Genomic DNA, 144,179 nt, shown 5'->3' with positions numbered 1-144,179 from the left:
ACCTTTCCTAGATCAACTAACACCCCAAGTTAGTTGTATTGGATTTCTCAAGGGTTCAGAAGTCTAGTTCTAAGTGCATCAATCCGTGTGAATTCGGTCTAATTGTAGGACTTCTAGTCACATTAAGCATTACTTAGCATATCCATTAGTAGGGTTGTTACATCATCAGCGCCAATTTTAGCTTGTATTCCATGATTATTGTCTTTATTTCAAAATTTTTCTTTGTTATTCCATCATTTTTAATTTCTGTTTCGTGAATTTTGAATTATTTTTTCCCAGTATATTCATAAATTGCTTTATAAATATATTGTGCACCTTTTGTTCAACATTCTCCACTTCATCACCCCTTCCAACATCACAAAAAATCAAAAGAACAGTAATGTGAGTTTCGGGGAGGTGAATAAGAGTTTGGACAACCATTCCCATGAACATATTTTCCACCACATATATGACGTATAAGACACTCGATCTCAATGCAGTGTTCATTACAATAATTACAAGTATATTTATTAGAATACTCCTCACCCAACTATGATTTAACTCAATAATACATATAAATAAGAGTACCAAATTATTCAAAGAAAAATAATTGAAGTTCAGGAAAAAAAACTATTTCAAAACAAAAAAAATAAAATTTAAAAAATTTAAATAAAAATTATAACCTAATAAAATAGTTAATTTCTAAATCCCTAGTAGCGGTGCCAAAAACATGTTGCTCCAAATTGTACAAGCAAGTGTACGTGGTCGCACAAGTAATATAGTAACTCTAAAACAGCTGGACTACGAAATCAAAGACTTGTCGATAACAGAGTTTAATTCATATTTAACTATTAATAATGCAAGAATAAAATAATAAAATTATTTAAAATATTTGAAAAAAATCCAAGTTGCAGCATGGCATACAAGTCCCAGGGAGACCTTATATAAGTCTATTAGGTTTCATAACATAAGATAATAGAAACGAGCGTAAATTGAAAATATTTTTCAACCAACATCAAATTTTTATATCAAAAATTGGAAGTTTATTAAGCTTGTCTCAAACTATCTACATCAAGTCTTGCTCTACTATTGTCCTAGCCACGGGGATTAGAATCGATATCATCGGACCCTACATTTGGATAAGAAATGTGAGTTAGAGTATGAGTTTAGGACAAACATGTACTAAATATGATAGCTAACATAAACATAATAAGCATAAGAGATAACACCATAAGTCATAAGAATAATCAATGCACATAAATCATCATTACATAAGAGGAATACTTCTTGAAGTAACCTCAAATTACCTTAGTAAGGCCTTGGGTCATCCACCTCTAGTCAAGCATATCATGTAACGAAACTCAAGCAACAATCCAAGATCATCATTCATCATACATATTCTAGCTCATCTTTTATAGACATGGAGAATCACCTCTTTGACTTACTACTAAATAACATGGGTAGTCGCCTTTAATCGTTATATGGATCATGGTTACTCACCTCTAGTCCACTTTAACGTATGGTTCATGGATATTCGCCTCTTGTCCAACATCATGTGACATGTGGTATTATAATCTTGTCCAATCATATCTTAAGAACATCGATAGTCGTCTCTTGTCAAACTTTTAAGGAATAAAAGTAATCAACTCTTCATCCTACTTCATAGAATACAAGTTATTTCCTCAAATACATATAATTTTGAGATCATAGTAATCTCCTCTAGCCTCATCAATATCTTAATGATTAGTATTATATTAATTTTAGGTGAGCAATCCTTTCAACCTAGAATCATTCAATGTGATAAAAAATTTCACATTCGTAACATAAGCCATATATGTGGGAACTATTCCTTCCACAACAATTACATCAATAGTCAACCGTTGACAACATAAGTTTTACTCTAAAATATGTATATCTATTTTTATTCTATATGATCAATCTCAAGAAATGCAGTATCATAATCATCTCATGGGATTCAATCTCATCGCAATATAATCATGATTCATCATATAAGTTTCAACTTTAATGTAACTTATCAACTTCGATTAATTACACCTGAACCACAAATTCTCCTTTCATGGAATAAACCCATATTACATCAATTTCATTATTTAAGACATGTTATAGACATGGGTTTATGTAACTTCCTCCTAAAAACATGTATTACTATCAATTAAATCATAAGCAATCATAATTCCCTCAATTGGATCAACACATATCAGTACCATAACATTGGAAGAAACCCTAACTCAAATTGGGGAATTTCCTCTTCTCAACTGGGGAAACATGGGGACTCTGTAAATGAATATCCATTATACTTTTATTAAAAAAACCCAATTTTTTTTGGAGATTAGATGCATGTCCTTGACCCTAGCTTTAACTCTTCTTTTTTTTCAACTTTTTTCTAAAGAGAATTATTTTGAAGAGGAACTCAATTATTTTGGTGAGTTTGAGAGAATGATATTAATGAGTGAATTTAGGCCATAAAATTACTTATATAAGTGTCTTGGACTTAGGCAAAATGACGTAGTATCAATATAAAATAATTAGGAAAAGACTCAACTACCCTTAGAATAAGTGCCAATTGCTGAACAACAAGACCCCTAATGATGGACCGTGGTAAGGACGATGGACCACCCTACAGGTCCATCATTGATATTGTGAAACCAAACTTTTGGTGTCTTGGACCAAGGACCTTGGATCATGGTCTAACCGACTGTCTGTTTAAAGACGTGGTTCTTTGTCCTTTGGATAGACTTGGGTTCCTCCACAAACCATAGCCACAATTTGTTGTTAAAACCATAGGACGTTGTTGAACTTCGTGGCTGGCACCTGCAATGTACCAAAAAATGATTCTTTTGCCTTTTCAGACACGGGGTCTTACAACTTATGTATCACACCTAATGCATGAATTAACTATGATTATCAAATTACTGATTTACAAGGTTGATTTTATGATCATGATCACCCTACATCTAATATCCTACTCCAATTGACTTTCTAATTACATAGTTAAGCGCAAACAAACTTCCTAATTGATGAGCATTTAAATTTCATCATGTTTTGTAACAAAACTTGATGTTCATACAGGTGACAATACTAAATATGAATCTAATCACGTAATATGCAAGAAAGATCAAGCTTTTGTATTATATGTTTTATCTATCTCTTTGTCTCCCTAGTTCAAGAATAGACAATATATTTACTTCTACAGTAACGACCCAAAAAATAGTAAGCAAAACTAGTGCCTGACGAGTCTTGTTCTGAGTTTTTCACGAGTTTTTAAGTTGTTGAATGATGTCTCAAGCTTAGGTTTATGGGTTTTCACATATCGGAATACCCCGTAGATGTAACCGCCATCGTCGTTCACTTTGAGGACTAAGACTAGCCTCTTAGCTTACATTATTACATTCACCGGTCAAATTTAGCAGAAAATTTATAACTTATTGTTACTTCTAATTGGAGATTTACATATACCACTACATTTACATATTACATATATATATATATATATATATATATATATATATATATATATATATCGAGTATATATAAAACCTTCGTATAGGAAGGTTACTTAGTCTTCTACTTTTATTGAACATAAATATATATAGAACATAATATAGTCTCAAATATTTGTCTCATCTCATAACCATCTTATAAAAGTATATCATATCGAGACTAGCCCATACATCAATAAAATAAGATAACATATAGGTCATACAACGTTTAATATCAAAATGAAAAGAAAAGAAACATAAGAGTCTTAATACTAAAACAATATCATGTCTTGATAGTGGCATCGCCCTCGGAAAGTGACGACCTACCCTACTTGGATAATTAATAAATCCAAGTCTTCTTCAATAACTTCTCCAAAAGCACTTCAACGACACTAACCTAAAATTTTGGGGAAAAGAAGAAATGGGGTTAGTACACCACTTGTACTAAGTATGAGACCATATGAACACACATCGTAAAAACATGCTAAAATAGGACATTTCATTAAGTATGCAATTTACTTTGAAAGCCTTTATGCACATTCAACAAGACCATACCAAATTAGTAAGACATAGTCATTAAGTCATATGCATGTACATCACAAGACCAACAACATCGAAACTAGTCAAGTCAACATGCATAATATGGAATAATACATATAATCAAACAACTCTACAATTAAGTCATAACCACAACAAGCACGAATAAGAGTTCATTCGAACATAACTAAGCCAAGACAATTACACACAACCCCTATCAAGTCAACAAATGCAATGACCAAGCAAATCCCCATAACAGTACTCAATAAAGTAACCTAGCAATAATATGGCTAACAACCTACTTCACATAGCATAGAATTTAAGAGTACATATCATCATACTTTAACAATGTAGAACAACACATATTCATAAGTGACTCCAATCAACACATAGTATCAACAATGTGCAAGTTCATCATATAAATATTATATACCATTTTAAGCATATTCATACATAGTACTAAGCTCCTAAATTTCCCTTCAAGGAAAACTAGAGCAAGGCATAGGTAGATTATTAACCCCTACCTGCGCCAAGTTAACCTCCCAAGTAACCCTAGTTGGCTTATACTTCAATACTTCATTTTAGTTTAGGGAGAACTTGCCTTAACTGACATAGACCACAAGAGTTAAGTGTGGAATCTGATGCTGTAAAATCTTACACCGAATGAAGGTGGTCTACCAGCCAAAGTAAAACCAAACATAAACATAGCTTTTTTGTGGATCCACTAGATACTTTTCCTATGGGGCAACGTAGTTCAAAAACTACGAGATAGGTACAATCCCTCTACATAACACTTGGTAATTGGGGTCTCAACTCTTGGGAATACAATGAATGAGTATCCCTCATAAAGGAATCAACACCTCTTACGGAACTATAGGGTGAATCTTCCTCTATGGGAACTCAACACCTCCCAATGTCATGTTCACTCGGTGCTAAGCTAAGTCCCTTTCTTAAATGTCTGTATTAATCATCATAGATTATTGTAGGTCATAGGTTCTAACCATTGTATAATCCTCATCATCATCATCATAGATCAAAAACAATTGCATGAGTATAATTGTTTCACTACAATTCACATAGGTGACGTTAGCACATTTCCATATCACTTCTTGTTAAGTCACATTGGTAAATCATTCACCATACTTATAACATATACATCTTATACCAAATCAAACAACCATAGTAAATACATTTCAATTCAACATCATACCAACCCTATAAATCCTAATACAAGGCATATTCCAATAAAACATCATAACATAATCCCAATTAACCATAATTTGAAGTACAGAATAGGGATCACAAGACTTACCAAGTCTCCTTAACAATTCATACCATCAACCCTTAATTCAACCCAATTAGGGTATAACATCATCATTATTCAATGACCAACATGATAGGAATGCTAAAGGAATCACTACATCACAATTTAATACAAGTCCATAGCATAAGAAAAGATACTTAGGTAAAACTCATTACATAGTTCATAACCTAGATAACTTCTCAAGAACTAGCATTAAAGGACTAAAAATCACCCTAATTTATTCATTATTAGTACAAACACATCATATTGTAGTAATTCAACCAATAAAACAGTCAATTGAACTAATATAATTTATTTCATATCAAGATCATAACCTAGGGTTAAGGGGTAAAGGTCATCTTCCACTAACTATTCCAAACCATCAAGATATAACATATTTAAGTTAGAATATGTGGTAATATATTTGTAATATTCAAAATAAATCACGAACAAATCAATTCATAACATAAATTTTGAGATTTGAAAAGATCCACTTGAAAACCCAACTTTGGTAATCAATTCGATAGAAACTTTTGAGGAAAGCGGTCTCAAAGGTGAAAAGATCTTATACCTTGTAAGCTGATGAAGATTGATGGTGAAACTTCACTCTTTGAATCCCTTAACCCCCCCCCCCCCCCCAGCTTGGTCTTCAATGGAGTTCTTCACTAGTGAGAGAAAGAAGAGAGAAGGAAGAGAGTTTGGGTTTTTTGAGTTATGAGAGCTTAGACTAGTTTAATTAAGTTAGGATTTTATATAGGGGGTAATTCACTTAATTAGACATTCCCTAAACCCTAATTAACTTATCTAACTAATTAATAATTAAAAGAAATAAGTCAAAACGTGCAGCAAAACACAGGCTACATCGACGAGACCACAATTGATAGGTTGTTGGTCTATCAACGGCCACTGCTCCCTTTGTGCTGCACATCCGTCACTAAGTTCAGAGACTATGCAAATGAACCTTCCATGATTTTTGCTATTTTTCAATCAACGAGTGTCATCGATGCCCCGTCGATTCACCAACGGCCCGTTTGTTGCATCTGTTGGTGACACTATCTCTTCATAGCTTTTGTCAACTTTTGCAAGGGTCCTTCTCAAGGGCCCTTGGTTGTTCCTTGGGGAGTCGTGGCCAAAATTTTCGACAATGAATAAACTTAAACACATGTTATACACCCTTCAACCAATTTTCATCATTTTCCAACTTCTAAAAGCTAGTCAAATAGGCTAAGGCACTCTAGTACCTCCTTGAACTAGTTTTCGGACGTCATGGACGTTCTTGGACGTTTTCGTTTCTAGACTTCCTAAATGACTTATACTCATCAATATAGACCATAAAATAGTGTCTAAAACTTATGGAACTTATGTTAAGATCTAGAACACATCTTGGATTTTTGAAGTATTACGTTATCCCCCCCCCCCCCCCTCTTTAGGAACATTCATTCCTGAATGACACTAAAAATCTTTTAAAGGAAGGAATAGACTCAAGACTAGCAGCCCAACCAACAACAATACATAACAACATTAGTTACAACATCAATCACATAACTTACACAAGGTAATTCAAAAAGCTTCAATTACACACATGAGGCTCAACATCACATTATGAGGAATATAGTTCTTACAACAACGAGAACTCAACATAACATTTATGAGTCAACTATGCCAAAGTTCAACTAACCAACATGCTACCTATAATTTCACAAAGACACCATATCAAAATGCACAAAATAACTCAAAACATGAAGAACTGCAATTTATTAGCATACTTCACTGTAATGCACTCTAACAACATCTAAAAATGCAGATTTTGCAAAACTTCACCGAAAATCAAGAAACTACAATTTTAGTCATTATTTTCATCATTAATAGAAATAACTAACTTTAATTATCAAATAGATGAGGTGAACGGGACTTCATGTCGGCCTCGGCCTCCCATGTTGCACCCTCAACTAGGTGATTCTTCTATAATACCTTTACGAAAGACACCTCTTTATTCCTTAACTTGTTTACTTTCCTATCAAGGATTTGAATTGGAAACTCCTTATAAGAGAGGTTATCAATCACACCAAGACCTTAAATAAGAAAATAAACTGGAAATCATCGATACACTTCTTACGCATAGAAACATGGAAAATCGGATGAACGAAGCCAATTCACTAGGAAACGTTAACTCATAGGCAACATTACAACCCCTTTGAAATATTTTATAGGGACCCACATAACAAGGACTTAACTTTACTTTCTTGGAAAATCTAACCACACCTTTCATTGGCAAAATTTTTAAATGTACTTTATAACCTTCCTCAAACTCTAAATCCCTTTTCCTATGATCGGCATAAGACTTTTGCTGACTATAGGTTGTTTTCAAGTGATTCCTTATGATATGAACATTCTCCAAAGTCTTATAAATCAAAATGGGACCAAGAAGCGAAGGTTAACCCACTTCAAACACTCCAATAAGAGACCTACACCTCCTACCATACAAGGCATCTTAAGGAGCCATGGATATGGACGAATGAAAACTATTATTATAAGCAAACTCCACCAAAGGCAAATGCTTATTCCAGTTTCCCTTGAAATCAATTATACAAGCCCTAAGCATATCCTCAAGGGTTTGAATAGTACATTCTAATTGACCATCTGTTTGGGGATGAAAAAGCGGTGATTAGCTTCACCTTAGTACCCAACCCTTCTTGGAATGACCTCCAAAACCTATATGTGAATTGTGCACCCCCTATCCGATATTATGGATAATGGAATACCATGGTGACTCACAATCTTATCTATGAAGATCCATGCATAATCTTTCGCTGAATAAGTAGACTTGACGGGAATGAAATGAGCGGACTTGGTAAACCTATCCATAATCACCCATATAGAGTCATATTGCTTTTGTGTCCGAGGCAAACCTACCACAAAATCCATATTGATGTCTTCCCATTTCCAAGTTGGAACTTGGATTTCTTGTAGTAAACCACCTAACTTTTGATGTTCGGCTTTCACTTATTGGCAATTTGGACACTTAGCAACAAATTCTTCTATGTCCTTTTTCAACCCTTCCCATCAAAATACTTCCCGAAGGTCATAAAACATCTTAGTTGAACCCGGATGAATTGAGTAACAGGAACCATGAGTTTCATAAAGAATTCGGTTCCTCAAACCATCTACATTGGGAACACACAACTTGCCTTGATACCTCAATACGCCATCCCCCCAAAGGAGAATGACTCATTAATATTGCCACTCATTAATGTTGCCATGAACCAATTCCTTAAACTCCATAAAAGATTGATCAAGGTGTTGTTTGGACTTCATCTCAATTATCAAAGATTACTCAGAGTTATGATGGACCATAAAACCACCATTTGCAGCATCTTCTAATCTCACACCCAATCTAGCCAACCTATGAACATCTTTCTTTGTCTTTAACTACATGAGACATGCTACCTATGGATAAACAACTTAGAGCATCTGCAACCACATTGGCCTTGTCGGGGCGATAGAGAACACTCATGTCGTAATCTTTCAACAATTCTAACTACCTTTTTTGTCATAGATTCAACTACTTTTGAGTAAACACATATTGGAGACTCTTGTGGTCGGTATAAACATAAACATGGATTCCATACAAGTAATTCCTCCAAATTTCAAGGTAAATACCACGACCACTAACTCAAGATCATGAGTTGGATAGTTTATCTCATGCACCTTAAATTGCCTAGAAGCATAGGCTATTACCTTCTTATGTTGCATAGGCACACGCCCTAAACCCACTCGGGATGCATCACAATATAAAATGAACCCCTTTGTACCCTCCGCTAAAGTTAACACCGGAGTAGAAGTAAGTCTATCTATCTTTTAAAATTTAGAAGCTTCTCTCACATGCATCCGACCACTCAGATTTCTTCTTATTTTAGGTTAAAGTATTCAATAGAGATACAATTGATACAAAACCATCCACAAACCTCCAATAATAACCTGCTAGACCCAAGAAACTCCTAATGTCTATTAAAGTCAATGGTCTAGGCCAATTTTTTACCACCACAATTTTCCTTGGATCAACCTTTACTTCCTCACTAGAATGATGTGACGAAGAAACGCCACCAACCTCAACTAAAACTCACATTTGCTATACTTGGAAAATAACTGATTCTCCTTAAGCACTTTTAACACCACCCTCAAATGGTTCATGTGATCTCCCTTATTTTTCTAATATACCAAAATGTTGTCAATGAAGACAATGACAAATTAATCTAGGTAACTTTGAAATACCCTATTCATGAGATCCATAAATGTCGCCAAAGAATTTGTGAGACCAAAGGACATTAGTAATAACTTATAGTAACTGTATCTAGTCCGAAATATCATCTTTGGTATATCTTCACCTCTCACCCTAAATTGGTGATAACCTGATCTCAAGTCAATCTTAGAAAAGTAGCTTGCCCCTTGTTGTTGATCAAACAAGTCATCAATTCGAGGGAGAGGATACTTGTTCTTAATAGCAACTTTATTGAGTTGGAGATTATCATGCACATTCTAAGGTACTCATTCTTCTTTTTCACAAAAAAAATGGAGCACCCCATGGAGAAATACAAGGTCGAATGAAACCCTTGTCTAGTAAATCTTTTGAGTTGAGCCTTCAACTCTTTCAATTCGGTCGGAGCCATCCCATAAGGTGTAATTGAAATAGGATTTTTATCCGGTAAAAAGTCGGTACCAAAATAAGTTTCTCATTCAGAGAAATACTGGGAAGGTCATTAGGAAAGACCTCCGGAAATTCCATCACTACAGGGACCGACTTAATGTGAGGAATTTCAGAGTCTAAATCTTGGACTCTTACAATATGGAATAAACACACTTTAGATATCATTTTACATATTTCAAACAATAGATGATACGATCTATAGGAATAGAATCCCCCCTCCACTCTAAAACGGGCTCATTTTGAAAGTTAAACTTCACCAGCCTCGTTTGACAATCTATAGAGGCAAAGCAAGCATGCAACCAATCCATACCCAATATGACATCAAAATCAAACATATCAAGTTCTACTAGTTCAACATAAGTAACTCTATTGGGAAACATTATAGGAATATTTCTATTCACCTTTTTGCAACAATCGACTCACCCACCAAGGTAGACACCATAAAAGGTTCACTTAGAATGTCGGGTAAGACTTCAAATTTCTTAGTATCAAGGGAGTAACAAAATATAATGTAGTACCCAAATCAAGTAAATCATATACATAAATAGAGAAGACTTTCAACATATCGTTCACCACATCGGGTAAAGTCTCTTGCTCACCCCTAGAGCGGAGAGCATAAAAATTCTTCTTTGGAGCCTCATTTGAACACTTTCTTGAGCTTGACCACTAGCCTTGTCTTGGACCTTCACATTAGGGCAATACCTATCCTTGTGGACAATCATGCCCCAACCAGAGCACATTCCCATTCCAACTAGATATTCACCAAGATGACCTTTTCCACACTTTGCACAAGTTGGCTTCTTAGTTTGTGAACTAGTATCACTTCTCTTTTTAGGCTTAGGGTTAAAAAAAACCCTATCATCACGAGCCTTAGGGATCTTTTAAGGAACTTGATTAGACACCCTCTTATTGAACCTAGGCTTGTCTTAAATCTCAAGCCTACTCTTAGAAGAACCAGCTTCAAAAGATCTTTCCCTCTTAGCATCTCTACTCTTTCTCTTAGCCCTTTACTCTTCCACTTGTTGAGCATGAACCATGAGACAAGAAATGGTCATATTGTCATGTAGCATATCCAAATGACACACTTCTTGCAAGTCATACGATACTCCCATTGCAAAGTAGTTCATTTCATTCCTATGGTCGGAAACCAAACAAGGAGCATATTTTGACAATTTAGTGAATTTCAAAGATTATTCAAGAACACTCATACCTCCTTAGTGAAGGTTGATGAACTCCACCACCTTGGCTTCCCTCTTCTCCCCACGAAAGAACCTATAAAGAAATTCCTTCTTGAACACTTCTAAAGTCACCGATCCAACCCTTAACGGCCTATTGTCCTTCTTTTGGACATACCAAGTTTGGGCCATATCTTTGAGTTGGTAAGTGGCTAACTCGGCCTTTTTACTAGTAGACAACCCCATAGCATAGAGGATCTTGTAAATTTCACCAATGAACTCATGGGGGTCTTTTTCAACCTTGGACCCATAGAAAGTAGAAGGATTCATCCTAGTGAAATCCCTTAGATGAGAGGCCATGGTAGAAACTTGTTGGTTTACTAGGGGTACAACCTCCCAATTAGCTTGGGCTGTCATGGCTTGTGCTTGAGTAGTGGCGGCTTGTGATTGGGTAGTAATGGCTTGGCACATTTGAAAATAGAAGCCCTTATGGCCTCATTCATCAAAGGAGTACGATTGAAAGGATCTTGTTCATCATTTACATCTTTCTCAAGAGGAGGAACTTGATCACCACGGGTGTAACACCCTAAAACGAACTAAGGTGAACTAGATCCTCATGAGTGTTTCACGAGTTAAATTGAAATTAAATAAGTTATGATGATTTTATTAACTAGTGTGTGAATTTTTTTTGAGTTTGGAGGTCAAACATTCAAGAACATCCATGACATTCGGAAGGTGTGCCTTAGATAGCGCTTGTGTGTCTTGATGTGTTTGAGTCGGTTTACATGTTCCTTTTAACCAAAATTGATGTGGGATTTTCCTAAGGCCTAGATGAATGAGTTTAGGGGTTTGACATCCAGGAACGACCCCACATAGGACCCACAAGGGTCCTTACAGAAGGGCCCAAGACTTGGACCCAAACCTGCCTAGGCAGTGTCCACCAACGACACTAAACGACGGTCAATAGGTCAACCAACGGCACTTCTTCTTGGTTCATTTATTGGAACTTCAAGGTAGGTTGTACAGGATCCAAATAAATCTACGTATCAACCCACGAAACCCCACCAACGGACCGCTGATGGACAGATGACCCGTTGGTTGCAAACCGTCGATGGTGCTGTCCAAAAGCTGCTGAAAAATCTTCCAAGGCTTGGGGTGTTTGGTAAATTTATACCAAGTATTTTATGAGTCTGGGAAGTTATTTTTAGCGTTATTTAGGTATAATAATGTGTTTCAAACCCAAATACTTCATTTTAGACCCCTCTTCCTAAAACCCAAAATCCCTCTCTCTTAGAAGCCTCTCAAGTCACCATGGAATACAGGAGTCAAGAAGGAACTAGGAGGTCTGTTGGGGGTCGTTTCTTCATAAAAAATAATTGGTATTTATACAATGTGAGTTATGGTATCCTTCCATGAACTCTCTTCCATTCAAGGAGTCCCTTCTAATGAATTTTTGAAAGGGGTTTCCAACCCTAGTTTCAACTATTTTCAAATCTAAATATGGGTCTTCCATAAAAACATTTTTAGTGACTTAAAATGGTATTTATAATGTTTTTTTATGATTTTAAGGTTAAAACTTCAATGAAATCATGTTCAAACTTTTCATCAAATTTTGACTTAGGAAATGAGTTAAATGAGCATGAATTGGTAGTCTTTAAGTTTTTGTTTCTTACGTTGTTATTGATGTTTAGTTACTGCCGCAAGGTCTAATTTATGATGAATTATTCAAAAAAATAATTTAAGTGATGGAATCTTGGATTTAAGGGTAAGTTGGTTATGTTGATTAAGCTTTAATTATAAAATGTTAAGTGATATGGTCCACCTTCTTGGTATCAGCTTTACTTGAAATGTATGAATGTGAAGTTACTACTTTATTGTGAATGAGGCTAATAAGTCTTGTTATGTGAAGTGAGATGATAAATATGCCAATTATTTTTAAATGTGCCTTATGAAGTGATTATGTGAAGTAGACTAGAGTGTATGCTTGAATGAAGTAATTCTTGCTAATTGTTTTATGAAGCTTTTTATGAGAAGTATGTTAAAGATTATGTCAAAAGAACTTGTATGATTATGTGAAGCATGTAAAGTGTGTGATCTGATGAATTAAGGTCTAACCATGTAGAGAAGTTTAATGTAAATGAAATGGAGCTTATGTGCAAGGTGTGCTCACATGTACACACACACTCACACTTGACTGAATGAATGAAACTATGTTAAGTCCTAAGGGAAGTTTTGGGGTGAAAACTCTTCTTATGTTGAGATGAAGTGTTTAGTAGCAATCCTAATAAATCGTATTAGCTTTCTAAGATAGGTTAGAGGATGAATACCATTCCTGAGTTCAGATGTGGTGTTCATCAGTTATCCTTAACCTATAACTTATAATGTTCAGAATATGAGGGAAGTTATGCCTAGCACCGAGAGGATATGAAGAAGAGGTGGTTACACTTCGTGAGTTGAGATGTTTCATTCCAACGCACCTCTTGAGATGAGTAATCCTCGTTAGTAGAGAATGAGTTACTTAGTTGAAATCTTCTTATACCTTAACTATTCATGCGCATAGGTGTAGCTATTGGGAAAGCCATGTATAATCTAAGATAATGACCTAAATTATCGGCAAGTGAGGATTCCTCCTCCAATAGGGGTTAATATCAAGATTCCATATCTAAACCCCACAAAAGAAACGAATGTGTTTAGTCTTTTAAAGCAGTATTCTACATAGGGTAGGTAGTGGAATGGGACGCTATATATCCGTTGCACTAGGTAGGCAATCCGAAAGGGGAGTCTTTGTGAGTATTATTTGAATTTAATGAACTAAGTATCCTAAAAGAACGTACTACTTAGGGTAGGTCGTGGTATGGGACACTATCTATCCATTGCCCTAGGTAGGACCTTCCGAAAGGGGAGTCTTAGTTACAAGTCTTTTAGAAGAGCGTACTACTTAAAGTAGGTTCTTGTATGGGACGCATTATACTTATTGCACTAAGTAGGCATTCCGAAAGGGAATTCTTATTGTTTCGTTGGGTGTTCTTTTATTGTATTGTCATTGAGTGGGTGCTTGTTATCCCGGGGTGAGTATCTCGAAAGGGAGAAAGTCTTGAAGGTCGCTTTTGTGTGTATTGAAGGAGGTATATGTGTACTTTCTTCATGTATTAACTTAGTGAGTCTTAGGATGACCTTTGAAGGGAAACTTCGACAGAAATGATGCTTATTCCTCATTGGTAAATACTTTGGGAGTTCACTACTTTGGAGTCTTGTATTTCACTATAAGGGTCATATGAATTCACTATAATATTTTGTAAGTTAACTGTAAAGAGTTCTTTTGATTTAAAATTTTGGAAATTCTTTTCTAAGTGTTAAATGATGATCTTATTGTGTTTTTCTTTTATATTCTTGAATGTTTTACTTAATTTGCATGAAATTTTATTTTACTAAAATGTCCCTTTTGGCATGTTTTTGCATATGCCATACTTAGTACAATTATTTGTACGAACCCCATACTTTTCTATACTCTATAAGTATAGGCTTGAAGCTTTTGAAGGTTTGAAGGTGAAGCTTGAGAAATTTCCTCTCAACTTAGTACAATTATTTGTACTAACCCTATAATTTTCTATATTCTATAAGTATGGGCTTGAAGCTTTTGAAGGTTTGAAGGCAAAGCTTGGGAAATTTCCTCTCAAGACAAAGTGTGTCCTCATACATCCGAGGGCATAATTTCTATATTCTTAGTTTCCTTATGCTAAGACTTATTATGTATCTCTTTCAAATGTAAAGGTTCGTGTCCCTTAGTTAACTATGTCGTGTCTATAAGTTTGGCTTGTGACGATGAGATTTTCTTAGTATTTATAAAAGATTCATTTTTATATAAAATATCTTGAAAAGTTTTAATTCTGCACTACTTTTCATGTCTTAGGTAACGAACTATAGTTAAAGGGATTGTACAAGACCCCAAAGGGTCAAGTATGCTCGGTCACGAAACGAGGGTTCTCCCTAACTTCTAGGGGGTACTTTTGGGTCGTGAAAATGGGGAGGAACTCCCGCATTGGCAATCTCTTCCTCAAGTATTTTTGAAACATTCCTTCAAGTATCCATTGCCTATATTCACAATAAAAGGATTAGATGCTAAAAGCACATAGATCTAACACCCCAATGGCACGATATTGGACTTCCGAGAAATTGAGAGTTTCCTAAGAATCATATAGATTTCTATTCATAAGAGTGGTGCGCTTCACAATTCTGAATATGAACCTACATAGACGTGGTTGATAGGGACATAGACTCAAATATATTCAACCTCATGCTTTTGATACAAAGTTTATAACATCCGGGAATACCCTCTAGACGTAACTTGCGTCGTCCTCCTCTTTGAGGACTAAGACTATCCCTTTAGCTTACATCATTACATTCATAGGTCAAATTTAGTGGAAAATTTAAAATTTTTAATTACTTTTAGTAGGACGTTTACATAGACCTCTTCATACATATAGTATATATATATATATCGAGTATACGACCCTTCGTATAGGAAGATTACTTAGTCTTCTACTTTTATTGCACAGAAATATATGTAAAATATAACATAGTCTCAAATAGTTATCTCATATCATAACCATCTAATAGTATATCAAATTGGGCCTAGCCCATACATCAAAAAAACAAGACCACATATAGGTCATAAAACATTTAATATTCAAATGAAAAGGAAAGAAACATAAGAGTCTTAATACTAAAACAACATCATTGCTTGATAGTGGCATCACCCCCGAAAAGTGAGGACCTACCCTACTTGGATGATTAAGAAATCCAACTCATCTTCAATGTCGTCTCCAAAAGTCCTTCAACGATTGGAACCTAAAATGTTGGGGAAAAGGAAGAAATGGGGTTAGTACACCACTTGTACAAAGTATGAGACCATATGCACAAATATCGTAAAAACATGCTAAAATAGGACATTTTATTAAGTATTCAATTTACTTTGAAAACTTTTATGCACATTCAACAAGACAATACCAAATAAATAAGACATAGTCATTAAGTCATATGCATGTACATCACAAGACCAACAACATCGAAACTAGTCAAGTTTAACATGCATATCATGTAATTAGACATATAGTAAAACAACTCTACCATCAAGTTATAACCTCAACAAGCATGAATAAGAGTTCATTCAAACTTATCTAAAGCAAGACATTTACTCACAACCCCTATCAAGTCAACAAAAGCAATGACCAGGAAAATCTCCATAACCTTACTCAATAAAGTAACCCAACAAGAATCATGACTAACATCCTACTTCATAAAGCCTAGAATTTAAGACTACATATCATCATACTTTAACAATGTAGACTAACACTTATTCATAGTGACTCCAATCAACGCTTAGTATCAACAATGTGCATGTTCATCATATACATATCATGTACCATTATAAGCATATTTGTACATAGTAACAAGCTCCTAAAGTTCCCTTCAAGGAAAACTAGAGCAAGGCATTAGTAGAGTCTCATACCCCAATCCAAGCTAAGTCACCCTCCCAAGTCACTCTAGTTTGCTTATACTTCAATACTTCATTTTAGTTTAGGGAGAACTTGCCTTAACCGACATAGACCACAAGAGCTAAGTGTGGAATGAGGTACTGTAAAATCCTACACCCAATTAAGGTGTTCTACCAGCCAAAGTAAAACCAAACAAAAGCATAGATTTTTATGTGGATCCACTAGATAGTCTTCTTATGGGGGCAATGTAGTTCAAAAACTACAAGATAGGTACAATCCCTCTACATAGCACTTTGAAATTGGGGTATCCACTCATGGGGATACAATGAATGAGTATCCCTCAAAGGGGAATCAAACACCTCTTATGGAACTGTAGGGTGAATCTTCCTCTACGGGAGGTCAACCCCTCATAATGTCAAGTTCACTTGGTTCTAAGGTAAGTCCCTTTTGAAATGTCTTTATTAATCATAATAGCTTATTGTAGGTTATAGGGTCTAAACCTTGCATAATCATCATCATCGTCATATCTCAATTACAATTGCATGAGTATAATTCTTTCACTACAATTCACAAAGGTGAGGTTAGCACATTTTCTAATTACTTTATGTTAAGGCACATTGGTAAATGATTCACTGGCCTTATAACATATACATCTTAGCCAAAATCTCATAACTATAGTCAAAACATTTCAATTCAACATCATACCAAGCCTATAAATATTCATACAAGGCATATTACAATATAACATCATGAGTTAATCACAATTAACCATAATTTGAAGTAAAGAATAGGGATCACAAGACTTACCAAGTCTCCTTTATAATTCATGATCAAGGTGTTACCATCAACCCTTAATTCAAACCAATTAGGGTATAACATAACCATGATTCAATGACCAACATGATAACAATGCTAAAAGAATCACTACATCACAATATAATACTAGTTCATAGTTTAAGACAAAATACTTGGGTCAAAATGACCACATTGTTCATAACCTATATCACTTCTCAAGAACAATCCTTAAAGGACTATAAATCACCCTAATTCATTCATGATCAGTATAAAAACATCATCTAGTAGTAATTCAACCAATAACACAGTCAATTAAATCAATGTAACATAATTCATATCAATATTATAAACTAGTCCAAACCATCAAGATATATCATAATTAAGTTAGAATACATGTTAATATCTTCATAATATCCAAAATAAATCATGAAAAAATTAATTCATAACGTAAATTTCGAGATTTGAAAAATACCTACTTAAGAACCCAACTTTGGAAATCAAATTCATGGAATCCTTTGAGGAAAAAGGTCTCAAAGGTTAAAGAGATACCATACTTTGATAGTTGATGAATATTTATGGTGAAAATTGACTCTTTGAAGCCCTTAACCCCCCCCCCCCCCAACTTGGTTGTAAAACGAGTTCTTCATTAGAGAAAGAAAGAAGAGAGAAGGAAGAGAGTTTAGGTTTTGTAAGTTATGAGAGCTTAGATTAGTTTAATTAGGTTAGGACTTTATATTGGGGATTAATTTTCTTAATTAGAACTTCACTAAACCCTAATTAACTTTCTAAATAATTCATTTAATTAAAATAAATAAGTCAAAACATGCAGCAAAACAGAGGCCCCATCGACGAGACCACGATCGATGGATCGTTAGTCAATCGACAACAACTGCTCCCTCCGTGCTGCACATCCGTCACTAAATTCAGAGAATATGAAAAATGAACCTTCAAATATTTTGGATTAAGCGTCCATCGCGAATGGAATCAACTCCTCATCGATTCACCAATGGCCCGTCTGTGGAACCTGTTGGTGAAAGTGTCTCTTGACACCTTTTGCCAACTTTTGCAAGGGTCATCCTCAAGGACCCTTGGTTGGTCCTTGGGAGTATTTCCCAACCGTTTCAAGTAAGAATAAACTTAAACAAATTTTAGACACCCTTACACCAATTTTCATGATTTTTTGACTTCAAAAATCTAGTCTGATAGGCTAAGGCACGCTAGTACCTCCTTGAACTAGTTTCCAGACATCATGGATGTTTTGGTTTCTAGACTTCCTAATTGACTTATATTCATTAATATAGACCTTAAAATAGTGTGTAAACCTTATGACACTTATATTAGGCTCTAGAATACATCTTGGATTTTTGAAGTGTTACAAGGGTTAAGGGGTTAAACGTAAAGTTACGACTCCCTAAGGCCCAAAACCCCAAGAAACCAATAATCTGCCCAAAGTCACGTGACTCACGGATGGGACCTACAACCCATAGTTCCATCCACGCCCTGTGGATGGAATCTGTGGGTCAAGTACCCAAATGGAAAGCCACATAACCAATCCATGACATGCCAGCACAACTCATCAACCGACCCATGGTCCGTGGGTGGTGGTTCGTGAGTAATGCCTAGTTTTTGGTAATGTCTCAACCCTTGTATGACTAATTTGGTAAATCCATTTTAAGATTACTTAACTATGGGGACAATTAACATTGGTTAATTAGAATATTATAAGGGTTTTACAAATATTAAACCTCTCTTTTTCAATTCATTATTTCAAAACACTAAAACTGGAAACCTCCATTCCTCAAAATATTGTTTCTAGAAACCTCCATTGGAGAAGAAGGATCCAAGCATCAAAGATCAAAATCTCATAGTTTTCAAGCAATTTTCATGGAGTTATTATATTAGAGGTATGTTAGGCTTCATACTTGATTAATCATCATTCAAGGAGCCTTAACAAAAGTGATTTAAGTTCCAAATTTTGTAAAAAGGAAAAAAAACTAGGGTGTTTAAATATATGCATGGGTCCAACTCCAAATCATTTTTAAAGGTTAATAAGTGAAGTATTATGAATGAATTGTTGATTTAATGATGAAATGTGGTGATTTTTGAAGGATTCCCACATGGATCATTGTTAACCCCCAAAATACAAAGTGAATGAATGTGATTTGGGTTTGATTGATCATGAAGTATGTTAAATTGTTTAAGCTTGTATTGATTTATATTTCTTAAGCAAGTCATCAATCATGCCTTATTGTAGTATTCTAGGGTTTGTTGGTGAATTGTGATCCATGGATTTGAAAGGCAAAGTCTGAAGGATGTATGTATGATTATGATGAGAAGTTTATGCATGTGAATTCAATGAAAGTATTATGATCATGTAAAGAATGTACTTGTGTTATTATTGAAAAATTATACTCAATCAACACTCATAAAGGATGATGATAGAATGTGAAGGATTTCTTCAATGTATTTTACACATTGAATTGGTAGGCTTATGTCATGACCAGGGAGCACCTACTAGACATAATTGGCGTCTTCGTCCTCGAAGAGGTCTCGGACTAACTCTTAGCATACATCATTGCATATCATAGGTAGAGAAAATGCAGAAAAATTAAAAAAACTTTACATATGAAGTATACTTAGACTTCTCATTTATCTTTATTTGAAGTTTATATAGACTACTCGTTTATCAACAAAGTCAAATTCATCAACACACTCTATTTATTATCTCACGCATAACCATCTATTATAGAAGTACAATATTTAGGACATAGGCCTTACACTATTACAATGTGTCTCATAATGAACTTAAAACAAAGGCTAAAAAGATAAGAAAACAACAACTGTCTCAGACATAGTCAATTGGCTAGAACTAGTATAGTGGGTTTCATCCTCGAACTTGAGTACTCATCAATGGCTAGGGAACTATCCAACTCTTCCTTTAAAATGTCCTTGAAGCTCTTCAATGGCCCGAATCTACATTATTGTAGAAATAGCGAGAACATGTGTTAGTACAAACCACATGTACTAAGTATGGAAACATGTGCAAGTAAAACCTTTTAAAACATGCACAAAGGTACATTTTCTTTAAAAGCATGCTAAGTCACTTTGGAAGCCTTTATGCACGCACAAGAGCATATACAAATCAATAATCACACCACATGAAGACATGGTCATATTCCTATACAAGAATATTATCATCATAAAATCATATCAACATTTCATGTTTTAGATTTCATATTATCAAAGTATACAAGCCCTTACTCACAATCCCAACCCAAGCCTACAAGTGCAATGCTCATGTGAAGTCTCATGATCCACATAAATTAAGTAAACTATAAACAGAGACCATAAGTAATGTCTTTACCTCATATACATCACAGCATGTGTAGTCGTCATTATAAATAGATATTTAGAACAATATCATGTTCATCAAATGAGACCAACCATCATTAAATACAAAATTACGTAGAACCAACATTATCCATTTCATGCATAACATAAGTACATAAGAACTCCTTATAGGACTCCCTTCAAGGACAACTTATGCAATGCATAGGTAAAGTCCCATACCCTTACCTATAATAAGTAGTACCCCTTAAGTCATACTAGTTAGTGTCCATTGTTATTACTTTCATTCATTTATTTTACTTTAGAGAACATTTGTTATAACAAACAATAGACCGTGTGAGCTAAACATGGAATCTATTGTCATGAAACCCTACAAAGAAATAAGGTTCTCTACTTTCCAGTGTAAAACCATGATTGAACATAACATCTAGGTGGACCCACCAGTTAGTCTTCCTATAGGGGCACATAGTTAATGAACTAGGAGATGTGTAGTTAATATCATATTTATACTAATTCGTATTTTAGTATCCACCTCATAAGAATAATGGTCAACCTACCTTCCGTCTTGGGAGGTGACACCTCTCACATTCTAGTTCATTCGGTGTTAAGCTAAATTCCGTTTTGAAGTATTTTATGTATTTCTTAACATAAATTCTTAATATATGTCGTAGGGGACTAAACCCTTGTATAATCATGTAAATATCTCATAAGGTCTAGGAAAAACATATCTTTTCATCACTAAACCCTCATCATGTGAGAAACATTATATCATAATCCTAGAAATAAAATGCCCATGAAAAATCACCTATAACCCCTCATAAAACACACCTATAATTATCTCACATCCATCATGTTCATTCCATAATCATATATCCATAACTTCATTCTTCATACTTCAGTTGAAAAACATTATCAAGAATAGACCAACATAATTGAAGTAAAGCAATCATAATCTTGAAAGTCTTACCAATGGCTTCCAAGAATCTCCTTCAAGATCGCACCCTCAATTCCAAAAGATTATCCCATAGTAAAATCACAATCATAATATAAAATTAAATTAATAAATGTCATTTCCAATTACAACATCCCTAATAATCTATCAATGAACTTCATAGTTATGGTTAGGGAAAATGGGTCATTCATGGATATTTTAGGAAATTTAGGTTAAAGTCTAAGGAACTATAACAATCCAAAAATAAACAATAATAATCTATCAATATAAATAAAATCAATATAACATTCACCTAACTTGAAAGAGAACCCACGAAATTGGAAATAAACCAAAGCTTTGAAGAACATTGAAAACTAGACTTTGAAGAACCTCTTGGGGAAAGAAATCCCAAGAGTGAATAGCTTCCATACCTTGCTAATTCTTAGAGAATTGTAGATGAAAGATTTTATCTTGAATCCCTAATGAAGATTTAACTTGTTCTTCGATGGGCTTTTTGGAGTGAGAGAAAGTAGAGAGAAGTGGGAGTTATTTGGATTTTGGGAATTATGAAGTATTAGGTTAGTTGAATAAGTTATAACTCTTTTATAGTCCTCAAATAACTAATTAGAACCAACCTTAACCCGTAATTAATTAAATTAATTAATTAATTAATTAATTCTCTTACCACCCTTGACTTAACCATTATTGGACAGTGAAGTGGGGTCTCAAACGATAAGATCCCGTCGATAGCTCGTTGATCAAACCCTGGATGGTCCTGGTCAATCGTGGTTTGGATCATTGGTGGATTTTTGGGGCTGTTGGTGAGATGATTAAGTGTCAACCAATAAGAACCATTGACGGTCCTTACTCCCATCAACTGATCGTCGTTTACCTTAAATGATTGCCATTGTTTTTGACATATTTTTGGTCAAATTTTGGGTCCAACTCAAGGACCCTTAGGGTGGTCCTTGGGGAGTCGTACTCAGATATTTTGACCCTAAACACACTCTTGTATTTATACTAAGCCTTTTTTTACTATGTTTGACCATTTTATCACTCGTTAAACCCCTTGAAACACATGAAGGCACACTATGTCATTTTTCAGTAGTCTCCGGGCGTCGTAGTCAGTTCTTGACGTTTTTATTATAACACTTATTAATTAAGTTTATTACATTTGTTTAAGCTTAAAAACAGTATTTTAAGGAATAGTTCATCAAGTGAGGCTCTAGACTAGGTCATGGAACTTCTAGAGTGTTACATTATCCCCCTAAGAACATTTATCCCCGAATGACACCTTAACCTTTTTCTAGGGAACGAAGAGACTAAAATACTAACAGCCCAACCACAAAATAAACATGGATATAATCATTATCAGTCACAACTCATAGGAGAAATACTGAACTCCATTCAACATATATTGAATGCACTACACATAGCAACTTAATTCAAACATATATTGAAAGCACTACACATAGCAACTTAATTCACAACTCAGCATACTTAAGAGCTTACCATTTCATATCACATAATGAGGAACTACTTTCTCAACTTCATTGTGAACTCAAAATGAACATCGAAGAGTTAACATGTTCTCACCAAGACAACATCAAATTATGCACACTACAATCTCATGATGGCAAATATACATATTTCATATGAATGAAAGTTAAACATAAGAGCATTTTTTATGAAAACTCATGCTAGAATGAACCTTTAAAAATATATGCATATACTTAGAAAAACAAATTGAGTTCCACATTATTCATAATTTTTCATTTTAAGAGGAACTACTAACCTAACTTCATGTAGTCCTCTCCCTTTCATTATGCATCCTCAACTAGATGGTTTCTCCATAGGACATTTACGAAGGCAACCTCTTTGTTCCTCAACATTGACTTGACAGTCTAGGGTCTCAACTGGAACCTCTTCATAGTAATGTCGAGCATAGAGACATGAAATATCGGATGAACCAAGATAATTTACTTGGTAATTTCAAATCATAAGCAACACTCCCGACCCATTTCAATATCTCATAAGGACCCACATACCGGGGACTAAGTTTCCCCTTTTTACTGAATCTCATCACCCATTTCATAGGTAAAATCTTCAAGTAGACCCGATCACCTATTTCGAACTCAAGCTATCTTCTTCTATTGTCGGCATAAGATTTTGTTGACTATAGGCTATTTTCAACCTATATCTTATCATTAGAATTTTTCCATGGACTCATAGACTATCCGGGACCAAGGAGTGAAAACTCATCTACCTTAAACCATCCAACTAGAGATCTACATATCCTACCATAGAGTGCTTCAAAAGTTTCAATAGAAATACTCGAACGGTAGCTACTATTTTAGGAGAACTGTCTCAAGGGTAGGTGAACATCCCAATTACCCTTGAAGTCAATGACACAAGCCATCAACATGTCTATAGGGTTTGGATGGTCCGCGCCACTTTTCCATCCGTTTGCGGATTTTAAAAGTGGTACTAAGTTTCACTTGATTAACTATCCCCTATTGGAAAGACATGCAAAACGAAAAGTGAATTCGGCACCTCTATACGAGATGATGGACAAAGGGATACCATAAAAACTCAGTATCTCATTAAGGTACAACCTAGCATATTTGCTATTGAATAAGTAGATTTGACGGGGATAAAATGGGTAGATTTCATAAATCTATCAACAATAACCTATATGGAATCATTTTGCCTCCAGTTATGAGGAAAACCTAAAACAATGTTCATATTGATATCTTCCCATTTCCAAGTAGGAACATCCATTACTTGAGTTAACCTTCCCGGTCTTTGATGTTTGGCCTTGACTTGTTAATAGTTAGGACATTTAGCCACAAACTATGTTATATCCCTCTTTAAATAGTCCCACTAATAGGCCTCTAGAATATCACGATACATTTTGTTGGCACCCGGATGAATAGAATATCAAAACCATGAGCTTCTTCCAAAAGTTTTCTTCTCAAGTCATCAACATCCGGTATACATAACCTACCTTTGTACCTAAGTAAATCATCCCCCCCCCGGGAGAATGACTCGTTCAGCTTATTAAGTACTAATTCCTTCAACTCTGTCAATAGAGGATCAAGATGTTGATTACACTTCACCTAAACCAGTACAAATGACTGAGAGTTATGATGAACCATGAAACCCCCTTTAGGAGAATCTTCTAATGGAACACCTAATCGGGAAAATCTATGAACATCATTAACTAGATTTTTCTTACCTTCCCAACATAAGACACACTACCCAGAGTCATTCTACTCAAAGAATCCTCAATAACATTTGCCTTCCCTGAGTGGTAAAGGATACTCATGTTATAGTCCTTCAAGATCTCTAACTACCTTCTTTGTTAGAGATTTGAATCCTTTTGAGTGAAAACATATTAAAGACTCCTATGGTCGGAAAATACGTAGACATGCACACCATATAGCTAATGTCTTTATATTTTCAAAGAAAATACTAAAACCGTTTATTCAAGGTCATGAGTTAGATAGTTCTTTTTATGCACCTTGAGTTGTCTACAAGAATAAGCTATCACCTTACTATGTTGCATTAGGACACAAACCAAACCTACTCGAGAAGCATTACAACACCCAACAAACCCTTAGGTACCCTTCACTAAGGTCAATACCAGAGCTGATGTAAGACTATCTTTCAACTCTTGGAAGCCTCTTTCACAAGCTTCCAACAACTCAAACTTAACTTCTTTTGAGTTAGTGTTGTCAAAGGAGAAGGAATAGATACAAATCCATCAACAAACATTCTATATCATCCATCTAGACCCAAGAAACTTCGAATATCGGTTGGATTCAAAGGTCTAGTCCAATTCTTAACCATTTCAATTTTCTAAGGATCGACCTCTATGCCCTCACTTGAAACAATGTGACCAACAAAAGGAACCAATCTCAACCAAAATTAACACTTACTATATTTAGCAAAGAGTTGATGTTCATTGATCAGCCTCACTCTTAGAATATACAAAGATGTCATCAATCAAAGACAATTACAAATGAATCAAGGTAATTCTGGAACACTCTATTCATAAGGTCAATGAAAGCCGTCGGGACATTATTTAGACCAAAACACATGACTAGGAACTCATAATGACCATACCTAGTTTAGAAAACCATTTTAGTTATGTCTTCACCTCTTATCCTAAGTTAGTGATATCTGACCTAAAATCAATTTTTGAAAAGTCACTCGCTCCTTGGAGTTGATAAAATAAAACATCAATCCTAGGGAGAGGATACCTATTCTTTATGGTGACTTTGTTCAATTGTCGGTAGTCAATACGCATTCTAAGAGACCCGTCTTTCTTTTTCACAAATAATATCGGAGCTCCCCATGGCGATATTCTTGGTTGTATAAAACCCTTGTCAAGCAAGTACTTAAGTTGACCCTTCAACTCTTTCAACTCGGTCGGAGCCATCCGATAAGGAGGAATTGGAATGGGTTTAGTATCTGGCTACAAATATATCCCGAAATATATTGTCCGTTTGGGAGAAATTCTTGCTATGTCATTGGAAAAAAACATCTGAAAAATCCTTAAATACAGGGAATACTTTTCATTTATCTTTATATGAAGTTTACAAAGACTTCTCGGTTATCAACAAAGTTATATTCATCAACATAGTCTATTATTGTCTCACACATAATCATATATTATAAAAGTACAAGATTTAGTACATAGCCATTACATTATTACAGTATGTCTCATATCGAACTTACAATAAGTCTCAAAACATAAGAAAGAAACAATTGTCTTAGACATACTCAATTAGATAGAACTAGAGTAGAGGAGTTTGTCCTCGAACTTGAGGCTTCAACAACTTGGGAACTATCCAAGTCTTCCTTCAAAATGTCCTTGAAGCTCTTCAATGGCCAAAACCTACATTATTGTAGAAATAGAGAGAATATGGGTTAGTACAGACTATATATACAAAGTATGGAAATATATGCAAGTAAAAGCATGTGAAGTCACTTTGAAAGGTAAATATACTATGTATGGAAATATATGCACAAAGGTAAATTTTCTTTAAAAGCATGTGAAGTCACTTTGAAAGCCTTCATGCACGCACATGAGCATATACAAGTCAATAATCACACCATATTAAGACATGTTCATATTCATATACAAGAATATCATTATAATAAAATCATATAAATATTTCATGTTCTAGAGTTCATATTATCAAAGCATAGAAGACCCTAACTCACAATACTAACCCAAGCTACAAGTGCAATGCTCATGTGAAGTCCTATAACCCCACATAAATCAAATACATTAGAAGATAGACCATAAGTATGCCTTTACCTCATATACATCACATCATGTGTATTCATCATTATGTATAGCAATTTAGGAAAATATCATGTTCATCAAATAAAACCAACTGTCATATAAAGACAACATTACATAGAACAAATATTATGTATTTAATTCATAACATAAGTACATAAAACTCCTCCTAGGACTCGCATCAAGGAAAACTTATAAAATGCATAGGTAAAGTCTCATTCTCTTACCAACAGTAAGTAGTACCCCTTAAGTCATCCTAGTTAGTGTCCCTCTTTATTACTTCCATTCATTCATTTAATTTCGAGAACATTCACTATAACTAACAATAGACCATGTGAGATAAACATGGAATCCGGTGTCACGAAAACCCACATCGATAGAAGGTGTTCTACTTCCCAAGGTAGAACCCTGCATGAGCATAGCATCTAGGTGGATCCACTAACTAGTCTTCCTATGGGGACACATAGTTTAGGAACTAGGAGATGTGTAGTTGAAGCCCTATTTGTGATAATTCGCATTATATTCTCCACCTTATGAGAACAATGGTGAACCTACATTCCCTCTTGGGAAGGGACACCTCTCACTTTCTAGTTCTCTTGGTGCTAAGCTAAATTCACATTTTGAAGTCTCCTTAAGTCTTTCTTAATGTCAATTCTTAATATAGGTAAAAGAGACTGACCCCTCGTATAATCGGTCATGATCGGTTCTAGACCCTAGACAAAACCGGCGTCATTGACCTCTCGGAGGTCACAGACAAGCCTACATACGTCATCATTACATCGTATATGTTAATTTTAGCTTAAAATTTCCAATTTCTGTTTGCTTTGAAGTATACATAGACTTCATAGTAAGAAACAATATACGCGCGTAAGATTTGCATTATATTACATCATTTCACAACAACCATCTAATAATAAGTTATTCAAATAAAGGAATTAGTTCATAACTGCATTAATATAAGGTTGCAAAAATGGCACTAATACGATGTCTGAAATAAGTAAGAAAGAAAGGATAGTGGAACATCCTCCTCAAGCTCATGCCTACGTATTAGCTAGAATATAAGAGATAAGCATCCCCGAAAGCATGAGGGTCTACCAAGTCCGAATGAATGCTCCACGCCTGGATAGCTTCAATGTAGTCTTGTAAGCTCTAGCATCCACCTACACCCGCACCTAAAAGTAGAGGGTTGTATGGAATTAATACACACTTATACTAACTATGCGTGTATGAAAGTACACACTAAGGACATGCATGATTAAGAATAGCTCTAACGATATGCGTTATGGAAAGCCAAGCCAGTTGGACTTGCCAAATAAGATTAGGAAAGTCATTCTATGAGTGTAACATGGATCATTATTCTTTTCATATTGCACACAGCACATAACACATTTCATTTACCACATAAATATATCACTAATCTTTCGTCCATATGCCGTAAAACCTTGGAATCACGGATTTAACATTAGGACTTCCCAAATGAGGGCTAAACATGTGGGGCCTGAACTAGGGAGCCTTCTTTAGCAAACACAGAGTCTGATTCATTCCTTCATACATACTTCATTTTCTTTTCATCCATTTATATACCTAGATTATTGTTTAGGACTCTCATCGGGTTCACTGTGCAATGACCAAGAATGAGCTAGTGTCATTACTTGAGTCTAGTTCACCTCTTGATTTTACTATCCAAACACCCTTGGTATCATTCATTTCACTCTGTGCATTACATGAGGTTGGCCTCATTCTTTCTTTGGGTACTTTAACTTTAACCGACATAGATCATGTGAGCTTCATGAAATCTAATGTCTACCCCACACCGAAAAGAGGTGGAATTACTGGCCAAAGTGAAACCAAAACATGCTAGCGTATATAGGGAAATAAACCCTGCTAGAACCCTATGTTGAAGCATAGGTTCAAAGACTAGGAGATATAAGGACACCCATACCCGCCTAAACGGACAGTCTCATCTCATGAGATTTACAGGAATCTCTGCCTTCCCAAAAGAAGGAATCGCGACTCATAGCTAGCCTATCTGTGCTCAGTATAATGTTTTATTACATTCATATCACACATCATAGAAGCTGGATTCTAGCATGATGGGCATCATTGATCATTAGATTATTTCTCATTTCATTATTAGTATTAAGTGTGCATTAATATCAATACTTTCATTAGAGTGTTTCGTAGAGACTGGTATCTTTATTAGTTTTACACTCTCAGATGAGAGTACGGTTTTTGGTAACACTTATTAGGCCCATTTGAGATTGATCTCATCTTTAATATTAGCCTCTTATCATGTTGTCACCGCATTCATTAACTTTAGCATATTAGCTCTTCATAATTATACACCCCATTACGTGAATGTTCATTTCATCATATGCCAATGAACTTGGCCCTTTTAGTGTGTTTCACACTCTTAATTAACCCTTCTGGGTCACATCATTTCATCACATACATATTAGGTTCACTTATAATTAAACGTATGCTGGACATATGAACCCATAAATACAATCCATGAGGCTTCGTTCAAAATTCTTATAAGTGACTTATACTTACCCAAGATTTGTAGTACAAAACTTATGCATCTTGTAAGTATGCCAAGGTCTCAAGTTCGATTCCTATAGGTGGCATTCATTAATTCTTTATTCAAGTAAGACATATGTATCAATAAGAGATTGGGCAAGGGAACCCAATTTCAAATCCCTTGAGAAACACTAAGTCTTATATTGATTTTTGATTTATAATTTTGGCTTGGGGACCCGAGGTCGAGCCTCAACGCCTACACATTTTTTTCTTTTTTTTCTTTCCTTCCTTTTTTTCGTTTGAGGCCAGAGGGTGTGGGATTGATCCCCCCACAACCTCATTTTTACTTTACTTTAATTATTCTCGTAATCTCCTCACCTATCGGGAGGTTGTGGGTTCGATCCCCACACAACTCATTTTATTTATTTTTCCCTCTTTCATTTCTTCACTTGAGACTTACCCCATTTTGAATCCCCCTTTCCTCATTTTTACTATTGAATTTTCAGCATCTTACATATGGTGAGGTCTTGGATTCAATCCCTGATGACCTCACACATTTTTTAAAAAAATTTGAAACCCAAATCCTCAATGCTGCCTATGCCGATACCAAACTTCCAAATTTGTGGAAATTTGGTCACGTTTTCAGTCCACTTTTTCTCAAAATTTATATGTTAGATTCTTAGAAAATTCGTTGGATATTTCGTACATTATTATGTGCATTTTTTGTGGTTACATTTGGTCAAGAGTTTTCACTCAATTCATCAACATCACACCCCCATGAACATCACAATTTCTACAAGTAATTGCATACAAAAATGCAAGGATTTAATATGACATTCTCACATAGTTTCCGAAAAGACATACTTAACAATCACATAAATCCGATCATATATACATTAACACAATCATCACGAAAACATGTTACATCCCTAAATTCTACCAGCAATTATACTCAACCTACAACAATCGATGGTAGCTAGTGACAGGGACATACAAAGGGGAAATATTCCTAGTTTTCGGATTAGAATACGACTAAATCCTAGGGGTCTCTTGGGAAAGGGACCAAGATGAAGAAACCCATACCTTCTCTGTCGTTCAACACAATTGCAAAACTGGTCCAATACACTGCCAACTCCCACGAGATCAATGCCTCACCACCAAAACTTCCAGCACAACCCATCGAGAAATTTGCTTTTGCTTTTCGTTATTAGACTAGTTTTTTTTGGAGCTTTAGCATTCAAGTTTTGTAAGAGTGATGAACTATTAATTTCTGTTCTTTTACTGATTAAATAATGTGATAAAGAGAGTGGAGAAACGTGAGAGTCAGTTTAGGAGTAGGAGTTTTAGGTGAAGACTTAGTCAAACTACGACTCCTTGTCATTTAAATAAAAAAAATATGATTTTCTAAGGCTTAAGTAAGATGAATAACCTGCCCTTACTTAAATCAAACAATTAAATACCAATTAATTCAACTTAATATTGCTTCCACCAAGGATCGAACCCGGGTGAAGCCTAACTCGCAAAACGGGTCAATCCGGGTCGACCTGACCCAAATCGTCCACTAATTATATTAATTAATTACTTAATTAAATACTTAGGGTAATTATGATACTACCCTTAGCCTGAAAAACACCATTTTACCCCTAGATCCTCCTAACCAAAGATTACCCCTTTCAAGTCTGGTTAAGACTCATCCGGGGGAATCTTAATATTCGGGTGCCCTACATAGCTGGACCCAACCTTTCCTAGCTCAACTAAATCATCAAGTTGGTTGGCTTGGCTGGTGCATATGTTCTGACGTCTGGTTTCATGCACATCAAGTCGTCTGAACCCGGTTTAATCTAGGCATTTACGTTTAGCCATTACTTTGCATAGTTATTTTTGGGTTGTTACATAATCATGTCAATAGCTCATAAGTTCTAGTAAAAGAACATAATTTATTAATAAACCATCATCATGTGAGAAACATCATATCATAATCATAGAAATAGAATGCTATCGAGAAATCACCTCCAATCCTTCATAAAACACACCTATATAATCTCATATCAAACATGTTCATATCATAAACATATATCCATAACTTCATCCTTCATACTTCAATTTAACAACATTATCAAGCATAGACGAACATAAGTTAAGTAAATAAATCATAATCTTTGAAGTCTTACCTATGGCTTCCAAGAATCTACTTTAACATCTCACCATCAATTAAACAACATTATACATTAATCTAATCACCATCATCATATAGTAGTAAATTAAGCAATATCACTTCCAATTACAACATCCCTAATCATCTATCAATGTACTTTAGTTAGGGTTAGGGAAAATGGGTCCTTTATGGATATTTTAGGAAAATTAGGATAGAGTCTAAGGAACTTCAACAATAATCAAATAAGTAATCGTAATATATCAATGTAAATCAAATCAATATCACATTAAACAAATGATAGAGTCAATAATCTCATAAAAAATCTGAAGCTAGAGGATGGCATTGCCCTCGAAAGTTGAGGACCTACCCTACTTGGATGAAGGGAAGTTTTTAAGCCTTCAACAATGTTGCCTCCCAAACTCTTCAACGATCAGAAAAATATTTGGGAGGGAAGAAAATGGGGTAGTACTCCACATGTACTAAGTATGAGATCTCATGCACATACACAAGCAAAACATGGTAAAAGTTGACTATTTATTCAAAACATGTCATTTTACCCCGTTAGGGACTTAATTCAAAGTCAAGTAAGTCATATCATTAAACCAACATGATTACTATCATACAAAATACTTATCCCCAACATACTTGAAACCATGATTTATGACAACCCTAACATCAAGGAATAATATCATAAGAATGTATAAGAGTTAAACATATTATAATAAGCAAGACAACTTCTCACAAGTCCTTATCAAGTCCACAAGTGCAATGACCAAGCAAAGCCCCATAACCTTACTCGTATCCTCAACAAGAAAACATGACCAATGTCCAACATTACGTGTCATGGAATTTAGGTTTGCATTTCATCATATATTGTCATTATAATCCAAGTCATATTCATAAACGAACTATTCAACATATAGTATCAACAATTTTCCATGGTCATTATATATACATCATATATTATCATAACATAAACATATATAAGGACCTTCTCCTAAGACTCCCCTCAAGGCTAACTAGTGCATTGTCTAGGTAGAGTCTCATACCCCTACCTAGACTAAGATAGACCCCTTAGGTTGTCCAAGTTACAGTTCAAGTCCTTTAATTCGTTTTACCTTTTTGGAATATCTTGCCCTAACTAACATAGAACAGATGAGCTAGTGCGAAATCCGGTGTCATAAAGCCCTACACCGAAAAAAGGCGGACTACTTTCCAAGGTAGTACCAAAACATGAATTATAGCAACTACGTCGATCCACTAGTTTGTATTCCTAGGGGGCAACATAGTTTAAGAATTAGGAGATTTAGTTTGGACCCTCTCTGTGCGCCATGCATTATAGTCTCCAATATCGAGAGTAATGTAGTGTTCCTACCTTCCCTATGTGGGAAAGGACACTCTTCTATCTAGTTCATTCAGTGCTAAGCTACAGTCCTTTTTTGAAATTTCTTTAAGCCTTTAATTATCAATCATATCTTAATTTAGGCCATAGGGTCTACCCATTTTATAATCATCATCATCAATAGGTCAATAACAATTGTATGGTTATAAGTTCTTTCATCATAATTCACATAAGTGAGGTTAACACGTTTGGATTTCATTGCATATTAGGTCACATTGATAGTTTTCACCATCCTTAAATCACATACACCTTAATCAACCTCACAACATAGTCAAGACATTTCAACTCAACATCATACCACCTTATAACCCTAGTATAAGTCATACTCCAATGTAATATCATGAGTTAACAACAATTGATAACAATTGGAAGTAAAGATAGAGATTCTAAGACATACCAAGTCTTCCTAATAGTCATTCATCAAGGTCTTACCATCAACCCATAACTCAACCCAACTTGGGGAATAACATCATCACACAATGATAACCAACAAGATAAGAAGATGAATTGCATCTCTATAACACAATTTATCTTTAGATCACAACTTGAGACAAGGTACATAGGCTAATTTCACATTATAATTGATAACCTAAATGACATCTGAAGAAATAGCATGATAGGCCTATAATTATTGATAATTTGATCATAATAGCACCATGGGATATAAATCTAATCAACAACTAACTCAATTGAACAATCACAATACAATATAGTTTAAGATCACTACCTAGGGTTAGGGATAGAGGATCATACTCTTCAATTTAGACCAAACCATCAACAATTGCCATAAACAAGTTGAATTACATGTTATCTACTCAATATAACCCTAAGAATTTATTGAAAACTCATTCAATAACTTCGATTTCGTAATTGAATGAAACCCATAAGAAAACTGAACTTCTTGAAATCTATTTTGAAGGAAACCTTTAAGGAAAGAATTTCAAAGGTGAATAGAACCCATACCTTAATGATTTGTTGAGAATTGAAGATGAATCCACCCTTTTTGAGACCTCACCTCCCAAGCTAAGCTTCTATGGAGTATTCCAATTAGAGGGAGAAAGAAAAGAGAATGAAGAGAGTTTATTTTGAGAGTTGTCTTTAAGTTAATGAGGGTTGATGGTATTTAGAGTGGTACTTAATCCACTTAAATAGTCTCCCTTTATTCCCCAATTAACCCCTAAACAACTTAATTAATTAAATGAAATCATTTAAAATTTAACTGTGAAGCTCGACCCTCACAGACGAGGCCCCGATCGATGGTCCGTCTGTGAGTCGACGGACAACCCCCGCCCCCTCCATCCTACACTACATCGTCTCGGTCAGAGACTTTGTAGGCGAAGCCTCCCTCAAATTTGTCAAAGTGTGGGACGATGGTGGCATCGACGCCCCTTCAATCCACACACGGACCGTAGCCTGCACATCTTTACTCCGTCGATGAGCCCAGAGACTTTGCAGGTGAAGGGACCTTTTCCACTAGCCTAAGGGTGGAACGATGGTGGCATCAACGCCCCGTCGATCCACTCACGGGCCATATTTTGTCTCATCGATACACACTGCCAGGCAGTGATGCATCAAACTACAAGGGTCCTCCTTAAGGGACCTTAGTTGGTACTAGGGGAGTCATACATGGACATTTCAACCATGGAAAAGCTCAAACACCTATTAGATACCTTTCCTCCAATTTTTGTAAATTTCCAACTCCTAAAACTTAGTCAAAAAGGCTAAGGCACACTAACATTCCTTTGAACCAACTTCCTGGATGTTTTGGATGTTTTGGTTCTTAAACCTCCTTAATGACCTATATTCATTAAAAATGGACTTAGAAACATTTTTAGACTTCATAAAAATTATGTTAGGCTTTACAATGAGTCTTGGATTTTCAAGGTGTTATATTATCCCCCTCGTAGGAACATTCATCCCCCAATGGCATTAAAATTCTTTTGAAGGAAGGAATAAACTCAAGGCTAGCTATACAACAAATCAGAAATATCAAATCAACATAAATCATGTCATTTTAACAAGGAAAATATCAAAACCCATATTACCACATATAAGGCTCAAAACACTTAATCATGAGGCATTTCCTTCTCACAACACTTATGAGCTCAACATACATTACATGAGTCAATTAGCACATAGTTCAACTTAACCAAATGCTACCTATTATTTCATGAAGACTCACCATATCAAAAAGCACAACATAACTCAAAACAAGACAAAAAAAATTTCAAATTTTAAAGAGCAATACTACATTAACTTTGCTGTAAGTTCTTTCAAAAATGCATAATGTGCAAAACTTCATCCAAAAATAAAGAAACATTTATTTCTAGTCATATTTATATTACAAATGAATGACTAACCATAATTCTCAAAAATATGAGGGTAACGGGACTTCATGTCGGCCTCGGCCTCCCATGTTGCACCCTCAACTAGATGATTTTTCCATAACTCCTTTACGGAAACAACTTCTTTATTCCTCAACTTCTTGACTTGCTTATCAAGAATTTGAACCGCAACTTCCTCATAAGAGAAGTTATCCTTGACACCGAGACCCTCAATACGAAGAATGGACTGGGGAATCACCAGTACACTTTTTCAACATAAAAACATGGAAAACCGAATGAACCGAAGACAATTCACTAAGAAGTTTCAATTCATAGGAAACCTTATCAATCCTTTGCAAGATATCATAGGGACCTACATAACGAGGACTCAATTTCCCTTTCTTGCCAAATCTAACCCCCCCCCCCCCCCTTTCATTGGTGAAATTTTCAAATACACTTTATTACCTTCTTCAAACATCAAATCCCTTCTCCTATGATCGGCATAAGACATTTGCCGACTATAGGCCGTTTGCAACCCGTTCCTTATGATATGAACCTTTTCCAAAGTCTTATAAATCAACTCGGGACCAAGAAGCGATGGCTTATCCACTTCAAACCATCCAGTATGGGAGCTACACCTCCTACCATACAATGATTCATAGGAAGCCATGGACGATGAATGAAAACTATTCTTGTAGGCAAACTCCACCAAAGGTAAGTTTCTATCCCAACTCCATTTAAAATCAATGGTGCACTCTCTAAGCATATGTTCAACAATTTGTATCACACGCTCTGCTTGACCATCCATTTGGGGATGAAAAGCGGTGCTCAACTTCACCGTAGTAACTAAACGTTTTTGAAATGACCTCCAAAATCTAAATGTGAATTGTGCGCCCCGATTTGATATGATGGATAATGGAATGCCATGGTGGCACACAATCTCATCTAGGAAAATTTTGCATAATCCTCTGCCGAATATGAAGATTTGACGGGAATAAAATGAGCGGACTTAGTCAATCGATACACAACCACCCATATGGAATCATAGGACTTTTGGGTCCGAGGTAAACCTAATACAAAGTCCATATTGATATCTTCCCACTTCCAAATAAAAATTTGGATCTCTTGTAGTAATCCACCCGGCTTTAGGTGTTCGACCTTTACTTGTTGGCAATTTGGACACTTAACGACAAACTCCGCTACGTCCCTTTTTAGACCTTCCCACCAATATATCTCCCTTAGGTTATGGCATATTTTTGTTGACCCTGGATGAATTGAGTAGCGAGACCCGTGTGCTTTTTCTCGGATCCGATCCCTCAACCCATATACTCGGGAACACATAATCTCCCTTGGTACTTTCACACACCATTCCCCCCCCCCCCCCAAGGAGAATGATTATTCAACTTTGTGAGAACCGATTATTTCAACTACATTAAGGCTAAATCAAGGTGTTGTTTGGACTTCACCTCAACCACTAAAGATGACTTGGAGTTAGGATGAGATATGGCACCCCCATCCGGAGAACTCTCCAACCTCACCCCCAACCTAGCCAACCTATGTACTTCCCTTGCTAGGTCCTTTTTGGCTTCGTCAAGATGGGATACACTACCCATAATCATTTGACTTAGGGCACCCGCAACTACATTAGACTTGTCGGGGGGATAAAGGACACTCATATTATAATCTTTCTACAACTCTAGCCACCTTCTTTCTCGGAGGTTCAACTACTTTTGGGTAAACACATATTGGAGACTCGTAAAACATCAACATGAACCCCATACAAGTAATGCCTCCAAATTTTCAAAGCAAACACCATGGCCGCTAATTCAAGGTCATGAGTTGGATAGTTTCTCTCATTTACCTTTAGTTGCCTAGAGGCATATGCTATCACCTTTCCGTGTTTCATAAGAATACACCCCAAACCCACTCGGTATGCGTCACAATACACCACAAAACCCTTTGTACCCTCGGGTAAGGTCAACACCAGAGCGGTAGTAAGCCTATTTTTCAACAATTGGAAGATCTTTTCACATTCCTATGACCACTCAAACTTTTTACTCTTTTGGGTCAAAGTAGTCAAAAGAGACGCAATGGATGCAAAACCATCCAGGAACCTCCGATAGTAACCGCTAAATCCAAGAAACTCCTAATGTCAGTCAAATCAATGGTCTAGGCTAGTTTATCACCCATCCATTTTTCTTGGGTCTACCTCAACTCCCTTACTGGAGACGATGTGCTCAAGAAAAGTCACTGACATCAACCAAAACTAACACTTACTATATTTGGCATACAATTGATTCTTTAAGAGTTCACAATACTATTCTCAAATGCCCATTGATCATCCTCATTCTTCGAAAATACCAAGATATGGTCAATGAAGACAATGACAAATGAATCTAGGTAATTTCAAAATACTCTATTCATTAGGTCCATAAATGCCACCGGATCATTAGTGAGACCGAAAGATATGACCAAGAACTCATAATTCTCATACCTAGTTTGAAAGGTCGCCCTTGATATATCCTTCATTTTCACCCTAACCTGATGATACCCCGACCTCAAATCTATCTTTGAAAAGTAACTCGCCCCTTGGAGTTGGTTAAATAAGTCATCAATCTGAGGAAGAGGGTACTTATTCTTAATGGTAACCTTGTTGAGTTGGCGGTAATCAAAACACATTCTCAAGGACCTATCTTTCTTCTTCACAAATAAAATCCGAGCACCCCACGGAGAAATACTAGGCCTTATAAAACCCTTATCTAGTAAATCCTTGAGTTGAGCCTTTAACTCTTTCAACTCGGCCGGAGCCATCCGATAAGGAGAAATGGATATGGGATTTGTATCCAGTAGCAAAGCAATGCAAAAGTCAATTTCTCATTCAGGAGGAATACCGGGAAGGTCATTAAGGAAGACCTTCGGAAACCCACTCACTACGGATACCGACTCAATGGGAGGAACTTCGGTGTCTAGATCTTGGAGTCTTACTATATGATAAAGACAACCTTTTGAGATCATTTTGTATGCTTTTAGATAAGAAATAATATGACCTCTAGGAATAGAATTTTTCCCCCTTCTAGTCAACAACGGGTTCATTTGGGAAGTTAAACCTTACCACTCTTGTGCTACAATCAATGGATGCAAAACATGCATGCAACCAATCCATACCCAATAAAATATCAACACTAGATCAACATAAGAATATCTGTTGGGCAACCTTATAGGACAACTTTTGTACACCATTTTTGCAACAACCGACACACCCATCGGAGTAGACACTACAAAAGGTTCATCCAAAATATCGAGTAAAATTTCAAACTTAGCTACTAGAGGTGTAACAAATGATAAAGTAGTGTTGTGATCAAGTAAGGCATTTACATCAAGAGAGAAAACTCTCAAAAGACCGGTCACCACATCAGGAGAGGTCTTTTTCTCACCTTTAGAGCTGAGAACATAGAAGTGGTTCTTCTTTGGAGCATCACTAGAACCACTTGCTTGAGCTTGGCCAGTACCCTTGTCTATCTCTTCAAGTTTGGACAATCTTTCATCTTGTGACCACTCTTTCAATAACTAAAGAAAATATTCGTCCCCTTAAGGAAATCAACATAGTGCTTTTTACCACATTTTCCACAAGTTGGCTTCTCATTTTGTGAATTAGTACCTTTTCCCTTCTTGAATTTAGGGTTAGACACCCTATTACCACTAGCTCTTGGAATTCGGAAGGGACTTGATTAGAAAACCGCTTCTTAAATTTAGGCTTCTCTTGTATCTCAAGCGTATTCTTTGAAGAACCTCCATCAAATGACCTTGCTCTCTTGTCATCTCTACTTTTTCGCTTAGACCTTGCCTCCTTAACCCTTCTGGAATAAACCATAAGATGGGAAATGTTCATATTGTCATGTAGCATGGCCGATTGGCAGTCCTCTTGTAAGTCCTTCGACACCCCGTCACAAACCGGCTCATTTGGTCTCTAGGATTGGAGACCAAAGAAGGATCATATTTGGACAACTTAATGAATTCCAAAGAGTATTCATGGACACTCTTCTCTCCATGGCGAAGATTGATGAACTCCATCACTTTCTCCTTCTTATCTCTCTAGGGAAGAACCGGTCTAGAAAAGTCGCCTTAAATATCTCCCAAGTCACAAGAGCACCTCTCAAAGGCCTATTATCCCTCCATTGCACATACCAAGTTTGATCCACATCCTTGAGTTGATATGTGGCCAACTCGGCCATCTCACTTAAAGACACCCACATAGCATATAGTATATTGTATACCTTATCAATGAATTCTTAGGAAGTCTTCATCAACCTTAGACCCATAGAAAGTAGGAAGTTTCATTCGAGAAAAGTCCCTTAGAAAGTTGAAAAATGCGGAAAAATTTAAAACTTTCATTATCAGTACTTAGAGGTTTACATACACCTCTACATACACATAATATATATTCATATCGAGTATACATAGACTCTTCATATAGGAAGGTTACATAGACTTCTACTTTTATTTTTACATACATATATAAAATATAGAAATAGTCTCTGTGTTGTTGGCATAAAATTTGCTCACCCAAGTATGGTTATAGTTGATAGGCTCAACAAGAAAACACATCCACCCACTAGTTTCCAAATACCCATAATGATCGGGCATATGAGCATGAAGGATGTCCAAGAGAATGTCCCTCTCCTTTGTAATATATTTTTCTAGGAGGCAGTCATTCAATTAGTGGCACTTGGCTAACACAAATCGCTCTTGGTTGTAGTAATCATCCCCAACAGTATTTTCCTCCACTTTTTGTCAATTTGGTTAGTATTTGCTATCATTTTTATAACTAGAGTACCTATAAAATATGCAAACACATTACACGAGTTTATAGGCACAAAAAAGTATAATTAGCATGAAATTATGCCAAATGAATTAATAAAAAGAGAACTAAAAAAGGGGGGGCATGGCTATTGTTTTTGGTAGTTTTTGTTGCCTCCTAAAATAATCATTATGATTACGACATTGTTCGTCCCAATCATGATGGTTCACCAATTTAATTGATCGTGATAATGAAATGAGACGTCGCGATCACGAGAACAAGATATATATCTCATCATGATCATGGATAAGAAATCACGATTATACCTTTTGAGAGAATATCAAAAGAGGAGAAATAAGTACATACCATGTGGAGGAGGGATAAAATTGAAATGGAATTGTTGCTTGAAATGATTAAAAGAGCTTTGATTTTAGAGGAGTAAATGTTGGGTAATAATTATACCTTTTCAAGAACTAAAAATTTGACTTAACAAATTTTATATTTTTAACAAACTATGAGTCATTGTGGTCGTGAGCCACTATTTGCAAACAAAAATATTTCCCTCTTTAACCTTGGCGATAATGACCAGTGGCTCATGCAATACAGGCACTACTAGATTTTGTTCTTCACGATCGCAACCTATGGATCTTGCAATTGCGGTGAAGGATTTATCGCATTGCAAAAACTCTCTCTGATTTTGGCGATGGAAGAGATCATATGGTAACTCACCCAGCAAATTTCTGCTAACCTAAGTGCCAAATAAGTAGTCCAAGTCACATTTTGAAGGCATTACAACCGTAATCTTCACTACCAATCAATTTTTTGCTTCCAAACATAACCAAAAACATTTGAACTATGATTATTAGTTAAAAATAAAATACTATTCTAATCTAAAAACTAAAAGATCAAAATTAAATTAAGAATAAAAATATTTGGAAAATGTTATTTTTCATCCCATAAAATGCAAAATTTAATGTCACAATGCGACGCTGGATACATCACCATTTATGTTTCCATTATGGGGTGATAAACCTTATCCTTAATTTGAAATCAAAACTTTATTGAAATGATGGGGACGGCATGAGAGAATCAAGAGGCTCACTGATGTTTCTACTTCCAAGATCTCAATTTCTTACCTGACTTCCCATCGTTGTTTTATTTAGGAGTATTGTGCAAGAGTGAGAAGATCACTAGGACTTTAAAATATTAAACTTTATAGTTCTTGGTCTTTAAATGGGTAACACTCTCACTTCCAAATGAACTAAGGTTTCCATAAATTATATTCTTTATTTTTTTTCATTGCAACTTTAGTATCATTTCTTTGATATTGGCATCTAGGATTTTGTTGGCTTGGTTTGCTTACAAATACCCAAGATTTTGTCCATGTTAATCACAACCCCGTTTTCTTGAAACTCCAACTTGCTATATTTTTCCATTTGACAGGAGCATGACATACTCAAATTCTTATTGTCACATGGGTCTTCGAAGAGGTAATTTCAATATAAAGTTGGATCATTTCATGGTACCTAATTAGATGCAAGTTCCAAAAATCATTTCTCATTTAGACATTTGACATTTTAATCTTTGACCACGTTCAAGTTTTTGGGCACAGTACATGAGTCAAATTTGACTCACCACACCTATTTCCTCACACATCTCTTCATCTTGAGAGGCATCCACATGATTTTCCCCAACATAAAGTCCTTCACAACAAGGACATGGGTCATCAACATTGCAAACACCAAACATTGTTTCATCACAAGAGGACATAAAACCAAAACAAAATGAAAGAAAAAATAAATATTCACTATTTAGATTGCAACACATACGCTCTAAATTCTAAACCAATTTAATATGCCTTATTGTTTCTCGGTAGTGGTACCATAATTGATAACACTCAACTACCCATCATATGAATCAATGAGCAACCACTCTCTAGCAATATAATAACCCGAGATATAAGGTCTACGTCAAATCCCATGAGGAATTATGTGTTAGAGATTGAAAAAGAATTACAAGATGCCAGTTTGAATCCAAATAAATAATACATAATCATAATATTAAAATGATCTTATTAACAATCACGGATAGGGTCAAAGGTCTTTTCAAGCAAAGAATCAAAGGAAATAGGGGAAGGCCAATCTAACTATTATTTAGAAGAACCATTGTATATTAATGTCATGCAAACTAATTCATGAATAAAATCATATTTAAATTAGAACCTCAATGATTCATCGAACCTAGGTAAATATTTCTCAATTAGGTCTATCGAACCGACCTAAGTTGCAACACAATTAATTATATTTAAGGCATTTCATAGATTTACTATTTCAATTTATAATCGTATGTATTAGTTGTTATACCGAGAATATGCATTAATCAATCTTTCTCAACCTTAATTTACCATTTCAAGCTCAATTAGAGTACATGACCAATCCAAGGAGTGATGATGAGTCCGAGATTTGGACTCATTTAGAGCTTTGTTTATATAGATTTAGTGTCCTAAAATGCTTAATTTGTGACATAACCTGGTAATAATCATTGAGTTTTAGGTATATGTATTGAGGAATAAAGAAAGGTAAGTAACATGCAACAAGGAACAAAGCAAATTGAAATATTGAAGAAAGGAAAGCTTGGTGATCGCCAGGAGCATTTTGCTGACCTCTGTTAGGAATTTTTGTTGCGTTTGCTTTGGATGCAATTGCATACTTATTCATTATGATTCCTTTTACCCACTTACGGGATGGCATATCTTGTCTTGGTACTTTTGGTTTATCCATATCTGTGAATCACATCAAATAAAGTTAGAAATAATCCAAGAAAATATGTAGAATACATGTTGTAGAAAGACTCGTCGAACTAATCCCCAAGTCACAAAGTCACTTTTGCAAGCCAGATTGGGCTTGCCAAAATGACTAGCCTAAAAATTTTCCACGAAAATGACCAATCGACAATATGCAGGGATCTTCGGTGAATCACCGACGCACTTGCTGAGATTAGACTTTCCCACCTAATTTTACACCATATGTTTGAGGGTTAGGTGTGCAGAAAGAGCGACCAAGGGATCTTTCAGTGAGATCACCATTCTTGCCAAAAGTTACGGACTCTAACTTAGCCAAATAACCAAATTAAAGGCAATCAAGGTGGATGTTGGTTAACCGTCTAACGGTTCGGCGAGATAGACTCTGCTTGCCCGTTTTCCAAATTAAGCCCACAACCCTAGAAATAATAATCAAACTACACAATTATGCAATTAGACTTAAACCTATTCAGCCCATGCCGCTAGGGTACTCTTACTTTCCCAGGTTTGACCATAATTGGTTATTTGACGACCTTTGCCCTTAATAATGACGTGAAACGCTCCATCATTGAGCAAAGTACGTCATTTAGCGCAATTAGGGGTTACTTATACTGCACCCAACTAAAACTCCAATTGTTTTACCACAACGCAACAATTTATGATCAATTTAAAGCACAAAACTCAAGAAATCAATAATTTAAGAAATTTAATCATAATTACGAAACTACAAGGGACAAATTAGCACACCACTACAATTTCAACACAGGCCCAACACACAACAATGAGATCTTACCAAATACATTCGACTTCAATTACAAATCAAGAGTATAGGGTTCATAAAACAAATCTTTTAGTCTAATGAAGAATTTGAAAAGCTAGGAGGCAATGTAATCCAAATTCGAGCACGAGATCAAAAGAAAAAAATATAAAAATGGAAAATATTGAAAATCCAAGAGTGTGGGTTAAACTATACTAGTCTAATAATTAAGGAATAAGAAAGATTTTGAAAGTTTAAAACGTTTCAGTTTGCATCCCTTTCGATGGTATTCGTAATTCTTGCCGAACCACTTGGTGATCCACGGAGTGGTGAATTACCTACTGGAATTTCATAGGGCCTCCTATTAATTTGAGGGTACAAATGGTGGATAAAATTGCACTCACCAATTCGTCCATAGGCCCACAAAGTTTTACGGACTCCCACACGCTATTTTTGTGAGTCCAACGACGGTCCAAGTTGATCTCGCCGATCTCTTTGATAATTCACCGACTGGACTTTTGGCTTGCCTTATACATTTTAAAAACACATTCAACTTTTGAAGCTTCATAATCAACACCCGTAATTTAAAAAATACAAAAACCAATTAATACTTGGGTTGCCTCCTAAGGAATGCCTTAGTTAATGTCGTTGCACAATGCAAGAACCTATGCAAACTTCATTTTTGGGGTTTATCATAGTATGACTAGGAAACCCTTATTGCTGTCTTGAGTTAAGATGTGGAGAAATTTGACCAATCTAGGTCTCCAACTATATGATAGAGACGAAATGAGACGTCATCGTCTGGCTGATCCTCGATACATCTTTCTTCACAATCTTTAAAACTTTATCATACCATTAGACCTTGTTACGAATAAGTGAGAGAATATACGCAGTCTGGCCACCCTCAGAATTTTTGGGCTTCTGACGCTCATTGGGAGAAACATACTATCCCTATCCCTTCTCTTTCCTTCCTGTGGTGTTACGATCACGCCAATCTCAATCACTGACTCAGAAGCCATCATCTCTATTCCAACCTTGGTTTCCACCCAACTTTGGGTAGTTACATTAATATCCTCCTCCTTGGTTATCTAGGAATGTCAATTTCTCATTGTATAAAGATTTAAATTTGGCCTCCTCGGGGTTTACACCACCAATACCATTAGCATTAACACTCCTTGTACCAACAACCATGACATTCTTAGTCAAGATATCCAGTTGTGCATAATCTTTGACTTATTTTTGTTGCTTTTCTCACGAATGTACCATGCTTGGTTAATTTTGGTTATCCCATCATGAATTTGGGTTGCTATTGCATAATATTGTTGCATTAAATGTCATGGAGAAAGTTGATAAGCCACTCCTTTGTTCACGGAATCAAGGCTTCTGTAGAAGTATTGCAGCAGTACATTATCGAACGATCAATGAGTTGGGAATTGCAGCACCATCTTCTTAAACCTTTGCTAAGTCTCATGGATTGTCTCACCCTCCAAACTGTTGAAGCTTTGAATAACTTTCCCTAAGTGCCATTATCTTCGAAGAAGGGAAAAGTCCCACTTGAAATGTATTTATATGCTCTTCCACAAAGTGATAGAATCTGTTGGCAACTCAACCAACCAATTGCATATTTCTCTCATTAGAGAAAACGGGAACGACCTCAGCTGGACCGATTCTTGAGATATGTTCCTAAAGGAGAATAGTCCACAAGCATCAACAAAATTCCTTATATGCTCATGGGGATTCTTATGAGCCAAACCTCCAAATAAACCCTTTAGTTGAAAGAGATGAAGCATGGTGCTTCTAATGTGGAACACAATGTTCCCTTCAGCTGGGTTCAAAAGAATGGACCTAATACCACCCATTTGGGTTGGGTCATTGATGTTTTGGTTATTGACATTGCTTAGGTTCCCAATACCATCTGGGTGGCCCATTTGGGTACCACTGCTACTATTTATGCTCATTTCATCGATTTAACAATCAATCATAAAAACAAAAAAAATAAGTAGATTTAACTTGCACTAAGAATAACACAATTCAACTTCACCAAAAGAATTTAAAACAACATCGTTCCCTGGCAGCGACCCATTTTGTTGTAACATTTCAAGCAGTCCTTATCCAATTCTAGGTGTTCAACAATCCTAAATCAGTGTAAAACTGAATTAACTGAGTTGGGGTCGAATCCCACAGGGGGAATGTACATGTCTCAAATTCAAATAAGAAGTGTGAATGTAGTATAATCATCCATAGGAATAGACTTTATCTATTAAAGACATAATCAAGTAAAAGGGGTGACACAAATGTTAAATGGGGGATTTTTGTTTTGATTATCAACTAAAAGCAAAAACAAACACTAGGAGTAAACAATAATGTGATAGATTCTTGTGATATGATCGATTATAGGAAAATGTAGACATATGGGTAATTGCAACTATTAGTAAATAGGTAGTGCATAGGCAGGACTATACGGGAAGTAGTTTTCTCTCAAACAATTATCTCGAATCAGGTAATTTCTTTTGAACATCAACAAGCATGAAAATCAACAACATGTCACACCTTAATCCATTCACTCTTTTGAGCTAAATGTGCGGGATGGGGTGTAGGATTTATCCTCTTAAGACACATTGGGGTAAACCCAATAACCACAAATTGTTAATCAAAAACCTTAGTTTTTAAATTTCTCTCTCGAGCAAGCCAAGAACACCAACATAGAATTTCATTTACAACTAAAATTCTTAAATTAAACCATAGTTAATGATTAAAATCACTTTTAAATAGCATTTAAACTAACAATTAGCAATACCCATAAACTAAATCAACCCATAATATGATCACACTCCAAGAATTAGGGTTTTAGCTAGACTTTATAAAAAGGTAAACACAGTTACCAAATTAATTATCCATCAAGTAGTTAAAGAGTGATGTTGTCTTTACAATGCTCCAATTTAGTGAATATCATATACCCACTTCCAATTTCTCATAAGTGAATTTCTTCAATCCTCTAAAGCTAAGGAAAATTCCTAGAGAATCTATCTCCAAGTTTTTCGAGGTTGATTGATACTAAAAAGATTGTTCAAAGGATACTAGACTAAACATTCAAAAACGTATTTAGAATCTCCAAAAATGTGCTACGAATATGATTTCAGTGAAGTAAGACAAGCTCGCCAATCTACTCGGTGAGCCACCCTTTTATCTTATCCATCACCTTATCGTCTTGTCATTCCGCATCATTGCGTTTTGTAAGTTTAGGTGATCTATTATTGCATGACCTAACTACTCAGTGATGCATCGAGTGATCATTTTTGTCACTAATTTGGTTTCTTATCTCATGGCTGGCATAATGGAACTTTTGATAACAAACTGGATCTTCGGTGATTGGAAGGATAAAAGGATAGGGCAAGGCTCCTGTTGCTGAGTCAGCATGTCAAATCCAACAGCGTTAGAGCGCAACTCATCTCATTACCTCTGAGTGTGAGAAAGAACACCAAGTCCCTTTATCTGACATTTTTAAGCCTTTGGATAATCAGTTGCTACTAACCTGGGGAGCTAAAATGTGCTCCTAAATGTTGAATGGTCCATCTAGTATCTGTGTACCTTGGTCCACTCACCCTCCTCCTATTCCAGACCAAGTTGTGGTGCTAACACCACCGGCATAGGGTGTTTCTCCCTTATCTCTTACCATACTTAAGGTCGAGGATTGAGGACTATTATCGGGAAAAATATATTGTCCACAGAAGGTGTGGTGGATAGACATCCAAAAATATGGTGTACCATAAAGGCTCGCAAGTTTGAGAAATTCACTAAACCCTGGAGTTCTTACATCCCGGACTGGGTTCGGGAATTCTTCAATGCCTATGAAGCTCTATTACCATAGGTAAAGAGGACGGTTGTTACCTTCAATTCAGTAGACCATGTAGTTGTTAGGGGAAGAAAGGTAAAATTGCGACAGTGAATAGATTGCTACCAACACATGATCAGAAAAACATCACCGGAAGATATGGAAGGATGGTTGACCCCTCCTTTATCAGATGGTGTTCTTAGGTTTATTAAGGTCGGCTTGCAAATTTAGACGAAAGACTATAATGTGGCAGTGTGGTATTGGTTTGGCTTCATTAGTATCACACTTATGTTATCCAGAATGATTCTATCCTCTGCCACACAAAGGCGGCTTGTATTGGATTTATTATTGAGGGGAAGTGCACAAATTTAGGGATGTCACTGGATAAAGATGACCATGAGGTCCAGACAACACTAGACGTCTCTTTCTTTTTCGTTGTTGATCATCGAGTTATGCAGATGAGACTGAGTTCCCTAAGGACATGATATTAATCCCACCTCTTCTACTGACATTAGGAGCATTGGGTTAATAAATTGAAGGATGAGGCTGAAAAAAAGAAGGCAACCCCAGTGGCCTCATCCCTTACTATTGACATTGAGACCTTACCTGTAGAGGCACAACTACCTACTCAAGCCACTGAACCTCTAGGCATCTCTAGTACTGCCCCTTCTATGTCTCTGAGTTTTTTTATCGATCCCCTGCCTCTTACGTCTATTTCTAGTGTTGTTGCATCTCGACCTTCACTTTTTAAGATTGTGATACTATGGTTGGGACATCTAGCCTATTCTACTAATATGCGTGCCTATAGTCTAGCGGCTACGATCCCTAGGATGATTTATAAAGCTCCCACTGCTACTCTGACACCTTTTAGAGTCTATTGATCTCTTTATGGCAAGAATAAAGGTGAGAGAGAGAGGCAAGGGATCCACCCATGAGATGACGGACCTGATGTTCGCATTGGTAAGTTGAGAAAGGATGTGGACCATTTGATGTTTGTTGATATGTTGATGATTTTTGGGACAGCAGAGATCTTGGATGACCAGGGCACCGATATTCAAGCCTATTCGGATATGCCTCCAGCTACTACTGGAGAAGAGGTCAGAGTTTGTGATTTAGCTACAGATTCCAAGGCTAAATCTAATGAGGAGAATCTCAGTGTTCAATAGGAGACCATTTATGAGGTCCTGACTGTGGTTGTGAAGGCTATGGTGCATTCAGCCATGCAGATTTCATAGAGAGAGACGTACCTGACAAGATCTAGTGGCACCAATGTTTATGTTACCCTGGGCACTGATGCCCAAGATCAGAGTTTGACATCGGGCATCGATGCCTCGTCATATGGAGCGATTGAGTAGACATGACCATTCTTTATCTCCCTCTATGTTTTGTGATTTTTATATTTTTACTTGCATTTGAGGACAACTATTTTTATTTTGTGGGTGGGTTGAGGTATTTCCACACTAACTCTTGTGATTAAATTGTGTGTATATACATTGGGTTCTGTCTTTTAAAATATTTTTGATTCTATCTCGTGGATATTTGAGCATATGAATCCTTGTTTTGAATAGAAATAGTTTTTGACCAATTTTGAAAATTTCATGCCACCTCTTTTCTGTGCGATTGTGGTTGTCCTTGTGCAAAATTTTAGTATATGCTATGATCAATAACGAATGAGTTTAACAGTGCTCCTAATTAAACAAAATGAATGTGTGGCTACAACAAGGAGAAATGAAGTTGCATAGCTAATACGTTGACTTTTTGCATCTCGTTGTGAATAGTTTGTTATTGAATGAAGTCTTTTGTGATGAACATTGGACAGTAGCTCGCATGAGTCTCATTTGATCTTGGTGTCAACTCCATATGTGATGAGCTTACCTTGAAAATTGTGTTTGGTAACACCTAGAATTGGTCCCGTTGGTTCGGTCAACTAAGTGATGCAATCTCATAAAATGATCTTAGGCAACGATTTTGATGAGTGAAACAAATTGAAAATAAACCTATTTTTGTGGCCAAACTTGTGAGGTGTGTGAACCTTGCTCTAACCCCTTTGAGTTTTATCCTTTTCTTAGAAGAAATTTGAACAATTGTGATCCCTCTTTATCCATTCACTAATAAATCTCATGAAGTGTGGTTTCTTTGAATAGCCAACCTAGGAAGAAAGCCTAAGTTGGGATTAAGGTGAAAAGCGAAGGTAAATCAAGAAGCCCTAAAATGCTCCTTTTAGCCATTGTTTTTTTAAAAAGATGGAACCCATCCATTCGAAAAAAGGAGAAGAAAGCAAAAGAAAAAGGGAAAAATTGTGAAATAAAGTTGTGAAAGTAGCAAAAGAAATGGGGTGTTCGGTAGTCTATTGGAAATTGAATAATGGTGAACTTTGAGCATGGTTAAAATGTTGAATAAAATGAATAAAATTGATGCTTAGACCACATTTTATGAGGGTTGCATCCATTGAACCTAAATGATCACAGCTTTACACTCAGTGTCGTTACAAGCCTTGAAAGGACCTTTTTGATCTTGAGTAAGCTGAAACTAATGTAGGTTGTAAAATAAGGGCAAACCTATAGGTGAAGTCATGCATGTGTTCATCTTTGTGAGTGTGAGAGTTATATGTGATTCCAAAACTATAAATTGTTGAGAAAGTGTGTGTGAGTATGGAATCAACTTTGTTGTGAGTGTATTTGAGTAGCTTTATTGAGCTTGAACTTGCATTTGAAGCAATTATTGTAAACTTGACCATATTTGGTAATGGTGAAGTCATAACTTGAATCGCTGAGTACAAAATTAATCATTGTATGAGTAATTGAGTCTTGTTGTGGACATTCATATTGAGTCTTTTGTAGCATTGTTTTGGATATTCTTTTTGAGCTGCTGAACTAGAATTTTACTTGAGGACAAAATAATTTTTATGTTGAGGGTGTTGATGATTTTGAGATTTGGACTCATTTAGGGCATTGGTTATATAAATTTAGTGACCTCAAATGCTTAATTTGTGCCATAAATTGATGAAAGATCCTTGATTTTCACGTACATGGATTGATGAATAAAGCAAGGAAACTAACATGCAAAAAAGAACAAAACAAAATGAAGAATTGAAGAAAGGCAGGTTTGGTGATTGCTTAGATCATTTGGCAAATTTCCCAAGAGCCAGTTCTACCACCTAAAATTCTATTGTTCCAGCCTGAGGGAAGAAACCAAATCGGCGACAAAAAGGAGTAGTCTGCTCATCGTCGAGTAGTTTCGCAAGGAGAAAAGGCAATTGATGAGATCGAAGGGTGGCTCGCCGAGTGGATTAGCGAGCCTGACTCACTTCACCGACTCCTATTCGTAGCACATTTTTGGCGACTATAAATACGTTTTTGAACATTAAGTTTAGTATCTTTTGAACAATCCTTTTAGTATCAATCAACCTTGAAACACCTGGAGACGATTTTTCTAGAGTTTTTCCTTAGCTTTGGAGGATTGAAGAAATTCACTTTTGAGAAATTGGAGCACTGTAAAGACAAAATCTCTCTTACCTAGTTGATGAGTAATCAATTTGGTAACTGTTTTTTACCTTTTTATAATGTTTAGCTAAAACCCCATTTCTTGGGGTGCTATTATATGATTATGAGTTGATTTACTTTATGGGTACTGCCAACTAATAGTTAAAATGTTATTTAAAAGTGATCTCAATCATTAATTATGGTTTAATTTAATAATTATAGTTGTAAATGCAGTTATGTGTTTGTGTTCATGGCTTGTGAGAGAGAGTTTTTAGAACTGAGGTTTTTGATATATGGTTTGTGGGTATTAAGTTGATCTAGGTTTAGCGAGAGAGAGTAAATCCTAAACCCAGTCCCACACATTTAGCTCGAGAGTGTTATAGGATTAAGGTGTGGATTGCTTTTAATTTGCATGATTGTTGATGTTCAAAAGAAATCACCTGATTCGGGATAATTGTTCGAGAGAAAATTACCCCCTTATAGTCTATCTTACTCACTAATATCTAGCTATTTACTAATAATTGCAATAGCTCATATGTATATATTTGCCTTTAATCAATCACATCTCAAGAATCCATCCCATTATTTATAACTCCCAGTGTTTGTGATTTTTTTTAGTTAATAATCAAAACAAAAACCACCCATTTAACATTCGTGTCACCCTTTTTACTTGATAATGTCATTAATCGATAATTTTTATTCCTATGGGTGATTAAACTACATTCATACTTCTTAATTGAAATTGAAACATGTACCGCTCCTTGTGAGATTTTACCCCCAACTTATTTAGTTAGGTGTTTTATTATCGTTAAACACCTAGAATTGGATGAGGTGTCCTTAAAGCGTTAAATCAAGTGATCAGACCTATTAAGAAATAATGTAATGCATGAATTGATTATATAATAAAATATTCATCACATAAATGAGAAACATTTGATCAATTATGAAAGCTAAAGATGTTAATTAATAACAGATAGTATTAAATAAATAGTATAAAATAATATTATTATTTACTGTGTACTAATCCTAGTCCTATAAGGATTAGTACTCCTTAATCCTAGTCCTATTAGGATTAGTACTCCTTCCTATATCTCCTATATATATCTCTCATGTATTCTCTTAACATTTCAATACAATTAATATTCCTTCATGGTATCAAAAGCAAGAAAACCTAGATATTCTTTTCTCTAGGTTTTTTTTTCTCTTTAGGGCACCGATCGTTCCCTCTTTTCTCTTTGGCGGCGGCAGCCATGACAACCGAGGTGGATCCTCTCGATTCACTTCCTTCTGGCGTTAAACTCCTTCTCAGGCATCTTCATGCCCTGATTCCCGAAAAATTATCAAACATAAATTACCCTACATGGAAAATCACCGTTTATACGGCCCTTGAGGCCAATTACCTTCTCAAATACGTCGATGGAAGCACAGAACCGCCGTCGGCAGTCATCACCGCCACGGACAAATCAGAAAAAACTAATCCGGCCCATGCCGCCTGGAAAGCCGTGGATGGCCAAATCCGATCATTTTTTATTGCGGTCATCTCTCCCACGGTTCAGAAACACGTCTGATCCTACACAACTGCTTCAGCCCTATGGACGGCCCTCGCAACACGCTATGCATCAATTTCCCACTCTCATATTTTTCAATTGCGTGATCATCTCCACACAATTACCAAAGGCACGAAAACTATGGCGGAGTATTTAGACAAGGTCTCCACCATCATCACAGCCCTCGACACCGTGAACGAAATCATTCCCGAAAAAGATCTCGTCATGTGCGTCGTTCGGGGACTCCCATCAGCTTACTCCTCCATTAAACAGGCGGTTCGCATCAGTACAACGTTCGTTAACCTGGCTACTCTCTTCTCGTGGATAAAAAATGAAGAAATCAACGTGGATCTGGAGAGCAAACTTCTTCTCCAAGAAGCCGCTGTTATGGAGCCGGCCACCACCCTCACCGCAAGCCAGAACTATCGCGGGGGGCGTGGTGGCGGCCGGCAGGGGAGCCGCGGCGGCTACAGCAGAAACAGCGGAGGCCGCAGGCGCGGCGGTCGGCAGGGCAGTCGTCCGCCGTACGATGGTCAGCAGCACGGCATCAACAACAGCCTGCACTCCTTTGGCAGCGGCGGCCAGTCATCTTCTAGCGGCGGGCAGGGCACTTACGAGCGGGATCGTCCAACTTGTCAAATCTGTCAGAAAACAGGACACACCGCTGTTCGTTGCTGGTTTCGGTATGAGGAGAGCCGAAATAGTGATAACCGTGCCAATTATGCATCTCAAGCCGGCCTTTCCTCTGAATGGTTGTTGGATACTGGGGCCAACATGCACGTTACTTCTGATCTATCCAAGCTTAACGCTCCAAATCCATATCATGGCTCCAATGGTATTACTGTTGGCAACGGTGAGTCCCTTAATATTTCTCACACTGGCCCGGGTACCATTAAAACCCCCACCGCTATCTTTCACCTAGGTAACCTTACCCACGTCCCTTCTATTAAAACCAATCTCCTTTCAGTTCACCAATTCACAAAAGACAATAATTGCTCACTCTTGTTCACCTCTAATGATTTTAAGATCCTAGAAAATACTACAAAGAAGGTGATTTTTCAGGGTCCCTATGAGCATGGTCTGTACGTTCTTCCTGGCACAAGTTCGTCTGCCCACCCAGTTTCAGAAAGCGTTCCTGTGGCTCCGGTGGCTCTTTCGGCTGATGGCCACAGTCTGTTGTGGCGCAGTCGTCTGGGTCACCCGTCTACTCAAATAATAAATTCTTTAATGTCTCAATTAGGTTTTTCTTCCATTCATGTAAACAATTGTGACTCCTGTTCAATTGCTAAATCTCATAAATTACCTTTTACTTTATCTGAGAAGCGTACAACTGCACCTTTTCAACTTATTCATTCTGACCTATAGGGTCCTACTGATGTTCCTTCATTTGCTGATTTTCGCTATTATATTTGTTTTGTGGATGATTTTACAAAATACACTTGGTTGTACCCACAAAAACACAAATCACAGGCATACACCACCTTTGTCACTTTTGAAAAAATGGTCAAAACACAATTCAATTCTCATGTTAAACTTTTTCGAAGTGACAATGGAAAGGAATATGTAAATAACATCTTTGGCCAGTTTCTTCAATCCCTGGGAATTATACATCAAACCTCCTGTCCATACACTCCCGAACAGAATGGGGTGGCTGAACGTAAGCATCGCCATCTCATTGAAACGGTGGTTACTCTTCTACATCAATCTCATCTCCCTGTCTCCTTTTGGGTAGAAGCTCTAGCCACCGCAAACTACCTCATTAACAGAATGCCCAGTCATACCCTCTCCAACAAATCACCCTATCAACTCCTTTACCAAGAACTTCCCAATTATTCCAACCTCCGCGTCTTTGGGTGTCTTGCCTACCCTTGGCTACGCCCTCATATTACTCACAAATTACAACCCCGATCCCGTCCTTGTATTCTTTTGGGCTATCATCCTACCTCCAAGAGTTATCGCTGTCTTGACCCACAAACTCATAAATTCTACATATCTCGTCATGTCAAATTAGTCGAAAATGAGTTTCCCTACGAGTCTATTTCCTCTTCCACAAATACATCATTCATTGGCGTCCTTCCCCTTTTTCCAACATACTCACAGGGTCCCTCACCACCTTCCCCCACACCTCCACCCACTACCCAACCACCCCTCATCACCCCTTCGACCGTCACCCACAATACACCCGCAACAACCACCCACACTCACAACCAACCCGAACCACCCCATACCCACAACATCTCCAGCCCGATCCGTTTTGGGTCTTTCCCGGCCACCCCCGAATCACCACCGCCCGTGCCACCCCCCAATACTCATCCCATGTTAACCCGTGGCAAATCCGGTATCTTTAAACCCAAAACCTTTCAGGCTACCATACTACCAAATACACCCCTTCCCGATAGTGAACCAACAACCTACTCTGCTGCCTCAAAAAATGCTTATCGGTGTCATGCTATGGATGACGAGTTTAAGGCTTTGACTGATCAGAAAACTCGGGTTCTTGTACCTAAGCCCCATGGGCGGCACCCAGTGGGCTGTAAATGGGTGTACAAAATTAAACACAATGCCGATGGCAGTATTTCCAGGTACAAGGCTCGTTTGGTTGCTAAAGGCTACAATCAGGAGTATGGGCTTGATTACTCCGAGACATTCAGTCCTGTTATTCGGCAGGAAACCATTCGCCTGGTACTGTCACTCCCCGTGCGCAACAATTGGCTCATCAATCAGTTGAATGTTTCCAATGCTTTTCTTCATGGCATGCTTGATGAAACTATCTACATGACGCAACCACCGGGCTATGTTGATCCCCGCTTCCCTCAACATGTTTGCAAACTCCAGAAGTCTCTGTATGGGCTCAAGCAAGCAAATACAAAATAAGGAAATGAAGAAAGAGTATGATAAATTACACCTTCAATTCAAGCAAATACAAAATAAGGAAATGAAGAAAGAGTGAAATTTATTGCAATGGAGTATTCAGTTTTCAATCTGTGAATTGTGAAGAAGATTTGTATCCAAGCTTAAATCCCCAATCTAAGAACTCTAAGACTTAGGATGAAATAAATAATCTTCACAATGGTTGTGCTTGGTTGAAAATGAGATTTTGGGATCAAAATAGTGAATTTTAATTTCTTTCCAACACATCGAATTTTTTATTCTTCATTTTCACAACATTTTACAATGCAATTGCATTGGGTCATGATTATGTGGATCATGATTGCGATCGTGGGGCTTGATTTTTTAAGTGACCGTAATTGTAATGTGTTTACCAAGCGATTTCCATGCATAAACTCTTTTTAGTCGAAATGATTAGTTTTTATTCTCTTTTTTTTGCCCCAATATCACTTGGTTTCTTCAAGCATCTTCTATATTAACTCTTCACTTCATTTTCTTACAAACATAAAGAAAACGTACCAATTCTCACTTGCACAAGCCACAAGCATAAGCTTAGAATATGATAAGTTAGTAAAATATACTAAGTTATCAATTGTAAGAGGGTCTAACTTAAATATGAAGTAAAGGATCTCTCAGGTCATTCCACCTAACTTGAACAAGAAAAGGATACTTCAACCACATATGGTATAAATATATAAGAAAATATCTTTACTATGATCGATTTCATCTTAATCTGTAATTTTTGCTTTACCACAAAAACTTTTCTTCTCTTTTACAATATTATCAAGAGAACATCGATACCCCAAATTATTGCATGTTGATGTTATTGATTCTAATATTCACATAATGATCATGAAAAGGTTTGTCTAAACCTACCAATAAATAGTATATCTTATATGTAGGATTAAATTTGTGAAAATGAAGAAATTTGGAGCTAAAACAAATAAAGGATGGAAGGTTGAAGAAGGAACCAAGCAGACAACTTAATGGATTATATATATATATATATATATATATATATATATATATATATAGAGAGAGAGAGAGAGAGAGAGAGAGATGTATATATATTGATATATTCAAGAGTGTACACTTTCATATGAAATAACATAAAAATAGGATACTTGAAGCTTTACGCCGTGGAGCCTTAGAACCTTCAGGACAATTGAATTGGTCAAAAGGGTAAATCACTTGCTTATATTCTTCCCAACATCAAAGAAGGTAATAAATGTGTGGAAATTGCTAGAGACGATTTAATGGAGTGGGAGGACTATTGAAAAATTTCACTTGTTGGATTTGTAATTGGTGATACCCCATTTTGTAAATCTATGGAGAATTTTGTTCAAAGCGTCTGGAAAACAATAACCTTGTCACGATCGGGAAGATCCCCCTAGACGTAAACAATGCCTTCGTCCTCGAAGAGGCATTAGACAATCCCTTAACATACATCATTGCTTTTCCTAGGTAAAGAAAAACACAGAAAAATTAAAACTTTGCATTTGAAGTTCTCTTAGACTTCTCATATATCGAGAATAGTCTACAATCATCTCACAGAAACCATCTAATTATAAGAATGCAAGATTTGGGACATAGACCTTACAACATTGCAAAATGTCTCCTAAGAGAATACAATATAGTCTTTAAAAGATAGAAAATAGAAGTCTTTATGCTAATCAAATACATGTACTAGAGTAATAGTCTTTATCCTCGGACTTAAGGATTCACCAACTCAGAAATCTATCCAAGCTTCTTGAAATTTGGCCTTGAAACTCTTCAATGGCCCAAACCTACATTATTGTAGAAATGGAAGAGATATGGGTTAGTACAAGCCAAATGTAATAAGTATGGATATATGGAAGTATACCATTTGAAAGCATGCACAAAGGGACATTTTAGTACAGACATGTCAAGTTCTTTTTGAAAGCCTTTTATGCACATTCCAAGAACATATAGAAGTCCATACAAAAACAACAATAAGACATAGTCATATTCATGTTCAATAGAAACATCATAATAAAACTATAAACAACATTTCATCAATACATTACAAGACCTTACCCACAATCTCAATTCAAGTCAACTCGTGTGATGTCTATGTGAAGCCCCATAACCCACTTAAACTAAGTAAACTATCAAAAAGACCATAAGCATTGTATTTACATCATATAACATCATAAAACGTGTATTCAACCTCATACATGGCATTCTAGACCAACAACATGTATATCAAGTTAAACCAACTTCATATTAGACAAACATTATAGAAACCATCATTATGCATTTCATTTCATAACATATGTATATAAAGAAACCACCCTAGGAATTATTCCCTCAAGGTCCACGTGTGCAATGTATACGTAAAGTCCCAATCCCTTACCTACACTAGTGTACTTCTCAAGTCATCAAAGTTACAACGCATCTTTTTAATTTCATTAATTCTTTTTACTTTCGGGAAACTTTATCATAATTGACAATAGAGCATGTGAGCTAAGTATGCAATCCGGTGTTATCTCCTCACACCGTAAGGTGGGAATCCTACTTGCTAGGTTAGGACATATACATCACAATAGCATCTAGGTGGATCCACTAGCTAGGTTTCCTATGGGTGGACATAGTTAAGGAACTAGGAGATTGTTACTAGAAACCCTCTTTATTCAAATCAGCATTGTAGTTTCCACCTCATGAGAGAACATAGTGTGAATCTCCCATCCTTTGTGAAAGAACACCTCTCATTGTCAAGTTCACTCGGTGTTAAGCTAGATTCCCTTTTTAAAGAACCTTTAAGTCTTTATTAAACATTAGTTCATAAGATAGGCCCTAGGGGGTTAGCCCCTTATATAACATGTTCATAGCTCATAGGTTATATGATGAGAATGTCCTTTCATCAAAACCAACATCATCTGAGATCATTATTTCATAACATAGTCAAAAGATGTACATGAGAATTACCTTCAATATCCACATAGTCACACACCTATCATCATCTCACAATTCATCACATTCATAGCATGATCATACCTTCATAACTTCATCATTCATATTTCAATTAACCAACATTACCAAAGATGAACCAACAAGAACATAATAGCAATAACTAGGTCACGACCTTGAAGGTCTTACCAATGGCCTCCATGAAATCCATTCAAGATTCGATTCCAAATTAATGATATACATACCCCTCAACCCATTATCCTCATCATACAACAACCAATAAAACAAGAACACCCCTAATTTCATTACCTCTAGTCATCAGTTTACATCCAAATGTTATGGTAAGGGGAATATATACATCCATGGATTATTCAATAAATAGATCAAAACTCATCAATACATGACAATAGGCAGGCCATGAATGTAATAACATAATCAACACAAGTCTAACAATGGATACATTCATCACCTCCAACCAATTCATAAGCAAGATCCAAGATTTATGGAATATCAAAGAGAAATTCAAGTGAAGACACAACAATTAACATCTATTATATACTCAAACAATCCTAAGTAATCATAACTCATCATAATTGAGCCACAATTTCAGTTTTAGAAGAAAACCCATTTTTAGAGAAAACCCTTGAATTTGGGTGATTTTGAAATTTTCTTTGAATGGAACTTGTGGGGAAAGAATCCCAAGAATAAAAGAATTCATACCTTTAGGAAGACTTTGTCCACAAAATAGAGTGGGAAACTTGGAGATGTGGTCTTCATCTTGAAACTTCAATGTTTCTTCAATGGAGGTTGGGGTAGAGAGAAAATGTAGAGAGAAGTGGGAGAAATTAGGTTTCAATTTGTACTTAGGTTTTGATGTGGGAATCGAGCGATAAAGGACCTAAATTCAATATATAGTCAACCCACAAAATACCCAAAATACCCCTCACTAAGTTGTACTTCTAAAATAAAAGTCCAACGTGACCTTCACATTGGAATCCCTTCCAGCCTTAACGCCCCACTTCAAGAGCCGTGAAGAGATCAATGGATCATGGTGGTAATCATGAATACAGATGCAGTAGCCTCACTAAACGTGCCTCCCCTTGTCCGTGAACATGCACCACGGCCAGTCAAGTGGCTCGTGGTGCCTTGGGTAGCAGCCCCTCCAAGCCTCTCCATTTTCCCTAGTGCCTAAGGCAAGACCACAACAAACCTTCCCTTTCATCAAGTACTCCATGAGTCGTGAAGTGGATTGTGGTTACTTAGACAATAGCTTCCCCAACTTGTCCCTCCTCCAAACATCTAAGTGAAGCTCACAACCAAGCTAGGTGGGTCGTCAAGTGCACCACGAGTCGTGAAGTGGCTCATGGTGCCTTGTACAGTATCTAGTTCAAGTTTCCACCCTTTTCTCATGGACAAGGAAACTTCACGATCCCTCCACTTTCCTGTGGTCACGCTCGTGAAGGTTGAGGCGGTAGCCTCCCTTTTGGGGCAGCCTTGGCCTTTAGCTTTGACTTGACCCTTAAGGTTGGCACTCCTCCCTTGGACTTGATCCCTTAGCCCCTACTTAGACACTTATTTACATTTCCATCATATTTTCATGGTCAAAACCTTAGACACCACTTTTGAACCATCCTACCACCACTAGCACCACACTAGTTTAGGTTACTAGTTCACCGAACATCATGGTTGTTTTTAATTGCTTATCAACCTATCTTCCCAAACCAAGTTTGTTAACATAAACTATGACCTATAGCATATTTATAACCCTTGTTAAGTCACTGAACTACACATAGAGCCCTAGCTTAGGTCATGGAATTTGCTAGGTGTAACAAACCTCTCCCTAGATTTTGTTACATGATGAGGGATATTTTGTCTTCGGATTCAACTTTATAGCTTATTCTGAAGTTGGACCTTACTACTTTCATAATAAACCTCTTATGCTTCAATAATAGGAACTTAACTTTGAATTCAACCCGTAATGCATCACTACAATTCCACTATGGGCTACTTTTCTTGGTCTTCCTATTGGAAATTATTCAAGTGAATCACTTAGTAATGTAGTTATTGCCATTGGAAACCTCTTCTCACAGATGTCTGTACAACTTCTATGACTAGGATTTCATATGGCTCGATTTCTTGTGAAAATGGATGTGGCTCAACCTCTCGTACACATGATTGATATATAAAAACTTTATGGTGAGTTCAAACAAGATGTTAAGTATGAGTGGAGGCCAAGATATTGTGTTGCATGTATAAAGTTTGGTCACACATCTGAGAATTGTTGGAACAAGGTAAGGCTAGAGAGGATGGCGGATCTTATCAGGAAGTAAGGAACAAGGATGAGAACAGGATGACAAAAAAGCAAGGCCACCTCCCTAAACATGATTGAAAAGAAAAAGGTATACCAATACTAGTTTGCGATCTCACACGCAAGTACAAATAGTAATTGAAGGTCAAGAAAATGGCTCCACTATAGATGGTCCTTCAGTCTTAGATAGGAAAACAACTAACTATAGAGTCTTATTATAAGTGTTCCATTAGCTAACAAGTTTAGTGTCTTAATTACTCTATTAACACTCAAATAGTCAACCCTCAGGGTATGCATTCTCCATGATCATTGCAATTTGGAATATTAGAGGACTTAACAGTCCTCTAAGTAGAAAAAGTTGAATCTCTCTATGGAAAAGCAAATGGTAGATGTCCTCGGTGTTTTATATAAAAGAGTAAAAGAGTAAAGGAGAACAGGGCACACAATATCTTGAAGAAGTTAGGTGTCGAGCAATCAAATTGTTGTAAATACCTTATGGCTTCAAATGGAAGGATTTGGATAATTAAAGAGTTCATATACATTACTTGCTACTACTGAGACAAGAATAATTTATCCGCTGCAAAACTAGACCATGTAAAAATTTGTACCACTTTCGGATTTGAGAAAGGCTTGAAAGGGGTAAAGTGGGAAAGTCATAAGCACAAAACTGGACTATGGGACACTCCACGGAGACCTAGATGGGCCATGAAGGCACCACTATCTATTATGGTGCTCGTGACAAGAAGGTAGAGCCTTCCCAAAAAGATTTCCCCTCCCATGGGCCTTTCGATGGACTGGGAGGATGATTATTGTACAAGTGGTCATGAAGGGGTCACCTCAGTAGGATTCTCGCCTAGCCAGTGGTCAAGGTCCACGAGCGTCACAACAGTCGGTGAAGCCACACACAAACCATGAAGTCGTTCATGAAGGGTTCTTATCAGACTTAGAGTTAAGGATCAACTTCAAACAATCATAACTTTTAGCAAAATTGATTAGGTTGCCCATGAGCTATCAAATTTAAAGATCTCTGAGTCTTTTTTCCAACGCCATCAAGTTTTGCTAGTTCCAAGATCGGAGTAAAAAGTTTTTCCCAAAATATGAGAGCCCTGCCAGGCAAGATTTCTTTAGGACCCGTTTGACGGGCCGTGGTGCTGATGACGACCCATTTTTGGCTTCTAGTGACCCAATTCCGTTGTTTTAAGTCAAAGGTTGTTAGGTCCTTTCCTAACTGTTTTAACTCAATATTATATCATTTTTCATTCTACCCAAAGCCCTATATAATGATATTAAGCCCCCCAAATAATCCAAACTCAATTCATTCTCTTAAATTCTCAAATATTGATCAAGCTCATCCTCTCAAATGTGTCTCTCTCTAGAAGTTGAAGAAGAAAGCTAGAGTTTCAAAAGATGTAAATTTACCTTTGTTTGATACCACGTTTTCAAAAGATGCCTTGGAAGAACATTATTCATGCATCCAACTGAACATCCTAGCTACAAATTCTTTTGATAGTTAGCACCTTCAAAAAATTAGCAATAGTGAAGAGATTACAAAATTTTGGTGTCCAAGTCCCTTTGAAGTGTGTTTTCTGCCATGCTCCTCTTGAAACTTTGTACAACTAGTTTTTGGTTGTCCATTTATAGGGAGATTGTCGGTTTGATTTCTTACTTGGCTAGGAATATACAAACTGAAATGCAGAATAACCATGAGCAAATGTTATGGCTAAAAGCCAACGAGGCTATGCAGCTATAGCTTCATATTGTTTTGGCATGTTGGTGGTCGTTATTTGGAGGGAAAGAAATCAACTAATCAGACAAGTTTCAAGATGATAATATATGCCGGTAAATAGCTTGCTTTCATATCAAAGGTAGAGAAGTAGCTAAATGAAAGCTTCCTTTGCAAAACTTGATTGAAGTGCCATGAATCGCATACTCTAGCTTCAACTCTCTTAGTCTGTAAAGTTGAGCAATAATCGCATACTCTAGCTTCAACTCTCTTTTGAGTCTGTAAAGTTAAGCAGTAATAATGACTTCTTTCTTTCATTATAAGTGTAGTACAACAGCTTGTTTATCTAGTGGAGGATATGTAATACTTAGCTCACAGCTTGCAGGTTAAAATGGTTGAGAAATATGTGATCAACATCTATTTGATTCTTGCATTTGTAACTTTTTGGTATGAAATGAATGAAAGCTGTCTAACCCAAAAAAAAAAAAATTTAACAAATTTTGATATAAGTAAAACATAAGATAATGAATGGCATTAATCGAGAGAACAAAAATAATCTTAAAGCATCCAACCTTTTCTAGGAAAAATTTCAACCAGCAAAAGTATGAGACCCACCCATCCATTAATTACAACATTAGCCAAAGTATTTAATAACGCTACAAGACTTCCGTTCATCCATTATTTTTATTTCTTTTTATTTTACATGGGTATAAAATGAGAAAAATTGATGGAAGAGAATGCCTTTGTTATTTCTTTCTTGCGTGTTTACAGAAGTATGAGGAACATCCCTTTTATATGGTATAAAATCATCAAATGTTACATCTCTTTAGAAGGGTATTGATGAGATATGTTAGACATCACACATGTATATACATAAATCCACTTCAACTAATGAATTCATAATATCACCGTTTAATCCCCTCCCACCAAATTTATGTATATCCTATTATACTCTCATGTTTCTTTCATAACAAAGAACACCTACATTATGGAAAACTAGCTTTTCAATTTCGAATAAAGACTGTTTGATGGTTTTAGAACATAAGTAATGACAGACATTAGATGCATTGCATTTAATTTCTAAACCCATTCTGGAGATCAATCACATCCAACAAACAAAACAAGGCATTGGCAATAATAACTACTTCTCCACAAAATTAGAGGGAAAAAGAAGAAACGAAACTAATGTGGACAGCCATCAGATTTGGAACCAAAACTGATCAATAAAAGCGTGTGTTCAACAAAATAGTAGAAGCCAATCAAAGTCAATAAAATGAGTACAAAGATCAGGTTTTGAACCATAAATAAGACAATAGTTCATGTTAAGAATTGTTGAGAAAATTGGAATATATCAACATGATTTTATCATTGTTGCTCAGAGCCTAGCATGTTGAGAGCTTTGAGTATGAAAGTGTAGGTGAAGGCATCCTCCTGGAGCTTCTCAAATCTGCATCAGACACGGAAGGTTAAAACTATGAGAAGATTAGATATGCAATTTTCTCTTCATTCCTTCTTTCTATAATTTTTTCTTTTGTTTTTTCAAAAAAAGTTCTTTCGTCAAAAATTGCAACAGGGGAAAGGAACTCAACAGTTTTTAGTTTAAAAGTAGAATTGATTACATGAAGAAAGACATCTGATGAACATGAACTATATTGTACCATGGATCTCACAATATAATCCAAAAGTTGGAAATTCCCGTAGTTCTGTAAGTACCTTAAACACAATGAGCTTGACCGAAAACTTGAGCAAATGGAAATATGAACGACATGAAAAAACTATTTATTAAGACTTTGTTCACTTACTAAATTCTATATTTTCCATCAGACCATTTAACAAAGTCCTACTGCAAAAACAATTCTTTATCAAGTAGGATTCTATATACTTTTCCTATTTTCATTCCTATTCTAAGTAGGATTGTATATACATTCTTGTTCCAATTCCTATTCTATGTAGCATTGTAGATATTATTCTTGTACCCTGTTCCTATTCTAAGTAATATTGTATAAATTATTTTTGTTCGTATTCCTATTTCAACAGATAGTGTGATTAAAAAAATAACTGTGGCGTAGCTCTCAAAAGGTAGTTCATAAAGTGAGGAACTGAAGATTGTCCAAGACCAATAAGGAAACCCAATTTCAAATTTCCAACCGCAGTGAGATCTAACACCCCTACCCGTGCATGCTCAGGACTGAACATCTGTGGTGTGAACTATATAGAAGGGGACTCAACATTGGGTAAATCATGAAATTGGTATGAACCTAAGCATTCATACCAAGATAAGAACTTAATGATACCAATTTCTTATCATGGTAGTAGTGCTTGGTTGAATCAAAGACTCTGTCCCTCTATTTATCTCTGTGCATGTTTTTCCTATATGATAAAATGAGTAGAAAGTAAAGGCCATACCTATTAACTTCCGACCCTATTGTGCAAAAAAAAAAAAACAGAACAAACTAGTCATGCATCACAATTTTTTCTGCGCCAAAAGACACCACTTTTGTTAGTAAATTGACACAAACACCTTCAAGCTTTTCCTGAGATAATGAGGAAAAAACATTTATGTTATTATTCAAGCTAATAGTTCTCTCACACTATAAAGTGTCAGATCCTCTCTTCTCATTTCCTTATTTCTTCTATGTTCTTCCAGCAGCAGGCGAGTACTTGGAAAACCAACTTTTTCACTCTCAGGCCAACCATTCAGACATATCAGTCTCACCACCAGCTATTCTGATGCACACATTAATTTCTGGTCCAAATGTGGTCTATATCATTTCCAGTAAGTGGCAATTAGATTATTTTCTTGATCCTTGATTACATTTTATTACCAATCATTCATTAACTTAATTGTCTTGAAACTCATCCAAAATGTCAAGGAAATTATTCTTCATAGGGGGAACTAAGTCTTTGGATATCAATGAGTCGGCTTCATCCAAGGAAAATTGGTATGACTAGATACGGAGGATTGCACAACTTTTCCTTTGTATCCAAGATGGTCAGAAGAAGGCTCAGGAGAAAAAGCACCACCTCCCATGGTCAACAAGATTCATGTAGAAAACAAACTACTTCTTCAGAGCATGGAGTCTTTCCAAAACTGTTTGGTCCAAATATCCAAAGGTGTTCATCAAGAAATACCAATGGGTTCAGATTTTGCGTAGATGGGTTCACAATAAATGAAAATTTTCATGAGGGGTTACTATGTACGAAACGAATGATTTAGGTTCCTCTTCATCAAGAAATACCAATGGGTTCAGATTTGCATAGATGGGTTCACAATAAATGAAAATTTTCATGAGGGGTTACTATTGTACGAAACGAATCATTTAGGTTCCTCTTTAAACTTCCCTTAAGAAAAGAGGCCCTAAGAATCAAAATAGGCAGTTACGATGGAAGAACATGGAGCTAAAAATTGACTGGTGTCAGCTACAGCAGGGTGCATTTCCGAAGAGCTCAACCAGATAGTTTTTGGGTTTAGATTACTGGGTTTGCCCTCCACTTGTGGTCGCAGAACACTTTTAAAGAATCAAGGAGAGATGCAGGGCTGTCTAAAGACAGGAGAAGACCAGTCTAAAAAACATTTGTGGTGGCTAGGATCGCGTTAAAGGGCACCTAGACAATATTATAACCTCTGTTGTAGTAGATGCTGGAAATTTCATGTTCAAAATCTCTATCTGAATGGAAACCACCATGATTTGCAGCTGGAAAGATGTGAAAAGAGGGTTTGTCGATATTCCAACTGGTTACAAGTCATCTATGGGGATACCAAGCCAAATATCATGGAAAAACATAAAAAACTTGCAAGCTAGAAAAGGCAATCTCAATGGACGGAAGAATGACTCTAATCAACATCACATTGGACAGCAAACTCACATGCCTTGTGTTATATTTCCTATTCTCAGCAAGGTATTGAGTATTGACAAAACTGGACCAAATCAGGAGGAGGTTCTTACGAGATGGCAACAACAGTCGATACAAGTTCAGTCTGGTGAAATGGGACAAAGTAGACTACCAAAATAGAATGAAGGAACAGGAGTAAAATTGGCAGCACACACGAAAGTCTACTTATGAAATGGTTGTGGAGATGCAACAATGACAATGGGACCCAATGGAAACAACTTGTAATTGCCAAGGATAGGGAAGAAAGCCGTTGGCACCCAAGAATATCAAGTACTCCACATGGCACTGCTCACTAAATACATCAACAAACAGTGAAGTAATTCAGTAACTGCATTTGAAGTTGGTGATGGATACCCATCTGACTCTGACATGATAAGTGGCTGAGCAATAGCATTCTAAAAGAAGATAATCCAGATTTCTTCCAGTTTGTAGCAGACTCTCAAGCAAAAATAGCTGAATGCAGGAGAAGGAGCACATGGAATATTGTTTTCAGAAGGAATTGACAATATTGGGAGCTCAACAGCTGATGGAGTTGCGACGGAGAGGCAAAATGAAATGGGGCAGTAATGCGAAAGGTATCTTATCAGTAAAACAATGCAATAAATTACAGGATTTTACCAGCAGATACACGGAAAATTGGCCCCGAAAAACTAATCTTTTCAGTAAAACTGGCATGTTTTACAAGAATAGTGTCATTAAATGTCTGTCTCACACTAGATAACATCAGAAGAAGAGGATGGTTCTGTGCAGCAGGAATTACATGTGAAATGAAGAAACAGAAGGCATGTGCACTTATTTCTCCATTGCACAATTGCAATAACATTTGAAACATGTTTTTGAATCAGTTTGGTCTGCCATGGGTTATAGCAATCAAAATAATGGAAACATTTATATGATTGGGGTAAATGAGAAGCCAAAGACTCCAGAAAGATTTGATAGATGATTTCTCTAACCATCTTTTGGTGTCAATGGAAGGAGAGGAAACCTGATATGCTTTGAAGGAATCTCAATGTCTTCATCTATCCTAAAGTCTCGATGTCTAGTGAAGCTTTTTTGTTGGTATATACAGAAAATTGTGGATAATACAGAATACCTTTGGATTTGGTAGGCTCACTGCATTATGGTCAGGGATGGCAAAGAACATGTAAAGAACACCAATTTATTGCCTGAATTGTAATCTGATAAGATCTACAGGATGCATACCCACAAAATTTCACGACTTCATTATAATTATAAATAGAACCCATAAGCATTACGTAAAGAGGAATCCAAGTTCTTAGATAGCAAAAGGCCATATTTTGACTTTCTTATTTTCTTTAACCTTTTAACGTCAAATGAAGGGGGAAAAAAACCCTTTCCGTCCTACTGTATGAAGATTGAAGTTGCTTCGCTTCACCAGCGAGAAGCAAGGAACCCTCACCTATATTTCATGCTTAATGGGCGAATAAATGGCTTTTAATAGCAGTGGATGATCTTTAGTCCAGAAAGCAGAAATTATACTTCAGATCCAAGAAACATGTTAGAATTCGGTTAGAGCTCACATAGGATCGGTAAGATTTTCTCAACAAGAGATTTTTGCTTGAGACCCGAAGTGATCTCCTGGTTTTCTGACGTTTTGTTATCATATAGGCATCGGGAACTCTAAACTAAGTAACCAAAAAACTGAAGGAGAGGAGAGGACTAATTATGGTGGCATGGGCACAGCAAAAGGTGTAGGAGGTATACAAGCTGGCAAACCATATTGGTACTCAGAATACTAAATGGCCTTGGAAGCACATCTAGAAAGCCAAAGTGCCTCACAAAGTGGCATGTTTCACTTGGGTTTTAGCTAACGAGGCTTTTTTGACTCTTGACAATGCGCAAAGAGGGGAATATCTTTATGCAATAGATGTTCTTGATGTGGAAAGGATGCAGAGACAGTGAGGCATCTATTCCTACACTGCAAAATCACCGACCAACTGTGGCAGATTTTCTTCAATCTCAGAGGTATATCTTGGATAATACCTGGTAAGATTGATGAGACTCTTTTCAGTTGGGAGGAAGCTGGTTTTGGAGCAAGAAAACAAAGAAAAATGGAGTATTATCCTTGCCTGCATCTGCTGGACTATAAGGAGAGAAAGGATGACAGATGATTTAAGGATGGGAGTAGCAATATGCAGGAGATTAAACTTAAAATGTAATTTTTTGTTCTGCTTTTTGTGTACAAATATTTACTCCAATGAGACTGCGTCAATTCTAGATGTTTTAGGGTCCATCAAGAGTTAGGTTAGCTCCTGGGAAGATTTTTACTTCCTTTAAATGTAAATATCGTTTTTCCAGTACTTCCTAAGTACATAAATACAAATGTTAACAGTTACCAAAAAAAAATGAAAAAGATGCAAGTTCCACTAGAAGGAAAATCCTGTCATTTCTTATCCAAATGATTCCGGTCATAAATCTAGTTATAAAATCATACCTTCCAGATTTTGAAAAATGTCCTGCACCCATTTCACATTTGAACAAGAGTAAATTATCATTCGTCTTCATTTCTCTCAACTTGGCCACAAACTTTGCAGGCTCAGAGTACATAACACGTGGATCTGTCACAATTTAAGACCTCATATTAAATCAAAAGTAGAAATATCTAAACAAGTGACTGGAGATTACGCCTTTATTTCATGGTTGTTTCACCAAGTTTATGTTAGGACAGATATAAACCATTATATCAGTCTTATCTGATTTTGCCCATATTATAAGCAAATATTCTTAGTTGCTATAAAAGATAAGTACATACTTATGGACTGCAGAAAATTACGCTGGATCATAAAGATGAGATCATATTAATTAAATGAACTCGAATCTTATGACTGTCTTTTGATAAGATACAAATATCTTATTTTGCATTTATCCTGTTCTGATTTTTACATGTTCTGAATCTAAAAACTCTACAGGAATAGCAATCATTTGCAACTAGATTTTAAAAATAAAATAATACAAATTAGCTAAGTATCAGAATTAACGCTTTGATGACCTGACATATTGACAGTGTTCTAAGTATACGATTTTACCGGCAGTTGACATTTGCTGAGGAACTCTTAAATCTTTTTCTCCTGTGGATTGACAGTACTAGCAAAGCATAATAATGTACAGTAGCATTACATGAGAAGAAACTGAAAAGAAGTCATTTCAAGATGTATCTCTGAATAAATTTCTGGTTTTCTAATTTAGTTAGAAGTGTCCACAGTTCATCACCAGACAGATGAGGAGTCAAACTAATAAAGCCATCATTTGTTGAAGTATTAACTCCAGAAGTCAGACAATTTAAACTGCTAGCTTTAAAGGCCATCAATTTCTGAAGCATAAAAAAGTTATTGCTGTGCATCATTGCAAGAAAATTGGCTCTCTCTTCTGATCTAACTATATCCAATATGCTCCATTTGGAAAGTTTTTTCAAAACTCGGTAACTTGTCCAATAAGAAAAATTATGGTTCTTTAGAACAAGGAATTCTTCATATCTCATTTTTATCCCTGGACTATCATACTAGTCTCCAAACAAAGACTCCTAACGATATTAAATCTATGTAAGTGTACCAAAAACGAACCAACCTTGATCCCAATTAGTTGGGCATATACCTATATGGATACTTTGTTTTCGTGTATTACATTCTTGGTTGAGTTCCTCATGGATTCTAACAAGGAAACTCTAAACAACTTCACTCCATGTCATCTTACACGTATTCGTTGCATTTAAATACTTTTTATCACCAGTGTCACACATGGAAGAACAGACTGACGCGTTTAGATGTCTACTTAGGACATCAAAACCATCTCACACAACCTTCTATAATTTTATACCTGGAATGTACTACATACACCTTCCGTGTGGATATGTTGAGCCTCTAAATTCTATGCTACTCATATTTGATAGATAATTGGGCCTTAATAGTCCCAAGACAGTCAATTCCATGTAACATTACTAGTTTCACAACTGATAATGGAGCCAACTCCCTCCAGAATTCAAAAGCAAGTTTAAGGAAACGAAAATTACCAAAGCCCTTTACCATCCTCCCCGAAACACTTTTTCCCTTCCCTATCATATATCTTAAAAACTAGAAACTGCTGCACCAGCTTCAATTTCACTTACCATTCAAGCCAGCTGTAACAAGAATGTCTGGATAATTCTGTGCTTTTACCTGTAAGAGAAAAAGGACAAAAGAAAAAAGGCAAAGGCATGTTGAGCTGTTAACATAAGTGTACTTTCCTGATTTTGTTGCTCAATACACAAATCTTAAGTGGTTTTTTCATGGGAGGCGGATATATTACTTACATTATCAACAGGGGAATACGACTTCATGTAGGAATAGAATTCTTCCTGACGTGGATCACCCCATTCCTGTACCAAATGAATAGATTAAACATCAATCACAAACTTCAAAATATTCATCTTCCAAGTCTCACAATCTGGTTCTCACAACACCTCAAATTCACCTTATGCACATTTAGATCAATGTTACAAAAAATTTACTACTTCAGTTATAGTTTATCCACTGGAATCTGAGTCATAAATTCCAATGCCATTGCCAAAGAGGTTCACTCTCAGATACAATGTTGTAATGATATCCTCATATTGATCATCTAAGTGATTTCAAATGGAGAATCCACACCAATGAATGTCATGCCACTAAATATTTCTTATTAAAGTAAGGCATACACGGATTTAAATTTAAGAGACCTAACCTCCCACTCTGAAGTTGTTAAAGGAATAGTTGGATCAAGCATTGTAGTTACAACATCTACAAAAGGAACCCCAGCAACAGCGGCTTTGAACAAATTAGGACGCATGTTAATAACAGCACCGATCAGCAATCCACCTGCACTTCTTCCGTTGATACAAAGCTTTTCCTTGGAACAGTACTTCTTGTCTATTAAATATTCTGCACAAGCAATGAAATCTGTGAAAGTATTTTTCTTTTTCAACAGTTTCCCATTTTCATACCACTGCCTCCCCATTTCACCACCTCCACGAATGTGAGCAATAGCGTAAATGAAACCCCTGTCTAACAGAGAAAAGTGTGACGCCTTGAAAGTGGGATCAATGCATATCTGTTTGGAATATGACATTTGCAGTGTCAGCAAAGAATGATCAAGCTAAAAGTATTAAACAACAGATTAATAGCTGTGACCTTGCAAACAAAATAAATCTCAGGAATTCCACAATTGATAGACTGAAGATTTCACATAAATAAAATTCGAAAGCCATCAGTTGTTGGTGATTTTCATTTATACCGAGGAAAACATGTACGCTTTTCTAGTACCCTCCTTTATAAAGAAAAAAACAGAAGGACTTGTCTGATAGTGTATATCAAAGACTATCAAATTTAAACCATACATGATCAATGCATTCTTTAAAAGTTTGACATTTTAACTCCTGAACTCAGGTGACATATACATTGTATTATCAGATTATTTCATTTAACTTTGCATTTTTTATCTGCAATATTTTTCTACAAAGTGTAAACTTGACAAACTTTTGTTCCATTTACACAAATGGTCATCAGTACAAAAAAGGACATGTCACAAAACTTTTCCATCTAATATCTGCAAGATTCTGTAAAACAGTGTTCAGAAACCATCAGATACAACCACACTGCACTTAGCCTAACCACAACAAAGAGATATTGACCTTCTTCCTTCAGATAAACAAGAAAAGGAAGGACACCTACAGAGTAGTACTCCAACATTTAGTTACTCAATAATTAGCAAGTAAATCACCTCGTAGGATCCATAACCAAAAAGAAGCAACGGGTCTGAACTATCAAGTTTTACAAGATTTTTTTGATAGATTATTGATATAGGTATCTGTGTGCCATCTGAAGCAGTAGCCCATTGCCTCTCAGTTACATAATTTGATGCATCAAAGCCTCCCAGTACCTAAATAAGAAAACGAAACAAACAATTACAACTAATAACCAAAGTTCAATAACCATTAATGGCTGATCAAAGAACGTGAAAATGTTCCAAAAATACCAAGAACCAAAAGAGTTATATAAGACTGCTACATTCATATTTCTAGTATGCTACTTCAAAAGGATGGCCAATGCTATATTCATACTTCTACTACGATACTTTAAAGGGATAGCCAAAATGTTCTTTCTTTGAGATGAGCAAAAATTTTTAACACCAGAAGCATGAAGTCAGTATGCACTGACTGCTTATCTCATCAGCAAAATTCTTAGCATAGGAATAGGAATCCTAGTTGGAAAAGGAGGCTAATGTAGTGTCTATAAATAGGGTCTTTATGTAACAATTTGATACACAATTCAATAATATTATCTTCTATATTCTCACATGGTATAAGAACATTGGTGTGAAACTTCAAGTCACCGTGTCAAATTCTGGCAACGTTTAGGGCTGATTTGTGTCATCTTCCATTCTGAAGGTGTTGTGCAAAACCAACACCATCACAAGGCTCAGGAAGCTCAGGATACCTCACCCCATCCAGTACTACCGAAGAAGAACCCCTCACGCGCCGCTCAAAGATGGAAGTTTTCCGCCGAGATCTGGATCACGCACCGACACGTGAGGGCCCCTTTAGCAGTGTTATCAAAGGCGCGCTTAATCCATGAAGCGAGACTCAAAGCGTGTTGAGCGCTTCACCTCGCTTTATGTGCTCTTCAGCATCGTTATCAAGGTTTTAAGGAAACCTTGCCAATGAGCCTCGTATGAAGAAGTGACACTAAATAATTGATATTTTACTTTATCATAATTTTTTTTCAATTTCTTTGGACATATATTTGTCAATTCATGTTTATAGTTATTAGTCTTTCACTAAATATATATATATATTTGTATTCTTTTCTCCCTTTTGCGCTTTTTTTCATTAAAGCTCACGCTTTATTTGCGCTTAAAGCCCTCACGAACCTTAGAGCTTTTTTGCGCTTTTCGCCTTAGATAACACTGCGCTCTAGTCAAATTTATATTTACTAGTTGGGTCATGACATCATTTCGACCATACCTATATAATTTTACTCCTTGTACTATGACCACGTTTAGCCATCAAATCTAATACTCCGGCATATGAGCATGTTTCAACCATCTTTTCGGTGGCTTGTTTAATATCAACTCGGCTATTTATTCCAACATGATCCATATACTTTGTACTAGGTTTTGAGCACTTTGTTGCTCGGGGGAGTTTAGTAGCCTTATATGTCGACTATGTGAGTCACTCTATGGTTTGAAGCAGTCTTTTCGGTTGTCTTTGAAAGACATTAGAACATCAGAGAGGTTTTTTGAGAGAGCTTTCAGCAAGAGAGAAGAGAGACGAAAAATGGTTCTTTTGTCTTTTTCCCTGACAAGCAACCTTCAGATCGGTGTTTCTCGATTAACTAATTGTTGGATCGGGCTAAAATTTGGACGGTGTGATTTTGTTAAGTCTGCAAATATCTCACCAAGCCCCTCATCGGTCCCGTGTTAATTACATTTGTAACAAGCTAGGTACATGAATTGTACGCACTAGCTTGAGGGGGAGTGTTAGAATAGGAATAGGTTTATACAATCCTAGTAGAATAAGAGTAGGTTTATAGAATCCTATTAGAATAGAAATAGGTTTATACAATCCTATTACAATAAAAATGGGACTACTAAATAGTATCCTATTTAGTAAAGAATTGCATTATAGGGTCTATAAACAAGGTCTCAATGTAATAATGTAGCACAACAACAATTTAATAATATTATTTTTCTTATTTCTCACAATAACTTCACACTAAGAAAAGATAAATTAGTCTATTGTGCCTTCACATGTGTTTTTCGTGGTTACTCTTGAGTTCAAAAAGGGTATCATGATCTTCATCGATACATTATGTCCACCGTTTCACATTCTTTGAATCTAAGTCTTACTATACATCTTTTGATTATCTTGATGTATATGTGGTCTCACTCGTACCTCAAGTTTTACCTATACCGGCTCTTAAGGAATCTACAATAACTTATACATCTCTTGTTTTAGTGCAATCACTCTTGACTTATCATTGTCGTTCGCATCCAGCACTATTCCCAGATGATTCATGTAATGCGCCAGACCTTGCTCTCTTACAACGGACTTTTCTCCTCTTAGCCAAACGTTACACTTTAAAAAGGTATACAATCCACTCGAAATATTGACCCACATTATACTTTCTTGAGTTATCATCGTCTATCATCACCACATTATGTCTTCGTATCGTATCTTGTCCTCTATTCCCATTCGTAAAACTATTGGTGAAACACTTTCTCATTCTGGATGGAGGTAGGCTATGCTTGATGAGATGTTTGCTTTGCATACGAGTGGTACTTAGGAGCTTGTGTGTAGTACAAGTAAATGTTGTTGGATTTATGTAGCCAAATTTGGTTCAGATGGTCAGCTTGATCGACTTAAGGCTCACCTTGTTGCTAAAGGGTATACTCATATATTTAGGCTAGATCAACTTAACAAAGATTTTAGCCTTTATAGTAGATCTACCAGGCATGACTATAAGCTAGTTTATTGACACTTCTATCATGTGTGTGAGTCTAAGTGCTATCATATTTCTAAATGTTTCATCAGATAACACAGGTTTAATGACCAACACTTTTGCTCAAATTTAAGATGTATATGTATAATATTAACGAGTTGAGATTAGCTCATATGTTTAATCTCAATTGGCAGCCAGAAGATTTTTGTCAAACTTATTCAATAGGTGGAGTCTATCAATTGTTTAAACTGAAGTGGATGGCTTGATTTGAGTGACTAGCAATGATAAAAGTTCTCTGTTATGTACTGCCATAATTTTCTACTATAAAACTTAGGATCAGAGCTATGTTGCTCAAACTCATCAAAACTATCATCGGATGTGTCGGATTCTCCAAAAATAGTGCATTTTTTGGAGAGTCCGACATAGATGTGGCATCGGAAGTAAAGACTCCGTGCAACTTAGGGTTAGGGTACCTAATTGGCCTTGGAAGACTAACTGAAAACTAAAGCTCATGTCAAAGTTGCCTGTTTTGGATAGACTATAACTTGGGAGGCTTTATTTAACTAAGAATAATCCATGGAAGAGAAGTTTTGCACCAAGTTATACATACCACCCATGTGAAGATGATTTATTCTTGAATTGCAGCGTCCAAGGAATGTTGAGACTTGATACTTAATGTGATTGGTGTTTCATGGGCAATTCCTCTAAAGATAAAGAGTTCATTGGAATGCTAACAAAGTCGAGGATGTCTAAAACCTTGAGCAAATCTGGAGAACAATTCCCATGCGTGTTATCAAAAGCGTGATTTAAGCGCGCTTAAGCCCTAAAGTGAGGCTCAAACCGTGTTGAGCACTTCGCCACGCTTTATGTGTGTTTCAGTGTCGTCATCAAGGTTCTAAGGCAAATGTTTTCTTGCCAATGAGCCTCTAATGAAAAAGTAAAACTAAACAAATGATATTTCACTTTACCATAAAAACAATTCAATTCTTTGGTCATATATTTGTTGATCATGTGTATAATTATTAGTCTTGGACTAAACAAATATATTTGTATTCTTTTCTCCCTTTGCGCCTTTTTCAATAAAGCCCACGCTTTATTTGCGCTTAAAGCCCCACAGACCTTAGAGTTTTTTTGCGCTTTTCGCCTTTGATAACACTTATTGCATTTTATGGACAATATGACTGGAAATAACAAGGGTTGCTTTGAAGGAAAAAGGTTGCATATTTCCAAAATTAAAAATTACTTGTTTGCATAATTTATATTTTTGGTGGAACAACCATATATTTGATGGTCTAGGAATATTTTTGTTTTATGTACTTATCTGTACCAACTTGGTACTTCGTTAATAAAATTGGACCTTGCCAAAAAAAGTTTGCATCTGTGTTTGCTCGAATTCGGGTGCAATCTAGAGGTTAGATTCTTCATCACATAAATTTTAGGATTCAGGGCTATGGATAAGTGCAGAAATTATTGTGACATCTATATGTATATAATTCAATTACATAAAGTTGTAGAACTAAAACTAATATAATTTAATTCTTTATACGCACCTAATATGTTATCCACAAGACATCTTGTGTAATAAGTAAGTGCTCTCGTACTTTCTCAAAAAAAATATTTATATATACTAAAGCCCAAGAATTAAGCCAAAATACCCAATTGTTTAATACTTCTTGACCATAGATGTAGTCAAAGCACCCTAAGTAAGTTGACCATATCTAGTTTGTATCCCGCAACCCCAACCAAATCGTGTCGGATCAACATGGGTGTAACGTGAGATTTTGACGGTCAGAGTAGCATAATTTTCACCACAGAATTCTTGAATCTCAACTGCGTACCACTTTTCTCCTTTCCACTCTTTTGGAGTTGTAGTATGTGACCCTATCATTTCTTCTAGTTATGATGAACTAAACTTTACTATGTTACAACGGCTTTTAATGTGGCCTACCATGTGTGATTCTTCTTTACAAAGATGTTAGCTAAAGTTAAACCATAACCTACATAAACACACATATCAGACGGAATTCATGCCAAAATGAGTAAAATGAAATAGCACTTGCTTCTATAATATGATTGAGATGCTAGAAGTTAATTTTAGGCCTAATTCATCAGCGGCCCCCTAAAGTTGGCACAAACTTTCAGTTAGACACTTCAACTACACCTCATGCTGTGTCTCGTTGTGTCATTTTGACACTTTTTGTTGACCAGGCATGGTACGGGTGCTACACAAATTTTAAACGCGTCAGAACGTGTTTTTGTAAAGATTTTGACTTTTTTTAAAATATTTTCTTCTCCTCCTTCTTCCTTGCTTTCTCCCTTCCATCTTCTTCACCTTCTACCATCCTCCATCACCATACAATTTTTTAAAATAAATCTACAATACTTTACTAGGTTACACTCTTTGATTCTTCCATCTTCTTTGAAAATCGACTTTGCATCTTGATTTATATTCAAAAGTAAAATCGATTTCAACGAAACAAAAAAAGAAACCAACTTCTTATGATTTACATTCTTTCCTTCTCCATTAAAATTACGAAATTAAATTGATTTCAGAGGATGAAAAAAATAAAGAACAACCTCAAATGAAAGAAAAAAAGAAATTTATTTTACATATCCTTCACGGTAAATCTCAATCATAGTAGCACAAGAAATAATTTTCTTTTAAATGACATATAAAATATTTTCGATTAGATATGATTTCCCATATTCTCCAATGTATTTTACTATATGAACTAATCTATGTTCTTGCCTTTTTGATGGAAAAGAGCAAATGAAAAGGGGAAGGAAGCACAAGAAGAAAGAAGAAAAGAGGTGGGGGCATGGGGTTTGGGATTTGGAAAAAAGAAAAGAGAGTAAAATTGACTTTTTAAAAAATAAATAAATTTTCACGTGTCAAATACTGATTTGTTTATGTCTGGATGTACGCATATAAAATGTGGCTTTGAAAATATATAAAGTGTCAAAATGACACAATGAGATTTGACATGAGATGCTTAAAATGAACAAAGCTCAGTTAAAATTTCTAGTTAAAGAGTCCAAGTGAAAGTTGATGCCAACTTTAAGGGGTCACACATGGGTTACCCCCTTAATTTAGGTTCACTTAATAAAAATAAACAGACAATAAGGAAATGGTTAAAATAAATGATCGGAGTAAAAGGAAAAAAGCTATTAAGAAAAGTACAGCCTGTATTTGATGTAAAAAATGTACTCATAAACAAAACCAAAGGCAGAAAAGGCTACTTTTCAATGAGTCAATACAGTAGAATCAAAACAAAACCAACTCAAATTATGATCGTAAGTAACATCTCATGTGACTCACCGTTTCAATCTTCTTCAACACCGAAATCCCTGTGTCCATATCATAATCATATACAGAAGGTGGGGTTCTCATTGAGCTATAAGAAAACTTGAGTACACCGGATTCAAATTCTGATTCTAATGGATCCACAGAGTATACAGGATCAATAAAATCAACGGCAAAACCACCTTGAAGTCTTTTTAGTGGCTCTCCAACAGAAGGAAGGCGATATACAGTAATTCTGGGTAAACCATTTTCACGTTCATGAACAGCAAGATGGTTGGTAAAAAGTTGTATGTCCTGAAGCTTGATGCTGCATGACAACATAATTTAATGAGCCACAATTATGAAATAGTTGCATAATAGTTTGTACTCACAAAATAGACTAGAAGAGGAATAGCTTTCTCAATCCCTTTGCCCATTTCTTTTTTTTTTTCCAAAAAATTTACAGAATTTTACCCAGGTATTGTTAAGTTAGCTTTAAATCTAAGCTCAAGAGATATCAAAAGACTTTTGGGGAGCTTAGGTTAGTCAGGGCTTTGACTAAATTAGGTATCAGGTTATAAAAATGTAAATATAGATAGAGCTATGAGATGGAAGACCTCTTGATAATGCCAGCAAACTGAAAGCACATGATGATATTTTAGCTCCAAGACCTTATTCGACCTTATTCCTTACCAACAGGAAAACAAGGAAAGCAACTAGCTTCTGCATCACTTCTAAAGGTTATAATTACAATATTATACCTGGTGTGTGAAGGAAGGCAAATTGAGAAAGAACATGTTATCACTCCTTAGTTATCCAATAGTTACAAATGTAATTTCTTTTTAGTAGTAGTTATTTTTCTGTAATAGTGCAGTTATTTTCATGTAATAGTGCAGTTTGATTCCAAGTTAAGTTAGGAAGTCATGTCCTAGTTTCTAGGGTAGTTATTATACAAGTGTTGTATCGAAACTTTTTGGGTGTCTCAGGAAATGGAAGCAGAAAATTACCGAGTATTTGAGTACTTCAAATTCAAGAGATTGCGGGTTCTCTCAAACGAACCAGTGTCATAGGTAGAAAAAAGAAAACATTCGGTTTCACACTACAACGTCCCATAACTAGATCCATAATCGGGAACCATAAAAACTTGGTATCAAAGACTAGTTATGGCAGACCAAATTCAACATCAACTAGCATAATTGGTGAACTTGTTCCACGAAGAACGTGCAACCAATTTGGCCAAATAGGAAGCAATAAATGCTCATTTGGATGCACTCGCAAAGGATTTAGATTTCTAAGGTTAATTCTGATTCAAATGAAAATACAAGTTAGAATCGTGGTTGGAAGAAAAAATTAAAGTGGTAGGAGGGTCAGGATCAGAAGTAGGAGGAAGTTTCATCATTCCTCGACAAACAAAGTTGGATTTCCCGTGATTTAATGGTCAAGAGGACCCTTTGGGATGGTAGAGAACACTTTTTCTGACACCAACAAACATCATGTTTCAATTTATTTAGAAGGCGATGCACAACTTTGGTTTCTTTGACTAGAGATAGATATGTGTTGACCATCTTGGGATGAATTCAATCATCAATGAAACCTTCACTTTGGGCCACCAATCAGAAGTTAGAAATTGAGAGAATTGGCTAAGTTGAGCTAGATCGAGTCTATGAAATTACCAAGAAAAGTTTAAGCAGTTAGCTTCACGGGCTGGTATACTCACTCAATCGCAACAAATTGAACTTTATATCAGTGGTCATGTTGATTATATAGCAATTGAGGTTGAGTTGCATAATCCTCTAGATTTGGTTATCGCAATTTATCCTGACTTTATGTACGCAAGAAACAATCTGTCTGTTCGTAATCGTTAGATGCTTGCGAATCCAAGACAGCAGATTTTTCACCTCAACAACATGCCAAATTTGTGAAGAAACTAACCAGATCTAAAATGGAGGAAAGGCGACTTAAGGGACTTTGTTTCAATCGTGATGAACTATCTACCCAAGGTCATCAATGCAAGAAATTATTCTGGATTGACTTCATATACGATTAGAAAGAGTTTGCTGGAAAGGAGGGGAAGACTTCTTTCCACACTTGGCGCTCGAGGACAACCGTGATTTGAAGAAGGAGAGATATGTTATCACTCTTTAGCTATCCAATAGTTACAATAATAATTTCTTTTAGCAGTAGTTATATTTTTGTAATAGTGCAGTTATTTTCATATAATAGTGAAGTTCTTTATTCTAGTTAAGTTAAGAAGTCATGTCCTAGTTTCTATGGGTAGTTATTTTATAAGTGTTGTATTTAAACTATCTGTCTCTCAAGAAATGGAAGCAGAAAATTACTAAGTTTTAAGTACTTCAAACTCAAGAGATTGCAAATTAGCACCCCATAGGTAGAAAAAAGAAAACATTCGATTTCAGACTAGAGTGTCCCATAACTAGATCCATAACCGGAAGCCATAACAAAACATTGCTTGATTATTCCCTCAGGCCATGAGGTTTTAAATAGATAACTTAGCATTTCTAAAGAAAGGGATGAGAATAAAAATACATTATCACAGAAGCAATCAAGGCTCAAGATGTACTATATGTACAAGATCCTAGGGTGTGGCCTAATGGTCAATGATTTCTCGGGTTCAAATCCCAGTAAAGGCAAAAAAAATATTAGGTAATTTCTTACAATTTGTCTAAGATTTGATCGACACAATTACCTAATACATGTGTTGGAGGGAAGCAACGCGTATGTCCTGGAATTGGTCGAGACGCGTACAAGAAGGTTCAGGCACCACAATTATAAAGAACAAAGTATTGTTGATTTGTGAATATCTAACTATGATCATATTTGATGTTGAAGGGTCTAAATTAATTTGATAAAATCAAATCTGATATGCTAATAAATAGTAGGGAAATTAGATCATATAAAATTATTCCCCCATTCTCAAATCTCCTAGAATTAAGGGATTGATGGCAAGTTTGTGTGTTTTTCTCTACTATATATTGTACCTCTACGAATAAATAAGAACATACAGTTTAGGTACCATGTACCAAAACTTATATGGGATGAGAGTAGCTTTATTCTTGTGTTGCTTATGGCTAAAACAACATTTCTTGGGCTATGTCACCAACGACATCAATAGAAGCTGAGAGTTCTATTAACAAAGTTCCGTCCAAGATAACAATGAAGTCGTGGTGTGATTTTTGCTAAACTGGTGAACTCTGAGACTTGTTGGAATATCCATAGGAAACCAGCCTAGCTGTTATAAACAAAAGGGTTGACATCCATGGCAGCCAACAAGGCTTTCAGTGTACCAATGAAGAATCAGGGTTGCAAGCTTCTCAAGAAATCCCACCACTCACCAAGGAACATTTAGAGCTACTACACAAATTTCTCCAATCTCAACTCCAAACCAGTTTGCATCTTTCTACTCCCACTTATTCTTTTTTCAAAACAGGTAATGTACCACCATATGTTTTTGTGAGTACAGATTCAACTGACATAGTTCTTGGATAATAGATTTAGGAGCAAGTGATCACATGACAAGGAATTCCCATTTTTTATAGACTTGCACTCCTTCCGTAGGAAATAAAAAAGTCAAGTTGTTGATGGTTCCCTCTTAGCAATTGCTGGAAAAGGGACACTCGAGGCGGTACATTAAAATCCGACGATTCCAACAACGCATCAGCATCACATCAAAAATCGGAGGGTCAAGAACCTCCCCAAACTCCCCCCCAACCGATGGGGGTTTCTTGTAGGCAAGGATGAACTTGCCATGCTCACCATGCCAGCCAAGAGCTTGAAGAAAAAATCTGTGCAGCTGACTGGCCAAGTGGCAATAAAGCAGAGAGGACAAATCTACCTATTTTTCAGCTTTGGAAAAACTGCCACATGTAGCCTTCCCTTTGAGAGTTGGTGCCAAACGTTTTCAGCTTACTTAGAAGCTTTGTATATTGTTATTAGATAGAAAATCAAATAGAATACTTTGCATCTCATACTTTGTATATTCAATTGTAAAGACTTGGAAGAAATATTGAAAATTGGCTTTTTGGCCTCCCTAAGACTTGCCTTCCTTTCTTGCTTTCTTTACTGTTTGTGGCTGTGTTTGTGGCTTATTGTTCCTTGGGTGTTTGGTTGGACTGAGTTTTGAAGAGTCGTGCAAGCCTTCATTACTATCCCACGAGGTGGAAAAATTTGACCCCGTGACAAGTGGTATCAGAGCAACGGTTGAAGCATGACGTCGAAGTAACAACGGAATGAAGAGGTTGTCCAAGAAAAGGAGCCAGAAGTTCGGAAAGAACCTTCCAAGAAACGTGACAAGAGCAAGGTAAGAGAACCTTCTTGTAACCCTTCTCTTGGTGGTAGAGCTGCTGTTGAAGAAGAGGAAGGTGCGGACAACAACCAACTCGATGAGAGAATCGTCGGAGTTGAGGTGGGGTTGTCGGCCTTAAACAGGAGGATTGTTGTTGTTGAAAACAACTTTAGTTCCCTTGAATCCGTAGCCATTGAAGGGCTGGACAAGGTGAAGAACAACCTTGTCGAGCTTGAGGATGTTCAAAAAGAGGGTTTGTCCACCCTTGAACTCAAGCTCAACGAGGCCATCTCTTCCCTTCAAAGAAAGGTGGAGGCGCTAAGACGGTAGGTTGATGAGGCTGCCGAGATGGGGGTTCCTACTCCCGTTACTATCCGTGAAACACGTATTGAGGCTCCCAAACCCAAGGAATTTCGTGGGGAAAGGAGTGCTCAAGACGTGGAGAATTTCTTATGGCAGATGGATGCTTATTTTGAGCATGTAAACATGCACAATGAAGTTGCCAAGATCAGAACAGCAGTCATGTATTTGACGGATACTGCCATGCTGTGGTGGCGATGGAAGAAGGCAGACATGGAGAAGGGGGCTTGCTGTATTGACAGTTGGGAGCAGTTCAAAGTTGAACTCAAACGTCAGTTCTACCCTCAAAATGTTGTTCACGAAGCCCGTCGGAGGTTGAGGGAGTTGAAACAAACCTCCTCCATTCAGGACTATGTGAAAGAATTTACGAAGTTAACACTTCAAATTCCAAGCCTGACCAGTGAAGACTTGCTATTTTATTTTCTAGATGGCCTTCAAAACTGGGCCAAGCAAGAACTTCAACGACGTCAAGTCAACGATGTGGATGAGGCGATAGTGGTGGCGGAATCTCTCAACGATTTCCGAGACGATGCGGCAAAGGGGAGGGATAACCGGAGCAAAACTATTCCTCCCAAGATTGACAACAATTGGGGCAGAAGCAACCTGAATCCAAACAGAGGCAGCGACACGAGGAGTAACACTCGTGATCAACCATCCAATTTCCGAAAGAATTATGAGGATCGCAAGAGGGGTGCTCTTCATCGAGAAGGTTGTTACATTTGTGGGGAGACGACCCATGCTGCTCGTTATTGCCCGTCCTTGAGAAAACTAAGCGCTATGGTGGCTGCCGAAAAGCAGCAAGAGAAGGCTGCAACGCAAACCGGTAGTTCTGCCGGGGAGTAAAGAGGGCAGAGTAGCGGGACAGACAAGGGCAAGAACGTTGTTGTTGGCATGTTCAATCACATGGCGTTGATCAACCATATTTCTATTGCTGCTTTTCTTGCCAAACCGGCTAGTATCAAGCCGAGGGAATCACTGTTCGTCGATGCCAAGTTGAATGGCAAAAATGTGCGGATTATGGTGGACACTGGTGCAACACATAACTTCGTGACGAAGCAGAAGGCCAAGGAGCTTGGCCTGAATTATGTTGCCAGCAACACCAAACTGAAGACAGTCAATGCCACTCCCACTTCCGTCCATGGCTTTGCTCCTTAAGTCCCCATTGATTTAGGAGAGTGGACGGGGCAGACTGACTTCACGATCGCCCCTATGGACGTGTTAGACATAATCTTGGGGCTGGATTTTTGGTATGAAGTCAACGCATTTATCTCCCCGCGTCACAACCAGCTGCACATCAGCGACACCGGAGGTTCATGCGTGGTACCCCTTATTCGGGTACCACAAAATGGGATGCATTTATCAGCGATGCAGCTTATTAAGGGTTTCAAGAGAGGCGAACCAACCTTTCTTGCTACCCTTGTTGGGGGCGCGGAAAGCTGTAACGAGGCAGTTCCATTGCCTCATTGCATCGAGAAGGTCCTTAGCAATAATAGGGACGTGATGCTAGAAGAACTTCCCCAACGGTTGCCACCCCGAAAGGAAGTTAATCACCAGATTGAGTTGGTTCCCGGGGCAAAGCCGCCTGCCACGACAGCCTATTGCAAGGCTAAAGAGGCTGCCCGGATCTTTTTGCGTGATGTCGTCAAGTACTGGGGCGTCCGTAAGCATATCATCAGTGATCGGGATCCTCGATTCACTGGCACATTCTGGAGGGAATTGTTCAGTCTGTTAGGGTCAGAATTGCACTTTTCGACCAGCTTTCACCCTCAAACAGACGGGCATACTGAGCGGATCAACGCACTGTTGGAATGCTATTTACGGCACTATGTTAGTGCCAACCAAAAGGATTAGGCCAAGCTGCTGTACACTACCCAATTCTCTTACAACTTGCAGCGAAGTGAGGCGACGGGAAGGAGTCCTTTCGAGTTAGCAACGGGGCAGCAGCCAAATACGCCCCAATCCTTGCCCGTCGATGCCGGTTTCAAGAGTCCCGGTGCTTATCAGACGGCGAAAGCCTGGGAGGAACAAGTCGACCTTGCACGGTCGTATCTTGACAAAGCAGCCCGGAAGATGAAGAAGTTTGTTGATCGCAAGCGACGTCCGGTGGAGTACCGAATTGGGGATCGAGTTATGGTGAAACTCAACCCAAGGCAATTCAAGTCGTTGCGAAGTGTGAATCAAAATTTGATTCGCAAATATGAGGGGCCATTCGAGATTACTGCCAAGGCTGGGAAGATTTCTTATCGGGTTGACATGCCTCATCACTTGAAGATTCACCCCGTCTTCCATGCAAGCCAATTAAAGCCTTATTTCAAAGACAGGGAAGACAAAGAGCGGGGGCAGTCCGGGAGAGCAAGAATCTTCATTACACCGCCTACCGTGGACAAGCAAATTCAAGCCATCATCGATCATCAGCTTATTCGGGGAAAGGGCTGGAACAACTCTAGTTGCCAGTTCCTAGTTAACTGGAAAGGGACAGCACCGGAGGGGGCGACTTGGGAAAAATACGAGGACTTGTGGCAGTTTCGCGACAAAGTCCACCAATACTTGCAGTTGTGTGGCGTCGGGGTCGTCGCCAGTTCAGATGGGGGAGCGTGTACCGCCCCGCAAGGCGGTACATTAAAATCCGACGATTCCAACAACGCATCAACATCACATCAAAAATCAGAGGGTCAAGAACCTCCCCAAACTCCCTCCCAACCGATGGGGGTTTCTTGTAGGCAAGGATGAACTTGCCATGCTCACCATGCCAGCCAAGAGCTTGAAGACAAAATCAATGCAACTGACTGGCCAAGTGGCAATAAAGCAAAGAGGACAAATCTGCCTATTTTTCAACCTTGGAAAAACTGCCACATATAGCCTTCCCTTTGAGAGTTGGTGCCAAACGTTTTCAGCTTGCTTAGAAGCTTTGTATATTGTTGTTAGGCAGAAAATCAGATAGAATACTTTGCATCTCATACTTTGTATATTCTCTTGTAAAGACTTGGAAGAAATATTGAAAATTGGCTTTTTGGCCTCCCAAAGACTTGCCTTCCTTTCTTGCTTTCTTTATTGTTTGTGGCTGTGTTTGTGGACTGTCTTGCTTATTGTTCCTTGGGTGTTTGGTTGGACTGAGTTTTGAAGAGTATTGCAAGCCTTCATTACTGTCCCACGAGGTGGAATAATTTGAAGGCTTGCACGGCTCTTCAAAACTCAGTCCAACCAAACACCCAAGGGACAATAAGCAAGACAGTCCACAAACACAGCCACAAACAGTAAAGAAAGCAAGAGAGGAAGGCAAGTCTTTGGGAGGCCAAAAAGCCAATTTTCAATATTTCTTCCAAGTCTTTACAAGAGAATATACAAAGTACGAGATGCAAAGTATTCTATCTGATTTTCTGTCTAACAACAATATACAAAGGCTTACAAGCCATCTAAAACGTTTGGCAACAACTCTCAATAGGAAGGTTACATGTGGCAGTTTTTCCAAGGCTGAAAAATAGGCAGATTTGTCTTCTCAGCTTTATTGCCACTTGGCCAGTGTGCTGCACAGATTTTGTCTTCAAGCTCTTGGCTGGCATGGTGAGCATGGCAAGTTCCTCCTTTCTTGCAAGGTACCCCCATCAGTTGGGCCAGAGTTTGGCACCACTTCTTGACCCTCCAAGCCTAGATGGGATGTTGTTGCATTGTTGGAATCGTCGGATTTTAATGTACCGCCTTGCGGGGTGGTACACGCTCCCCCACCTGAACTGGCAACGACCCCGACGCCACACAACTGCAAGTACTGGTGGACTTTGTCGCGAAACTGCCACAAGTCCTCGTATTTTTCCCAAGTCGCCTCCTCCGGTGCTGTCCCATTCCAGTGAACTAGGAACTGCGAACTAGAATTGTTCCAGCCCTTTCCCCGAACAAGCTGATGGTCGATGATGGCTTCAATTTGCTTGTCCACAGTAGGCGTTGTGATGAAGATTCTGGCTCTCCCGGACTGCCCCCGCTCTTTGTCTTCCCTGTCTTCGAAATAAGGCTTTAATTGGCTTCTTCAAGTGATGAGGCATGTCAACCCGATACGAAATCTTGCCAACCTTGGCAGTAATCTCGAATGGCCCCTCATATTTGCGAATCAAATTTTGATTCACACTTTGCAACGACTTGAATTGCCTTGGGTTGAGTTTCACCATAACTCGAATCCCCAATTCAATAATCCACCGGACTCGCTTGCGATCAGCAAACTTATTCATCTTCCGGGATGCTTTGTCAAGATACGACCGTGCAAGGTCGACTTGTTCCTCCCAGGCTTTCGCCATCTGATAAGCACCCGGACTCTTGAAATTGGCATCGACGACCCTATTGTTGTTAAGGACCTGCTTGATGCAATGAGGCACTGGAACTGCCTCGGTACAGCTTTTCGCGCCTCCAACAAGGGTAGCAAGAAAGGTTGGTTCGCCTCTCTTGAAACCCTTAATAATCTGCATCGATGATAGATGCATCCCATTTTGTGGTACCAGAATAACGGGTACCACGCATGAACCTCTGGTGTCGCTGATGTGCAGCTGATTGTGACGCGGGGAGATAAATGCGTTGACTTCATACAAAAAATTCAGCCCCAAGATTATGTCGAACACGTTCATAGGGGCGATAGTGAAGTCAGTCTGCCCCGTCCACTCTCCTAAATCAATGGGGACTTTAAGAGCAAAGCCATAGACGGAAGTGGGAGTGGCATTGACTGTCTTCAGTTTGGTGTTGCTGGCAACATAATTCAGGCCAAGCTCCTTGGCCTTTTGCTCCGTCACGAAGTTATGTGTTGCACCGGTGTCCACCATAATCCGCACATTTTTGCCATTCAACTTGGCATCAACGAACAGTGATTCCATCGGCTTGATACTAGCCGGTTTGGCAGCCAAAGCAGCAATAGAAATATGGTTGATCAACGCCATGTAATTGAACATGCCAACAGCAACGTTCTTGCCCTTGTCCGTCCCGCTATTCTGCCCTCGTTGCTCCCCGGCAGAACTTCCGATTTGCGTTGCAGCCTTCTCTTGCTGCTTTTCGGCAGCCACCATAGCGCTCAATTTTCTCAAGGACGGTCAATAACGAGCAGCGTGGGTCATCTCCCCACAAATGTAACAACCTTCCCGTTGAGGAGCACCCCTCTTGCGGTCCTCATAATTCTTTCGGAAATTGGAAGGTTGATCACGAGTGTTACTTCTCGTCGCTGCCACTGTTTGGATTCGGTGTGCTTTTGCCCCTGTTGTTGTCAACCTTAGAAGTTTGCTCCGGTTATCCCTCCCCTTTGCCGCATCTGCTCAAAAATCGTTGAGCGATTCCGCCACCACTATCGCCTCATCCACGTCGTTGACTTGACGTCTTTGAAGCTCTTGCTTGGCCCAGTTTTGAAAGCCATCTAGAAAATAAAATACCAAGTCCTCACTGGTCAGGCTTGGAATTTGAAGTGTTAACTTCGTAAATTCTTTCACATAGTCCCGAATGGAGGAGGTCTGTTTCAACTCTCTCAACCTCCGACGGGCTTCGTGAACGACATTTTGAGGGTAGAACTAACATTTGAGTTCAACTTTGAACTGCTCCCAACTGTCAATACAGCAAACCCCCCTCTCCATGTCTACCTTCTTCTGTCGCCACCACAGCATGGCAGTATCCGTCAAATACATGGCTGCTGTTCTGATCTTGGCAGCTTCATTGTGCATGTCTACATGCTCAAAATACGCATCCATCTGCCATAAGAAATTCTCCACGTCTTGAGCACTCCTTTCCCCACGAAATTCCTTGGGTTTGGGAGCCTCAATACGTGTTTCACGAACAGTAACGGGAGTAGGAACCCCCATCTCGGTATCCTCATCAACCTGCCGTCTTAGCGCCTCCACCTTTCTTTGAAGGGAAGAGATGGCCTCGTTGAGCTTGAGTTCAAGGGTGGACAAACCCTCTTTTTGAACATCCTCAAGCTCAACAAGGTTGTTCTTCACCTCGTCCAGCCCTTCAATGGCTACGGATTCGAGGGAACTAAAGTTGTTTTCAACAACAACAATCCTCTTGTTTAAGGCCGACAACCCCACCTCAACTCCGACGATTCTCTCATCGAGTTGGTTGTGTCCGCACCTTCCTCTTCTTCAACAGCAGCTCTACCACCAAGAGAAGGGTTACAAGAAGGTTCTCTTACCTTGCTCTTGTCACGTTTCTTGGAAGGTTTCTTCCGAACTTCTGGATCCTTTTCTTGGACAGCCTCTTCATTCCGTTGTGACTTCGACGTCATGCTTCAACCGTTGCTCTGATACCACTTGTCACGAGGTCAAATTTTTCCACCTCGTGGGACAGTAATGAAGGCTTGCACAGCTCCTCAAAACTCAGTCCAACCAAACACACAAGGAACGCAAGCAAGATAGTCCACAAACACAGCCACAAATAGTAAAGAAAGCAAGAAAGGAAGGCAAGTCTTTGGGAGGCCAACAAGCCATTTTTCAATATTTCTTCCAAGTCTTTACAAGAGAATATACAAAGTATGAGATGCAAAGTATTCTATCTGATTTTCTGTCTAACAACAATATACAAAGGCTTACAAGCCATCTAAAACGTTTGGCAACAACTCTCAAAGGGAAGGCTACATGTGGCAGTTTTTCAAGGCTGAAAAATAGGCAGATTTGTCTTCTCAGCTTTATTGCCACTTTGCCAGTCTGCTGCACAGATTTTGTCTTCAAGCTCTTGGCTGGCATGGTGAGCATGGCAAGTTCCTCCTTTCTTGCAAGGTACCCCCATCAGTTGGGCCAGAGTTTGGCACCACTTCTTGACCCTCCAAGCCTAGATGGGATGTTGCTGCATTGTTGGAATCGTCGGATTTTAATGTACAGCCTTGCGGCTTACCCCTCTTTTGACTTTTTTTTATGTCTCTCATGTTCCAAAATTGTCTCTTAATATTTCGGCAATTGACTCAAAACCTTAAAATTATCATGCTATCTTTTACTCTATTTCATGTGTATTTCATGACAAGGTCCCCGATAGGAGGATTGGCAATGCTAGAGAGCTGAAGGACTATATTCTTTAAGATGGTGACAATTTAGTATATTTTAGTTCAACTTGTTTGAACTCTTTTCCAGTTGATAATGTCATGTTATGGCACTATAATTTTGGTCATTCAAATATCATTATTTGAAGGTTGAAACTCTTGTTACCTCAGTTGTTAATGAGTAGAAGTGCATCGTTTTCCGTGTGAATTTTGTGAAATGGCTAACGCAGACATTCATTTTTTTATACCAAAAAATATCATGCCGCGAAACCTTTAAGTTTTTCCAGAGTCTTAGGGACCTTCTACAATAGCAACGGTAAATGGAAAAAGGTGGTTTGTGAATTTCATAAATGATCACACTAGACTAAGTTAGTTGTGCCTATTGAAAGACAAAAGGCAAGTAAAACATAGTTTTGAGGCTTTTTATGTTACGTTCTAGACACAATTTTATGAGAAGATCAAATATTGTGAGTGATAATGGCATAAATTTTTAATGACTATGTAGGCAATTTTTTAACTTCAAAAGGGAATAGTACACCAAAGTTAATGTCTTGATACACCCCAACAAAATGGAGAAGTTGAGACAAAAAAAATAGGCATCTTATAGAGGTAACTAGAGTCTTAATATTCACAAGTGGAGTCCCTAAATTTCTTTGGCGAGAAGCATTTTTGACATCCACCTTTCATATTCATAGGATGTCTTCCCGTGTTGTAGGTTTTAAAACCCCATTCAATATGTTCGAGATATATTTCTCTACTTCTAGATTGACCACTTATCTATCTTTGAGAGTCTTTGGGTATAGTGTATATGTTCATGTTCAAGATCATAATAGAAGTAAAGTAGATTCCACATGCTAAAAGATGTCATTTTGTTGGCTATGCCCCTAGTCAAAAGGGATACAAGTGTTATGACCCAAATATTAGGAAGGTCATTGTCATAATGTATGTCACTGTTTTGTTACTCGACTTTTTTTAGAACTAATCTTCAGGGAGAACATAGTGAAGATTCGAGGGATAATAAGAATTCTCGTGACCTCACGTGTGAGAAACAAAAGGAACCAATTTTTGATAGCTGTGAGAAATATTATAGAAGAATATTATTGAATTGTGCATCTACATTACTACAATGAGGCCCTATTTATAGACATTAAACTAGATTCCTTATCCAACTAGGACACTACATAATAATCTTTTTTCTAGTAGGATTCTCTATGCTAATTCTTTTTCAAAGTAGGACTATTTTTTGTTCCTATTCGTGTTCTAACACTCCACCTAGCATAGAAGTCATATGTACCAAGCTTGTTGTTGTAATTAATAAGAGTGGAAAGGGGCTTGTTGAAGATATTTGCAAGTTGATCTCAACTTCACTAATTTTATTACAATATCTCTTGATGTTCTAAGAGTATATTTTCTTTGACAAAGAGATAGTCAAACTCAATGTGATTAGTCCTTTCATGAAATACTAGATTTGATGCAAAATATCAATAAAACACAGAATGCTCAGCTCCACTACGAGACGGGCTAAATTACTGAATTACCAATATTGTGGACGGCGAGAGGCGACAAAAGGCGACGAGGGCCTGCCTCGCCACGCGGCAATTAATACCAAAAAATAAAAATATTTAATTGCATATTTTATCCAAAATCTTAATAGTAATAACATATATTAGCAAACATTCAATTCAAAAACCAATAGTAAATACTACAAAGTCTAAAACTTTAAAGACCAAATAATTCAAAATACAATAAACTAAAACTTTAAAAGTCTATTCTTCTTCAAAATATCGAACTCTTGAAGATCAAAATCTTCTACATCATTATATTGCTCTTCATCTTCTTCCTCCTCATATTCTTCATCAATTAGTGTCAGAAACCTACTTGAAGATGAACTTGTAGATGTACTTTCTACTCCTTTGCCCTTGTCAAGTGCTCTTGATCTTGAAGAAAGTCTCCTAAGATTATAGATATTCTCATCCGCTCCCATTGTTGTAGCAACACTACCCCAAGTAAGATCATCATCCTCATATACTAGTTCATCATCTTAATCTTCGGGGCATCCAACTAACCATTTATTTGAATCATCTATGTTACCCAAGCGAATTGGATCAATAAGATCACGAGCATCATAACTACGTTTCAATGTTCTATTGTAATTAATGTACACTAGATCATTGAGACGTGATAGTGTAAGCGTATTCCTCTTTTTGGAATGAATTTGTGCATAAGTTATTGATATTAACTAGTTGATATTGATCATAATATAATATGGAAATTAGGATATAAATATTTACTTGCGTGTTCTAACACACTCCAATTTCGCTCACATCCAGATGAGCTACAAGTTAGGCTTAATACTTTCATGGCAAACTTTTGCAAGTTTGGTGTTTCACTACCAAATAGTGACCACCATTCAACTATAATAAAATAAATTTAAAGGTTAGTGACTATAAAATAAGTCAAATAATTTAAGATCTAAATCAACTCACTTACCCGGTGACCTTGTGTCTCTAGCTCTTTTAGCCAAACCACAACCAAATAGTCCATCCGCCATTTTGTACTTAGGAAGCTCAGCAACTAGTGCATCTTGTATTGTTGTATCAGGGACAAACTTCTCAACACATGCAATATACTCAATCTACAGAGTCTTTGCTAAAGTTCCCTCTTCTTGAGCTTTATAATATAATGGTGGGTTCAAAACATGGCCTGCAGCATGCAAAGGCCGATGGAGTTGTTCTGACCAACTTGCATCAATATTCAATAATTTTATACACTTTCTCATATTGCTTCTTAACTCCACAAAAACCATGTGCAATAGCTTCTTTGGCACTATCCATTGCTTCATAAATATAACCCATTGGTGGTTTTTTCTCCCCATCCACCAAACGAAGCACTTTTGTCAAAGGGCCACAAATTGTAAGTGCTCGAACAACATCATTCAAAAAGTGGACAGAAATAATAAGATTGGCAACTTCTTTCCCCAAAGTTTCCTTTGAAAATTTACTTGAATTCCATTCGGTTGAGAGGACTAAAGTTCTCAAGTTTTTTCTTTGTATGTACATAGCTCTCAAAGTTAAGAATGTCGTTGCAAATCTTGTCTTGGCCGGTTCCACCAAATTTCTTTCTTTGGTGAATTTTCTCAAGTTTAACAACAATGGCCTTTGACTTATGTAAGAATGGATTCTGACGGCCTTCTTAAAAACTGTTACAGAAAGATTAGATTATATTAATTAGTAGCTAATGAATTATTGACTATAAAGAAAGTTAAAGGATAGAAAATTGATTATCGGAAGCATATGGCTTAACCTTGAATATGTCACCAAATATCAAGTTGATGCAATAAGCGGCACATGGAGTCCAATAAATGTGTGGGTACGCACCCATCATCATACTTCTTGCTTTGACATTCTCACTAGCATTATCAGTGACAATTTGTACAACATTTTCCTGTCCAATTCTTTCGATAGTGCTTTCAAATAACTTGTACATTTTAGTGGAATCGGTAGATTCATTGCTAGCATCAACAGAACTAAGAAATACACTACCGATTGGAGAATTCACCAAAATATCGATGATCATTTTGATATTTCGTGCCGTCCATTTGTCCATCATAATGAAACATCCAAACTTGTCCATTGCACTTTATACTCATCAATAATTTTTTCTACTTTCTCCACCTCTTTTTTTAGGTGAGTGACTCTAACTTCATGGAATGTAGGAGGCTTCATTCCGGTGCCATGTTGTCCAACCGCCTCAATAAATTTATCGAATGATTTGTGATTGACGCAATTAAAATGGAGCCCCACATCATAAATCGAAATTGCAAAAGCACTTACCGCACGCTCTCTTAGAATTTTCTTTGTTTTATCAATTCGTCCTTTTTCAAAGCCTCCTTTTTGTGTTGATTGATGTGAAAAATAGAGGTTCAAAAGGTCCTTTCGACACATTCCGTGCGGTGGATGATGAACCTCCACTAAGATATCTTTTAAGTTTTAGAGGGAGACATCATTTCCTCTTAATCATCCATTTCATCAATATCAATATATTTTCTCTGGCTGCCTCACTTGAAATTTGGGATTATTCTTGAAACCACCCACTAAATGTTGTTTGTTTCCCCTCTTTTTGCTAGCATCCGCCATTGGTTATTGAATTCAATCAATTCAATGTTTATGTCTTCATGGACAAATGAATAAATAATTATCAAAGAATTTTTTAAAAAAATTATAGGCAGTAAGCACAAAATGAATAAAAAAATAGAGCAGTCATCAGTCATCACTTATAAGTCTAATGACTGATGAAGGAATAATATAGAACTGAAACGAAAAATTGAAGAAAAAGAACAGAAAAAAGAGGTATACAGTATACCTCAAGTCTTCAACAGCGGCAAGCCAGCAACAGATTTCGCGCATCAAAGGGAGAAGAGAGTCGCGAGGGGAGAAGAGAGTCGCGAGGGAGAAGACTGTCGAGTCGCGAGGTGAGAAGAGAGTCGCGAGGGAGAAGACTGTCGTGAGGGAGAAGACTGTCACGAGGGAGAAGAGAGTTTCGTGAGGGAGAAATGAGTGTCGCAAGGGAGAAGAGAGTGTAGCGAGGGAGTTGCGCAGCAGCAGATTTCAAAATACAAAGAAAAATTCTAATTTTGACTAATATTGTTAAGTCAAATATTTTTAAAAAAATAAATAAAAAGGTGGCACCTTTGTTGTCGCCATTACTGCCTTTGGGAACTCGCCTCGCCTCAGTGGTGAATGGCGAGGAGGCCTCGCCTCTCCTCTCACCAAAGGCGATGAGGCGCTCGCCATTCACAACACTGTGAATTACTATGTTGAACTTCTTAAACAAAGCTCAAGAAGACTATTTTAGACCATAGAGTGACTTGCACAATCAACATAAGTATAAGCCTCTAAGTTAATGTCTCCTCTTTTGATTTGTATTCTTTTTCATGGACTTCCTTTAAGATTTTCTAGAATCCCCTTAACAGCTTAGACATACATTTATTTAGGGTCATGCATTTCTCTAGGAACATGCATAATTGGCTAACAACACTTACAAGGCTATGTCTGGTCTCGTATGGAACAAGTAAATCAATTTTGCTACAAGCATGTATCTACCACAAAATCTTTTGGACAATTGCACAATCTATGATTATATTCAATCGATGTAGCCATTGGTTTAAACCCTAATTTTCATGTTTCTTTCGGCAAATCAAACACATTTTTGTTGAGAAACAATGTTGTGAAAAGCGACAAAAAGTGCACTTGAAGCGCGAAGCGAGGCGAGGTGCACCTATTGCGCCTTTCTTCCCTAAAGCGAAGCGATAATTAAGAAGTGTGCACTTCAACAGTTGAAGCGAGAAGTGCAGTTAAAGAAAAGGCGAGAAAGAGTGCGCTTAAATGAAAAAGGCACTAATTAGGGTTCTTTTATTAAAAATGTAAGGTTTCTTTAAAAACTTCGAAATATATATTTCCTTCTAATTACTGCAAGGTTGCGAGTTGCGACTTCTGCGAAGTAAGTTCTCTTCTTCTTCTCTTCTTCCTTTCCTCTCTTCTTCTCTTTGGTCAAGTGTCAACTGTTGTAGTGCAATGCTGGCTGCTCTGTTTTTTTCTCATCTTCTCTTTCATTGGTACTCTGTTTTTTTCTATTTCTAGTAGCTGCTCTGTTTTTTTTTCTATATTTCTATTGCTGCTCTGCTTTTTTCAATTTCTATTGCTGCTCTATTTTTCTATTTCTATAGTGTATGGTGTATGCTGGTTGCTGCTATGTTCCATCTTTAATTTTTTTCATTAGTCTATTTTTGTTTATTACTGAGTTACACTTCTTCTTCTTTTTTTGCTTGTAGTAAAGTTTTATGTTATTATTCAAAATGTCACAAAAAAAGAATTTGGCTTGGGCCTATGGAATATTGTCACAAAAAGCATCTTATTGGTGGATATAGAGATGTAAAAGTATGTCTGAAGGTCCCGAATAGTGTGAAGGAAGCGATCAAAGAGTATTTGCTGAAAAAAATGAGTTTAAAACTTAAATGAATCATGAAGCATCCATGGTTAATCTTGTTGATAATGATGAAGTTGAAGTGAATATGCCAATGGGGCGTCCCTCAAAATATCAAAAGATGCCTTCAAGTAGTGGGAGTGGGTCATCCACCAATAGCAACGTCAAGGGTCCTATGAATCTCTATTTCTCGCAAAACCAAACGAAAAGAGAAAAGGTGGAACTATTGATTTAGAATCATTCTAAGAAGATTTTAAGGGATCTTGTTGTATCTGCTTTTGCTACGTGGATGTATGATGTAGGGCTTCCTTTCAATTGTGTTAATTACACCGAGAGTTTCGGTAAATTCATTGAGGTAGTCGGCCAACATGGCCCTGGAATGAAGCCCCCCACAGATCATGAGGTAGGAGCTCCTTTTCTAAAAGGGAGGTGGAAAAGATAAACAAGATTGTAGAAGAACATAAGGTTCAATGGAAAATGTGTGATTTTTCCATTATGATGGAAAATGGACAGCAAGAATGGAAAAATGGTCATTAATGTTCTGTCAATTCCCCAAGCGAGAGTGTGCTCCTTCAATCTTATGACGCTAGTAACTCTTCTACTGATTCTAATAAGTCGTGATAGACTTCTCGAGTTCATTGCACATTCAGCAATGATATTAACCTATGAATATCTTTAAAGAAGCTTCTAGTTGCTTATTTTTTCTTCTTTCTGAAATTGGTAACGGTGCATGATCTCAAAGAACCAAAATAGTTCTTGGGTAGCACTGAAACCATATTTACAAGAGAACTCTAGAATTTTACCACCTCTATCTATAATGATTCTAAAACAACAATGATAGACATACAAATTGACAATCAGAAGACAAAATAATTCCTGCAATGTTGTTTGAACTGTCAATAAATTGGTCATCTTTTAAATAATTACCTTGGACGGTGAGGAAGGAGAACAGTGGTAGCAGATATATTTTCCACAGGGCATGCAAGTAATTCTGAATTGAAACATTCATCACTTCTCCTCTTGATAAAGAAATGATTTCCACGATGACTAGCTGATGTGTCAATGCCAGTCACACGTGCTGTTAATACTACCAATCCATTTTCAGGTTTTGAAGTGTCTAGATAAAAGACAAATCTTGTAATTTTACTCTCCGATGCAATAAATAAATATTTCTTGCTCTCGGATGCTTGAAGATCCAAAGAAAATGTTTCGTCATTTTCATGATAAAGGCAAGAGTTATCTAACTGGTCAGTTCCCAATTTATGCAACCAGACCTGTCAAAACTAATATTAATTAAGAGAAGGAAAACCTGGATAAGCAAAAGTAAGATAAATTTCAACCAGACGAATCCATAAAACTGGCTATAAAGCCAACAGAAATGATTTAGCAAGTAGAACATATATGCAGGTAGAGGTACTTATTTTTTACAAACAGAGAAAACATAAGTTCTAAGGCTCACCACGATAAGCAAGCCAAAGACAAACAATAGACTCAAAGATTTCAAAAACTCTATTAGATCTCTTCAATCAACTTCTTCTATTAACAATCCATCTTTGGATGGAGGATTAGCTTTTATTTGGACAGCACTGGACATTATTATTAGCTTAAGACATTCTATCAAACTGAATAACAATTATGGAGCATAAAGACAATATCATAATCAAAAACCAGACAGTTGGAAACTGGATGCTGCTGGAGGAAACTAAATCACTTATATCCAATGGCTCCAATGAAATCCAAACCTTGTCTGGTCGAAGGATGTCATCCATTGTGACATAAACCAATGCTTCATCACCCGCCCATTCGAGATATGATGTAATGGAACCAACCAGAGGTTTCCCGACCAGCATTCCAGACTCTGCATCAATAATATAAACAGTGTATATTTCATCCCCTTTCGTGTCCTCTGCATATGCAACTAACTTGTTATTTGGGCTGACCTGAAGACAGGAGAATCATGATGAAATAAGATAAGCTATAAAGCAACAAGAGACATGGAATAGCAATAACCATCTGCACAGAAGACATGTTCTTACTTTGAAAGCACCAATACTGTAATATGTATGTTCTAGAGCTTTCACATTCTCATCCAATATAATATGCTCGGAAGGAGCATCAGGTCCAGTTGGCATCGTATCATAAACAGATGTCGGAACTCCACTTGTAGGCACATAGCATCTACAATGTTGGACATATTCCTTACCCTCCAAGTTCCTCGTGTAGTAAAAGTATGATCCTCTCCGCATGGGTGCAGATATGTCATCTTCTTTAATTCTTCCTCTTATCTCGGTATAAATATGTTCCTCTAATTGCTTGGTCCCTAGTAAAGTGATCAGACAGTTTATAATCCCTTCTTCGAGCAATTTTGAATGAATTGATGAACATGATAGTGTAAAGACACATTGAGAACATAATTTACGAACAAATGCTACAAAAGGAATTATGTTCTGCTACTGTTTTACATGTATATATAGATATTGCACATCAGCAAGATGAATGGCAAGATGAAAATTTTTCTTTCAAAGGACTTCCCAGAATGCATACAGTTGAAGAACATAAAATAACGGAGTAAAGGCAGTAGAGTTTTCTCAAGCTTCAATCTCTTGCTTGTTTCAAAACATGTGAGCATTACAATGACATTCATAAGAAGCTAGGCAATTCACAATTTCTAGAGACTAAAGAGAGCAGAACACATTTATGTTCAATCAGTAGTTCCGTAAGGAAAATATTATTAGTTTCAACAGTACAAGGAAACTACTCGGCTCTCTATCTCATTCCCACACACTTTGCATGTGCTCTGACAAAACACCCATAGCTCAAATGCAACAAACTCGCAAAGACACTCTAATATAATTCATAGACTTCAGATCATCACCACTAGTTCTTCAAAGGTATAGTAGCAAAAAGTATGGTGGATGACACAGTTGAAGTGTAATGGAACTTGAAGTTTAATCTTGACCTATAAAGCTGGACACTACAGAAAGCTTACTACTTAGTCCAAACCCAAACTCTGAAATTGAACTCGAGTTGAATAATGTATTAATCAAACATGGTACACATCAAAGGACCCAAACCAAGAGAAAACATCTAGATATATATGTAGAAACACGGTTTTCTTCTCCATCCTTGGTCGTTATTCTTCTCTTTTCTACATATCCTTGTTCATTTAACTTCTATATTGTACCCTAAGCACATGCTAATTGCTAGTAACATTTGTCTTTTTTCAGAGATTCTAAGAAATTAACAAACAGAGGAGAATCTTTTTATTTTCCAAAGTAGAAGAGAAACTCTACAAGAAGAGTTAGATTAGGGGAGATTTCAACTACACTAAATGGTTGCAAGAGCTCTACAACACTTCTATACAAGCATTGCAGAAAAAACTCAAAAGATCAAGTTTGGTGCATGCTAGCCTTCTACTGTTTAGCATCTCTTGCACAAAGAAAGCTAAAGTGAGTGCCTTAACTAATATTCCATCTGCCTAGAAACTGATCCTTCTACTATTAACAGGTAATGCATACAAAAGCAATAGAAACTAAAAACTAGCCTACCCCATAATTAAAATGAAAGTTGGCCCTTGACAACAAATCAAAGAAAAGTTCTTCTTCCACTTCCTTGATCAACTTTTAAAAGGTGATTTTCTTTGCCAGTACAGTTCTAAATGGCCCGAAACAATCTCAACAAAAGAAACATTCAGCTGGTTTTGTAGATGCTACATGAGTCAGCAAAAACTGGAATCCACCAGTCGCCTATTTCTTCATTGCAAAGTTGCAGTAGAATTGTGGAACTTTTGTGTCTTCTTTTCGACTATGTTGGGTACAGCCTCAGTCACCAAAAGAATCTTATGAATGTTGGAAGTTTTGTAGAGTTGATAAAGCCATTAAAAAATATGGAGGATTATACCAGCTACTATTTTTTGTGCATATAGAATGAGACGGTGTTTTAATGGAATCTCAACTCCAACGCATACCTCAGAAGGCTAGATGTCTAGTTAATCTCTACCACTAGAACTTCCTTAACCCTGTAAATTGCCCAGCTAAATTTTTGGGTATTGCTAGCCAACTTAGCCAATCTTCTGTACTGGAGCTACCATTACTACCTGTACTTTTGTAATATTTTGCATCTACGTTAATGGCTATTAATGATCTCTTCAAAAATAAAAAAACATAGGTGTTGTTCAGCTCAAGGACTAGTAATGCATGAATTATTGTGTAGTTAACTAGCAATCTTTTATGCTTCTTCACAAAATTATGCGATGAGTATATAAAAATTATAAATGTAAGAATTGTTATGTGATAAGTAATAACAAAGGGACAGGTAAGCGTTGCCTATTTAAAGAGCATCTTCTGAGAATCAGTCTAGAGAAAACCGTTTGGGTCAAGCGCGGGTTTCGAAGCTTGGGGATGATGGGTCCGCCGCCTCTCTATCCTTCTCCACTTGAATATTGAACATAGTTTGCAAGCCACAAGGCTCGAACTTGTGACTTAAGACAGAAGACCCTCAGCGTAGCATATTTATCTTTAGATACTCTTATCTGTACATTGCTAATTCTTATTCCCACGGCCAAATCCAAGTCCATGTATCTCATTTTTTTAGTTTCTCAACATAGACACGAGCCCAAAACATTTGTGCTTAGTTTTTGTATCATCTATTTTGACATAGCCACCACATAGATCACCAAAGGATTGATGTGTCCAAACTCCAACTGTGTAGAGTAATACCAAAACTTTAATCCATCTTTTCTCATTTCTATGATTTGTCACCTCAAATCCCGTTACGGAGACCACCAATCCAGCAATAGTCTTCTTCCATTGCAGAACTAGTCCAAGCCTTTGCTCTGATAACTTCCTGCCTGATGGAAGATCGAATGGAAATTGATTGTGGTAGACCAAAGACCCTAAGACCAGCAATTATTCTCCACCTATTTAAAAAGCATTCTATACCACCTTTGGGATTGGACGCATATTGAAGGAGCCACTAAAACAACCAAGATATTTACAGAGGAATTGGGTGTTATAAAGCTCCACAGGAGATGTTTTCTTTGTCTTAAAACTCCTTGTAGCAACTACTGAACTTATGTCGATTTAAGAATCTTTGCAGTCTCCGTATATGACTTGACTCGACATCAGCCAAATGAAATCTTTAATCATTTCCTTCCCCCAGAAGACAAAAGTTCTTCTCTATGATTACTCTCCAACCAATGTTATAGTTATCTTCAGGAATAATAACTAATAAAGGTCGAGCTTCCATCCTTACAAAACGACTGTAAATGTTGAAATTCTTAAAAACTTTGTATGAATGTATGCTTCTGGCCCATGTCCTGCAGCTATCCCCTCTAACAAGTGAAACTTGCTTAAGTGCTTCACAAACCCAACAAAAATTGCCTGGGTTGATATTTAACCTGCTAATGAATCTCTTATTACGTTCAATAAGTATGAACCATCTGTCAAAATCCTTAATTATCAACTAACTCGAACTATCTATATCCTCAAACAAAAAAGATATCTTTTTTTGACACTAGTAACAATTATATTTCAGTTAGTACTACCTTAGTACTGAAAAACCATATTTACAAAAAAGAAGAAGAAGGTTATAGTCTTTTCAAAAGCTAAACCAAGATTTAGGTGGATGCTAAAACATCTGTGATTAACTCAATCTCATTAGAGTAGACATTTGTACACCAAAAACAGACAACAAAATACATTTAAGCTTGACTTCTTGCAGCTAGTTGTTCCTATTCTCAAAACATCTATCATTTCTCTCTCCATATAGCCTTACCATATGGAAGCAGGGATCATCCTCCATCTTTCTCTGTTTGTAGCCCAAACTCCAGCCTCCTCTCAACTGAAAAAGGTGTCATCAATCTGAGTAGGCATACTCCAGGAAATGCCTCCGAGATTACGGAAATCTGCCACATTGCAATGTAGAGGTATCTTACTATAAGGAGCATCTGTTACATAGAGATTACCTCTCTTGGCCACGTTGTCCAATGTTAGAACTGCTTCATTGGCTGGCAACCAGGTGAAGCATGCCACCTTTTGTGGCACTTTGATTCTCCATATTTGCTTCCAAGGCCATTTAAAGTCTTGATTCTCCCTAAGACTTGTCTGTTTATATCCTTCCTTCATCCTGTATCTTCCTTTGTTGTGTCCATGCCACCACAAACAATCCTCACCTGTTTGGATTCCTTGGGAACTCTCCAGTAGCTTGAGAAGTTCAATCATTCGGCAGATTTCCCAGTCATTCAAGTTTCCTCTAAGGATCATGTTTCGTCCTTGTGGTGACCACATTTCAGCAACAGTTTTCCCTGTTGGAGTTGAGCCAAAACAAATATGTCAGGAAAGAGATCCTTGAGGCTCATAGTACTCATCCATTTATCAACCCAAAAACTTGTTTTTTTGCCATTTCGAACCTTGACAGTTAATTGATTACTAAGAAATTGCCAGAATATTCTAATGGATTTCCAAAGACTAATACCATAGGGGGTATTGGCCTCTTTAGTTACCCATGTGTCCAGTTCCTTATACTTGCTCTTGATTACCCTATCCAAGAGGGCTATCAAAAAGGATTTTCTCAACCATAATGTTGTTGTAATAATCACTGACAAAGCATAATTCGGAGAGATGAAAAGATAGGTCCATTTCCCAAGGGAGAGAAAATTTCCAAAAGTATTGTCAATTCCACGTCACATGAACTTATGAAGCTTCCAAAACCTTCTCCTCTTAAGACATGTTCCGCCACTGTGTTTGAACCAAACTCAAACAGGAATCTCTTATGAACCATCCCATAGATATTGAGTCCACGTTGTTGCTTCTACGAGTAACTAGCCCACCGAACGATTCTTAATAAAGTGGGGATACGGTGATTTTACTGGAAGACTAACAACACTCCTCCTAAAGTTTGAACTGGGTCCTCAAGAGATCTGAACAATGCTCTTCTATTCCTGGACTAAAGCTTCATTTATTTTCCTTGTGTCTATTTGTTTCTTCTAACAATTTCTGGATACGGAAGATCTTACACAGTAGTTTTTAGAGTATGTAATTGTCCTCTAGGCTTTGAAATTGTTAAATAGAAATAGGAATAGGACTGTATATAGTAATCTACATGGAAGAGATTGTAATGTGATGTCTATAAATATAATATTTTTCTCATCTGTCTCTTAAAGTAATAATAAATGTTCTCTACTTCAACAGTGATGTTCATCCTGTATTGAATGTCATTTCAGGGATGATGATTACTGATCTCCTTTTCCCTTCACTGCTTGTGATGCACTTATGCTTATATATCGCACATGTTTGTTGTAGTTTCCTATGCAAAAGAACTATGAGAAATGATCCTGAAACTTCTAATCTACTCACTGAGTTTTTTTTGTGAGAATGATAACAGGCAATCTACTCACTGAGTTTCCCTTCACACTCAAAGGCCTCCCTCAAAGCATAGCATATCCACTCCATTGTCTTATGGTTAAAATAAGTTCTTCTAATCATGTTTTGCCTCGTTTTGTCCAGACATATCAAACCTCTGTTCTTGATGCATTTCTAGTAATATTGTATGATTTAAAACCTATTACAAAGTAAAATTGTGTCGCCGTCCATCACCACATATGGTAAGAAATCTTAGTTGGAGTTGATGCTTGTTCGGCCTAGGCTGTGGTAAAATCCCTTTGGAAGGCAATTATTATTGAAGAAAAAGGTTAAACAAAATATCCTCCGGAGAAGTGCTAGGGGAGCATTTTATCTCAAACTTAGTGTTGTTCCTTACAACCTTCAAAACAAACTACTATGTCTGTTAATGAAGGTGTATTCGATTTTGGTTCGCTTGGCAAGATGTGGATGATCATGTGTTGGTAGCACGTCTCATATATTTGGGGCTTGACACTAATATCCAAAAGAGGTGCAAGGATTTAATCCTACGAATTTGAAATACCAGGACTAAATCCATCAATCAAAGAATAATTCAAAAATAGAATGGTGTTAGCTGTCATTCTAGCAGTTATTAAGTATAAAAATTTACCCATAAGAAATGATCAACTTGATTGAATGAATATACATTATTTCATGAACAATGTTGGAAGAAACTCTAAAACCTAAGTCTGAATTATTACTCATTCTCCTCTCAATTTTGTACGGGCGACCTGCATGCTCTCTCTAGAACTAGAAATTAAATGATTAATTAAATTTAAATGAGGCAGATTTCTCATAGGAGTATAATTAATTTTTTTGGAATTAGAGAAAGTAAAACGCACCAGACATTATAGAATCTGTGTAAGCATTTTCTTGGTGGAGGTAAGAGAGGAGCTCTGGGTTAGAACGAGAGTCATCACGGAGCCAGTAGTAGTTGTCTACTCTAACGTCCCCAAACAACTCCATTTCGTGCCTCACTTTCTTTGGCGTCGGCGGCGACGGTGACAGCGACGGCGACGGTGTGGTTTTTGCCATAGCTCGCTGGGAGAAAACGGAAGAAACTTTAGAGTGGAACCGAATTGACAGGTTAGCCCTAGTAGAAGAACCCAACACTAAAAACAATGGTCGCCCGACGCACGACTCAATCATTCAAAGCGGCCTGGCAAATTTTTTGTTAGCACAGAAAGAACGGGTCTTTACTTAAAGCGCCTCTCAAAAAGTTTTTGACCCTAGTGCAGAAAATTAAATGAAAAAGGTGTCAAATAAGTGTTATTTTATTTTTGTTGACGGACTTGTCAAATAATCTTTAATAAATATACGCTTAACTTATAGGTAGCTTTTTAAATTTGGCAAAAAATTTTACTTAAACATCTTAATTAAAATTTATTCATTTTAGATACCTTATGTCATGTCTCGTTATATCATTTAACACATTTTACTAATATGGCATAGTGAGTTTAACACACTTACAATCAACACGTGAAAGGCTCATTTAATCATTTTTGTTTTATTTTTTTCATTTTCTTTCTCATTTTTTAGCCACCATCTCTCAAAACTTGAACTCCTTCCATGGAGAAATAGTTTTGATGATGCTATGAACAAAAAAAAAACTTTAATACGAAGAGATTTCACAAAAAAATAAATTTCAATCCATTAAAGAAATGACGATTCATGTTGTCGCAAAGAAGAAGGACAACGAAAAATCTTAAAAGACGATGGATGGGGTGGGAGAGGGGTGGAGAAAACAATGTGGGTGGTGAATGGGTTAAGGTTAAGATGGGACAAAGGTGTAGAAGACATTAGATGGGTGGGTGGGGAATACTGAAGGAGACAATTTAGGTGGGTGGTGGGTAGGGATTGAAGAGGGTGGCAGAGAAATGAACTTGGTAGATTTATTTTTATTTATTTATTTACTTTGTGTAAAAAATTTCACGTGTCATTAAGTCATTGGCTACTTCTTCATTCTATTAAAAAATACTTTTAATATACATGCTACGTGCTTTATTTAATTTATCACTTTGACATGTCATTGGCGAGTTTATTACATACACCTTGTATATTTAGTTGATTGTTAAAAAAGTGCTAAAATGACACAATGCAAAATGACATGAGGTGTCTAAAACGAACAAAACTTAGTTAAGGTGTCTAAGTGAAAATTGGTGTCAAGTTTAGGGGGTCACCGATGGGTTAGGCCTAAAATGTAATTAAGTAAATTTGGGATCAAATTAATATTTCAAAAACTTTCTTAATATTTTATAAAATACAAAAAAAATACTTTATTTTTGAACTTCTATAATTCAATCCAAATCATTTTTAAAAAAAATATATTTTCATCTTCTCCCAATGTTATCTCTCTCTCTTCTCTCTCTTTTGTTCTTCTTCTTTTTCCTTTTTAATTCGAGAATTCAAGTAGACTAACTCCATTATCTTCCTCTTCCTCTCAGACGATCTCCATTATTTTGCTGGTCATCTCAAGTTGTGAGTCTATCTTCTTTCTGAACTAAAATCGTGATCGATTTAAAATGGGTAAGTGATTTTCAAAAAATTTATATTTAAACGTTCTGTAGATGTAAAAAGTGAATAATAATGTAATGGTACATATTATTTATTGTGAAAGACAATCAATCAATCAAAAAAATCTATTTTTGAGTAAATGTATATGTATTGTTAACATTCAGCTAAAAGTCTTTTCTGTTTGCTTTTATTGTTCTTTTAATGGTCATTTTGTTGATATGACTTTAGAAATATAGTCTTGATCAGTTGTCCAACATATATTTCATTTGTTGAAAGATGTATCGTATGTTGTCACGTTTTAGTGATATGTTGGCGCATATTTCAACATTTATCATATATTTTAACATTTCACTTGTGTGTTAGGGCAACAAAATGGTCATATGTGACAACATAAGATTCATCTGTGACAACTTAAGATTCATTTATGACAATGAAAAATTTATTTGTGTCAACATATGATTCATCTGTGGTAACATAAGATTTATATGTGACAATAGAAATTTCATGTGTGTTAACAGTAGATACAGGTGTGGCAATGTGATGTTAGCAACAGACTGTCCATATGTGGCAACATCATATTAATATTATATTATAATAAATTGTAAACTCTCAATCTTTTTTTATTTACCTTGTAGATGAAATGATACAGGAAGAAGTTTCATCCATGACAACATCTCAATTTTTTATTTGTCTTGCTTCCTCTTCTAACATCAAATGTTCTTTTTGTCTATGAGAAGAATGTCAGCAGTAACATGATTATTTTAATAATAGTGTTAAAAAATTCACTGATATTTTTTTAAAAAAATATCTCATAATATTCATGTCCAAAGATCCAAAAAAAATTTACAGCCTTTGAAGTGTAAGAGGTTGAAAAAATTAAATTTTCAAACATATTCTATAATTAGTGAGAAGAAAGAGAAGGAAAAGAAGGCAAAGGAGGAGAAAGAAAAGGAAAAGAATGAGAGGGAGAAGAAGGAAAAGGAGGAGAAGGAGAAGGAGAAGGATAAGAAGAAGGAGAAGGAGAAGGAGGAGGCAAAAGGAGAAGAAGAAAGACAAAGAGAAGGAGGAGGAGGAGAAGGAGAAGAAGAAGTAGAAAGAAAAAGTGAAATCTAAAAAGAATGAGAAGAAAGTTGAAGTTGTCATTTGTGATGTGAAGCGATAATATCCATTTGAATGCTTTAACATTGACGTGAGGGTCCAACTAAACTAATATCATCCTTCTCGCAATGAATAAACAAGGGTCTTTACAAGCATCATGCAAAAAAGTAAGGTCGTTCAACTATTATTAGTATTTCTTCTTGTTGTTCACTAAATAATTATTTATAATGATTACACAATTGCAGAAGAGACAAAAACGATCACTACTTAGCCAATTGCTCAAAACTTGATTTTGTAGTTGCATTTCCAAAGAATAAGGACTGGTTCTACGTAATGTCTCAACCCAATCAGTGTTAGACTGATGAGGTAAATTCATGTGCACTTTTATGTTTTGATTAATACATGAATATATACAAATAAATTATACAGAAATACACTTGTTTGATGTATCTGTGCAGTATGTGGATGTCATTTTTACTATTTGCGTAAGAAGTCTAACCAACCAAATCATTATAAATATCGATATACCACTACTAGTTATTTTTCAAAACATACATTGACAATACTAGTGTTGTTTCTGAATATGAGGATAAAATAGTTGGCACTATGAAAGGGTTTGATATAGCTTGTGGACTACCTTGACACTTGACAGATGATGTTTATGTCCCTGTAAATAGTAATTGGGACTTCTATTGAGTCTTGAAAGTTGTTTCATTGAAGGAACGGTGCATAAAAACATATGATTTGATGTCCTCAATTAGGTCTAACAAAAAATTGTCCTCCCAAATTAAAAAGTTGTCTACAATATTGCCAAAGTACCTTGAGTTAAGCGAACTTTTTTTAGCAAAAAGAACGAATTCAGTTCTTGAATGTTACCAAGGAAAAAATAAATCTCACCCATTCGATGTCAGACATGTTATTGGTATTCCCAACAAGAAAGCAATAGTATATAAGTATCACATTTTTTTTGTCTTACGACTATCGAAATGTGATGCTATTATATTTTCGAATTGATGATATACCATGCAGAGATTGTGGGCTTTTTGTTGTTGCATACGCTGAGATTTTGAGTGATGGACTATAAGTACAATTTTGTGGACTTAGTGTTAAAACCCTTCGCATGAGATATGCTTCACTTCTATGAAATTATGGGGATTTTAAAGGCTCAGAATGACTATGTTAGAAACAATGAAGACCCACAGAGGCCTAGACTCAAAAAGGAAAATATCGATAAAAATATTGTAGTTACCACCATTGATTAGATAGGTGGTTATGTATATCATCGTGAATTACCTTTTTGTTGATAAGTTGTATAAAACAATTGGTGATATATTAATTTTTGCTGATAATATTAATATAAATTGTTGTCAATTATGATGGAAATGATCAAATATGGTGTATGTGGTTACATATATTACTTCTGTTGTAAAAAAACACCACATAATTATTTGCATCTGTATCAACAGAAAGGATGTATGTGGCTACATATTACACATAAAGGAGAAATGTGGTAAAATATGTTAGAGAAAGGAGATATGTGACAACATTATACTATATAACATATGTCACATAGATAGGTGGTATGTGCCCCAACAAAATGCATAGATGTGGCAACATATGTCACAATTTGAATTGTTAAAAATAAATAAAAAAAATAGTTTTAGTACAACTGTCCCTTCATTTTCTCTCTCTCCTCTCTCTCTCTTTTTTCTCTTCTATAAAAGTCGTTTCATATTTTAAATTTAATTTTTTACACAAAAAGGGGATATGTGGTAACATTATACTATATAACATATAATGTGTTATGTGCCTCAACAAAACGTATATATGTGGCAATATATGTCACAATTTGAATTGTCAAAATTCAAAAACAAAAATTAAAACAACTTTAGTACAATCATCCCTTCATTTTCCCTCTCTCCTCTCTCTTATAAAAGTCGTTTCATATTTCAAATTAATTTTTACACAGAAAGGAGATATGTGGTAAGATATGTCACAGAAAGGATATATGTGACAACATTATACTATATAACATATGTCACACAGAAAGGTGTTATGTGCCTCAACAGAATGTATATATGTGGCAACATATGTCACAATTTGAATTGTCAAAATTCAAAAAAAAAAACCGTAGTACAATCGTCACTTCATTTTCCCTCTTTATTTTCTTCTAAGAAAGTCGTTTCATATTTCAATTTTTTTTTACTAATTTCAGTTTTCTTTTCTTTTGTTTTCGTTTTTCTCCTCCTCTCGTTCCATTATTCCTTCCTTTACAGATCGTTGCTCTTGCGATAATTTCCAAAACATCAGTGGTAATCTGTTGTGATCCTCTTCTACAGCAAGGCGTCGTTGTCCTCATCATATCTAGTTTATCATTGATATTCTCTGAGGTAATATTTAATTAGGATTTGAAATGCGTGCTTACTTGTTTGCCCTGTTTTTAGTGGTTTTATCACTTTTTTGGCTGTGTCGTTATCCATTTTTGAAATATTTTCTGATTTCAAGAAACTTCATCGTAGTCCGTTGGATAGGGGAGGATTTTGTGGTTTGTTTGTTGGTTCATGTGTGACATTAAATCATATTTGTTATTTGTGTTGTGTATTTCAAAAAGCTTCATTTGTAGCATCCAAATATTTTATTTTTCTGGTTGAGATACAAGGGTACAAATATAATGGCTCCTGTCAAAAGAAAACTTGATGTATCTGACATAACAAAGATCCAGAAGAAGACTAGGTTTAAAACTCCTAGGAAGATGAATGAAAACACCACTCTATTAGAAGAACGTGCATCTGAAGCAGTTTTTTCTTCTCAAGTAGAACAAGAATTTTCTCAAAAAGAATATGAAGAAAGAGAAAAATAATTGATGCAGCCTTGATGGAGTTGAATGAATCATTCTCCCTGGGGGGATGGTGTGTTAAATTACCAAGGAAGATTATGTGTTCTCGATGTATATGGGTTGAGGGTTTGGATCTTCGAAGAAGTACAAGGGTCTCGCTACTCAATTCATCCGGGGTCGACAAAAATGTACCATGACCTATTGGAAATATATTGGTGGGAAGATCAAAAAAAGGGACATATCATAATTTGTCGCTAAGTGTCCAAATTCCAACAAGTAAAGGCCGAACACCTAAAGTCGAGTGCCTTACTACAAGAGATCCAAATTCGAAGTTGGGAGTAGAAATACATCAATATTGACTTTGTAGTAGGTTTACCCCCGACCCAAAAGTCCTATGATTCCATATGGGTGGTTGTGGATCGAATGACTAAATCCACTACCTTTATCCCTTTCAAGTATTTAGATTCAGTGGAGGATTATTCAAGAATATTCCTAGATTAGATTGTGTTCCTCCATGGCATTCTGTTATCCATCATATCAGATCGGGGTGCACAATTCACATCTAGATTTTGGAGGTCGTTCCAAAAAGGGTTAGGTACTATGGTGATGTTGAGAACCTTTTTTCATCCGCAAACGGATGGTCAAGTAGAACGTACGATACAAACCCTTGAAGATATGGTAAGAGCATGAATTATTGATTTTAAATGGAGTTGGGATAGGTATTTACCTTTAGTGGAGTTTGCCTACAACAACAGTGTTCATTCATCCATTTCCATGGCTCCCTATGAAGCCTTGTATGGTAGGAGGTGTAGGTTTCCTATTCGATGGTTTGAAGTGGGTGAGCCATCACTTATTGGTCCTAAGTTGATTTATAAGACTTTGGAAAAGGTTCATATCATAAGGAACCGGTTACAAATGGCCTATAGTCGGCAAAGGTCTTATGCCGATAATAGGAGAAGGGTTTGGAGTTTGAAGAAGGTGATAAAGTGTATTTAACAATTTCACCAATGAAAGGGGTAGTTAGGTTTGGAAAGAAAGGGAAATTGAGTCCTTGTTGTGTGGGTCCCTATGAAATCTTGCAAAAGGTTGGTAAGGTTGCCTATGAATTGAAACTTCCTAGTGAATTGGCTTCGGTTCATCTATTTTTCCATGTTTCTATGTTGAAAACGTGTATCAGTTACCTCGAGTCCATTCTTCCTATTGAGGGTCTTGGTGTCAAGGATAACCTCTCTTATGAGGAAGTCCCGGTTCAAATTCATGATAGGCAAGTAAAGAAATTGAGGAATAAAGAGGTGGTACCTGCAAAAGTTTATACTCAAACTGAAATTATTGTGTGAAAAATGAGGATGTTCTTTTGAAGTGAGGACACTAGTTGCAATACCGGAAATAATAGCACCTCGGTGAGAAATTGAAGAGGATAGGTGCCAGTGTGTGGTAAGTCTGTGTCATGGTTTGGTTCCACATAATTCAAGCCTAATAGTGATAACATGCATAAACACGATGAGAATGATCGGGATTGATAGCCAAATGATTGCGAAAGCTAAAATATGGATACTCTTGTACAAAGATTTTGTAGTGAGTCATAGTGCGTCGCTTGAGGACAAACAACGAATATAAGTTGAGGGTGTTGATATACCGTGGTTTCACGGTATTTTTAATGCTTTTTCCTTAGGTTTAGTGTGTGTCCAAAAGCCTTTTTGTATTGATTTTTATGTAAGTTTCTCCTTATTTGCAGGAAATCTATCCAAAGATGAACGCGGAAGTTTTTGAGCGAGAAATGCAACCAAAAGACCACCTAAGGAGCTTATGACGGTCCGTCGAGCCTGTGACGGTCCGTAGGTGACATCGTAGTGAGGAGAAAAGGTGCTGAAGGAAGATAGGAAAGTCTGACCTAGTGTGGGATTACGAAAGTCCATGACGGACCGTCATAGCCACGACGGTCCGTCCTGCTGGTTCGTCGTAATGATCAGAGAGTAATCCTAGTAATTAAATTCCATGAAGTTATAGTATTATGGAACGGAGACTCTCGATGGACCGTCGTGCTTGGAAGTCCATCATACCTGTTCGTTAAGGGCAATGAAGAAAGCAGCAAAAGAATCTATGAAGTATGTGACGACGGAGGCCATGACGGCCCGTCGTGACCACGACGGTCCGTCACGAGGTCCCTCGACTCAGACGCATTTTGATAGATTTTCAGTAATAAGAATCCTTCTTTTATTAGGATTTTGTTTTTTTATTATAAATAGTTCGAAAAACCTCATTTGGGGGTTAGATTTTTTATAGTTAGACTTTTGGATAATCTTTAGTTCTCTTGTTCAAGTATTGAAGGATTAATTTCAGCAATTGTTACACTTTTTCTGAAATTGATTGTTGGTGCTTTTGTTGATTAATCAAGTGAATTTGTGGATTTTGTTCTTTCTCATTAAAGTAAGTGCATGAATTTTTATATTAAATATATGAATAGTGTGATTATGACCATGGGTAACTAAACTCCATAACTAGGGTTGTGGGTACCATGGGTGAATAATGAGGTAAAATCTAACTAAAATAGCATTTCTAGAATAGTGTCTTGCATGTATTGATAAAATTCTTTTGTTTAGAAGTCTTTTTAACGGATGACCAACGTTAGAATTCGCCTTAATGCTACTTGCTGGACCAAGGAGATAGATAATAGGAAAAGAATTATCAACATAGATTTAGTGTACACTATCTAATAGGCTAGTGTCGATTGGCGAAGTAATAACTTAGTCAAATATCGAATACAATGTTTAATATGAGGTAAAGGTAAGGGTTAGTATAGAAACACACGTAGCCAGACCAAGGTGCGGAGTGATATTTTCTAGATGCCGGACCAAGGATTTAGAGATACATAACTTATCACTTTAAATGCAAGATACTAGGAAAGAATTCTTATAGTTAGAATTATCAAGTTAGGAACCTTTGGGGAACACTTAATCCCTAGTTACTTTTATTAATTGATTAAGCTTCAAGATTTGAATCTGTTAGTTGTTTACTTTAATTTAGTCAATTATTTCCATTAATTTAGAAATAACAAACCCCCTTTATTGTTTTTTGTTTTCTAAAGAAATAATTGACGAAATAATAGTAATAATAGAATAAAGTTAAGTCTGAACTATTTTCCTCATGGGAACAATCCCAACCTCATTAGTTTGGTTCTTTACTTGACACGACCGCTTTACTTCTTATTTGAGAAGTAAGTTTGAGCGTATCAAACGTCATGGACCTCCAAACTTCATGAAACTCAACACACTGCCTATAAACACTATTATAAATCATATAAGGACCTATTATTCTCTTGACACACACATATAAGAACATAAAAACACATAAGGCATATAGGTGACTCGTCGTCGAACGTCTTGGTCGTCTGTTGACGTTTCATTTCTAAATCACCTAAATCTTTAAAAACTGCATCATTACCACATTATAAATCATTTTAGGACCTTATACCCTTATGAAAAATTTGATAGGCTCTAGTTTCACTCAAGTCATTTTAAAGGTATTACACTTGTTTCAAACCCAAGGGTACTAATATATTAGTTTATATTAGTGAAATGAGGTTAGGTACCGATGAGGTTAGGTACCGATCTGATTTGTTTATGTTGTTGCTAATTAGTATTGTTGTATTTATATATTTTCTTTGCACTGTTATTGTGAAGCTATAGTGCTTAGATATTTATGTCAATCACGTGAGAAACCTAGGTTATGTTCCTGGATAGTCACATTTACAAATGATACTCTACCTAAATTTTGGAAACCCTAAGGACATAACAGCATGACTGATATTTTTCATTCGAGGATGAATACTTCTAAGGGCAGAAAGATGTAACACCCCGACTTTTCAAAACGTCTATTTTAACTTGTATGTTCGTGAAAAGACAAGGAGGGTGGGTAATAAATTAAAATGATTTGGTATGTCATATTTTAAGTGTTCAAGTTTTTAAGTTAGGTAAGTGAAAAAGTAAAAGTTGGTGAAAGTTATCGTAAGTTTCCTTTTAAAGATTTCTCTTAAATTTGGGTCAAATGTCTTGGATGTTTTCTCCCAATATATACATAGTTATAAGGCCTATCACCAATTAAATAAAAGGCCTAAGATCCTAGTTTGAAACACACAAAACCCCTTGTCCAACCGACATCACAGTAAATATTTATGAAGGTTTTACTACAGACTGTTGGGGCAGTAAATCAGGTTGGGTAAAAATTGTAGTATGTAGGCTTACTCAATGTTTTAAACCATTAAAACATTTCCTTTCACTTCTAAACCTAAAAAAAGCCTTAATATAGGGTTCATATTGAGTTCTTGCATGATGAAGGTTATTTTTTGACAATTTCTACCATTAAAGGTTGCCCCCCCCCGGTGCCTAGAAATGTGATCTTTGCACGTAGCAATCGTTTTCCCTTTCTATTATATGTGTTTGGAGCTAGTTTTTGAAGATATAAATTTGTAGTTATTAGTTTTTCTTCAAGGTTTACGTGTGGTTAACTAAGGTAATCATCTCAGGACTCTTTTATGATTGTTTTTATGAACCTCTATGGACGTTTTGACAAGTTGAGAAATATGGAAAGTCTTCCGATTTAAGATTATTTATGAATTGTGTATATTGTTTGTGAAGCTTAGGACAGAAGGAACAACATTTATGAAGGAACTACGGTCTTTCGAGCGCATTGGAAAGGTATGTTAAGGCTATTCTCTTCATTTGGCATGTTTACTTAGAGCTTGGGAGTGATATAATAGGATAGTTAATGTTGGTGATCTTATAAATGTAATTATGAGTGGTTGACTGATTAAGTGGTTATAAACCCTCATTTCAGGGACTCATAGTCTGTTAAGGATGACCTTAAGTTAGAACGACTTGGAGATTATTCATATATATATTGTTTAGAGCTGAATTTCTCACCTTTAGCCTATTCAATTATTTGCTATCACCCTTGGAGATATTGTGGTTAGCTATTGAGATATGAACTTCCTATGGGGTATATAATGTTGTCTAACAGGACTATGTTATTTCCAATGAGGGATATGTGTTTTCTACGGGGCTATATTGATGCCAAACAGTGTTATGTGTTGCCTACGGGGCTATTTTGAGCCAAAGAGGGCTTTGTGCAGCCCACATAGCTATGATGTTTCTTAAGAGCGTTATGCGCTGCCTACGAAGCTATTGTGTTGCCAAAAAAAGGTATGTAACTTCTTGCAAAGACAAGGGGATACCGGTAGTTATATGTAGATTGATTGACACCTTTTATGCTTATAAGGGCCTAGGTAGATGGTATGTTGTTTGTACCTGCCGACAGAGCTTATGGGATCTTGGTTAGGTTATTGTTTGATCATTTTTGTATTTTTAGATTCAGTAGTGGGTTAGCATGATTATCTAAATTTTTATTTCCTTATGTGATTTCTTTTTGTATATTATGATACTTTCTCATTTAGTCTATTTCCTTTCATTGTACATTATTTTGTAGTAATGCCCCATTGTCGGAGGCGTTGCATTCATGCATGCAGGTCCGGACTGATGACCCAATAGACCTCCTCAGCAGCAGATTAACATCTATCCAATTGACTAGCCTTTTTCCTCTGGAGTTGCCATAGTTGGGAGGTTTGTCAACTTTTATGGTATATATCTTTATGGGTAGGCTGGAGCCTTGTCCCGCCAATCTTTACAACTCTTGGAGGCTTGTAGACTAATGTGTGGGATGTATAACTACATTATGTCCATGCTAGCCTAATTTATTGGTTTGCTGAAACTCGCGAGTTGTTTGATGTATTGTCTTGATATATACCTGTTTTCAATTTTGGTGTAAATATCACGGTGGCCTCAACAATCCAATTAGGACTTTTGTTCTAGTTGACTATTTATTTATATGAACTCTTGGAAGTATATATTTTTTTTCTAGATATGGTTACAAGGGCCTTGTCGACTGATGACTTAGTTTTAAGCCGAGATATACTTGTTTCTTTTTTTTTTATTGCGTGTGGCTGCAATGCGCTAGTAGCAAATGGTTCAACAGGGTCGACTCAAGCTTGAGTTTTGGCATTAGGAGACAATTGCGCCATTAAGTTTGGAGGTGTGACAATAGAATATAGAACACAATATTTTTTATCAATTTTTTTTAAGTGGTGTATAAGATTGAAACAAGATGAATAATTAGAAATGGATAAAGTAACGCATGACTAAATTATTAATCACTTCATTAATTTACGGAAGAAATAATAATATAAATGTGTTTCCTTGTTTATTTATCATTTTGTCTCACTTTGAGAAAAATAAATTCAATATTTCAACTTTTGATACCGTTTCCTATTTTAAGTTATCACACTGTTAGTGTTATGTTTCTGTATTCTAAGCTTATTTTTGAAAAAATTGATTCGGTAGGATCCAATACTTGATATGATCCCTTAATAATAATCAACAATTTAATATTGATTATTTCTTGTAGCCTTCATTTTATTTTAATTAACTTTAGAAGTGGCTATCAAATTTTTTAAATTTTTATCTTTCTTCTTTTCTCTGAACATTGCCTTGTAGGTAATTAATATCTGAGATAAGAATGTACATATATTAATTTATGTTTATAACTATAGTATTTTAAAGTACTAAATATTATTATCTTTTATTTCATTTAGAGAAGAAATACTTTGTTGTCATATGTTATTGGTATCTAAGAATAGATTCCAAATATTTGAACCTTTTTTTTTGGAAAATTAATGATATTAATGTAAATTAATTATAAAACTATTTTTGATATAATAATAATTTACAATAATTTATGTCAATTTAGATGGGTACACGTGCAATCAAGAAACAAGTAAATTTAATATACATGTATGTAAAGGTAATATATAAAAGAGGGTCTAAAAAGATACTTTTGTTATTTTATATTTTATCGTATATAAGTTATCTCAAAATTCATATTATATCCACAAATAAAAATAACTTACATCAATCATAATTATTAATTATGAAAGTAGTAATCTCAAATTTTATACCAAAGAAAGAACTGAAAAGTAAAGTTTGGTATATATATATATATATATATATATATATATATATATATATATATATATATATATATATATAAAACTTCTTATTATACTAGTTACGGTAATGCTTATCATTGGACCGATATTTTATAGGAAACAATTATAAATACCACTAAAATTAATAATTGTTTCCTATAAAATATCCGTCCAATGATAAGCATTACCGTAACTAGTATAATAAGAAGTTTTAATGAATTGAAGTCATTTACTTAATTAAGAAATTTCCCCCCTCAAAAAGTCAAATTAATTAATTAGCATTTGACCACTGTTGATAATTATGTCATGACACGTGCAGTTAGACGCTAGGTAGTTGTACAATTTTTTATTATTTTTTTTAAACAAAGTTATTAAACAAGAGAGATGTCGTGGTAATACAGAATTGTAACATTGTTTTTCAAATTACATCCTCATATGGAAGGTCATGATGAATGATAGGCCAATTAAGACGGATCAAAATTTTTTTATAGATATTTATATTGATAAGATTTTAAAACAAAGGTTACATGTGAAATTTTAGAGAAAAGTATGGTCACCTGGACAGAGCCAACGATAACACAAAGTGGTAATACTAGGAAGAAGAGAAAAGAAAAGGAAGACAGAGCAAGCTTGAGGCAGCGTTAGAATTGATGTAGAAAAAGAGATCGGCTCTAAGCTGGAGAATGACCAAATTGCCCTTCAAGTTGAGTTTAATTTCAAGGAAGCACACACGTAGATGGAGAGGCGTGTGCTATTCCCCTTTCTTATATATAGTAAAGTAATATATAAATAAAAAATATAGCACAAAAGGACCCCTAAAGCCAGGATTTTGAAAAAAAGTTACAATAACTTTCAAAATAAATAGGCGGTGACATAAGTATTAAGTATTGGGTGTATGTGACAATTATCTCAATAATGATTAAGGATTGTGATTGCCCTGAAGTTTATAAGTTGACAGTTTGGTCCACTAAATTAAATAAAGGGTAAAAGGGTAAATTCAAAAAACCTAGTTTAACCAACTTTTGTGGGAATTAAATGAGGGATAAAATGGTAAATTGACTAAACTAAACCTAATTTAATGAATTTTAGTGGGAAATGAAAACCACCATCGAGCCAAAAAGGGAAATAAAAGATTTTTCCCCGCCTCCAGCCGTCGTATTCATCCTCCTCCTCTTCTTCTTCTTCTTCTTCTTCTGCTCTCATCTTTGCTTGCTTGTCTTTCTTCCCGCTCTCTTCATCATCTTCTTCTTCGTTTTGTAAATTGTGAGTCTTGGCTGCTAGTGCTTCAACTTTCTTCTTCTTGAATCAAATTTAGCTAATTTATAATGAGTGGACCAAATTTCGTTCTGTTTCATATGGAATAACTTCATAAGCGATTTGGTCACACACCATTTTTTTGGTAAGTAAAATTAATAGTTATTTGAAATCATTCATCATCATCGGATCTGGGTAGCTGTAAATTTTTCAATAATTTGCATTCGTGTTTTCAACATATGGCTATAATGAGAATGTTTTACCTTTTAGAATAGCTAATCAACCTAGTTCGCTTGTTTACTGGGAGGAGCATAGAAACCACTCATATTAAGAGTCTACATGGAAAAAAATATTATAAGGGAGGATCATAATGTAGCCGAAGGCCTACAAGATATGTAAATGATGAATTTAATCATGTTGACATTATTAATACCGATGATGAAATTGGTGTAGGTGTAGGTGAAGGTGAAGCTAGTCGGACCTTGAGAGCTACTTTCCTCCTACACCTGTGATTTGCAGCAACAATCCATATGCTTCTCTAGCTTCACGTGTGAATAATGTTCGAGATGATGAAATAAGTTTTTATAAGGGAATGACATTCAAGAACAAGAAAAAACTAGCAAATTCATAAATTGTTTGCTTGAAAAAAGATTTTAGACTGAAAAAGGTGATCAATTCTCATAATGTGTTTTCCTTTAAATGTTCATATCGGATTGCAATTGGTGGTTGAGGGCTGTGAAATCTACAAGTAGCGATAGGTTTGCCATTAGAATATATGAAAAGTATCATACTTATGATTCAGAGCATCTACAAGCCATAATCCCCATGTCACGGCAAAAGTCATAGGTAAGAACTTTGAAAACAGGTTTCCCAATGGTAAAGGCCCATCCACAAGAGACGTGTCAAATCAACTCCGCACGGAATTGGATTGTAAGGTAAGTTATTGGAATATTTATAAGGGCATGGAGCTTTCTAAGTCTAATGTCAGGGGAACACATGAGCACAGGTACGCAGTGCTTAATATGTACCATTATATGCTTGAAGTTGTGAATCCAAGAAGTAAGACATCATTGTCGCTCGAATGGTAGATTTCAGTACATCTTTTTATCATATGCTTCTTGGATAATTGGTTTTCAATAAATGATAAAAGTAATTGTCGTTGATGGCACATTCCTGAAGAGCAAGTATGGAGGAGTTTTGCTATCGGCGGGGCACAAGATGCTGAGAATCATATATTTCCAATGATTTTTTGTGTCGTCGACAAGGAATGCGATGCCTCATATGAATATTTTTTTCAAAATATGAGAAGCTCTGTAGATGATAGTGATGAGTTGTGCATTATCTCTGATAATCATCCAATTATTCGAAAGATGGTTACGAGAATCTACCCTGCATCTCATTATAGTTGGTGCATGAGAAACCTTGGAGAAAATATTCGAAATAAATTTCACAATTCAAAGGTAGTGTCCCATTTTTATAATGCAACAAAAGTGTACGATAAATGTGAATTCAATAACCATTTCAATCAAATAAGAGATTTGGTACCAAAGGAGACTGAAACTCTTGAACATATTGGATTCCACACATGGAGTAGGGCATTTTTCCCGAGAAATAGGTATCTCATTTGAGTTTATTTTTATTTTATCTATTTTGTTGAATTTTGTTTGTGTAGATATAAAATTATGACGTCAAATATCGCGAAGTCAGTGAATGTTATGTTTGATGTTGAAAGAGAATTTTCCATTAGCACTTTATTTTATGAAATAAAAAAGAGATTTGCATTGTTATTTCACTAGAGGCGTAAGGAGTTGGTGCACTTTGCAAATAAATTTGTTCCCTCGATTGAAAAAGACATATCTGAGTATGTCAACATGGGCAAAAAGTTGTTGGATCATCAAATCGCTTACTACAAGTTTAGTGTCACTGGTCATGGTGATGTTGCTACTGTGGATCTATAAAGATAATAGAATTTTTGACTTGGACAAAATACCTTGCCCACATGTCATGGCAGCGCTTCGATCACAACATGGTAACGACTTTGAAAATCAGATTTACGAGTACTCCTCACCATATTATTCGGTGGAAAAATACATACTGACATATTTTTAGAAAATTCACCTTCCACCTGAAGACTCTTGGGTTGTCCCTATGGACATCATACAGAGAGAAATATCTCCTCCATATGTTGATCCAAGTAAATCCGAAAGAAGGAAATATAAGAGACAGTGTGGAGTTGGATAATCATTTCCAACAATAAAGGATCTGTATGTAGGAACTTTGTCCACAAAAAATTACATTCCCAAATCGAAATGCTCCATAAGAAGTGTTGTTAAATTTTTAATGAATGTTCTTTCTTATTTGATGATGATCCCTATCTTCTTATCTTATTTAGAATCAACTTATGTCATTTTATTTATATATAATGTGTGATTTATTTGATTATGTGTTGTTAGTTACAATAGAATATTCCATTTGTGGCAACATATGTCAATTATTGTTGCTACTTACAACAAAATATTTCATATGTTGCAACATATGACAATTGTGTTGCCACATGACACAGAATATTGTATTTTTTTTGCAACATATGTCAATTATATTTTGTCACTTAACACAAAATATTGCATTTGTGGCAACCTATGTCACTTATGTGTTAGATCTTACAACATAAAATTGCATTTATCCCAACATATGTCAATTATATATTATACAAAAATGAATTTGTACCAACATATATTTAAAAAATACTTACATACAATGTGATGATATCATTATTGTCATTGGAAAAACTTTCAAGAAAAAGAACTTTAATGACTCGACTCTTCAAATATTACCTTTTTTTTCAAAAAAAAAAAGTACATGCATTTGAAAACTTTTACTTTACTTTTACTTGTATCTTCTCTTCCAACTTTTCAAATTTCACTGAATATTCAATATGAATACGAAATCTTTAAAAATCACTATGACTAAAAAAAAACTTTATTGAATCCTCCGAAGGAACTACTAATTAATATCATTCAAAGGGTTGCTTCCTACTCCCTACAAGATTTAATGATGATTAAATTTTGGTATGTATGTATTAATCAATTTTTCGCTCTTTAATTTCATTACCTAATCTTTTTATATTATTTTTCAGCTCTAGGTTTCTCAATGAAGTAGCTAATGAACGTTTTGTATATCAAAAGGTAAATTTGCTCAGGCTTCCTTATTGTAGATGGTTGATTGTTCAACAAGCCATTTCTTTCCTAGAAATCTAAGAGCATCGGAGAATCGAAAAGCCTTATACAGAAAAGGCGTGGTACCTTTTAGTATTTTTCAACTGTATTCACTTTTTTTAATATTGCATTTTAGATGTTATTTTCTTCTATAGTATATTTTTTCAACTATAGCGACCCAACTGCATTGAAAATGATTAATCAAGCAGCAGACGGTGGCCACAATGGAGCTTAGTGTGTGCTTGTCATAATGTCAATCTTCAATGGCAGCGAAACCATAAGTGAAGGCATAATGTTCATTGCCACATAAAAACAACTGACCCATAATAATGAGAAAATGTTGAATTCATTCGTGAAATATTTATGTGCGCAGTATTGCCAAGACCTCATTTGTTGGAAAGAAGACCCATTTGTTGCACTGTTCATCAATTTGAGCGAATCGATCGCAGGAATGATTTTCCCTTTAGAAAATGAAGATGATATTCATTGTGATTTATGTAGGATTAATTAAATTTCCATATGTGGATACATATGTAAGGAACTTGCAAATTCACGGTGAAAAATCTTGCCCTTCTTTATTTTGCAATGATTATTGAATTTGATCGTTATCTCTAAATAAAAAGTTTGGACAAATTTATCTACGTCAACATATGAGAATTATGTGTTACATTTTAAAACATATATTGCATATATAGAAACATATGTCAATTATGTCTTAGATATTACAACATAACGTATTTGTACCAACATATGAGAATTATGTGTTGGATATTACAATAGAATATTGCATATGTTGCAACATATGTCAATAATGTGTTAGATATTAAAACAAAACATTGCGTATGTTGCAACATATGTCAATTACATATTTAAAAATAATAATGCATTTTTCCCAATATATTTTTATAAAATGATTACTTTTAAGTGTTGTCAATAATCAAATCAATAATTACTATCATTGAAACAAGTTTGTTGCATTTTATAAGAACACAACAGAAGGGAGGGAGAAGTTAAAAGTTGTCTTCTTTTCGTCTACATTCTCAAAAATGGTTTCAACTAGGAAAAACTTCATTGAATCCCTTTCGAGTGAACTAGTAATTCTTATCGTTGAAAGAATTGATTCCTACTTCCTACAAGATTTAATGAGTGCTAAATTAAGGTATGTATGTCTCCATCAATTTTCGCTCTTTAATTTCATTTCCTAATCATTTGATTTCATTTTTAAGTTCTAGGTTCCTCAATGAAGCCGTTAATGAACGTTCTATATATCAGAAGGTAATATTGGTCAGCTTTCCCCCTGAACCTAGATGGACGATGAATTCAACAAGCCATCTCTTTCATGGAAATGTGCATAGCATAAGAGAACTTGAAAGTCTTATACAGAAAAGACGTGGTAATTTTAATATTTTTCGTATGTATTCACGTTTTTATCTATGTATTTTGTATTCATAATGTGCTCTTTCTTTTATAGTTTGATTTTTTCAATCGTAATGATCCAACTGCATTGGGAATGAAAAAAATTGTGCTAGTAATAGTGAGAATATGTCGACACCATTTGCGATACATTTTATATCAAATGTAGGTGCTAAAACCTAATTTGTTGGGAGAAAGACCCATTTGTTTCACTATTCGTCAACCTCATCAAGTAGCCCGTTAGAATGGTTGGCTCAGGGGAAGCGATGATGAAGACGATATTCATTGTGAATTGTGTAGTTGTGATTTAGAACTAGATTATCTAGTTATCTTCCTCATATGAATGTGTGGGATTAATTAAATTTGTGGCAACCTATTACACATGGTAAAAATGGTGTCTTTTTGCCATTTGTACTCATTTTCGAATTAAATCAGTGGCAACATTAAGTACTTGCAACTTTTCACATTCTTCAGAAGTGTCTCTTCATATTCATTACATTAGAATTATATTATTATATATATAAGAAGAACACAAATTAAGTCTTTTCATATAATTATCTCCAAGATGGGAAGGAAGAATAAGAAATCTTCAAAAATGACATTAAGGAAAAAAACAACATTGAATCCCTTCCGATGGAACTAGTAATTGTTATCGTAGAAAGGGTTGCTTCTTTAATTTGATATCCTGACCATTTGATTTGATTTTTTCAGTTTCAGTCTCCTAAATGAAGTCTCTAATAAACCTTCTGTATATTCGAAGGTAAATTTGCGCAGCATTTTAGTGTTTATATAGTCGTCTTCATTTTATCGGAGATGCACTTCTTTCATAGATCGGGGAATTTAGAAGTCTTATACAAAAAAGACATGGTAATTTTAATATTTTTCGTATGTATTCATGTTTTTATCAATGTATTTGCATTTTAAATGTGTTATTTCTTCTTTAGTATGATTTTTCAAGCGTAGCGATTCAAATGGAATGGGAATGCTTAAGCGAGCAGCAGACGGTGGCCACTTATAGACAAAGGCGTATATACTACCCTCTAGGTCAATCTTAGGGAAAAGCATAATCCCAACTTATGGAATAAAACTTTTCTTCCCTTTCCCCCAACTCTTAGAATAGGTTCATAAGGGAACTGACCAACTAGTCATAAGGGTTCTCCCATTAACTAGCATACTTCATGATTGCCATACAAGGTTCAACAAACTATCTCCCCTTTGAAGGATCATGCCTACACAAGGGAATCCAATCAACTTAAGGAAAACCATGAGCAATAAGAATTACTTTTCAATACTCACTCTCAGAACAAATTCACAACTCATTCATACATATTGCCATAAGCTTGCCCTTATTTTCTTTTGTTTAACTTCGCCATACAACTCTTAGGATCACGATAGGAATTTCTTAACTTGTAACATAGGCTCAGGGTCAGGTAGGGTATATTTAGGTATACTTTAGTGACTTGTTTCCCTCCTTGACATATCGGTTGAGAGTCTTACCTTTCATCATTTTGTTCTGCCCTTTTTCTTATATTCTTTGACCTTGCTATTTTCCCTTCCTTCTTTATTTGTGTAAGTGATTCTTTTCTTTTCTTGCTTGTATTTATTATATTTTTTTTATTTCACTTTTCTTTCTACTGGTTCTTGATTCACTTTACTTTTGTTCTTTCTTTCTCTTTGTTCTTTCAGCCCACTTTCAAGAGCATTCCTCATAATGGCCACCCTCAACTCATGACTTTGCCATGAGTCAAAGTACACAATACCCAAAATTGGGTCAGAGCCACGAAAAAGTTGTTTAGTACTAGACACCCTCATCTTATGCTTTTGATATAAGCTGAGGTGCACATGTCCAAGGAGGGACCAGGGCCAACACATTATTCCCAGAAAAAATCAGTTGGGGTGGAAATGAAAGGTCTATTTTAAGCACAAATCATTTGGATCAAAGAGGAATTAATTTCATTTTGGTTTTTTATTTAGGCTAAAAATTGGCTATATTGAACAAGGGACTTTGATCTTTTCCTTATTGTATATTACAACTTACTTTTAGCAGGACTAACCAGGCAAGTTCTAGCCCAGTACAAATAGTGGAGTATTAAAATTTTCCTCACACTTACTTGACATCTCATTACTCTACCAAATTATCAGACACCTAGTTCGAGCCTTAGACTTAGGGTCATGCAGTGGTTTATCTCTATGTCATGCTTAGAGCCACACATTTATCAATTACTCTGCCTAGCCATGAATCATTTTCATTACATCAGGATATCAAGTTTGTTTTAGCCATCATACTTTAGAGTTATACTATGTACACAAGATATATACATGCCGGTTCAACAATAAAAATTATCAGTCTCTTGGGGAAAAAGAACATAGGAAAGAAAACCCCAAAAGAGGATTGTGAATTGGGCTACTCAGACTTCACCCTAGCACTCACTTTCCATTTACCCCACCCCCAAAAAAGATATGAAATTGTCCCAATGCATAAAAAAACTGAAATACAAGAGTGGTAGGTGAAGCAAACCTGGGGTGCAAAGCGCCGGCGATCAGCAAGCTGGTGGGTCCGGTTCCCCAGAACCCACTACCTCTGTAGTCTGGACACCCTCAGTAGTGCCTCCCCCCGTCTCCACATCTCTAGAGCTAGATGCCCCAGCAGCTGACTCTACAGCCCTAATCTGACGCGCCTCCTCATCAGCAATCGAGGCTCTCCTCGCAGCCTCCATCTCACGGCTCTCCTTCTTCCTTGATCTAGCCTCATCCTCCTATCGACCCCTGCGCCTCTTGGCATGTTCTCGATGGGGAGGTGGTGGAATCTTAGAAGTGGCGAATAAAGCAACCAAGACTGTGTCCTCAGCAGGATCTGCACAAGGGTCCTCAGACTCAGGAACCCTAGCCTCTAGGATCATATCAATATCTGCTCGCAGACTCTCAACCGCAGGCTGAAGGGTCGACACGTCAACTAGAGGGGATTTCCAGGCTAGCACTCGCAATTCAAAAGCGTCTAAGCGTTGATGAACCTCAATGATCTTACGCTCTGTGTGCTGTGCCATCTTACACTCCAAGCGCTCCTCTCCCTCAGCAATAGACCTCTACATCCAAGGCTGGATGTGATACAGAAGTGTGGCCATCTAAGCCTCTAATTTATGGACCCTAGCAAGCGGGACCAGAGCGGGGAAATGGGATAAGCGAGAGGAGCTAGGGGCGGTGCTACTACCCGGGATAGACTCGACCGGGGTAGTGTCAGTGGTTGTCGAAGTAGCCTATGTAGCCATTCGAGCATGCACTATAGTATCAGCCAGATTCTCACCAAGTGGAGTCACCTCTTGACGGGACCCTCTACGTGGAGCCAACTCATTGGCCTCATCCCTGATGAGGCCGATATCAACATTGCCCTGTGGAGTCTTGAGCTGATCAATATTCCAGATGGGCACACCTGCGGACCTGCATAATGAAAATATCATGCACGGAAAAGTGTAAGTAGTGGTGACCTTGAAAGCCCTCTCGTGCATGACCGCCTGTAGAAGCCAAGCGAAGTCAACCTCAAACCCGGCTATCATCGCTGCCATCAGAACTGCGCGATCCCATGTAACTATATTATCTGCAGCCGTGGGGGAGAGGCAGTGGCAGACAATTAACCTTAAAAACTTAGCTGTAAAGGTCAAGTTAGCCTTCCTGATGGCTCCCTTCGGCTCCATTACCAAGTCGGAACCCTCTCCATCAATAGATAAGTGTAGCGCCATCCACCTCTTGGTGGTTTCTCTCAGCGATGACTCACGGAAGAATTGGCCATCTTTAACAATTTACAACCAGTAGTCGAACTCGGCGGTAAGAGGGGACCTGGTGGTACTAACATCCTCGCCGTAGAGATACCGGTGGATGGCTGGCAGGGAGATGTCGACATGTATGCCGCGTACTCTGACATTCTCAAGTGGGGCCTGTTTGGCGGGGGCTGCCCGCCTATCGATCTGTAGTGGCCCAAAGAACTAGTTGTCCACTCTAGCAGGTGCCTGGTGAAGAGAGTGTGGATATCTGGCATGGTGGGGAGACTTCCCGTAAGGACCCGCCTCTACAGTGTAAGGGTCTATTTCGTGACGCTTTTATCATTTAGAAACTTAGCGTCTGAATACACATAGTTATTCCTTTCGACACACCACCGATTGGGCTGGTCGGCAACCGGGGCGAGAACACTAGTCGGTGAGCCTGGAGTGGAATCAGGACCATCAGCCTCATCAAACGAGGCAGACTGTGCAGCCGTGGCGGGTGAAGAGACTTTTGCAGACCTTAGACTTCCTCCGACCATGAAACTCCTAAGTAACCAGACGCTCCTTCTTGTTGTGTAGCTGACCAGAAGGTGTGCTCGATCAGTGTACGCTCCTCATTAGACTAGGAGGTAGTGACTACGCCGGACGCCACCTTTTTGGGCGTAGCTCTGGTTGCACGTGCATCTCGTGCTGGAGTGCAGTGCCTGGGGGCACATACTCAGGATCATGCTCAACATCAGAGTCTATAACCTGTCAGGCAGACGGGGCGACAGACTTTGAATGCCCACGTGCGTAGACTCGATCTTGTTTAGGTGCCATTAGAGATAGTACCTGTAAAGAATCATCATTAGTACTAGAACGAGCAAACAAGACAAGAAAAAATGAGACAAAATACACATAACAACAAAGCTTTAATGACATCTCTGTAGTATCAATGAAACACGACGGACCAGGTGACGGCTCGTCGTGAGTATGATGGACCGTCATGGGGTCCGTTATGTCTTACTCAACTATGTTTATTTAGAGACCACAGAAGGAAAGTCTCTGACAGTTATGACGGATAAGCAGGATGGAAAATCGTGAGAATGACGGTCCATCATCGATGTCTGTCGTGGGACAATTAGAAAAAGTATGGAGACCCTTAGGAGAGGAGTCTCTAACCGTCATGACGGTTGTGCAGGACGGACCGTCGAGGGTAAGACGCTTTGTCGTAGATGTTCGTTAGTGGACACTTAGAAAAAAATGGAGACCCTTAGGACAAGGGTCTCTAACCGTCCTGACGGTTGTGCAAGACGGTCCGTCGTGGTAATGATGGTCCGTCGTAGATATCCGTTAGAGGACACCTAGAAAAAGTTAAAGACCCTTAGGACTAGGGTCTCTAACCGCCATGACAGTTGTGCTGGACAGACCGTCGAGGGTACGATGGTCCGTCGTAGTTGTCCGTCAGTGGACACTTAGAAAACAAAATGGAGACCCTTAGGACAAGGGTCTCTAACAACCATAAGGTTGTGCAGGATAGACCGTCGTGTTAATGACGGTCCGTCATAGATGTTCGTCAGAGGACACTTAGAAAAAGAATGGAGACCCTTAGGACAAGGGTCTCTGACAACTATGACAGTTGTGCAGGATGGACCATCGTGTTAATGATGGTCCATCGTAGATGTCCGTTGGAGGACACTTAGAAAAAGAATGGAGACCGGACAAGGGTCTATGACAACCATGATGGTTGTGCGGGATGGACCGTCGTAGGAACGACGGTTCATCGCATGTGTTCGTTCGTGGACACTTAGAGAAAAGGAATAGTGGGGTGTTGGAACAGAACCTATGATGGTCCGTCGTGGGTATGATGGTCCGTCATTGGGGTCCCATTCTGTCAGTCACTGACAGAACTGAGGATGCCACAATCATCCTCTGTGACTCAAACGGAATACTTGATGTTAACCTACATGTTTCTAACCCAAATCCTAACAAACTAGCAATGCTAAAACTCCAATTTCTCTAGTTTTAACAAGGCAATTTGAGGGACTCACAATCTAAGTCAGGCAAAATTGGATCAAAGAACAAAGACACACCAAAAAGAAATAGGCTAATAGTAATTGAAAAACAAAAGTGCAATGTAAATGGGTAGAGATTAGAGACACATACATGAGAAGAGGAGAAAAATAAGCAAGTGAGGAACTTGGTTATCAAGAGCAAAACCACAGCAACAGACTCCGACCAGTAGAAAGGAGATTTTGGGATTTGGGGATTCGGGGAAGTGATATGGATCAGTTGATAGAGAAGAGGATGAGAAAAGTAGGAAGTTGGAAAGGGAGGGAATGTGCGAAAGAGGGAAAGAAATGGTTGAAATGAAGGGGTAGGATTTTTAAAGGTTGAAAATTTTTAAAATTCCCCATTCGGGTCGGGTCGGGTTGCTGGTTAATGACGTAACGAGTCCCCGATGATGGTCCATCTCAGATGCGATGATCCGTCATAGGTTGCGTCGCGGATGCCCTAATTTTCAAAATAAATGAAAAACGTACCTGGCACGACGGATTCATGCGACTGTCCGTCGCAAGCGTGACGATCCGTCGATGTATCTGTCAGTGAATGTTGCACAGTGATTTTCTGCAGAATTTCCTAGTGATGTGCTACCTACAAATTTAAAATCCATTAGTAGAAAAATGCTACTATTACTAGAAAGAAAACTATAAGTATTGGGTTGCCTCCCATTCAGCGCTTGATTTAACGTCGCGGCACGACTGAAAACACTTGATTACTCAGACTTCATCAAGATGGTATGCCCCGATCACTTCATTCGCCGATTCAGCATGACCGAAATAGATTTTTATTCGATGTCCATTCACCTTAAACCTCACACCCTTCTTGGTTTCCAACTGAACTGCTCCATGAGGGAATAGTTGGGTAATCAAGTAAGGACCAGTCCATTTGGACTTGAGCTTGCCCGAAAACAAGCGCAACCTAGAATTGTATAAAAGCACCAAATCCCCAACCATAAACTCTCATTTTTCAATTTTTAGGTCACGGTACTTCTTCATCATTTTCTTTGTAGAGGGCTGAGCTTTCAGGCGAAATTCATTGAGTTCATTCAACCGAGTTACCCGTTGTTCTGCAGCTTCGTCCCAATCCATTTTCAACTTCTTCATAGCCCACATGGCTTTATGCTCTAATTCAACCGGAAGATGACAAACTTTCCCACATACAAGTTGGTGTGGGGACATACCTATGGGAGTATTATATGCTGTCCGGTAGGCCTAAAGAGCATCATCAAGCCTCCTTGACCAATCCGTTCTACTAGCGTTCACTGTTTTTGACAATATCTGTTTGATCTCCCTATTTGACACTTCAACTTTCCCACTAGTTAGAGGATGTTAAGAAGTGGTCACATTATGGCGAACCCCATATTTCTCCAATAATCCCTTGAACGATTTGTTGCAAAAGTGGGATCCCCCATCACTAATAATTGCCCTTGGGGTACCAAATCGAGATAATATATTCTTTTTCAAGAAAGCAGTGACACTCTTCTCTTTATTGTTTGCAAGGGCGATAGCTTTCACCCATTTAGATACATAATCAACCGCTACTAAAATATACTTCATTCCATGAGAACTCACAAAAGGACCAATAAAGTCAATACCCCAAACATCAAATAACTCAATCACAAGAATGGGGTTTAGAGGGAGCTCTTGCTTTCTTGAAATGCTGCCATCTCTTTGGCATCTATCACATGCTTTAGCAAACTCATGAGCATCTTGATGAAGAGTTGTCCATTAGTAACCACATTGTAATATCATATGAGAGGTTCAGATACCACTATGATGTCCACCAACGGGTGAGGAATGGCATGCCTCTAAAACATTCAACATCTTATCTTCTGGCACACACACTGAATAAGCCCATCGGCGCAACTCCTATATATAAGTATGGTTCATCCCAAAAGAACTTCTTCAGATCGTACATGAACTTTTTTCTTTGATGAAAGGACAAGTCTGATAGAACAATATCGCTAGCCAGATAGTTCACAAAATTTGCGAACCATGGAATCAAGTCTTGTGAGGCAGCCAATACATGCTCATCGGGGAAAGTATCATCAATATAAGTCTTATCCCCTACCTCTCTCATAGCTTCATCTTCTAGATGGGACAAGTGATCTGCAACTTGATTTTCGATCCCTTTTCTATTCCTCACCTCAAAGTCAAATTCTTGTAGCATTAATACCCAACGAATCAACCTCGGTTTCATATCCTTCTTTTCCATCAAATATCTCAATGCTGAATGGCTAGTACCTAGCAAGTAGGAGCGAAATTTTTCAAAAGCAAAGACTACTACAAGGAGTTCTTGCTCAGTCATTGTGTAGTTCTTCTAGGCTTAATTTAGGGCTTCACTAGCATAGAAAATGGGGTGAAGGATTTTGTTCCTTCTTTGTCCCAATACAACACCAAGAGCAACCCCACTAGCATCTCACATCACCTCAAATGGAATGTTCCAATCCGGAGAAATAATAATAGGTGCAGACACCAATTTTTCTTTTAGCTCACTGAATGCTTTAAGACAGGATTCATCAAAAAAAAATTTACAATATTTCTCCAGGAGTTTGCATAAAGGTTGCAAAAATCTTTTATGAATCTCCGGTAAAAACCTGCATGCCCAATAAAGCTTCTCACACCTTTTACAGAGAGGTGGGGGAAGTCTCTCTATTACCTCGACTTTAGCTCGATCAACCTCTATGCCCTTTTCTAAAATGTGATGACCCAAACTGTAGTCTTTACATCTCTTACGGACCTCAGATAAATGGCTCAAACACCACTCGAATGATTCACCAACTACAGAAAAATCATCCATAAAAACTTTAGTAGTATCTTCCACCATATCTGAAATGTGGCGAGTGCATTGCACAACCCAAACGACATTCTCTTGAACGCAAAGCTCCCATATGGATAAGTAAAGGTGGTTTTCTCTTGATCTTTAGGTGCAATAGAAATTTTATTATACCTCGAATATCCATCAAGAAAACATTACCACCCTTCCAACAAGTCTATCCAACATCTGATCCATGAAAGGCATCGGAAAATGGTCTTTTTAGGTCCATGCATTTAATTTACAGTAATCCATACACACCCTCCGTCCAGTAACCGGTCTTATTGGAACAAGTTCATTTTTCTCATTGGGGACCATATTCATTCCCCTTTTCTTAGGTACACACTGAACATGGCATACCCAACTACTATCGGTGATCGGATATATTACTCCGGCGTCCAACTATTTAATGATATCCTTCTTCACGACCTCTTGCATAGGTGGATTTAAGCGTCTCTGGTGCTCAATACCTATCTTATGATCGGGCATGAGTTGTATGTTATGAAAACAAATACCAAGAGGGATCCCAATAATGTCCGCAATAGTCCACCCAATAGCTCTTTTAAACCTTTTTAACACTTTCAACAAACTCTCAGCTTGTTGTTCATTCAGGTCTGATGCAATGATTACTAGCAAAGTGTCACCATTTCCTAAGAATTCATACCTGAGATGAGGTGGGAGAGCTTTTAGTTCTAACTTTGGAGACTCCTCTATAGATGGTTTCGCGGGTGGAGACTCGCGATTCTTCATGTCTAACTCATATTTCTTTGGTTTAAACCAAACATCACCACGATCAATAGCCGCGACTAATGACTCATACTATTCAATGCAATCATTATCAAAATTCATTATTACTGCTGCTAATGCTTCTACACCTAGACGTTCTTCTATTTGTGTCTCGGATGACTTACCAACTTTGTAGGATATAGCAGATACCGATTGCATCTCACCACTCTGCCTCATGGACCTACAAATGTTGAAGGTCACTTCTTCATTGTTCAACCGAAATTTCATCTGCCCCTTTTCCATATCGACTAAGGCTCTACCCGTAGCAAGGAATGACCTCCCAAGAATAATACGCAGTTCAAAATCAACTTCACCATCAAGAATAACAAAATATGCTAGAAATATGAACGACTCCACCTTTACTAGCACATCGTGGAGTATCCCTATAGGCCTTTTTACTGTTTGATCGGCCATCAGTAGTTGCATCGCAGTGGGCTTTGGATCACCCAAACCCAACTTCTTGTAATGAGAGGGGTATGCGATTTATGCTTGCCCCCAGATCACATAATTCTTTCGCAAAATGTAAAAACCTGATTGTACAAGGAATTGTGAACGGACCCGAATCTTCTTTCTTTAGCATAGATCTTGTAGCAATAGCACTACAATGCTGCATTCTATCATCATCCTCAAAAGTGACCGATCTTTTCTTTGTAACCAGATCTTTCATAAACTTGGCATAACCGCACATTTGTTCTAAAGCTTCTACCAAAGGGAAATTGATAGAAAGCTGCTTCAAAATTGTTATAAAACGCCGATATTTACCATCCTCGGTCTTTTTCACTAATCTTTGAGGAAATGGGGGTGGTGGTCTAGGCATGGGAGTTACCTTTTTAGGCACTTCAACATCTTTCTAGTGTTATCTTCTACCTCACCACTAACCTCTACCACTTTATCATTATCTTTTATCACCTTTTCCTCATTAGACGGCATAGGTGGGTCAATGGTTTGCTTACCACCGCGAGTAGTGATTGCCATACAATGTCCATCATTTTTTAGATTTTGGACAGTGTTGCTAGGAAGAGTTCCCGATTGCTGTGTGTTTATAGTCGCAGATAATTGGTCCATTTGTAACTCAAGTTTCTTAATCGATATTGCATGTGTATCAACTTTCTGCCCAATACCCACTAAATCACTCCTTAACTCTTTAGTGTGCTCATCACTAGCATCGAACCTCCTCATTATTTTGTGCAATATATCCTCAACTCGCGCCATACTACCTCCACCATCCCCAGGATCAACTTCACAATTTTGACGAGGAACATAGGGCCCATTCCTATCATTTCTATTACCATAGTTACCCCCGTTGAATTTGTTGTCGCAGTTTTAATTTCCATCTCGGACATATTTCCCCTCACGGTTATATTTACCATAGATCCGACCTTGGTTTCCTTGACCTTGGATCCAATTGTCCTGATTTATGCCTTGGGCACTCGGTCGGAAACCCCCCGTCTGCTCATTTACCTCATAGAAATCCTCCTCATAATAACATTCATCATTTGGTGGTGGTGGTTTAGACAAGCATTTAACTGCATTTATCTTTTCTGCACCCCAGTGACATGTTTTAATTCCAACCGAAGCTCAGTTCTCATCTGAGCCATCTCTTCACGAATCTCATATGTGGCTGGGTTGTGTGTGGATTGTACCGCGAAGATATTTCTTCCAGTATCTAACTTCATAGTACTCCAAGCTTTATTATTCCTGGAGATTTTATCTAACTTTTTGGCGATCTCGTCATAAGGACACTCCCCATAAGAACCACCCTCTATAGTATCTAGTACCGCTTTATTATTATCATCCTCTCCCCGATAGAAGTATTCCTTCATTGACTCATCATCTATGTGGTGATTGGGAACACTTCTCAAAAATGAAGTGAATCTATCCCAAGAACTGCTAACTGAGTCTCCTGGTAGTGCCACAAAGTTGTTCACTCTATCTTTGTGATTTAGTTTCTTGGGGACTGGGTAGTTACGTGTTAAGAAAACGTCCCTTAGTTGATTCCAAGTAAAAATTGAGTTATAAGGAAGCTCAGTGAACAAAATAGCAGCCTCTCCCTTCAGTGAGAGAGGTTATACTCTTAGCGCTATTACATCCAAATCCAAATAAGGCCTCCCTACATAGCTTTTACACACTACCCTTACCTTAGCTATATGCGCATGTAGGTCCTCAGAAGGTAGCCCTAAAAATAAACCTCTAGTAGTGAGCATTTGCATCAGACTATTCATTATCACAAAGGTGTGGCCTTGTGGTAAAGGGGGAAAGACAAGTGGTCCATCAGAGTCTGTAATGTTTTCATAATCTCTGTAGTATTCCTGAGGGCGTGGAGAGGGATTTTTTCCCCATTGTTGATTTTCACCAGGATCATCGGGTAATAACTGACCATGAACATCAACTGGAGCTAGGATGTTCTGGCTTGGATCATCATCATTAATACGCAAGTTTCGATTCATATTGCAAAGTGTACACTCTAATTCGTGGTCATAGGGAAACAAGGGTTCTCTTCCTCTCCGTGTATTTGGCATACAAGAAAGTTGGTTCTGCAAGAATCAAAAACAATAGAAAAGTAAAATTAAGAAAATATTGACTAAACTTTAGTAACAAGTTTAAGTTAATCTAAAAGCTACTTTCCCCGGCAGCGGCGCCAAAATTTGATACGCTCAAACTTACTTCTCAAATAACAAGTAAAACAGTTGTATCAAGTAAAGAACCAAACTAATGAGGTTGGGATCGTTTCCACGAGGAAAATAGTTCAGACTTAACTTTATTCTATTATTACTATTATTTAGTCAATTATTTCCCTAGAAAATAAAAGACAATAAAGGGGGGGTTGTTATTTCTAAAATAATGGAAATAATTGACTAAATTAAAGTAAGCAACTAATAGATTCAAGTCTTGAAGCTTAATCAATTAATAAAAGTAACTAGGTATTAAGTGTTCCCCACAGGTTCCTAACTTGATAATTCTAACAACAAGAATTCTTTCCTAGTACCTTGCATTTAAAGTGATAAATTATATATCTCTAAATCCTTGGTCCAGCATCCAGAAAATTTCACTCCGCACCTTGGTCCGGCTACGTGTATTGCTATTCTAACCCTTACCTTTACCTCATATTAAGCATTGTATTCAATATTTTACTAAGTTATTACTTCGTACCAATCGACACTAGCCTATTAGATAGTGTACACTAAATCTATGTTGATAATTCTTTTCCTATTATCTACCTCCTTGGTCTGGCAAGTAGCATTAAGGCGATTTCTAACGTTGGCCATCCGTTAAAAAGACTTTTAAACAAAAGAATTATCAATACATGCAAGACACTATCCTAGAATTGCTGTTTTAGTTGGATTTTACCTCATTATTCACCCATGGTTCCCACAACCCTAGTTATGGAGTTTAGTTATCCATGGTCATAATCTCACTATTCATATATTTAGTATAAGAATTCATGCACTTACTTTAATGAGAAAGAATAAAATCCGGAAATTCACTTGATTAATTAACAAAATCACCAACAATCAATTCCAGAAAAAGTGTAACAATTGCTAAAATTAATCCTTCAATACTTGAACAAGAGAACTAAAGATTATCCAAAAGTCTAACTATCAAAAAATCTAACCCTTAAAACGAGGTTTTTCGAACTATTTATAATAAAAAAAATCCTAATAAAAGAAGGATTCTTATTACTGAAAATCTGTCAAAACGCGTCTGAGTCGAGGGACCTCGTGACGGATCGTTGTGGTCATGATGGGCCGTAATGGCCTCCATCGTCACATACTTCACAAATTCTTTTGCTGCTTTCTTCATTGCCCTTAACGAACAGGTATGATGGACCGTTCCAAGCACGACGGTCCATCGAGAGTCTCCATTCCATAATACTTTAACTTCTTGGAATTTAATTACTAGGACTACTCTCTGATCATTACGACGAACCAATAGGACGGACCGTCATGGCTATGTCGGTCCGTCATGGACTTCCGTAATCCCACACTAGGTCAGACTTTTCCATCTTCCTTCAGCACCTTTTCTCCTCACTACGATGTCACCTACGCACCGTCACAGGCCCGAAGGACCGTCATAGTCTCCGTAGGTGGTCTCTTCTGCATTTCTCGCTAAAAAACTCTCTTGTTCATCTTTGGAGAGATTTCTTGCAAATAAGGAGAAACTTACATAAAAATCATTACAAAAAGGTTTTTGGACACACACTAAACTTAAGGAAAAAGCATCAAAAATACCGTGAAACCACGGTACATCCTTGTTTGAAAGGTTTGCCTTGAAACAACCTAGTATGTCTTAGCATGTTTTGTCGAGTTTTATATGTTCATTTTGGATGAAATTGATGTGGGAGGTATTAAAGTCATATAAAAGCATATTCGACTTAAAAATGTCAGGTAAAAGTTCCCCAAGGACCAATCAAGGGTCCTTGAGGAAGGACCCATCAAGGTGGTCAAAATTGCCAACGGCAGTCCTACCTACGAATGGCAATCGACGGCCAGTAGCCTGGTCGATGACCCGTAGGTGGAAGTCGTTGGTCATTACTTAGTCATGGGAGGAAGATATTCCAACTAACAACCTCTAAACCAAACCACATACTAGCAGTACCGTCCGTTGGTTGGGAGACGACCCGTCGATGGCCAGGCATAGGTGAAGTCTGCAATTTTGCAGCTTCACTGTTAAATGCAAGGGTGAATTGGTAAATTCATCCTATATCCAAATAAGAGTTTGGGAAGTTTTATAAGGGTATTCTAGGTATTTTAAGCAGGTTTATAAGTCTTAATTACCTAGATGAATTCATTATTCTTCAAAAATCATAACCTAAAACCTCTAAAGAGCTTTTTGAAACTCCATGGAAGATTGAAAGGAGATTGAAGCTTGAAGGTTGATTTCTCCACAAAATTCTATCAATTTTCATGGATTAACTTCAGTAAGGTATGTTTTTTCATCCTTGAAACTCTTTTCATCAAGGAGCCCAAAATTCAAACAGATTTCTAAAGTCTTCAAAAGATGAACTTGTCTAATTTTATAATCTATCCATGGCTTCTTACATTAAAGGTATTGAATCAGTCAATATTGATTGAATTTTTTCAATTATATTATTTTAACATAATAACCTATGAACCATGAAATTCATGAATCCTTGTTTTTGACTACTTTATGGGTAAATTGGTTTTGTCTTAATGCTTATGAATTTCAGTGTAGTTTTCATTGGGCTATTAAATGATGTAAGAATTGTATTGAATTGATGTCTAGGATGTATTAGATTGATAAATATATATTTAATTAACCTAGATTCATTGAGTATTATGACTTCTGTATTGAATTGATGATCATGGCCATGGGTAAGGGTCTTTTGGTATTGTATTGGATGATTTAGCTATGGATTGATGTGGTGAGAATAGATTGGTGGTAAGCTGCACTAATTATCTTTATTTTATGTAATGTAGGTCTTGAAATATTTTGTGATTGGTATTGTCCACTTATGGTGGCGGTGCTATGTGCTTTACTTGTAAATTATGTGGCCTCGTCGGCGTTACTTTATGTATAATGATGATCATGGCGTTGTCGGTAATACTTGATATATTATGTTGATTTGTGTGGTTGAATTATGTGAACTTTTGATTAAGGTGAATGTATGTGTTCCTCTATTGACATTAGGTGATCATGTTAGACTATGACTATGTCATTATGTGTGTAGTCTAAGAGTTGATGCATAATTCTTCCTAATTGGTTATATGAGTCTTGTGATGGTTATGTTGAGGATCCTATAGTAGTGTATAGGGTGACCTAAGGTTGACTTGGTTATTATTATGTTCTACTTGGAAGATATTCTATATGTTATACGTGAAGTATGTTATGTCTTGTTTTGACAGACTTGTGTCCCTTACTTGAATGTCATAATGTGATGAATGTATCTTAAATGAACTATTGAAGATAATGACTTAAGTTAGAAAGCATGTTACATGAATAAGTACTTACCTAGAGTAGTTGAGGGTTGTCTATTAAGGTATGAAGGGGCATAGGAATGGTCACTTTGTATCTTACGTAGATAAGTCTTAAGAATGAATCTAGTTAGTAAAGTTGGTTGATTAAGTAGACATAATCTAAACTTAGGTAGTCTTAAGGATTATTTAGATAATCTTGGAGAGGTCAAGTATGGACATTCTCTTCTTGATTTTCTTAAATAATTCTTTTGATAACCTTTGGGAGGAGAATGTCATATTATATATATGTTATTGTATGAGGTGAGAATGATCTTATCCTAGGTACTCTAAAGGATCACTTAAGTGTGTGTGAAGGGATTGTATGGGCGGTTGCTTTACAACTCACTCAAGTGAACCTTAGAATCACCATTGGCAGGAGGATTTCATGTTCATGTGTTTGGTGTGTTGTATGTGTATTTGTCTTATTATAGGTGGTCTTAATGATCATTTAGGTGTGCCTAGAAAGGTTGTATGTGCGGTCTATCTTTGTCTTACTTAAGTGAGTCTTAGGATAGCCTTTAGTGAGAGGGTTGTATGTTAATTGAATTCACTATAAGGTTGAGTTAATTCACTGTAAAGTGACTAGTTCACTATAACATTTCATTATGTTTGATAAAATATGTAAGTGTTATATTATGTGTTTCTAAGGTGTTAAATGTTGTTCTTATGCTTATAGTATGATGTTTTAATAAAAAAAGAGCATGTTTCCAATAAATGTCCATTTTTATGATTTATGCATGATGCCATACTTAATATAAGTGTTTGTACTAATTCCATGCTTTTATCTATCTCTAAAGTGATTCATAGGTGAAGGTGCTTTTGGGAGCGAATCTTAGATTATAGGATCTTTCAAGCAAGTTTGAAGTACGTCTTCATTTGACTCGAGGGCATAGATGTCTTTTGATTTCTTATTTCGAAGTCTTGTAATATATTTAGTAGTACTATATTTCTTCTGTATGGGCCGTGTCCTAAGCATTCTTGTGTCAAGGACATCATGATATGAGACTTAGTATTTCCTATGGTTTTTATATGTGAGAGATTTTTAAAGACTATCCGAATGTTGTCAAAAGTTTTAATTCCGCACTACTTTTCATATATGTATATGCGATGAGCGATACAAAAGGGCTTGTACAAGACCTTCGGGAGGTCAAGTACACCATGTCAGGACCCAAGAAATGCCCTATATTTTAGGGTACAGGTGCTGGTCGTGACTACAAGTGAGGATATTTGGACCTCATGCCATCTTCATCTTCCTAGGTCACCTCAACTCTATTTTTGTGTCTCCACAATACTTTTGCCGAAGCCACCTCTTTGGTCCTTAATTTACAGACCTGCTGATATATTATGGCAATTGGAGTTTCCTCATAGGACAATACTCTGTGATGTGGACATCCTTAACTGGGACAACCCTAGAAGGTCTCTTATGCACTTCCATAACATTGATACATGGAAAACTGGATGAATAGTTATAGACAAAAGGCAATTCTAAATCGTAAGCCACACGTCCTACCATCCAAATAATCTGGTATGGCCCAACGAATCTTGGACTAAGCTTTCCTTTTTTGTCAAATTTGATAACACCCTTCATAGGTGAGACTTGTAAGAATACTAGTCACCGACACAAAACTCTAAGTCCCTTCGTACGACATCTTAGTATGACTTCTATCGTCTTTGAGTTGTTAGCAACCTATCCCAAATGAGCTTAAATTTATCCACTGTTTGTTGTACTAAGTCGGTCCCAATCAACTCTGATTCATTTACCTCGAACCATCCAATAGGGTACCTATATTATCGCTCATATAAAACCTCATAAGGTGCCATCCCCGTGCTAGAATGATAAATATTATTGTATGCAAACTCAATAAGAGGAAAGTGGTTATCCCAACTTGTTTGAAGTCTAGCGCTCACGCCCGTAACATATCCTTGATTGTCAAAATTATGCACTCATCCTCACCATTTGTTTTAGAGTGAAGGTTGTACTGAGATTAACATGTTCCCCCAGTCCTTATTGGAAGCACTTCCAGAAGTTGGTAGTAAATTGTGTTCCTCTATTAGAGATTATACATACAGGGACACCATAAAGCCTAATAATCTCTCTAACATAGAGCCTTGCATAGTCTTCAACCATAAAAGAATCCCTAACTAGTAAGAACTGGGCTGATTTTATTAGTTTATGAACTATCTCCTAAACTAGAACAATGGGATTTTTGTGCTCAACCTTCACCTGTTGGCAGTTTAGACACTATGTCACAAACTCAGCAACATCCTTCTTCATCCTGTGCCACCAATAGATCTCCTTAATATCATGGTACATCTTTTTCAAACTAGAGTGAATAGAATAACGGGAATAATGTGCCTCTAACATAATTGATGTCGAAGCCTTGTAACACTCGGAACATATAATCGATCACTATATCTAAGGACTACATTTCCAACTATATTAAATGCTAAAGATTGTTGATATCGAGCCTTATCTCTAGGCTCCTCTAGGAAAGAATCCTCTTCTGCGATTTTACTTCTACAACTAGAGATGATATGGTTGTGTCGTGAATTGTTACCCCACTATCGTCTACATCTAACAATCTGACTCTTTTACTAGCTAACTAATGAAGCTCTCTCGCTGGCTCATGCTTCTCAACACCTAAATACAATAAAATACTCATATATCTTTGACAGGGCATCAACTATCACATTCACCTTCCCTGGATGATATAAAATATCCATGTTGTAGTCTTTTAGTAACTCAAGTCACCAACTCCTTATGCATCATTATTTACCATTTCTTATGATGTTTGAGGAACTTCCTTCTCCAAGTTACATCATGCTCATTTAAACATCACTTAGGATATCATGCAATTTCTCTTCAAGGGACAATCATGCAACATTTCAATAAGGCACATTCAGAGCAATTCTCCCCATAAAGGCTCAACATGCAACTTCTTAATAACACATTAGGCATGCTCAACAAGTCAACTTATGAAACATATAGGCATGCTCACTATTTCACCTCATGAAGCAAATTGACAATCTACACTAAATGCATATGAACATGAGGGAATACGATGAATGAAAACTCATTTTCTCATTTAACAAGAATTCAACAAAACATGCATATCTTAAGGAGAATATTTGAAAACTCATTTTTAACAAAAGAAATTAACATAAACCAACTAGGAACTCTTAGTTTTTGGCCTTAATAGGCACATAACGAAAATATAAAGATATCTCACTCCCGACACCCTTACTATTCACTATACTCCCAACTTGGGAGAAACCTATCGAAGGTCAACATGAACATACTATAAGAATCTCAATCAAGAAACCGTCAACCTTACCTATACAATTTTAGCCGAGCTCTTTAATTCACTAAACCTATTCAAACAACAACATCAAAACTCCTTACTCATCACCTTAAGGTCACCATCACAACCTTCCATATCCCATCTGTCAAGTTACCCGTAACATCTTTTGCTCTCCCTCAACCTCTACAACCAATTTTCTTAAAGGACACACCATAAGGACCATCATAGAGGGAACAAGGGAAAGTCATCATAAAGAAAATCACTTAGGCATGATTAGAAGAATGACGAAGTGAAACTTTCTTAGCACTCAATATCCTCCTATTCATAATGCGCATACTTCACATTATGAACAAGACTCTACTGGATGTGGTTTTTGAGACAACCTAAGGCACTCCCATAACCTTATGCTCTGATACCAAGTTTTTACCGACCGAGGAGAACCCCTTGGAAATAACACGACATACAAGACCCCGAGAAGTCTCATGCAAGCCCCTTAAATCATTCAATGCATACGATACTCAAAATAAATAAGCATTTGAAAACATTATTCACACACAAAGAATATTTTCATTAATAAGCAAGCGGAAGACTTTAAAACATCTCACTTTACAATGCCTCATTAAACCATATAATACCTTAAAGTACAACATTTGTGACCAAGCCCATACAAGAATTGAATTAAAGACTAAAGACATAAAAGAAACATGTGGGTCTTGTCCTCGAATCTATGAGGACTTATCAAAACTTCAACTTCAATCCTTAGAACCTATCCATCATCCATTGCATACCAAGACTTCCAATCCCTACACTTTAGTCAAAAAGAAAAAGAAGGGGTTAGCACATCAAGCACTAAGTATAGAAGTCATGCCAAAACCATGCAAAAGGACATTTAGTATAGAAACACGCTTTCATGACATTTTGATAAAATCCATCATAAGAATTTAACAGACATAGTACAAGTCAATCACATATAAGAAATATTCAAATAATCCACAATATATGAACATAGTCACTTAAAACCCTTTTAAGCATTTAGACCCCCTACCAAATGTTCTCTTAAGACCTAGCTCAGTAAGATATGAAGAGGCCGCCCATACAACCCTTTCACACACACCTAGGTGCTGCTAATGAATACCCAGAGTAAGGATATATCATTTTCATCACATAAAACTTAGTTCTGTATTCATCAAGTAAGTTTTTTCCATCATTTAGACACTCCACCTAAGGTTACTCTAAGACTCACTTGAGTAAGAAATGAAGAGACCACCCATACACCCTCTTCAAGCACACCAAAGTAATCCTAAAACCTACCCTATATAAGATTCTTTATATTCAACATGCTTTAACTAAGTCAACATTATTCATTAAGCCTTTTTAGAGACTACTAGACAATTAGGGGACTTCACATAATGTTCTTGGAAAACCTAAGGAACTCATTGTAACATCTTCAAGGCCTAGTCGTGCCATGTTTTGATAGCGTCCCATTCAACTACCTACACGATGTAGAACCCATCCAATACTAAAGTACACATCCCACATGATGAGAATAGGAATTAACCAACATAGACCATACTAGCTAGGTATGGAATCCGGTGTCATAAAGACCCCGCACTATGGAAGGTGTTCCACTTGCCTAGGGTAGAACTAGGACACATCCCATGTTGGCACATAATTAAGGGATATCAAGGGCTTTGTTGTACTCTAGTATCATCTAAAGTTGACATATCACCACAAGTATACCACTCGGTGCTTTCCCTTTGTTCTTATATAGTAATTCATTCATGTAAGTGTATTAGAGAGGGCGTCATCTTTTGGCCTATCGACCCATAATACCATTGTCAATAAGGGATCCACAAGGGTCTACCAATCAAGGTTTATTAGGATATATCTTATGACTTTTTTAAAGATTGTCATATGCCGTTCCAACCAACTTATCTCTAAGTGTATCATTCCACTCAAGAACGGAAACATCTAGGTCTACTGATCAAGGCTTCTATATGAACCTTCTTTTTATATCAAAGGTTCACATTCTTAACCTTCTTCTCATATTCAAGGTTTTGACATTCTTAACCTTCTTCTCATATTCAAGGTTTTCACATTAGTCATTCATAGAAGGGTACAACTTTAGGTCTACTGATCCTAAACTTAAATCATTCTTATACATACATGACAAGGGTGACTAAGACTACCAAGTAAAGAGATCACATATTCACATAACTTTCATACATCAAGGAGAAGGCACCTAAGTCTACCAAATCCAAGAGTTCATAATCTTGAAGCTTTCATGTATTAAGAAGAGGGATCAAAGTTTACCAATCAAGACACAACATCATCATATAAGACTTCACAATCCACATCGATGTGTACATTGCATATGAGTGTGGTTTACTTATGGTATGAACTAAATGAGTTATGACTAAGATTGTAATAAAGGAAAGAGTCTATATATTATGCTATGAAGTATGTGGCCTTATGTCTGGTTATACATGAAAGTGTTATGACTTGTTAAGTATGTTATGCCAAGTCTAGGGTGATTTCTTAGGTGCACTTGGTGGAAGTAGTATTATGGCATGCTACCTACACCATTGCACTGGTGTTACTTCGTAGTTATCTTAGGTGATGGTCCTTATGTGAAGCTTATATCTTATGATGTTCTTATTACTTGTGAACATATGTGGTTGTGTTTATGAAGTGTATCTATAATAGACTATCTTAGGTGACTTCAAGGTGATACACTGTACTAAGTACACTTGAGGGTTACTTATGGAAAAAAATAAGATAAAAGAGAGGTAATGTATTGTATGTATTGAATAAGCCTCAAAGATTGATTAATGGCTTTATATGCTATTATGAGTAGTACCCGTGTCTATATGATGTTTGTGAACTATATTGAGCTGATATGTT

General features: G+C 36.8%; 1 protein-coding gene and 2 long non-coding RNA genes across 3 annotated transcripts; 1 reads left to right on the top strand and 2 right to left on the bottom strand.

Moving 5' to 3' along the window:
* Positions 1-63,753: 63,753 nt before the first annotated feature.
* LOC101243654 (uncharacterized) lies at positions 63,754-104,482 on the bottom strand. Its single transcript, XM_004231675.5, has 11 exons — positions 104,077-104,482; positions 97,871-98,154; positions 97,577-97,774; positions 96,762-97,108; positions 78,235-78,526; positions 72,196-72,354; positions 71,161-71,526; positions 70,751-70,816; positions 70,568-70,616; positions 68,900-69,023; positions 63,754-63,997 (listed from the first exon to the last, which is right to left on the bottom strand). The coding sequence occupies exons 1-11, from the start codon at positions 104,381-104,383 to the stop codon at positions 63,916-63,918; spliced, it is 2,274 nt and encodes a 757-aa protein (XP_004231723.2). The 5' UTR covers positions 104,384-104,482; the 3' UTR covers positions 63,754-63,915.
* Positions 63,996-68,818, top strand: LOC138341659 (uncharacterized). The gene is made up of 2 exons (XR_011214429.1): positions 63,996-67,994; positions 68,074-68,818. It is a non-coding gene; the product is annotated as an uncharacterized lncRNA (long non-coding RNA).
* LOC138341660 (uncharacterized) lies at positions 100,587-104,062 on the bottom strand. Its single transcript, XR_011214430.1, has 2 exons — positions 101,800-104,062; positions 100,587-101,675 (listed from the first exon to the last, which is right to left on the bottom strand). It is a non-coding gene; the product is annotated as an uncharacterized lncRNA (long non-coding RNA).
* Positions 104,483-144,179: the final 39,697 nt, after the last annotated feature.

Source organism: Solanum lycopersicum, chromosome 2 (assembly GCF_036512215.1).
Source record: "Solanum lycopersicum chromosome 2, SLM_r2.1".
Classification (NCBI taxonomy): Eukaryota; Viridiplantae; Streptophyta; class Magnoliopsida; order Solanales; family Solanaceae; genus Solanum; species Solanum lycopersicum.
The sequence above is the reverse complement of the archived record's forward strand: the minus strand, read 5'-3'. Positions and strand labels throughout refer to the sequence as shown.

Excerpts from the sequence above, each read along its gene's own strand:
- LOC101243654 (XM_004231675.5), bottom strand. The coding sequence starts at position 104,383 with ATGATTGAGTCGTGCGTCGGGCGACCATTGTTTTTAGTGTTGGGTTCT. Across the intron at positions 98,155-104,076 it reads CACAGATTCTATAATGTCTG|GGACCAAGCAATTAGAGGAA; the intron begins GTGCGTTTTACT and ends TCACTTTACTAG. Across the intron at positions 78,527-96,761 it reads CTCCTTCCTCACCGTCCAAG|CATCAAGCTTCAGGACATAC; the intron begins GTAATTATTTAA and ends GTTGTCATGCAG.